This window comes from Armigeres subalbatus, chromosome 3 (assembly GCF_024139115.2).
Source record: "Armigeres subalbatus isolate Guangzhou_Male chromosome 3, GZ_Asu_2, whole genome shotgun sequence".
In the NCBI taxonomy this organism is placed as follows: Eukaryota; Metazoa; Arthropoda; class Insecta; order Diptera; family Culicidae; genus Armigeres; species Armigeres subalbatus.
The window spans coordinates 2,965,812-3,109,990 of NC_085141.1; the positions used below are offsets into that span (position 1 = coordinate 2,965,812).

At 39.6% G+C, this 144,179-nt stretch overlaps 3 protein-coding genes and 1 non-coding gene across 13 annotated transcripts in view; 3 read left to right on the forward strand and 1 right to left on the reverse strand.

The window, feature by feature from the left end:
* Positions 1-10,746: 10,746 nt before the first annotated feature.
* LOC134219693 (uncharacterized) lies at positions 10,747-59,184 on the forward strand. Its single transcript, XM_062698513.1, has 6 exons — positions 10,747-11,246; positions 25,228-25,350; positions 25,464-26,195; positions 26,290-26,400; positions 58,129-58,458; positions 58,535-59,184. The coding sequence occupies exons 1-6, from the start codon at positions 10,816-10,818 to the stop codon at positions 58,629-58,631; spliced, it is 1,824 nt and encodes a 607-aa protein (XP_062554497.1). The 5' UTR covers positions 10,747-10,815; the 3' UTR covers positions 58,632-59,184.
* Positions 59,185-76,009: 16,825 nt separating this feature from the next.
* Positions 76,010-76,082, forward strand: Trnar-ccu (transfer RNA arginine (anticodon CCU)). The gene has a single exon. It is a non-coding gene; the product is annotated as a tRNA-Arg (tRNA).
* Positions 76,083-97,269: 21,187 nt separating this feature from the next.
* LOC134221427 (uncharacterized) lies at positions 97,270-99,045 on the reverse strand. The gene has a single exon (XM_062700618.1). The coding sequence runs from the start codon at positions 99,043-99,045 to the stop codon at positions 97,270-97,272; it is 1,776 nt and encodes a 591-aa protein (XP_062556602.1).
* Positions 99,046-103,225: 4,180 nt separating this feature from the next.
* The window catches only part of LOC134228144 (uncharacterized), a 52,189-nt gene continuing 11,235 nt past the window's right edge, over positions 103,226-144,179 (forward strand). Inside the window, exons 1-3 of one of the 10 annotated variants that reach the window (XM_062709925.1) lie at positions 103,226-103,435; positions 103,568-103,694; positions 126,142-126,457. In XM_062709925.1, the coding sequence (XP_062565909.1) occupies positions 126,446-126,457 (12 nt within the window). In that variant the 5' untranslated portion in view covers positions 103,226-103,435; positions 103,568-103,694; positions 126,142-126,445. Of the gene's footprint in view, positions 103,779-126,054; positions 126,458-144,179 lie in introns of all 10 variants that reach the window. The other 9 variants (XM_062709922.1, XM_062709920.1, XM_062709927.1 and 6 more) reach the window with 9 other exon arrangements.

Genomic DNA, 144,179 nt, shown 5'->3' on the forward strand with positions numbered 1-144,179 from the left:
CCCGCACGGGCGGTATGTTGTGCCCTCCTTCGGTAATCTGGATCCGCTGGATCTCTCGGCAGTTGTCAACCAGCATCACTTTTGTTTTGTGGTGAGCAAGCTGCAGCTTGACTCCATTGACGCAGTTTTCAACTGCGTCGGTCGTTTCCGCCACAAGCATTTCTACTTCTTGTAAGGACGACATCGTCCACGAATCCGAAGATCTTCACGCCTTTGGGCAACTTCAGTTTTAGAACTCCGTTGTACATAATGTTCCACAGCGTTGGGCCTAGTATGGAACCTTGCGGAACACCTGCCGTAACCCTAATCGGCTTCTGCCCCGAATTCGTTTCGTAAACCAGGATCCGGTTCTGGAAGTAACTTTCAAGGATTCTACACAAGTAGTCAGGAACCCGCATACCGCTGCGGCGATGGCCTCCCAGCTGGCACTGTTAGAAGCGTTTTTGACGTCAATCGTTGCCACAGCGCAGAATCGATTGCCGCGCCTCTTCTTCTTGGCCGCTCTTTCTGAAAATTCAATGACCGTCCTGATTGCATACGCCATCGATCTGCCTTTTCGGGATCTGAACTGCATTTCCGATGAGCCGGTCTCGCCCTCAGTGAACTGCGTCAGCCGATTAAGGATAATCCTTTCCAGAAGCTTCCCCAGTGTATCCAGCAGGCATATGGGCCTATACGATGCTGGATTCCTCGGCGGTTTCACTAGTTTCTGGATCTTCCACCTATCCGGAAAGTTACCATCTGCTAGGCATTTCTGCAGCACCATCCGATCCTGAGCAAATCTGGAAACGCCAGTATCGCAGTTTTTAGAGCCACGTTTGGAATTCCACCCGGACCCGTAACTTTCTTCATCTTCAGACTTTTCTCCACTGATGACAGATCGTCGTTGGAGACTTGCATGCCTGCAATGGTTACTCCGTCTTCATCTGCGCAGGGTGTAGGCGGCCACATTGTAGAATCATACTGCGGGAAGAGACCATCTCTCTTTCTCTCTCTCTCTCTCTCTCTCTCTCTCTCTCTCTCTCTCTCTCTCTCTCTCTCTCTCTCTCTCTCTCTCTCTCTCTCTCTCTCTCTCTCTCTCTCTCTCTCTCTCTCTCTCTCTCTCTCTCTCTCTCTCTCTCTCTCTCTCTCTCTCTCTCTCTCTCTCTCTCTCTCTCTCTCTCTCTCTCTCTCTCTCTCTCTCTCTCTCTCTCTCTCTCTCTCTCTCTCTCTCTCTCTCTCTCTCTCTCTCTCTCTCTCTCTCTCTCTCTCTCTCTCTCTCTCTCTCTCTCTCTCTCTCTCTCTCTCTCTCTCTCTCTCTCTCTCTCTCTCTCTCTCTCTCTCTCTCTCTCTCTCTCTCTCTCTCTCTCTCTCTCTCTCTCTCTCTCTCTCTCTCTCTCTCTCTCTCTCTCTCTCTCTCTCTCTCTCTCTCTCTCTCTCTCTCTCTCTCTCTCTCTCTCTCTCTCTCTCTCTCTCTCTCTCTCTCTCTCTCTCTCTCTCTCTCTCTCTCTCTCTCTCTCTCTCTCTCTCTCTCTCTCTCTCTCTCTCTCTCTCTCTCTCTCTCTCTCTCTCTCTCTCTCTCTCTCTCCACCAGATCAATTTCATTGCCAGTCGTGCAGATTGCGTGCCCTTTGAATGTTTGTCGTTGGAAAATCTGACGTACTCTCTGTCAGAACGAGGAACTCCATTTCACGAGAAAACTCGGAAACTCTTGATTTGTTCGCTGCCACAGCTTTGTGATTGATCCGCTGATCCGCGTTTCGGACTGTCCCATACTCAGGACGGATACATCCGAACGCCTTCGCTGGATGTTTAAACGTTGGTACAACTTCTCGGTCATGAAGTTGCATTCGGACCCAGAGTCCAATAAGGCCCGTGCAGGATGGATGATATCATCTTCCGCTAAAACTACTAATGTTGCTAGCAGTACATATGAAGAACGTTGGAACGCCGTTGGAACGTTGGAACGCCGTATTGGATGAGACAGATTCTTGCACTGCGGATGTACTTGGACTGGGATTTATCTGCGCCTTATTTGCGGTATTTGATTCAGCCTGTACCGGTGAACGCGGTGGGCTACCTTTAGCTACATCGGACCTGTCCGATCAAAAACAAGTCATTGTATGATGCTTCGCCTTGCATTTCCTCGAGAGAGAGTCATTGGAATTTTGGACATTGATACAGCGGATGGGATTCTGAACAAGCCACGCAACGATAACCAGATGTTTGAACCGCGCTATAACTTGTTCGTGGGACTACTTGGGACTACTTGGGACTCTTCCTTGAGATCAGCAGTTTTCGAAGTTAGCAAACTTAACACTCGAACTCGTTTTTGAAGGAACTCCGTTAGATCCTTGATGGAATCCTGTTCCTTGGAAGCCGAATACTCTTTCCATGCTCGACGTGTGACAGGGTCTAGGCAAGATCCTAGCATGTCCATCAACAATAAATCCTTGTAGTCCTGGGGTTGAATAAGCCGATCCAAGTTTTGGACGATCCGCTCGAAGCCTTCCAGCAAGGACTGAAGTTCCGAGACTGACTCCTTAGCCAACGCTGGTAGTTTGGACAAAGCTTGGACTTGCCGAAGCCTTAGCAGCTTGCTGTCGTTGTACCGTTTCGTCAAAGTGTCCCACGCCCCCTGGTAGTTCGTCTTAGTGATGGACAGCGGATCTATGAGTGCCTTGGCTTCACCTGTGAGACATCCCTTCAAATAATGGAATTTATCGACGTCCAGGAGATCGGCCTCCCAGTGGACCAACGAGATGTACAAATCCCAGAAACTCAGCCACTCCCCAGCCAACACAAAATCGCATATGTTAGCAAATAAGTATACAAGGTGGAGGCGATATAGGCGCATTCCTCCATTTAACTGCATGCAAAGTGTACGTATATGGCCTCCACTTTATACTCTTGTTCGCTATGATATACGATCTTGTGTTTGCTGGGTCGTCCATATTGCCACTGAAGGTTTGTAGCTGGATTTGTGGAAGGCGAACATGTTCCAACGTAGGCTGCGACTGCGATGCAGCCAAAACACGCGACTGGTTCAATGTGGCATCTTCCAGCTCCTTAGCCTTCTCCATCAATGACGTCTTTACCAAAAAATACCGCTGCACAAACTTTGCCCTAACTTTACTACATTCCTCTTCCTCTTCACTGTAATCGTCATGCGATTCTACTTCGACTATAGCCTCACTAATAGCTCCTCTAAGTTATCAACTCTAATTGACACCTGAACTGCTGTGGTTTGACCATCCATGGACTGCGAAAACTTGAGAATATCCTCAAACATGTACAGGTACGAGTTGAGTCGCGTCTGCAACGATCGTAGGTTTTGCTCCTTCTTCGTCGTGGCCGTCTTCGGTGGCATCTTGCGGCAGGTGTATTCCAGGAAACGATTGAAATAGAACAGTTGTAATATTCCGTATTTCCGTCTAGCTTCGGCTAGACATATACTGTAGAGCTACTGACCTTCACAAAAAAATATCTGCACTCTCTACAAGTATGTATGGCTGCAATCAATCAACGGGTGGCTTTGTTCACGCGCATGCAATCTCGTTCAAAAGTTGTCCGCACCAGAATCGCAATGAGGAAAAAACGTTTATATAGTAAACAATAACATCCTTCGCCTCGGCAAGGCATATACTGTCTTAAACTGAACTGACAGACCAATTTATGGTACTGATTTCCAAATCACAAAGTGCTATTCACGGTAATCGCAACTGTTCCTCCTCAATGCGTAAAACGTGCAAGAATGCTTCGGTCGGCCTCATTAACACGTCTCACAAAATTTGAATTAATATCGATCAGCCAATGCGTATAGAACATCAATCATGCATCATCCGTGTTCAAAAGAGGATGAAAAATAGCAAATGTAAAATCCAAAACGTCTTGCATCGACTGGTCATATACTATAGTGCGATTAGTGTTCTATTTCACTAACCTGGACAACTAATAAAGTTGATTGATGACCAGTGATGCTGTACCATACATCGACAGTCGGACGTGATGAGGTTTTGCTGATGGTGATACTGATGTGAATGTGGATGGGATAACGCAATCCAATAGGAATGAGGGAGAGGGACTGTAAACAGTGTAGACAACAACCTTCCGTGCACTATGTTTACGGTACTCGTCACTGAGTGGCGATACTGGCGTTTCTATCTATGTTGTTAAACCTGCTACTCTATGTTTTGAGATTTTCAAAATTTTCGCCATGAGCTCATGGAAGAATGGTAGTTGGAAATCGATGAAATGTATGGGAAAATCAGGTATTTTGTAAATTTATGGAAAAGGGGGTGGTTTTAGAAGAAAGTAGTGATAAGGAATGAAATATGAGGTGAAAAGATTATGTCCTACATTTTGGTTGCACTGATTAGTAGCCTAATAGTAATGAAATTTCGATTTTACTACCATTGAAAAAACGCCATCTCTTGCATTGTACGTTTTGACTGGTACCTTATTATCGCAGCGATAGCAGCAGTTTGTTTTGATTCCTCTCCGTCGCGTCGTCGGTATCAGATCAGTGCAGTGATTTTGAAACAAAAATAGTGGATGTGAAGATTGTCCGTGAAACCTAGCGAAGGCTGAACATATATTCGTGTAATTAATTACCTGGACCCCCAACAAGGGCCACTTGCCCGTTTGCTGAAGTGTTCTGATGATTTAGTGGGCTTCGTGGCCGTGCGGTTAGCGACGTAAATCGTCTAAACGCATGTGCTGTGGAGTGTGGGTTCAATTCCCACCCCGGTAAGGAGAAAACTCTTCGTATATCGGAAGGTTCTCCACTGGTCCACTGGGTGTTGTGTTAAAAATATCCTTGTCCGTTGTCTCATGCTAGATGTTAAGTGTGTTAACTGTGCGACCTCTGGTCAAAGACGGTGATCCCGTCTTTTTTTTTTATTATTCGGTGATAGTGCTTCCAACGGATCCTTACCCTTCTTTGGTGATAGTGGTTGCAAAGGAACTTTATCCTTCCGGATCGCTGCCAGGCAATCGAATCAATAGTGGTGTTGTGTATAGTGCTCGTGCGAGAAATTGTTTAGGTGTTAGCAGTGTTTTGATTTGGCTTCGGCTGGACATAAACTAATGTGTACCCACCTATGGGACCATTCGTTGATATTAATCCAGCGCAGGAAAATTTCGTCTAGTGTTCGGTAGATGTGGTGTTGAAACCAACCCCGTGAAACAAGCGCAAGTTCTTGAAGCCACCATTTGTTGGTGTGGCGCTAGTGCTGTTCTTGAAGTTTAAAGCTCCGTTCATATTGCACCGATTACATTTCGCGTGGGTATTCAATTATTGCAAAATGATTTTCGATCGTGGAAATGAAAATCCACTAAGAGTAAAACCAGCAGTGATTCAAATCGTTCGGGGCTGTCAGTTTGAATATGAATCTGAAACATTAATTTTCCCAGCAGCTGTTCTAGATTTATTTTTTTACCAGTCAAATGTCAAAAAAATAAAACTGGTATAACACTCCGTTCTATTTTCTGCAGATTTAAACCACGATTGAATCACGAGATTCACATATTTTTCAATTGTTTTGTTGAATGAATGCGTAATTTTATCTACGGATCAATCCACTTTGCAATTACGATGCCTTTTTTGGCAGCAACATAATGATTTCATTTAATTGAAAATTTGAAAAACATGAATGGAACATTGCTGGAGAAACCAGCAAGTTTGTTCTATTTTACACACCAAATTCTTAAAAAGTTTTTCAGCAAACTACTTTACTGTAGAAAATCAGCAATTATGAAGTTTACTGAAAATCAGCATACTTTACTGAACGATCAGTTTTTTCTATCGACTGACAATTTACTGTCAAACTTCAGAAAAAAGTAACCATTTTTAATTATGACTTCTATCATGTTGTGTGATGTGTGAAATTCTTTTTCAATCCAACACGAACCCTCATTCCTGTAAGTATTACATAACCAATTATCTGTACCGCTTACTTCATATTGATGAAAAACCAAGTGGAGAAAAGTCTATCACGTGACTTTATATAGGCGAATTCGAGAAGGATCCAGTGGTAGAGTGCGCTGCGAGAGTTTGGGAGAAAAGTCGTCAGAAGCGATTATTTACATGCAAAATCAAATTTTCTCCATAAAATTTACTTCACTTTTTGGTATATAGTCTCATGTTTTCCACTGGCAATGGATTCTTAAAGTCTTTAAGCAGCTGTTGAAAATAAATCCCACCCAAGTAAGCCGCGAATTAAAAATCCGGGAATTCATAACCAAGATTGTGCGGTGGAGGCACTGCAAGAGATGTGCTGTTTAATCGGAAAAATCATATGCAAGCACACACCGGGTGGAAGCTCATCCCAAAGAAAACAAAATTTTCTTCCAATTTGCGACTATTTCAGCTTTCATAAATGATTGGATTAATAAGAAAACGCGAAAACCGTACTCCCTCCGTATGCTGCCAATGCACTTTTTTGGCCAACGACACTGAAATTTCAGCGAACTATTTGGATTTGCTAATGATTCAGCAAATAGCTGTCAAATGGAATGACTTTCACTTCGCTGAAATTTTCAGTAATTTTTTTTTTTGCTGAAATGATTGCTGATCATTCAGTTCGGCAAAATTCAGCAAAATTATGCTGAATTTCGGCGAAAAAAATTTGGTGTGTATGCTTTAGATTCAAACTAGAATAATGGTCAAAGATTGGAAATGAAACTGAATCACTACTGATTTCACTCTAAAGCTGTAAACCATTCCACCGATTCGTTTAACTTTTAGTTAAAATTTGACAGTTCGATGGTTGTTTCTCTTTGGTTAAAAATAACCCTGCTCTGGAGCATGGTAAGATTTGACGCTTTGTTTGTTAAATTTTGGTCGGGAGAAAATTGGCTCCAAATCCATTTTGTTCCAAATAACTATCAATCTGTCAATACTCAAATGGGTCGGCTTCGGGCTAAAATTTTAACCACGATGGGAAAATAACCATCGAATTGTCAAATTTTAACTAGAAGTTAAACGATTCGGTGGAATGGTTCACAGCCTTAAAACTGAGTTCAATTGAGGCGGTCATTAGCGCTCATAAAATGCTGTACATGACCAAAATAACTGGGTTAGACAAATTTTGAGAGAAATTTAATAAATATATTGTAACTCTATGAATTATCATCCAATTTTGACAATTTAGGGATGCATGAACTAGACATTCAATCCTCCCCTTCATACGGGAGCTTGGCAGAAGGAAGGTCGTGCGATATATGCCATCACAAATATTGCCCTCCGCTCGCTTTCAAATCGACTTCTATAAAAACATTCTTCATGCCTGCCGTATCCTAACGGAACTATCAATTCTATACTTTCGCCTCTAATGCTATCATGAACATGTACGTCCAAGTTTGGAAGATGATATTAGCATTTCCATATCAATTTAATGTTGTTTCACAGTATGTTTACAGGGCCTTCGGGAAATAAATTTATCAGAATCCGAATGAGAACACACATTAAGGTCCGTCTCATTTACCGAATAATTAAACTTGAAAGTGCTAGTTCGAAGATTTTAAAAATACCCTTTAAAAAGGCTGGTGCACTCCCCAAAACCGTTAAAATGTAAATCTATCAAAAGTGATCTTGCTCTGCAAGCAGGGTTATTCGATAATTATTGAACTGCCACTATAAGATATGAGACAGCACACCTACATTTCAGTTGACGAAATCAATTCATCTATTTGATCTTGACGCATAAACTCTTTGACTACACATTATAGTGAGAATGTGGGCGTTGAAACTAAGATAAATTAATCTACTTAATCATTGTACGTGTCATCGACAGGTGTTTTATGAAACACTATTGAAACCTTTTTTCTTTGCATTTGATCTGATCCAACCGGAAGTGGATATCGCATTGTGGATAAAATTTTGATTTATACTGGACCATTTGTGTGTTGACCGAATTATAGTTTTTTGAAGCATAATGGATTTAGCGTTAAAGTCAGGAGATTAAAAATTATAACTATCGGGCTGCGAATGATCATGTACCGGAAAAAGTTCTTTTAGCTAACGAGAAACCTAACTATACTGCCCATGTCGCAAATGTGTAACATTTGAATTTTCGTCGATTATGAGTTAATCTTAAGAACCCTAAGTAATCTACGAATAAATCAGATTAATAGTGATTCCAATTGTTCTGCTGAATTTAATTTTAATATGAATCTAAAACATATAAATTTCTTTTGTCGAGTCGATAATTCAAAAAAAATGTGCTGTCTGAAAAACCGACGATATTTCGTCACACGGTTCCAGCTTAACCCACTTCACTTGGTAGGGTTTGGGTCACCGAGAACTTTTATATCGTTAATTTGTTGATATTTTTCGGTGAAAACTAAACACACACTTCCTATTTTGCATGACCTTTCGGCCTACTGCTTTTCAGGCACCAACAGAAAGCAGCATACCGAAACGTCATGCAAAATTAGGAAGTGTGTATTTAGTTTTCACCGAAAAATATCAACCAATTAACGATATTAACCCACTTCTATCTATCACTAGCTCTTCATAAGCAACCGTGAATAGTCATATGCGGTCATATGTAGTTTTAAGGGAAAGCTGGTCGGGGTTCTGTCAAATCGCACCAAGTGTCAACAAAAAAAAAACATATTTCAGGCCAAGCTTTCGTTAAACAGGTTTAATTGATTACAAATTGTATTGCATATCCCTCAACCTCATAACTAAGGATATCCTACACTACGTTTGAATTGACGGGAATTGATTTCCGTTTTACTTTTGCGTGGAAAATATCAGAAGTCAGTAAGCCGCTTGGTCCGGTGTCCAAATTAGACTGTCCTGGAATTAATTTTAGAAGTCTATAGACGAAGCAGAATTATTTTAAAAAAATTGGAGGTCTATATTACAATCACAAACTTGTGCCCGACACAATGTAACGTATATACATTTTCCAGCGCTAAGCCATTAATTGCTTTTTATTTGTGCTGTTTTGACCTCCCAAATGAACTTTTCTCGATACATTTTATAATGAACGAGAAAGGCATCATCACCGCTAGGTGGATTAATCTGTGTTTTTTTTTTTATAAATAGGCGTGTAAAAGTCTAGCTCATGAAAGCAATTAGTAAGCCACTGAAATTTGCGCTGAAAATGTTATATACGGTACGGTAGCCGTGCGGTAAGTCGCGCGGCTACAAAGCAAGACCATGCTGAGGGAGGCTGGGTTCGATTCCCGTTTCCAGTCTAAGCAATTTTCGGATTGGAAATTATCTCGACTTCACTGGACATAAAGGCATCATCGTGTATGATATACGAATCAAAAATTGTAACTTGGCTTAGAAACCTCGCAGTTAATAACTGTGGAAGTGGAACACTAAGCTACGAGGTGGCTCTGTCCCAGTGTGGAGATGTAATGCCAATATGAAAAGGAAGAAGACATTGTGCCGGGCACAAGTTTGTTCTACCTCTCCTCTATAGACTTCCAAAATTCATTCCAGAGGCAGTCTAAATTTAGACACCACACCAAGCGAATTTTTTTGCTGCCTCTTCGAGCAGCATCACAAGTACGAGACACTGAAGACGACCTTACTGTTGAAGTCGAAATACGTATCTGAGGTACAATCAAGTGGTGGAATAAAATGGGATAGTACAAACTCGTCTTATGGCAAGTGAAGACATTCCACTAAAAAGCTTAAAATAATTTTCTTAACATCACTTGAGGTAGATTTGAAATTGAATCCAAACGTGTTTCACTTTATCGGCAATTATGAACTTCCGACAACTATTATCTTAACACAGAAAATCAACATTCTGAATTTTCTTCTAAAGACTTGTATTTAAACCGTTAGAAAATATTTGAATACAAATTTTGGGGTCTTTGTAACTTAATTGAAAAATATTTTTTGATGCAATTAGTACATAATCGGCATGATAAAATTATTATCCCAAACTTCGTCCTCGACCCAAAATCGTCGTCATCGGCGGCCGGCGTGAGTAAAACCACCGGCGGTGGCGCACAGCACTGCACCCCTTCATTTACAAGAGTGAGAATTTAGCCTCATTTCCCCTGGATCATTTTTACAGATCGATGACAAATATATATATATATTTTGGTTATTCCAATCAATATTCAGCAGTAAATCTCGCTAATGAAAACAATAATAAGCAGTAAATTTCATCTATAAGAATATATAGACTGATCAGGTTCGCTATCATCGGTCTTATTAAAATGTGAGCTCTAAACATACTTGTCGAGCCACCATGGATCGTCAAGGTCGATCGTCTAGGCGTGAAATTATATGCTTCATTCAAAACATGTAGCAGTGTAGCACCTTAACTCACTAGCATAGGAATGTTAAAATAGGGTGCAAGACTACTTCGGCATCACAAAAAAAATGTGTTACTATTCAAATAATGCTATCGCGTATCTCTCCAGACACATACGGAATCATTGTCGAATCAAAATAACAGAAAACTTTACTTCAGGTCCAGTATGAAGTAAAAACCCTACAAGACTTGAATTCAACACTACTCAAATAAATCAAATTCCTAGATGCAATTTGTCCTCCCTTTGTGCGCCGCCGGTGGTTGCATGCATCAAGAAGCAAAGCAAAGCTAATGTGAGCAGATATGAATTCCAGTACCTTAAATGATGCACCTCAATCGCCAGGTTCGACTCTATTGTTCTTGTTCAACTACCAGCCCGACTGTTGCAACAGCGATGATATAAAACAATCGGTTTGCTTAAGTGATATAAAACTCTGAAATGCCATGCAAATAGCCCTTAAACGCACGTTGACAGTTGACGCAGTAGTATCGTGTTCCTATTCAGTAACGAGAATATGCTTATAATTTTCTACTTGAATTGAAAATGCATTTCTTTTTATTGTTGATAGTGTTCTTGTCAGGATTTAGTGAAAAATCTATAACAGCTATTGAAGTGCACGAAAATGTGAATGAAAATGGAACAGATCCTGAATCCGGTGCTGAATCACCGCTGAAAACTACACTTCCAAACAGTTCCGTTCAGAATGGGTCCCAGTTGGCGATCAATGAACCCGGTAAAAGTGTCGTTATGACAACAAGTGCCGTTGATTACAGCAGCAACAGCAGTGGTAGCCAGCAGCAGCAAGTGAACGACAATAACCATCAGCAGCATCACCAGCACAGTTCGAGTTACCGCGATACGCCATTACAGGTTACGCCAACTACGACCGTTTCCACTACCGTCTCAGTGAGCAGCACGGGGCCTTCCACGGCGTTATCATCGGCAACATCTTCTTCCGGATCGGCTTTTAAAGAGTATGTAACACAAACGGCAGCCGCTGCAACAAGTGATTCGCTTACGTTAGGGAAGATCCATTAATTACGTAACGCAAAAATTGGACTTTTTCAACCCCCCCTCCCCCCTATGTCACACTTTTTGTATTAAGCTTCTGAAAATTTTGTATGGGTCGTCACACTTCACTCAACCCCCCCTCCCCCCTCTAAGCGTTACGTAATTTGTGGACGTTCCCTTATTCGGTTTTTGGGTTTGTAGATGGCATCACTCAGCGCAATCTGTAGTCGATTAAATAACCCATAAAGCAATTGGTGGCTTGCGGAGCGTGGCTGGTGGATGTTATAAAGCGTGTCAGATTTATGTTTATTTCGTAAATTGTGTAAATAGGTCAAACTTTCCATCATTGAGTTAATCATTTCGATTGTCATTTGTTTTCTGCAAAAGAAAAACAAACATTTCTAGTACTATACTACGTGTACTCTATTATTTATTTGGTATTTTCTGTTTTTGTTATTTTTATTGTGTCATACATGACACGGTGTCTTTGTACAATGAGGGTTATTTGCAAATCAGTATCTCTAAAACAGCCACTGCACCCACTGTTTAACGTAAGTGTATTTTTAAAATGTTCTATCGGGTGTAATTTTTCCATTTCCTTTTCCATTACACAGTATTCATTATCAAATATTGGTTAAAATTGACAATTATTACCACATGCACTGGCTTATGGCCTCAGGTGTTATGTAAATTTAGAACTACCGAACTAGGGGTAACGGCTCAAACCTTGGCCCATTATGCTACGGCTGAGCACATTTATCGCTATAAATCTTCATATATTGCATTTCCAACCAGAATTATTCCACCAGCCGGCTTGCTTACATTTGGTATTGATGCCAAATAGCAAAAAACGACGATGAATGTCCGCAATATCTCATTTAAACCAGCGAAAGTCTCGAGAGAAATGGACAAAACATCGGCATCCTTGTCCCTATCATGTGGATAAATTTTCAGCCCACTTGGGACGAGTGATTGTTGATTTCGAACATACGAAAGATAAAGATGGGTTGCTGTTTATAGCACCAGTCATTTTGCTTGCGTTGAATAAAGGCAGCATGCAAACAAATAGAGAAAATCAAATCATCTTATTGAGCGTGAAATCTAATTGGTTGCATGAAAAATACTAACACACTGATTGTGAGAGTGCGTTTTAGATTCCCCCAATAGCACGATTACCAAGGACATGCTAACGAAAATACTATTATATGTATCATTTATTTCCCAAATATTTACCATAAAATGAAAACTGTATTAAAAACTGCAATTGCAAAAAGGCTACATGTTCTAGCCCTCATGTTGTGCCTTCAAACAAATTACATACGTTAATTATTGACTGCCGCATAATTTTGAGATTTACTGCTAGTTGAAACCATGGCAGTTGTGTTGCTTTCGCTCTCGCGATACTCTCAAAGAAACTTTTTTCCAAAACGTAAACAATGCTTTAGGTGGGGATGATGCATAACGCACTACTGAAGAAAGCCAATTGTAAAACTTATTCTAGGCAATTCCTTGCTTTGTACTGTACATAAACAGTTACAACTGTGCCAACTACCTGATATTATTACACAATTATTCATAAATACAATTATTGGATGCTTGTTTTTAACTCTGCCTGCATTGAAGTTTCATGATTGGTACGTGCGTTTGATTCTACTCCTCTACATATCGATCAGCTGTTGTGAATCCTCTCAAAACTCTCACGTGTTTCAACTTCCCGAGTTGAAAGAATACTTTTTCGGTATCATTTTACAGATCAAAATACTTTTTGCAAGCAATAATAAATCTTAATTATGATGAAGGTATTTGTCAAGTAATTTGACTTGAAATTATTCACATGAAATGACGTTGAAAGTTTATCTAATGAAACATACGATCCATTGTATCTTTCCATTATTAAGTGAGAAAATGTCTGTAGGATTCGTGCGAAAGATGATAAAACTAAATATTCATACACTGATTGTATCATTTATTTGTGAAATTATGAAGAATACGGTGTATCGAACCACGAAAGGTTGATGCTTGAATCGTGTTTGGAAGCCGTAAGGTATGCAATTATTTTTGGTATGTTCTACGAATGAAAGCGATTATATCGTGATTCGAGAAAAGCATCAAGAGGGCCCATTCACTACATGACGTTTTAGGTTGTGGGAGGGTACTTGTCTGAGCGTTAAGGACTTTATAAATTTTAGAGCGCTACCATACATGAAGCGTTACTAGGGGCTGGGTGTGGGTTGATAATAGTTTAGCGTTATGTAATTTGCGAAAGAAACTTTACGGTTGAGTGGATTAACCTGTTTTTACAAAAATTCTCAGCAACCTAATCGCAAGCATCGTATATTCTATCTGCAGTTTTCGGTTATTTTCTCCAGTACGGGTTATTGGTGAGAATGTTTTGATTTCAGAGTTTCACCTATACTAACGTAGTGCTACAAATCGAAAGCGCATGCCACCATTTGGCTACGGGTGCACCCAGTATTGTCCAAAAAAGTTTTGGTTTATTATGTCGCTATACTAATGGAAATTGTGAAATAAAAATGATAGCTGACATAGTGTGGTTGTTATCCATTCATCTGATGTGCGAAAGCAGGTATGTTCATTCAGAAAACTCTTTTATTTGGCAAATGAAAAACTCTAGCACAGCCAGCCTGCATAAGTCAACGAAACATGGCTGCTAAAAACCCGAGTGAAAGTGATTTTTCACGCAAGATAATTGCTTTTAATAGTTTAAGAAGTGTATAAATCTAGAGTTATGAAGCAGATATATGTTTAATACACTTTTCTAAAGAAGCAATGGTTAACACAACCCTACAAATCGACGTATTATCGCTGGAATGTTGATTTATTTGCGTGATGAGCCAATGTTACATCCAGGGCCAACATTACCGCCGGTTACCCTACCGTAAAGCTTAAATTTGATTTAAAATTGTTAAGCCTTTTAGTAGATTTAAAAAAAAAATTGTCAAATAAAATACAAATTAACGGGAGAAGTGACAAAACATAAACTTTCACTTCTAACTTTCATTCAAATTAACGGGAGAAGTGACAAAACATAAACTTTCATTTGAATTTTTACCAAACTGCTAAACTATGTATTGAAAAACACAGTACAGTCAAACCTCCGTGAGTCGATGTTCAATAATTTGATTTCGACTCATGGAACCAAAATATTATCGTATTAAAAAATGTTTTATGGGTTACTGTGATGGTCCGCATCTCGATATTTCCGATTACTTCCTGTTGCAAATGCTTTTGTACAATTTGCCTTGAATTTAAAAATGATATCAAAGCTTTCAAGTGCTGCCAACATTATTAAAGAAAAGAAAAAGAATCATCCATGGTGTCAATCTTGTGTTGTTGTGTATTATAAAATGTATGCCTATTGTATGTAATGTCTAATGATACGACGTTTTATTATGTCAGTCGATTTACAGCTTTACTCAATTTAATGAAATTCAATTAAACAATGAGGTTATACACAAAACCTGATAAGAAAATTATTTTGAGTTTTTAGTGGAATGATTTTACTTGTCATAAGACGAGATCGTAAAATTCCGTCGAGTCGAGTTCGGAATTGTACGAGCTCGTCTTATGACAAGCACAAAACCTGATTATAAGAACTTAAAAAGGATCAACTATGTCCACTCTTCCCTATTGATATCGTTCATACCGGAATAAGCCCAGTCGTCGTATACTGATATTTACCCATGTTAGGTTAATTAAAGTAATAAATAACAAGTTTTGAATCAACAGCCACAGTAAAACAATTTTCGTTTCCATCCACAACCCATTGAGGATGTACAAATTTGCATCGCTGCAGCGTGATCAGCGATCAGGCAGCTGAGATAATACGGAAGAGACCACTTGCGCATTGCGAGTACGCTCACGCTTGAGATCGCGACGTGATGATGGGGTCTATTGGACCTGTTCGCTCAGCTCGAGCCTGCCTGGTCGGTTCCGTTTTCTACTTGTCCAACGGTAGGAAGCAGTGTGCTACCATTAGGGTTTATTGGCAAATTACATAACGCAACCTTACAAACTTTTCGCACAATAAAGTACTGAGACTGTATATTTAGTTTATGAATTTAAAAAAAATTAACTTTAAAATGACAGTTGCTAAATTAAAAATGATCCGGTCCTGAGATTCGTTATGCTTCTATATAAGATCAATAACTATGTATTTGCTCTGAGAATATCGACATTTCAGCACTTTCTTTGCCTCCGCAAATGATTGCTTGATGATTACCACCTGCATGCTAAATGGCCCCCTACGTAGACGAAACGACCACTGCACTACTTTAATCCAGCACTGTGACTTAACGGCTGTAATAAGATTATCTATGACAAAAGCGTATATGGGCTGAGTCGAGGTATTCTGTTTCCTGAGTAAAAAAGAGTGACATCTTTTTGAAATGGCAAGCAGGCTAATGGTTCGTCTGCCTCCGTCCTAGTAAACAATCTAGCAGGCCTCCGGTAGCGCCCAAAACCTGTCACCTATAACGGTGGGAAGTAGGTTCAGATGCACCATTCCTGATTTACGCCGATCCGGCTCTGAACACGGTGTTATAAGACATCGGAGTCAACCCTTGCATGGATCTTAAGCTTCTTATTCTTCTTCTTTTTCTTCATCATCATCTTCTTCTTCAATGGATCTACATTTCAACTGGAATTTGGCCAACTTAGTATTATATTAGCATTTCCTCAGATATTAATTGAAAGCTTTTCTATGCCCTGCATTACATGAGTATGTATCTTGAGTGGCAAGTACAATGTATACACTATGCCCAGGGAGTCGAGAATGTTTCCAACCCGGAAATATCCTAGACCGGACCGAGAATCAAACTCGCCATCTCCGGATTAGCAATCCTACACCCAAAATAATTCTGTGTGACATTCTTTGTATATAGCAATTTGTATCAAATATCGCATTCAAACCGATCAGAGAATGTCATACTTGTAATACAGCTCATTGCATTAAGTCGGTTTATTTGGTTTCGATCAATACATCCAAACGAATCTTGTTGGCTCCTCCTAGAACAAGTATATGAATCTTGGACAGCAATATAACTTTAACCCACACAATCTTCCCGATTCCATTTAGCTTGATGACGGAAATGGACACAAATATGCATAGTGCTTATTCCACTCGTATCACTCATTGCTATCCCTGTTACCCTTCCACTTGTCACATCTGCATAGCATGAAACGTGGATTATGATTGCCTTTGGTTGCGTCGTTCCTCGTCTGGTAAATAATCCAGGTGGATAGCGTGTCAGTCTAGATGTGCTAAGTGTGGAGGGTCCGGGTTCAATTCCCGTCTTTCGCCGAATTTTTTTGTATGGTTGCTGAGGTTGTCGAAGTATACAGCATTTCATTCCTCGATGGGGGTGTGTAAAATTAGATTCAATGTAGACACTAACACATAACCAGTTCTTATTTTCTCGTCACCGGAGACCTAATGCAAGGGCCTGCCGTTTACTTAATACAATCTGTGCATATGTCGCAAATTATGGCCAACTGCACGCGAAACTAATGCGAAATTGCAATAAAATGTTGCAATCTCTGGTTGAATGTTCAAACAACGAAGGAGCAGTCGGGGTGAATGTTTTCGCAAAGAGTTGGAAGCTACAGCGATCTCCAGTGATGTCGCTAGTCTACGAGCTTTATGACTTCGTGAAGGACAAGCACAATGTTTACACTAAGATCAACCTTCTAGTGTCAAGCATCGATTCCGCCGTTAAAGCAATCGAACATGAACAATCGCGCTGAAAAAGAGAGCCAAATCAGCTGGAAAGGTGCTGAAAGAAGCTTCGGAGCATACAGCATTTGAGGCACAGCAGGCACCTAAGATTCCCCTAATCACTCGCACGGAAAAGCGCGGAAGGGGCTCGCCTGGAGAGCAAGGAGGTCACGAAAAGGCAGCGGAACGTGCAAGACTTTGCCAGCGTGCTAAAGGAACGCGTCAAGGATGGTGACTCGCAGACCGTGGAATGCCAGTGGGAGAAGAGGAGAAGCAGAAGGAGAATGTGGAAAAGAATAAGGAGCAGAAGAAAAAAGAAAAACGTCGTTCTCTTCGGGATAGAGTCAAAGGTGACGCCCTGATCATAGAAGCGATTAAACGTCGTACGCAGCGATCCAGAAGAAGGCGAGAGAGGACTCGTAGCTAAAAGACTTGGGTAGAACTAGGCGTACTCAGAAGGGGGAGTTGCTGTTCGAGCTGAAGAAGTATCCTACGATCAAGAGCTCGGCCTTCCGGGAGCTCATTCCCAATTCATTGGGCAGTGACGGTAACGTAGGAGCTCTAACGCAGAAAGCAGTAGTTGAGTGCAGAGACCTGGACCTGGACGAGATCACGACGAACTGAGAGATGCACTGGCCTCACAATGCAAGCTGGGGGAAGTGAAGATGAGGATTCGACTGAGGAGAGCGTACGGTGGTACACAAGCAGCAGCGATACGACTACCGGCAGAGGTTGCCAACAAAATGGTGGAGGCGGTCAAGGTGAAAGTAGGACGACACTACCCATAATTCCATTACCCATAATGCCATTACCCCAAAGGCCGCTATCCCGAACACCACTACCCCGAATGCTGTTACCCCTAATGGGACAATACCCCGAATGAGCCAGTACCCCAAATCTGTCACGCTGACGTGAACCGCAAATGCCGCCGACCCTCTGCATTGTGCATGTAAACGTGCTTCATAATCACCCTTTAAGAGTCCTGAAGGGTAGGGGGGAGATCACGTTCTCATGCACAATGCAGAGAGTCGGAGGCATTTGTGGTCAACGTCGGCATGGCTACATGGGCAACAAGGTTGAAGTTGTTCCTTGGACGCTCTAGTAAAAGCATCGGATTCTAAAGCGTGGTCTCAGAATCGCCGAGTGGGGGAGAGGGTGAGTAAACGTGAGCGAATGAGAGTGAGTGAGTGAGATTGAGTAAGAGTGAATGAATGAGTAATAAAAAATGAATGAGTAAGTAAAAGTGAGTGAGCGAGTAAATAAGACTGAGTGAGTGAGTGAGCAAGAGTAAGTGAGTGAGTAAAAGTGAATAAGTGAGTAAGAGGGAGCGAGTGAGTAAGTGAGTAAGAGTGAGTGCATGAGTAAAATTGAGTGAGTAAGAGTAAGTGAATAAATGAGATAGAATGAGCGAGTAATAGTGAATGAGCGAGTAAAAATGAGTGTCGGGTATGAATCAGCGAGTGAGTAGGAGTGAGTCAGTGAGCGAGTGAGTGAGTGAGTGAGTAAGTAAGAGTTGGTGAGTAAGAAAGAGTAAGTGAGTAAGAGTAAGTGAGTCAGTAAGAGTGAGTAAGTGAGTAACAGGGAATGAATGAGTCAAATTGAGTAAGTGAGTAAGCCATTAGAGTGAGTGAGTGGCTATGAGTGAGTGAGTGAGCGAGTTAGAGTAAGTGAGTAAGAGTGAGAAAGAGAGTAAGTAAGTGAGTGAAAGTAGATGAGTGAGAGTGGGTGAGAGAGTAAGAGTGAGTGAATAAATAAGAGTGGGTGAGTGAGTAATAATTAATGAGGCAGAGCGAGTGAGTAAGGGGGTATATGTATGTGAGAGAAAGGTAGATCTTGTTTGTCTTCGGGAAGTCGTGTACGTGTTCATTTAAAGAAGGTATTATTTCCTCTGTGTGCTTGATATCTGCGGTAAGCCGCGCGCCTACAAAGCAAGACCATGCTGAGGGTGGCTGGGTTCGATTCCCGGTGCCGGTCTAGGCAATTTTCGGATTGGAAATTGACTCGACTTCCCTGGGTATAAAAGTATCATCGTGTCAGCCTCATGATATACGAATGCAAATGGTAACCTGGCTGCGAGGCGGCTCTGTCCCAGTGTGGGGATGTAATGCCAATAAGAAGAAGAAGAAGAAGTTTGATATCTAGCAAACGCGTCCACTTAACTGCCGTAATCTGAAAAAGTGACGTATACGCCATTTTCCAAAATTGGTGTTAACGAGTACTACTCATTGAGATCTATAACAGAAAAATGGAAAACATGCATGTTGTAAAATGGCTGTTACGTCACTTTTCCAGATTACGGCAGTTAAGGAAGGTATCATCTCCTCTGTCTGCCTTATGCAGGGCAAACGCAATCATTTCTAGAAGGCAAGCTTTCCCCTGTGTGCCTTACACCGGGCAAACGCATTCATTTAAAGAAGGCATCATCTCCTATGTGTACCTCATACCGGAAAAACGTGTTCTATATCTATTGAAAGAAGGCTTTATCAATCCATTTCGTAGAATAGTACGTTTCTAGGTTATAATGGGGTAGAATGACATTTTTAATTAACACTCCTCCGACCGTGATAGGTTTTACTTACACGAACGACCATGCCTCGAAATACACTATTTTCAAATCGCTATATCTCAGCCGTTAGTGAACCGATTTGAACAATTTAAGGACTCACAAATTTTCCCGTCTATCAAGATTTGTCTGAGATGTTGAGACCTCCGATCGGATCAAAAATGACCTCTGTGGACCTCCAAACGTCGGAGCAAGTCGTGTTTTTCATACAAATTGCGTGGTTGGTGCTCACCAGCTTGATGTTCATGCTAATATTAGTAAGATATTTCGAAATCCGTGAGATTTTGAAAGTTGCCGTCTTTACAATTTTGTTCAGGAGGCCAAAACCATCCTGCCGCTTATTATATTATTTTGGAACTCGTCCGCTTGGCGGCGCTAGTGTATATGAGAAAGATCGCTGGGTCAAATATTTCGAAATCTGTAAGATTTAGAAAGCTGCCGTCTTCTACAATCTTGCTCTGAAGTGTGAAACCATACTGTCGCAGATCATATTATTTCGGAACCCGTCCGCTAGGCGGCGCTAGTGTATATGGGAATACTCGTAGGGTCGAATATTTCGGAATAAGAAAAATGACGTCTTCTACAATTTTGTTCAGGAGTGTAAAACCATACTGTCAAAGATAATATAATTTCGGAACTCGTCCGCTTAGCGGCGCTAGTGTATATGGGAATGCCCGTTGGGTCAAATATTTCGGAATCCGTAAGATTTAGAAAGCTGCCGTCTTTTACAATTAAGTTCAGGAGGCCAAAACCATACAGTAGCAGATCATATTATTTCAGACTCATCCGTTTGGCGGCGCTAGTGTATATGGGAATACTCGTTGGGTTAAATATTTTGAAATCCGAAAGATTTAGAAAGCTGGCGTCTTCTACAATTTTGTTCAGGAGGCGGAACTCGTCCGCCTGGCGGCAATAGTGTATATGAGAAAGCTCGTTGGGTCAAATTTTTCGGAATCCGAAAGGTTTAGAAAGCTGTCGTCTTCTACAATTTTGTTCAGGAGTGTAAAACCATACTGTCAAAGATCAGGACAAAAAATCGATTTTGCTCCACAGTGCTCATCTGATTCTTTACCATGTTCTGAGTGTCCACTGAAAATTTGAGCTAATTTGGATTAAAACTGATTTAGCACAAGCCGTTTCAAGTTTGCATGCAAATTGGTATGGGGAAATTTATTTTTTCATTATACTGTTAATGACGCTTCCCCATCAAGCGCATGTTAAAAGAAAACCTATATAGCTAAAAGGAATACTCAACAGCTTATTCAAACCTAGGATAGGATGTGACAATTGAATTGCGACTGCCTTGTTGTTTCCTCAGTCGATTGCTTCGACGAGGTGGTGTCCAGTGCTTCCGAATATTTTTTATGCAAAATCCGCCGAATAATCTTATATATAAAAATGAAATGGTCTGTGTTCGTATCTGCATAACTCGAAAACGGCTGGATGGATTTTCTTCATTCCTTTGGCAAATATGTTCGTTATCGTTTCCGACGGGTTTATATGATATTTCCTCATGTAAAAATCACGAGTAAGGTTGATTAAATCGTGAAAAACTAAAATTAAGAATCGTATGGATATTTCGCATGGGCAGTTCTCAACGCGCATTTTCGCCTACTATGCAGGACAACGTCTGCCGGGTCGACTAGTATATATATTAAGGTGGCTCAAAAAACACTTTTTCAAATTTTTTGATGGGCCGCCCTCTTTTTCGGTTCTATTTGATGCCCTGATGCTCTGGACAAAATTTCAGCCAAATCGGTCAACGTTTGGGCAGTGCTAAACTCGTTGGAAGTTTATATGAAAAAATGTATGCAGAAACATTCAAAAACAGTGATTTGCAGTTGGACGGCACAATTTACGATCAAGAACCATGATACTCATTCAGTTCTTGTAAATTAAAATACAGAATGATATGCTGAAAACCGCGAGAAGATTAGAGTTTATTACGCAAAGATATTAGCATTTTACTGGAGTGTTGTAGGGGTGAATTTATTTCTTTTCAAAGGTAAAAGAAACGAAATTTGCTCAAACCCCACTGCAGAGAAATGCTAATAACTTAGCCGGGCAAACTCGAATCTTCTCGCGATTTTCTGCATAACATTCTGTATTAAATTCTCCAAGATCTGAATGAGTATCATAGTTCTTCATCGTAAGTTGTGTAGTCCAGCTGCAATTTACTGTTTTTGGATGTTTCTGCATACATTTTTCCATATAAACTTCCAACGAGTTTAGCACTAGCCAAACGTTGACCGATTTGGCTGAAATTTTGTCCAGAGCATCAGGCCATCAAATAGAACCGAATAAGAGGGCGGCCCATCACAAAAATTGAACAAAGTTTTTCCCATACTAATTTGAGCCACCCTAATATATATAAAATTCATGTTTTCTCGTTGATTTCTTCCATATTTCGTAATCAAAGATGCTACGTACTATCAGCAAAAAGTTTTTACATGGAATTAGATGAGTTTTACAGTGAAATGGGTAAAAACTTGCTTAATAATGCTTCAAATCGAGTATTTCAAATTAGCATAACCCTTGAGAATCATGCATACATATTTTGCAGTCTAGCATAAATTCATTTTGCCCAAAAAATCAAAAAAACAAACTTTTGAATTTTGTCATAAATTTCAATTTAATTACCAAGCAACACGGCCAAGGTAACAACAAGCTGCCCTTTCGAAAATCTGATACCGCCGATCGAAGTAATCGATTGTCATTTTCATCCAATCAGCAACCGGTACGATTTTGACAGAAAATCGGTACGATTTTTAATGACTAATTGGCACATCCTATCCTAGATTCAAACTAAGTAGCGCAAGCCATCCGATGAAAACAGTTATGTTTTAAAATGGTTTTCAAAATGCATTACAAAAACATTTTGTCACAGCTCCCTTATACAAGTTCATTTTAGTAAAAATGTTACAGAACTTGTTTGTGCATACCGGGGAAAGACTAACAAATTACTTAAAATAAACTTCTTGTGGCTCAATTACAGCAAGCTAGGAAAAGATCTAGTTCGCTACAAATAAGTAATGTTAAATCGACTGTCTAGACAACTTTGTGACATATTTGTTTTGTCATACACTTTTACGACTGGTTTTAGACTAATTTCATATACGCTTAATCAAAGTTATGTTTTCGGTGCTACTTGGGGGGGTACTTATGGGTCCTGTATAGCCCCGGTGGTGCTTGAAAGATTTCCATAATGAGAGATGTCCAACGATCGCTTTAACCTGTTGCCAGGTTAGATTTCAGTCGATTTTTTTATTTCTTTTTGAGGCTGCGCCGCCATGAGCCTTTGGGTCTGCCTCTGCTGCGATGTCCCGCTGGGTTTCAGTCTAATGCTAAGTTAAGCTTACTCTGCATATCAGAGCGCCTTTGAGTAAGGAGTGCAACGTGATCAGCCAATTCAAAGTCGTTTAGGTGATTCACGGTTATAGGCTGCCATAGCAGCACGCGGTTTGGTTCTCGGTTAATCGCACCTACCACCTACCTAATCTCGTCGATTACGATGAAGAACAGTAGCGGTGATAGAATATATCGTTGCCTTGCACCAGCTACGATCCGGATATGGTCGGATTATACCCCGCTCTACACGAGAAGACCTCGTACTGTGCCTTGATGAAGCCGATGAGCCTTGCGTCTCAGGGCACCCCACGTTTTCTCGTGATTGACATGGTCAAAAATGTTTTTAGCAGTCATTGAATACCAAGTAAAGGAACTCTTGGAATTCGTTGACTCGCTCCAGAATGATACGGAGCGTAACAATATGGTCCACACAGGATCTTCCTAGGATAACTTTGCATAGAACTTTTAGAAAAGTACACAGCAACGTAATGAATCGCCAGTTATCGCATACAATCAGGCTACCCTTTTAGGGCATCCCATTTTCGGTATTCCAAATACTTGATACTTGATAGGCGGTGTATCTGGGATATTACGAAATAAACGATGCAGTAGTTGAGCGGATGTCACGGGGTCAGCTTTTAGCATCTCGGCTGATATGTGATCGACCCCTGGGCCTTTGTTCGCTTTCATGCTCTAGATGGATGTTTGAATAATCTCTAGCAGTGATGGAGCTTCAGTATTGACGCGTGCTATACGTCGGAACCTAGGCAGACCATGCCGGGTGGTGGTGGCCTGGCTGGCACTTGGAAAAGTTGCTCGAAGTGCTTATTTCGTACATCAAGAAGGCTCCGATTCCATTTTCGGCTGACGTAGATGTAGTCGATTTGATATTCTGTAAAGCCTTCACGGGAGACCCACGTAACCTCGTGAACCGGTCGATGAAGGAAGAGCGATCCCCCGATCACCATGTCGTCATTATCACAGAACTCAGCCAACAGCTCTCCAATTTCACTCATTTCTCCGAGACCATGGCATCCCATATTGCGCTAATGGTTCGAGTTGTCGGGTCCGATCTTCGCATTGAAGTTGTCCGGCATTCTTTGTTCTCCAAAGTTTGGCCAACGGAATTCACTTAGTCCTAAGATTTCAGGCTTCATGCTTGCCAATGCCAGTTTACCCTGCTGGGCTAAGGTTAAAACGTTCCATGCTCCTATTCGTGTCCGATGTTTCGCGCTAAGAGTCGTTGCCGTAAAATCAGTTCGTATTGTTTAATTGTCGGATTTTTGCACAAACTAATGTTTCGGGAACAGTAGGTTGTTGGCCCAAGGTACTTGATGCACCGGAATGGGGCTGTCAGCTTAGGTATAGCTTCCGGGGAGTAGCATTTCATACTTAGCCGTTCGATGCCAGAATATACGCTGTTGGAACCACACCTCCTTGGTTAACAGACGCTCGATCAGTCGGTCGGTTTTTCGAACAATATTTGTAAATCTATGTAAAAGAAAGAGCTGAAATAATTGTATTTAGTGAATATATTCAATCTGTGAACTTGACTGTAAGGGTGACTGCTACTAGATTCAAGCTTATTTTCATATGCTTACAAACAATGACTTGAATCGCGAAATGTTTTGTGGTTCGTTTTAGCGGTGAGCACACATGTTATCAAAAAATAGAAACTTTATGCAAGATTTTTTTATGATAAATGATCAGAAGGTTGGATTTATTTGTCAACTTCGTTTTGATTAATTGGTGAAAATTATAACTGGAATCTATGTACTGGCACTGTGAACGAATTGGCGCATAACCTTAACACCAAGAGGAAAACAAAAAGAGTAGAAAAATGACCATTTAGATTGTGGTCGTAAACCGATTCCGATGGAGGAGTTGGTCTTCATCAAGCAATGCACACACCGGTAGTGGAAAGCAACATTCCATAGCTGGTGCGGAATTCAAAGTTCCTACTCATCGCGGCGTTTGTCATCCGCTAACGGTTACCATCCTCCACCTGGTGGAGCTGCAGTGCACACAAAGTGGCTCAATCAGTCCGGCTCATTGCAATGCAGCGGGGTAAAACGTGTTACGATACACTTTCACTCGCACAGGTTCGGTCTTATATCAGCCAATTAAAACTCCAATTGAATTACATGATGACGGTGATGATCGGTTTGATAGAGGACGGATGTATTTTTAGAGTCTAGTCTTGCGAGATTGCATGATTTATGCCGTAGGAATCTAATTTGGATCATTTAGGTGGATATTTAAAAAAAACATCTTTTATCCTTTATTCAATTTTCAGAGACAGCGTTTTGAAGGACATTGTAGGAGCAAATCTATCGCAGCAGCAGTTGTCCGCGTATAAAAAGCGTCAGCTGTATTCGAGCGCTTTTCATTTAACAAAGAATGCAACACTCGGAAGAAGGTAATGCTTTCAACTGTCGCTAGTTGTTTCAAGAACGATTCAATCACTTCATCAACGCTATTAAACATCCTAATGTTCTTATTTCAATGCACAATTTTAATACAACATTCTAGTTTCGGCAAGAACCCAAATCGTCAATCTCAATCGGCCAAAGAGTTTGTACCATCTCAGGAGCTGACTCATTTGTATCAACGCTTCGAAGATCATCGGCCCTTTCTTCCATCTCCCCCGATAGATGCAACCTACCCGTCCAGTGTGATTGATAACGATTCCAAATGGTTCGGCGCGAACCACATCAATATTCCGGAATCTTTTCAAGCTCCCGAAATCAAGCACCATCTACCTCCGAAGCTCGAACATCACAAGAACGGTAAATACCTCTGGCTTCCCAACGGCCAGACGCACCACAACGGTGCCAGTTTCGATAGTCCTTTCAGCAGAAACAAATCGCGGTTGGCTACCCCTCCGAAGGGAAAATGGAAATGGGTGCCTGAAGGGGAGGAAGGTTCGGACCCACAACTGCAATCCGAGACGCCCATTGAAAACGGAAAGGCACCTGACCTTGAGAGCAAGATTATAAGCAGCGGTCATCACTACTTTAGGTTCCCACCGCCGCGTGGCCATCCATATTCGTTCGATGCCGGTCAATCGCCGTTCAGTAGCGACGAGACAGGAAGTGGAGGATTCGGTTCACCCGGCAGTGGCGGCGGTAGCAGCAGCAGTAGCAGTACTACGACCGATCCGTTGATGTATTTCTTCGGGCCCTCGCCAACGGCTGTGGTGGATGGATCCAGCTCGAGCAAGTTGAAAACCGGTGTCACGGGGGACTCGGACGCACTTAAAGGGTACGTAATTGGCTATAATTGCATGCGAAGGGGCTTCGTTCCGGTCGTTTTATTTTATAGCTAATGAGGGCCCTTTATCCGTTTGTCTCTGTAGAGTGTCTCCGTGGAAAAAGATCATCCATGTACTGTCTGCGGCGATCCCTATTGGGCTCATTATCTCCGCGCTGACTCCACAGGTTGTCTACATCAATCCAAACATGACGCAGTGAGTAACTGAATGGGCAAATTGAATTCAAATATGATATTTAATTGGGCTTGGGCATGAATAGTTGATCGATTAAATTAGCCGTGCGTGATACGCCTTTAAAAAATATTTTATTGGAGGTTACCAAAACATTTAAGATGGAAAATCGCTTTCTATAAACTGAATTGATGCTCTTGCTTTTCAACTTTCTTATAATGAATCTTATTAAAATCAGGAAAAGTTGGGCGTTGACGATGTCAATATAGTTTCCCAATGTACGATTATGAAATCAATGGATCAGATTATTTTATCGAAGCAGTGGCGCCATTATATATGAATAAAATATATTTGAAGGGTCGTAATTAAGTCGTAAGTTGTGATTGTTCCATAGTTGGAACTAGATTCATCTGTAACTCTTATACATCTGTAATTTTTATCAATCTGTAATTTAAAAACGACAAATGGCTAATAGTGCTCTTCTTACAGGTTTTGACACGTTTCATGGAAAATTGGTACCGCTTAACCTTCGTAATGCATTTGGGGTCTGTTTTGAACATGAGATGATTTAAAAAAAGTTTTGAAACGAAATGAGATAGGGCATGAAATTTTCTGACTGTCCTAACTTTTGGATACGAAAAATTGTGGGCGGTGACCAGCTTTCAGTGACCTCTAGGAACGCCACAGCAAAAAAGTGGCACACCGTTCATTAGAGGGCCAAAAATGACAGCAAATTCAATTCACCCCCAAAAGTTCTTTTTCGAACAAATTTTCTATCTTTTGTATCCAAATTATATGTATGAATTCCGCGTTACAGTTTGATTTTTGAAATTTGGCAAATCTGGTTCCCAGTAATCGGGTTTGAAGGAAGGTAGATTTTGGGAATGCTCACATGTTTTTTGTTGCAAAAATCTTGGCTGACCAGATCATTTCGTTGAAACAACGGGACAAAAACGCTTGGGCTTTATTTTCATGTTCCGTGTAATTAGTTAGAGATTTTTTTTAGAGTGAATCAATCACCACCATAAGCTTATATCGTATTAAGCTAGAGTGGAATCAGTAGTGATTGAGTTTCATTCCAAATTTTTAATAACTCTAGTTTGAATCTGGAGCAAAAAAGATCAAATATCAAAAACTTTTCCAATTCTGAACAAATCTTTCACGTTCAATCGATTCTTCATTTTATTTAAGGCCAACTTCCCAAAAAAAAGCATATTATTCATGCCTCTAAGTATTTTTAAAATTTAAAACAAAAATTCAAAAAAGTGCTGTTTCTAAGATTAGCTTAACATTTGCTCGATTTTAAACGAACATCTCATGTATTTTTCAGGCCGATTCACACATACAGCACTTTTTCGGCAATTGTTTCCGATTTAAAAAAAAAATAGTGGCCTCAAAAATATAAATTCATTGCGAAAGTTAACCTTAAATAAGCCAAAGAATCGATTGAGATCGAATCGATCGACAATAAAACGAGATGCAATTTTTGACGGGAAAGATCAATTGAAAATAACAAAAAATAGTCAAAGTGCTAAAGTACCAAAGTATAGGGTGGGATTATTGATCTGCTATGCTATATGAATATAAGTGTGAGAAAATCTGTGGATGAGAAAAACAAAAATCTCAACAAGGAAAGAACACGAATAATATGTAATTTTAATTAATTCAATGAATATGGTTGGCACATGTGAATAAGCGACGAATCTAATCAATTCACTGTCCTTTTTGATCGAAATTGATTCAAATGACGCTAAAAGTAGAATCCCACAAATCCCCCCCACACATTGGGAAGCGAAATTTACAGACAAGCTCCTGATTCGTAAACTAGCCTGATCTGTAATGTACGTGGAGACTGAAATCCGATCAAATTTTCCCTTGGTTTGAAACTGCCCTAAACTCGATTTTGTTCAGCTGATTTATGAATTGTTATTAGGCCGATACAAATATTTAAGAACTATTTTGTCTCTATTTTGAGGGGCCAACAAAACAAAATTCGGATAATTTTGAGGATATTCAAAACATTCTTAAACAAATCCAAGGAGTTTTTTGATTTTTTTCCATTTTAATATTTATTTTTTATTATAAACCACCCCTTCCCCCCCCGACCTTTCGGAGACCAGTAGGACAAAATGTTAATTAAATATTTGTATTGTCGTCGTTTTTTTACAGTGGATGATTTTAAAATATTCAGAGTTATTCAGAAAGGCTTTGAAAGATTATTATTAATTAAGTTGTCAATAACTGTTATAAGCCTTAAGGAAAGTTGATCCATGCAAAATATATAACGGCATAGATAGCATTCTTTTACAAGCAACACTAATAACATAACATCTCACACTTTTTTGATGGGTTTCGTCCACTTAATTTGTATTTGGTTTTAGATTCCTGCCTAAAATATTGAATTTGTTTGAATAATATGGAGTTCTTTGGAAGGCCCTTAGGGGAGCTTCCGGAAGCATCAAAATCGGCCATTTTCGAAATGTTACAAGCTTTGTCCTTATGGGTATAAAACTTCAGCATTTTGCAAGATAAGTAGAATAATGACATCCGGATATGTTTCCGGGGATACTGGCCATCCTAAGGTCAGTTTCGAGGCTCTAAGAGCCCAAGTAGCACACGCAACATCTTCCTAAAAGCAACTTGTTTCTATTCAGTTTCATTAAAGGCATTGGGAAACATCAAAGCAGGAAAAAGTTGCGTCAAGATGTCAAAAATGTTCGAATTGTGATCAATGTTTAATTAAAATAGCAATGCAGTACGTGTTTGACATTTGGAAACAAACAAAGAATACTGCACTTCATGTTGCAAACACGAAACAAAATCATTAAGTTGCGTATTTTTACCATGTAACTTCAATGCATCTTACAAAATTTAATTGTTTGTTTAAATTAAGTTGCAGATATGTTGAATGTGTCTTCATGTTTAATTTAGCATCGTTCAACGTTTTGACAACTCACATTTTTTCCTGTGATGGTGCAATCAAGTAACAGGAAACCCGAGTACAAAACTTCATAATCGTATGGTTTTTATGGTGAGTCAACATGCAGTCTTTTCGAAGTGTTGAATGGTGCTGTGGTAGAGTGAAGGACTATCAATCACAAGATCCATAAATCGAATTCAGTTTTATATTTTTATTTTATTTTTTTCCGCTGTAGTATTTTGCAACATTATTGCAATTTTTCAATGTTTCCGTATGCTCCTTTTGCGCTTTTTAGATTGCATGAGAGTTATATTTGATGACACATACGTAAAGATTGTTTCTTTCCAAATAGTTGCAATTCAGTAAAATGTTCAGTAGTGAAACAATTTGTGCTGCTTGGGAGGCGCTTTAGGAAGCATCAAAATCGGCCATCGGTATCAGACCTCAGCTTTTTGTAAGACAAGTAGAATGATGTCATGCGGATATGATTCAAGGAACATTGGCCACCCTGGGGTTAGTTCCGAGGCCCTTGAGGAAGCTTCCGGAAACATCAAAATCGGCCATTTACAAAATGTCAAGCTCCGGCAATATGGATATCTCTCTTACTGTGGCCAATATGCCCAGTCATACTGCTATAGTTTGTAGTATTTTGAAAATGCCCGATTTTGATGCCTCCGGAAACTTCCCCAAGGGTTACGGAACTGTCTGCTTGATAACCAATATCCTCAGAATACTGACCTGAGGGTGGCCAATATCTCCAGAAGCATATCCCGATCTCATAGTCCTATTTGTCTTACAAAATGCTGAAGTTATTGCCATAGTTTGTGACGTTTCAAATATGGCCAATTTAGATGCCTCCGGAAGCTCCCCAACAAACGTTGGAAGCTCTGAGAAAGACTCATTACATTAGAAAAATGCTTCTTCAGCTGAAATCTAGCTTATTCAGCTTGAATTGTTTATTGAGTACCCATGGACATCGGAACTAACCTCAGAGTGGTCAATATCCTCAGAATCATATCCGGATGTCATTATCCCTAGCAGCACCGGATTTAGTCACAATCAAGTTGCTGCAACCATTTGTGTCTGACTTGTGCTGCTCGGGATTCCACTTGTCTTGCAGAATAGTGCAGTTTGATACCCATACCGATGTTGTTTCGACGGGAATTAAAGTTCGACTGGGAACAGATTTCGGACCGGACAGTTAGAACGCGGCTCTGAATTAGAGCTTTGGTTAAAGTCTAATTAACGCGATTTATTGCTCTACAGACAGAAGTGTACGATGGAATACGCGAACAGAACAATCCGCGCGCGCTTGGATGTTTCGTAACTCACTCTATTATTATTATCTCTCGGCAAATGTAGTGCATGGGGAACAGCAAAACCAATACAATGCACAGAGAGTGGATAATATTACATAAAGATTGTGAATGACTATTATGGTGTTTTAGGACAGTTAGACTGGTTCAATTATGTTCAAACATACCGCCCACCTTGGAATCACTACGATTTCAAACAAATTGACTCCAACTGTTGGGTGACATACTAAACTAATACTGATATGTTATTAACACTAATTCTTCTTCAGCGGTTAGACGGCCTCGGTGCCTGCTACTTATTCTGTCCTTCCAGTATGGATATTTCCTGGCTAAGCTGGTGAAGCTCTCGGTCCGCTGGATGAATGACAGGATAACATGACGTCTGCAGTTGAAAACGGATAGGAGGGTGGAACCAACGGTCCACGGTTGAACGACGACTAGGCTATCTGAAGCAGAGGCCCCTGGCCTCCGCGGGTGCTACAGCACCTTTGATTTTCTCCAAAGCTCGATGGATCAAGCAGCACGGATGAGATGGAACGAACTTGAGTGCTAACCTTTGCTCTTTACACCGGCTGTTCCTGGTTTTCCGGGAACCGTAATGTATTGCAGACCGAGTCATCTGGTTGTGCGTATTTGCTACGACGCACGGAATCGAAACAGCCTTTGAAGGATTCGCCGGATGTATCGGCACGTGTCCAGATACAATCCAACCAAACACAGTATTTTGCAGCGTTGGACCTACTTCGCACACCGTCATTCTTCCATCGGTGAGAAGATCGAAGAAATGTTCGGCTCCAATGATGATATCGATTTGTCCGGGCTCACAGAAAAGCGGGTCGGCCAATATCATATCGGATGGTGGTGTCCATTGACCCATGTTGATTTTCCGCTGCGGGAGAGTTGAAGTTATCTCCGGCAGAACATAAAACGACATGTCTTTCCGATAAACCGAAGAATCGCCGAACCGAGGAAGTATACACGCACTAACTCGCCTCCGGGACACCGATTTTGAACCGCCGATACCTTGAACAGTTAGGTGATCGGAAAATCCACGGAGTTTCAACTTTGAACTGAAGCTTTCGGTCATGAAACAGAATTGCGAACACGAATCTAGCAAAGCTCTAGCAAATCGTGTCGCTCCGTGCTGGTCCTTGACACAGACTACAGCTGTGGATATCAGAACATCTCCAGGAGGATGACAGACATAGGCGTAACTAGAGTCTCGGTCTAGGGGGGGCCATGGCACCAGCTGGTGGGATGTAATTTTTAAAGGCGATTTGAAGCACTGTGCGCGTGGATTGCTATAGAAATTGTTTGACTAAGTTTATCGCTCATTCGTCCTAGAACTAACATAAAAAACATCGCGAATAATACAATTGATTTCCAATGATGCTGTGATTGCTTCAAAACGCTGTGTCTGTGTCAACTGGTCTTCTCCATGTTACTAAATGTGGATAAGTGTGTAATCTAAGATTCAAGAATCTTCTTCGAATTATCTATAAATGAAATTTGATATGAGTATATTTCTGAAAGTTCTCAAGCATTTCCATGATTACTAATGCATAAAGATCTCGATTTTTTGAAACTTGAAATTTTTTAAACTCTTTAGATGTGAAGAAATTTCACAAAATTTTGTCATAATCAATATAAGTATAGGGAGAGGCTTTATTATGGTTTTCTGAATAGGTGAGAGATTTCTCTGCAAAAATCAAAGAGACTTGAGAAGCAACCAAATCGATCTGAATTGTGCTGCAAAAGAAATGTTTTCTGATACGAACTGGTTTCTAAATCTATTTTTTTTATCCTAAAAAACAAATTCTAACTATAGCAGGCACAAAAGAGTTTTCCGATGATCCTTATGAAATCGCCAAAAAATTAAATGGAACAAGATCTTTTGAGGATTATAAAAATATTTCTTTAATGCAATCTCTGTTGTGAGTGCGAAGGTTGCCTAAGTTTTGTCCTAATACTTTCAATTGAATACGTTGTTGATTTTTCTGTCATTGTAACAACGATTCTTACGTTTTATAATTTTATATCTTTCTGTGCCAGAATTATATAGCAAGAGCAAAAAGCTCCATAGGAATTTGATCAACTGTTTTGCGGCATACCTTGCGATTTACTCGAAGATTTTCGAAAGAAATTTCATTGACCGGATTTGTGTACATGTGCTCATTTTGATGTAGTTGCTTCAATATTTTTTGAAGCGGATGGTAGTTTAATAGAACAGAAATATTTATATCTTAATACAATTATGTTTTTATGTTTCTGCGACCAGGATACTAGTCAAACAAATGCAGAACAAATTTATTATTTTAAGCTAGCAACTGAATTAGAAGCGGCATTGATTTTAGCTTAAAAGTCGAGAAAATGTTCCCGGGGATCCAACTTAAATATTTCGATGTTTTGGTGAACAAATGGTCATAGATGTGATAACGCAACAAAAAATATGTTTATAGAATTCATAATCAAAATTAAGAAATATGTAGGAAATATGTAAATGAAATAAAAACTGACAAATATGGAATTACTTTTCAAAATTTTCTGGGGGGGGCCAAAAGTAGGTCTGGAGGGGGCCAGGCCCCCCCCGGCCCCCCCTTATTTCGCCAATGATGACAGATAGGAATTGTCAGTGCTACTGTGTTTCGAGTCGTGCATGACTGGTTTGTGTTGGACTGTGGTGGTGTGTCTGACGAATAGGTGACATGAAGAGCACTTGTGGAAGGTGGAGTGGCCTGGTTGTTCGCACATTGGTCTTGGTTATGTGATTGACTCTGCTGTTGCTGAGAGATTGACATAGGAGGTTCGTTTCGCGGCGGGACGGAGGATTTGACAGGCGGGTATGATTGCTCACTGGAATCAGAATGCAGCAAGGAGTGGTGCTTTTCTTGACAATGATGACAGGAACCCTTGAAGCACGACCTCACTTGATGCCCGGCTGAAAGACAGTTTAGACATAAGTTTTTCTGGTAAACTGCGTCAAATCTTTCCGGAACCGTCAACTTCAGGAAAGTGATACAACGAAATGCTGAATGGAACGCTTCTCCGCAAAAGACGCATTTGTTCCACGACTGAATGGCAGAGTTACTCACACTAGCTTTCGAGTGGCATTCTTGTATGGGTAGGACTGTTGTACAAGGAACTACGGATTGCAGGACGGAACAGTGTGCACGGAGAAACTTGATCAGGTTTGCATACGTTGGAACCGCTTTAGAATTGTGGTGTGATTCCCAGTGTCGAAGAGTGGTTGCATCGAGGCGTGAACAGACCATGTACACCAGTATAGTGCTCCAATTTGCGGTTTTCTCACCAATTTTATCCAGCATTAAAAGATTTTTCTCAAAATCGCCGATCAACTTACTTAGTGAATCGTAGCTTTCCTTCTTCATTCCTTCCACAGAAAATAGAGTATCCAAATGAGCCTTCACGATCAACTTCTTGTTCTCGTACTTTCGCTCCAGTGTAATCCAAGCCACGTCGTAATTTGCTTCGCTCATCTCGACCGAGTTGATTTCTTGCAAGGCTTCTCCAATCAACGACGACCGTAGATACGTGAACTTGTCCATAGCTGTCAATTGAAGGTTATCGTGTATTAGGCTACGGAAAATATCACGGAAGGTAATCCACTCTCTGAGTTGTCCACTGAAGCATGGTAGTCGTATTTCGGGAAGCTTCATCCTTGAAATTCCGGATGAAGTGGATTGTGGAACAAGTTGCGTTACAGAAACAACACCAATGGGATTGGGTAATAATCGTGTGAGACCAGCCTTCAGCTTATAGTATATGTTTTCAACTTTCATCACTAACTTAAACGTTTTGCTCCTCTCGTTCTTTACGTAAGCCAGCAATACGCGCCTTAAGCTGCTCCTTGGACTCTTTCTGCTCGGATACCTCTTCGTCGAAGATGTCGTCGGTCAGCAACTCAATCTTCCGACGGACCACATGGAATTCCTTGAATACTTCCTCCAATCTCTGCAGACGGACCGGCACTTGATCTACTAGGCCGGAATCATAATGGTCGACAAAGTACTGCATCGCTTCAAAAGTTTTCCTGGCATTCCGATCTTGCTTCTCCAGCTCGCGAAGTTCGTTGCTCATTTCGACTGGTCACTAGATCACTACCGCGCTAGATGAATGTATACAACACTGCCACCGAAAAATAGTCACTTCAACTGTGCAGACCAACAATCCCTCGTTCGGAATTGTGGACCAGCCTAATCCACGTAGCAGCTGACGATGAAGTTTCGGATCTGTTTCTAATGCTTTTACGTCAGCTCACTGAACACTAATTTGTGCTTTCTTCGGCAGGTTAAATCCCAGTTAGTATGATCACAGGAACACAGTCTATGGGTCACTAGCTTCGGTCACTTCACAAATAGTCTCCGAAATCCGGTTCGACTAGGACCAAAATGTTTCGACGGGAATTAAAGTTCGACTGGGAACGGATTTCGGACGGGACAGTTAGAACGCGGCTCTGAATTAGAGCTCTGGTTAAAGTCTAATTAACGCGATTTATTGCTCTCCAGACAGAAGTGTACGATGAAATACGCGAACAGAACATTCCGCGCGCTTGGATGATTCGTAACTAACTCTATTATTATTATCTCTCGGCAAATGTAGTGCATGGGGAACAGCAAAACCAATACAATGCACAGAGAGTGGATAATATTACATAAAGATTGTGAATGACTATTATGGTGTTTCAGGACAGTTAGACTGGTTCAATTATGTTCAAACAGATGTCATTTGTGACATTTCGATGGCCGATGGCCGATTTTGTTGCTTCCGTAGGCTTCCTTAAGGGCTTAGGAACTGACCCTTGGGTGGCCAATGTCCCCCGAAACATATTAATACCTTTCATATTGCCATAGTGTGATGCTTCCTCAAGGGCCTTCGGAACTTCCCTACAATCATATCCGGATGTCATAGTTCCACTTGTCTTACGAAATGCTGAAGTTTGATACCTGTGTTGCAATTATATGGAGCGAAAATTTTGATCTGGTCCTTTTGGGGCCGGTTCCCAAAGGGTCACTTCAAAGAAGCCTGTTGCTGGCCATTTCTGGAAACAGGTTACTGTAATGGTCGCTTCAAAGAGCCTTCCCAGGATTTTCTATTCCACATCTTGATATATGGAGGTTGACTCATGGAGGTTGGACTATACTAGAATGACTTCCATAGTGCCATGAATTGAACACGGTGTCCACTCAGGTCCGTGAGAATGGGTCACGACAATGATTTCTTGCTTAGAACACGACAACAAAATTTTGTAAAATCGCGTTTTCCTATAATGAATTTCACGAATTGACCAATTTAACAGCTATTCCGTATTTTCCTGATGATCTCCGGTAGCCACTCAGGTACAAGAGGGTGAAGCACGAGAATTATTTCTTGCTCAGATATAATAACGAAAAGTTTTGAGAAAAATGTGCACTGGTTTAGGATGAATACCATGGCCTATTAGATTCTATAAGAAGGGGTCACAACAATTATTTGTAACTCAGAACGCGATGATAAATTGTTTGGAAAAACGTGCATAAGGGACATTTAGTACACGGTGTTCCTGAAACCGTTATTGACAAAAAATAATTGTCCATCAAATCGGCACTCGAAAACTATAATATCCATATAATATTCAATCGAGGCATTCAAAAGTTACAGCGATTTGGATTTTAGTGGATTTGTATAAGGAATTCCACTTATTTCTGAAATACAAATTCACAGTATCTCCTTCACCATGTCCATTACGGAATTCGTTCATGTTATGATTAGCCTGATTTGGAAAATTAGTAATGGAATATTGAATACAGATACGTTTTATTCATAACATAACTTATTAGAAGTCTTTAATTTGGCTATTCAGTCATTTGAGAAATGCAAATAATAAAAAGTTCATCTTTAACAAAAAAAATTACGTCAAGCTGTGCTTTTTTTAAACTATCATTTATTTGGAAGGCTCATTTGCCGTAAAGCGTTACGGAGCCGTAATCATGTTTTTAAATACATTTTTTCATGATTCTTATACACTAATGTTAGTTTTGGGGAACCGAAAGACTCGCGGTTTGGTCGAGGTTAGGGAATACAATAATACAATAGGAAAGGGAGGGAATTTAGGGTGCTTAAACAATTACAATGCTGATGTTTACACAGTTGAAATCCTTGGCAATGTTTCACATCTGTAACGAGACAAACTTTTTTTTTGGGAGACAACGATGAGAGGAAGACATACGGGAGGGATTAACGACGGATATTGAGATGTACAACAAGAGGAAGACATTTTTAAGGGATTACGACAGCAAAGGGATGGATGGACGACGATTATAATTTAACATCAGCAACTTTCAAAAATTGGTGGACAAGGGACATGTATTCAAGATTAAGACCAGCCAACACTTCCCTAATAGGCTTTGGCTGCTTTCCTCGGACCCGAAGATGTTCAGTTAGCGTAGATCTGGGGCCACGATACTCCTGGCACGTCCACTCGACATGGTCAATGTCCTGATAATCCGCGCCGCAAACACAGAGATTGCCTTCTGAGAGCCCCACTCGAGAAAGATGTGCATTTAAAGAGTAGTGATTGGACATTAGACGACACATGGTTCGAGTCGAGCTGTGCTATTCACAACAATTACGTTAAACTATTGCAAATTTCCGCTATTGTATTCCACAACAGACGTCAAAGGCGTCAGAAACGATTGGGAGGTTTCGGGTGTTTTGTATCTTTCCCATGTATCCGCAAAATCGCTATGGACACTTGCCGAAGCTTGTTCTCCGAATGCACCAAGAAGGTTTTTTTCATCTTTCCACATAAGTGTTTTACATGGAAACGAAGAATGTGAAACTTTGACAAATTCGGCAACTTCAACTTTTCCCATACGGCTGCAAAATGTTCAATTAGTACGGAATACTCTGGCAGTAGTTCTTCCTGTAAACACGCGTTATGGATGTCACGATAAAGTCTACATGCCTGAAATATCAATATCATCGCTTTCATTACTGTTTTGTACATATGTTAGGAAATATTCAAGCTACTTGTAAATGATCAACTAGCTCCTTGTAAATGATCCTGGTGAACCCGTAGTTGCGTTGCTGATGTCTTAAGTCCGCTTTCGTGATCCACTCCATCGCCAATGGATTTATGATTTACATTATCCACGGCTTTGTACAAACTATTCACAATACCTAATGTAATGTGCATTGCGGGTGGAGAACTGGCAGTCAAAATCAACTGTTGATTGAAGAAGGTTTGTTTACGTAACAAGCAAAACGTTTCGCAAATCTCGAATGCGTTTCTCTCCATTGCCGAACATTTTCTTGAGCACTGACCACGGTTCTAAGATTTGCACAGCACGTCATCAAAACCTGCTTGGCTGCGTCACAATAAGGACATGGATGTGCTGATGAATGAGTAATGATTCCCGTGAGGTGTGTGTATGTGCGTCATCCTCTATCCCTCACCCAGCAGTGGGTGGTGACCAAGTAGTACTACGAATAATTTGATCAAATCTCATGCTCCGTAATGGTGCCCTTTTTGTTACGCATACTAGTACCACAAAAAGGATTCACTTCTGAAGCAAGAAATGTTTGTACATACTAGTTATTCATAACAGGTACAGCAAAACCTCACAAGGACACCCTTATTCATTCTAACTACTCAGGGAGTAGAAGGTCGAAAAGAGCCACCGTTGCAAACCAAAGCGTGAACCGGATACCTGGGACTGCCACAATATCCGCGGCAATAGCAGAAAACGATGCCCTGTGCGTATTTAGTGTAAATGTCATGAACATAGTATCTTGAAGCCCTAAGAGAAAAAACTTGAACATGCTCACCAACTTAGTTTGTCCAAAGTTTTGCATTTTCTATTATCCTTTGCTTCCATTGAAAACGTATTCACAATGCCCAACTATGGCCGATTTGGAGGCTGCGTTCGTGTTTGTAAACATTTCCATCGCTGAAAGTGGATAATTCATCACCTGTTAGTGAAAAGCATCTTTTGCATTGCCTGAGTTTTCGAACGATAGCTTTCACTGTGAAAATCGATATGGAAAGCGTAAAATCAAGTAAGTAAGATCCAATTTAATGTGATTTCAGTTGGACATATTTCGATCATTCTGATAAGTTAAGCTTCCAAGTCATGGGCATGAAGATCTTCTTCTTCTTCTTATTGGCATTATATCCCCACACTGGGACAGAGCCGCCTCGCAGCTTAGTGTTCATTAAGCACTTCCACAGTTATTAACTGCGAGGTTTCTAAGCTATGTTACCATTTTTGCATTCGTATATCATGAGGCTAGCACGATGATACTTTTATGCCCAGGGAAGTCGAGACAATTTCCAATACGAAAATTGCCTAGACCGGCACCGGGAATCGAACCCAGCCACCCTCAGCATGGTCTTGCTTTGTAGCCGCGCGTCTTACCGCACGGCTAAGGAGGGCCCCAATAGGCAGGAAGATACAGGAAGAAAAAATCTACAACTTCAAACAGCTTTTTAAAAAAAAGTACATCAAAACACATCTCTGAAAATCGCACCAGAGCTCACTTATAGTATTCTTAAGAGAATGGAAGTGATTCCAACTGCTCTTATTAGCTCTATATATAGCTGTTAACGATTTTCTAGGTGATACTCTTGCGCTCAATAACATAGATATATACAAGCAATAGCTTTTCATTGATCCGTCCCAACGAAAAGTATATTAACGGTATAAAACACGAATCTTTCGATCACATTCGAAACTAACACGGCCAATAGCTAGGCTTCTGTTTTCAGTTGGTTGTTCCTGCTACTGAAAACTAATTCGATACCACTTTTTCTAAATTTAGAGCGTAATGGTCTGGTTATATTATGGTCAAAATTAACGGATACTCGTCGCAATTCATTTGTTATTGGTGATAATGTAGTTAATGATTTTCTTGATGATTGCGACGAGTTTGGGGACAATGGGGAAATCCGATTTCAAAGGTGGAAAAAATTGATAACTTTCTTCACGAACAACTTACAGAAGAGATCAAGAGCTTATTCGAAAGGGAATTTTGCAAAGAATTCAGTGAGTGCTGTTTCATGGGGGTGGAACGCTTCTGTATGTAGTTATTGAGCTCGTTTTGCCATAATGCCCCATATATCGCGAGTTTCCAAACTATTTGTCATTTTATCTTTAAGACATTGTTCTAAAATTGTGTTTATCTCTTCACTGTGGATCCACAGAAGGGCACTAAATATATTTTGTTGGTAAAAGTTGGAAATTTAAGGGATTTCGGGGTCAAATAAGCATCAAAGTGCATTTTATGTGCAATTTTCATGTATTCTGTAAAAAATAGTAATATTTTTAGATAGTGTTGATATTATTGTCGTAAAGTGTTGAACAGATATTGGCAAATGTTTGCCGAACAAAAATTAATGAAATAAATCGTTTCACAAATGTTTTATTTGGTTATTTATTGAGTAAAAAACGATTTTTAATTTTTTTTGAATAGCACCGATGCCAAACATTTCCAAACCATACCCGATAGCACAACTAGACAAGAATAGTCATATTTGATGAGTCTTGAGGTGATCATAGGATAGGAGGTGATGGGAGATACTCTTTTTTCTTACCTTTTTGCCCAAATTCCCCTATGAAACAATATAGCTCAATGATTCTGGGGAAGGAAATGATGTAGTAATGTTAATTTAATTGATATTTCCAATGGTATAATGAAAATAACAAATAATCATACACGGGTAAAAATCCGTTCCCGGAAATGAGAAAATAATTCATGATTTCATGAATCCAACGTGTTTTCATTTTATGAAAATACACCATGAATATAAATCATGATTTCATGATTTATTTTCGCGTAACGCAACCAATGCGTTACGGTTTGGTTGTTCAGATCGAAAAAAAGTTCAACAGGGGTATTGAACTCGAGTACACCGAGTGAGAGTCCGGCGTGCTACCTTCCAGCCGTTCTCACTTCTTGGGAAGGGAGTGTTCGAAGTATAACGGGTTATGCATTTTGTCGACTGTTGAAGATTGCGCAATACAATGAATAATTCTCCTGAAATCATGAATTATAATCATGATTTCATGAACTGGCATGATTCATTTTTTATTCATGATTGTGGTTATGCATTTGTTTCCGTGTATAATTCATTAAAATATTGAATAATAGGGGATTTAGGAGTCATACTTAGGGCTCATTTAATGTATTTTTTTCAAAATAGGATAACATTTTCCACGGACGACGCACACATAAGATTAAGGGCTTATTCGAATGGGAATTTTCAAAGAAATTCAGTTAGAGATGTTTTATAGACGTGAGACACTTCTGTATGTGGTTATAAAGCTCGTTATGCCCCAATGTCCCATACATAACAGTTTATTTTATTTTTCGTGCTTTATCTTCCAAGTATTGTACTAAAGATGTGTTCTTCTCTTCATTATAGATCCATAGAAACGCACTATACATGCTTTGTTGGTAAAAGTTGGATATTTAAGGGATTTTGGGGTTAAATAAGTATTAAATTGCACTTCACGTGAATTTTTCATTTATTCTGTAAAAATAATAATTAATTACTAATGAAGTAAATCATTTCGCAAGTGTTTTGTTTTGTGATTTATTGGGTAAAACCCGATTTTTTAAATGCTTCTGAAAAGTGCCGATGCCAATCATTCCCAAACCATACCCGTTTGCACAACTAGATAAGAGAAAATATATTAGTCGATGTGATAATATATAAGAATAGATAGGAAATATTCTGGGTTAAGAAATGATGGAGTAATATTGATTCAATTATAATTTGTCAATGATACTATAAAAATAATAAATATTCGTAAATTGCATTGAAAAAAAAAGGGTTCCAAGGGCTCAGAACCTTTTTTTTAAATACATAATTAATGATTTTTTTCACTTATTTGTCTCAAAATGCCTTAAAAATCCATTTTTAATGTAATATATGGATATGTTTTTTTATGGTATCAATTTCTGTTATAACAATTTATGACAATAATATCAACTATTATTTGTAAATATCTGAATAATCAACAGGCTGTAGATTTCGCCAAAATTGACCATATGCAGAGCTACATCAATGCTTACAAGTTTTTAAATCTTCGTATATTAACCCTTAACGATCATTCGACGTAATATAGTGCAAAAGATTTCTTGGGTATTATTATTCACAGAAAAATTCACATAGATGCAGTTTGATTATTATTTGGCCCCAAAATCCCTTCAATTTCCAACTTTTTCCAACAAAATATGTATGATTGTATAGATCTATGTATGGATCTACATTGAAGAGGAAAACAGAATTTCAGTGAATTTTTTGAAAGCTAAAAGTACCAAAATATGAAAAATTTTGATGTATGGGACATTGGGGCAAAACCAGCTTAATAACTACATACAGAAGTGTCTCATGTCTATAAAACATCACTCATTGAATTTGTTGGAAAATTTGCTTTTGAATCAGCCCTTAACCTTAACCTGTGAGTCGCTCATGAGAAAAGTTATCCTATTTTGTATAAAAAAGTTACATTAAATAAGCTGTATGACCCCTAAATCCCCTATAATTCAATATTTTTAATGAATTATATGGTTATTTATTATTTTCATTATATCATTAGAAAATATCGATTAAATTAACATTACTACATCATTTCCTTGCTCAGAACCATTGAGCTATATTATTTCATAGGGGAATTTGGGCAAAAAGGTAAGAAAAAAGAGTATCTCCCATCACCTCCTATCTATGACCACATCAAGACTCATAACATATGACTATTCTTGTCTAGTTGTGCTATCGGGTATGGTTTGGAAATGTTTGGCATCGGTGATATTCAAAAAAATTTAATAATCGTTTTTTACTCAATAAATAACCAAATAAAACATCTGTGAAATGATTTATTTCATTAATTTTTGTTCAGCAAACATTTTTCAATATCTGTTCAACACTTTGAGACAATAATATCAACACTTATCTGTAAATATTACTATTTTTACACAATACACGAAAATTGCACATAAAAAGCACTTTGATGCTTATTTGACCCCAAAATCCCTTAAATTTCCAACTTTTACCAACAAAATATATTTATTGCCCTTCTGTGGATCCACAGTGAAGAGATAAATACAATTTTAGAACAATGTCTTAAAGATAAAATGACAAATAGTTTGGAAACTCGCGATATATGGGGCATTAGGGCAAAACGAGCTCAATAACTACATACAGAAGCGTTCCACGTCCATGAAACAGCACTCACTGAATTCTTTGCAAAATTCCCTTTCGAATAAGCTCTTGATCTCTTCTGTAAGTTGTTCGTGAAGAAAGTAATCAATTTTTTCCACCTTTGAAATCGCTTTTCCCCAGTGTGCATTCCTCGAGCACGACGACACGCCACATCGTCCCTGGTGCCGAATGAGCAGCTGAAATTCTTTAATTATGATGATTCCATGACTCCCGAATCCTAATCCCCGCCCATTCTTAAACATTGTAAACTCGAGTCACCACGAATACGCTGGCTTCAGCCCCAGTGTTACTAACTTTATAAGATGATAATGCTTGTACGTATCAATAACCATGGTTCCGTAAAGTGTTATACACGCCTGAGCCTACAAAATAAACGAACTTAACATATTCCAATGATATCTGATACCGTCGTTAAAATACAATTCCTCAAATCATTTCTAAGGATATCCTGATTCTATAGTATAAAATATTAGAGCTGGCGTTTACGTTACTTATGAGATGATCAATTGTAAATTTGTCAATTGTTGTATTATAAACTGTATTATAAACTGTTATCATAAACTGTTATCGTAAAAAGATCGTGATTCTTTGAGGTATATCGTAAAATCTGGCGTTTACGACATTTATGCAATTATCTATTCAACATAGGTCAATTAGCCAAATATTAGTTTTTATCATAATTGACGATTTTCCCAGATGGATCTCGATTATACGAATCATATTATATGATATGAAATTTGGAGTTTACACCACTTATGCAATTATCAATTTAACATAGGGTCAGTAATGCAACTAGTAGAAAAACTAGTTTACAACCATTTTCCCATAGACACCATTGAGTTAAAGCGTGTAGAACGTAAGTTATGATTTTTGTCCCGTAGCTACATACGTTCAAAGCACTGTGCGTCACTTCGATAAAAATTAAAACTTAAAAGTTACAATAAAAATATTGATTTTTAGGGTCACACTAACATAATTATTTAAAATTATCATGACAATTGATATAACCGACGTACAACAATGGTTTCTTCAGCATAGTGCCTCAAAATTGAATAAGGAACAACTTTCTAGAACTTCGTACAATGCTAAAATTAGAAATATAGAAGTTAAACATTTTATCTCAAAATACAGTGGGGCCACCCTATTGCAAAATACTTCACAATAAAGCTTAAATAATAAGCTTTGACTTTGCTGAAGACACTTTGATCCTAAAATATTATCATTATGGTGAAAATAATTTCTCATCCTAATTTCACGACGTGACCCACTGTAGCTCAGATCCATAGAAATAGGTCACGACAACAGTTTTTTGCTCCGCAGTTAAAAGCTTTGAAAAAACCTATGATGATTTTCATGAATTGATAACTTTTACGGATGTTCCGGATCTTCCGGAGGGACACTTCTTCTTCTTCTTATTGGCATTACATCCCCACACTGGGACAGAGCCGCCTCGCAGCTTAGTGTTCATTAAGCACTTCGACAGTTATCAACTGCGAGGTTTCTAAGCCAAGTTACCATTTTTGCATTCGTATATCATGAGGCTAGCACGATGATACTTTTATGCCCAGGGAAGTCGAGACAATTTCCAATCCGAAAATTGCCTAGACCGGCACCGGGAATCGAACCCAGCCACCCTCAGCATGGTCTTGCTTTGTAGCCGCGCGTCTTACCGCACGGCTAAGGAGGGCCCGCGGAGGGACACTGTATCGTTGAAAAGCCAGGAAATATGATGATCCATGGAAATACACAATGTGTAAATTTTATTAGGATTACAAAAAATTGTGGAAATTTTCATAATTCCAAATCACAACAAAATTGGCCTAATGATCTGTGTCTCTTCGTAATCGATTTCTAGGAACTAGAAGGGCCACACTGCAAAAAATAGTCCGTAACGACAACCGAGGAAACTATACCTTCAATTTGGTTCCAAAGAATTGAACAATGGTGCGAATTCAAATTAGGGTTATTTTTGACCTGACAATACACAATGTTTCACTTTTATTCATGCACTAGGTTACAAACTGTTTTCATATCTCTTTCACGTAATGACAGGTCCACAAATAGATATACAATGTGCGTTGCTACGTTTATTGCGTATATCAGACAAAAACTACACTACCGAAACTTTAGGAACACCCACGACTATCGGATCAATTACCCAAGAATTTAAGAAACATAGATGAAAATTATTTTTACTGATTATAATACTCTATCTTCTAAAAATAGTATCCCTGGATTAAAATTCATATGTGACTCAAAAACAGCACTGTCCTATCTTGCTCTAACTTATCTTATCTTGTGTGGCAAAAACAATTGATACAATAATGGATTTGATCAGGGTGTCAACAATATTTCCCATCTTTAAACGACCAAGAGCGAACTAAGCATCGATATCGCCATCTCCGGATTGGTAACCTTACGCCTTTATTTGCTAATTGGTTGATTGGATTCTTCATGTTGAGATATATTGCAAAACAATCTTCACAAACAATAGCATTGGAGCTTTCAGCCCAAACAAATATCACATAGAAGTAATTACTTCCCATAAAAATCGGATTTGGAACTTAACCTCCGTAATTCATCTCACATGTCTCGACAAACAATGAATGCTGGAGGCAAGTGATTTGCTTCAAAACATTAGCCCATTTTCCATTTTGCTCAAGTCCACTAGCAACTGTGCTGAAATCGAAAGCCAAGCACCCTCTCGCACCTTCCATTCCATGTAACAAGAGGTATCAGACGAAGGCTTTGATGCGATTATCGTTATTACGTTATACCGCCCCGTAACTGCTCCTCGAAAACCGTTGCTTAGCTGGACACGACCAACTGTGACCAGTTCAGCCCTACGGCCACGTTTCCCCCAGCTTGCCCTTCCTTCGATAGTTCCGACGCACAAGTTGCCCAGGAAGCATGAATCACATCACAATATGTTAGGTATGACGCGTGATCGAGGTTCGCGATCGTTCGGAGCTGGCCGGGCTCGTCACCATGTCTACGGTTCATTCATCTTTCGAGGTTCGTTTGCTGTAGGTACTTCGACTGACCACAACACACATTCAATCAACACTATGTTGAGTGGTTTTTTAAGGGTGGTTAGTCGTTCGAGGCAGCAGCTTACATCGACCGGCAAAACGACTACGCGTTTACGTTTGGTATTTGTACAAAACAAACGAACCGAACCAGTAAAAGTTTCACTTTCATCGGTTTTGGAGCTTGGATGGTTATTGGGTGGTTCGTGTAATCATAGATTTGTGGGATCACTCAAATATGACGTCCTAAGTCTTAAGGAGGGTTCCACGATAAGGGGATACTAAATGTATTCAATACACGGTGAAGCACAAAAAGGAGGATTGACAAATTGATAAAAAAGATGTATTTGTATGTACGCCGTATTTGAATCATCCCTTTGGAAAATTGTTGCTTTCCATAGAGGTACTTCCAAGAGTAATCACATTTCAGTTGTTTAGTTGTTGGCAATATTGGTTGGGTTTTATCGTCTGGGTTATCCACTCTTCATAAATTGTTGTTATCCACCACACATGTTTTGAATTACAGACGAATGCGAATGTCAAAAGAAAATTGATAACTTTGTCCAAAACTTCAAATTAATCTAAAAAGAAGCAAATAATTCAAAATCAAATCATTCATTAAATATAATCAGGCAAGAAAGTCGGCCACCATAATGCTTATGGTATAATGTCCTTGCGCAATAACATAAATAAACTCACCAAGTAATCATCTACCAAGCAAGCTCGGTCTACTTTTTATGGCCTGCGAGTGCTAAAATGCCAGCTGTTCCGGATTTGGACATAACAATCCGACGACCTGTTGTTCTGTGCGTAGCCGACTTAAAGTGTATTATGGGCCATTTTTATTATAGCCAACAAAAACCAATTTTCATCCAATTTCCACCAACACCGATCGTATCGCAATAGACTGGTCCAAATTTGAGCGGAATCATGTGAATAGTTTAATTAAGTCTGCCTTGTCGCATTTCCTGAACGATCTTGAAAATACCATTTTTGGGAAATGTACAATTGATTGATCTCAGCTCTCATGGTATTTTTTTTTTTTGAAGTTAAGTGCTTCAAACATGGTAGGTACTTAATTTTTTATAGAACGGTCTGATACACACATGTGTCTGAAATTGAATAATAAAACGTAGTGAGATTTAAATCACTCGCAACGCAGATAGTCGGTTGAAGTTGGCCGGTGTTATCGAATTGGTTACGCGGCAAAAAGCTTGAATTGCATTTTGATTGAAGCAATGTGCCTATATCCATTGACCATTCAAGCCGGCTGCTGGACGAAGTGGCGTTAATAAGTTCAACAAACGCGAATCGCAGCACATCTCATCTCCGTTGAGTCGGTCAGTCAGTCAGTCTGTTGGTGAAGCTGCGTGGTCACTCGTCCAGGAAGAATTCGTCCAAAAAATGGCGAAAAATGGAATTACATAGCCTGGGTCGTGGCCGGTGCACATCGCCTCAGTGCTAAATCAAGTCGGACACGAGAAGAGAGTGAGAGTGTGTCGAATTTTTACGTAATCAATGGTTGCTGAGTTTTTCCGTTTCTCGAAAGAGCTGGTAATGCTTTTTTGGTCGATGCCTTGGCCTACTGAGATACAAACCTGTTACTTTTATTAGTAGGGGGTTTATCAATCAGAAGATAAGAAAATTATAAAAAAGCTAAAGCTCTTTTAGCGGAATGTCTTCACCTTCACCCTCTATGATAGGTGAATCAGAAGATGTTGAATGCACCTACTTTGAAAATGTAAGCTTTCTAATGATCAAATATGTACCAAACAACCAATATTTAAATAAAACAATGAACACAAATAGATAGAAATTGAAGGTAAAAGTAAAATCTATCCACCTTAAGTGCTAACTTGACCTCTCTTATATGTTTTTCTCATTTTTATAATGCGCGAGAAAGGCACCACCAACGCTAGGTGGATAATTCTGGGTTTTTCTTCGAAATAGTTGAAGAAAAAATATAAATCAGCTTAAATCGGTTTATCCATTCTCGAGTGATGCAAATATATATTTTCAAGATATTTTATATCAATCAGATCTGGAAAATTATAATTATTGTCTTCATTATATCAACGACTGCAACAAGAATGTTATCGATCATTTAGTAATGTGTTGCATGATGGACTTCTAGTGCGAGGGTTTTTCTGTACTTAAAAGTTCATTGGTTGATTTCCCCTAATACCGAAGTGAAAGTTATTTATACTAAATGGTAAAAAATTTCAATCTTTTACTTAAGTCCATACATCTACCTCTATAACTCTTGAGGCCTGTTTGACATCTGGAACAATTTTTCGAAGTGCTCGACTCGAACCAACGTCAACGTTTAGGTCGCATTCATCTTCGCCCTACCTACACATATCTACCCATCGTGAGGTATCGTACAGGTGGCGAACATTTCCGGTTGAAACGTCGATATGATCACTTCGCTTACTTCTGGAGAACCACTTATTCCAAATTTCATCGGTGATCTATTGTTCTTTCGGGGTTTGCAGTTCCCTTCTGATTGTTACTGGCGACGAAGATGTTGAAGCGGTTGAGGGGGGAAGAGCAATTCCTTGATCACCATGTCGTTGTTGTTGAGCAGTACAATCAGGAAGGAAAGTAAAGAACGCAGCTGCAGTTAGTACAAGCGTCTTTATTACTAAAAGGTATAATACTGAACTGAGTGAAAAAATAACAATCGCTGATTACCATAGTTACATCATTGAGTTCGAAATCATCACTATGCCAACAGTCCTCCTTGATGTTTCTATTTCATTACATAAACTCATTTAGCTTATAGATGCCATCTACCATGGTTCCTAACAAGATATTTTTGCCGTTTTTATCAATAAAACAATGTTTCGATCCAAACTTAACATTAGCTCCCGATTCTGTAATCAATCTAACGGAAATGAGACTAGTATTTAATTTGGGAACAAATAGAACATTATTTAGTTTCACTTTAGTTGCCTTGCCGTCATCACCTATGCTGATTAGGACGCCATCTCCGACTCCGATAGACACCAACTCTCTTCCATCCGCAAGTTTGATAACGTCCCTTCGTTGTTTAATGCTTGTAAAAACTTGCTATCCGATGTAATATGACGTGATGCTCCAGAATCTACCCACCTGACCACCCATCTCTGATCCGCATGCTCATATTCGACTGCAGAGAAACAGATCGATCGACTATGACCAGTCTCCTCCTGAACCGCTATCATCACAATCGATGTTCTTGCCTCCACTCCACTGTTCATCGGTTCGTTCATTTTTCGTACAAGACTCCACCTGCTGTTCCTCTGCCAATCTTGCTAGATACTTGTAACATCCCTTCCGTATATGTCCGGTCTCCCGCATTCAAAGCACACTCGCTGGTCGTTCCACAGTCCTGGAAATTGACGCTCCGTTTTGTGCACAACCTTCATCGCTTTCTCCTCCTTAATCGAAACTTTCTGCTGACGCTTATAGTACTCGTTCAAAAGCTTGGATTTCAATGATTTCATGGTATATCCTCCATCTATCCCTTCCATTACCGTCACAAAACCATCATATGACTCTCGTCAGTATGAAAGCAGTTCAACTCATCTGCCATGTCACATCCTACTTACGCCAGCTTGTCAAACATCGCGTCCATTGCGATCAATTGTTCTTCTACATAACCTTGCTCTTCCAGCTCTAACCGACTCATGCGCTTCAATAATCCTACTCTACCAGCCGATGTTTGCTTCACGTGATAGTCATGAAGGATGTCCCACGATTCTCTGGCTGACGAGGTGTTCTTGATGAGTTGCAATTGGCTACTCTCCACCAATTGTGGCGGCTGCACGCTCGTCCTTGTCGATCCATGCTTCTGTCCTTTCTGTTTTCGGTGGTAGATCATTGACAACCACACGCCACAAACCGACACGGTTGTTTCATATACGGCCAATGTCGCAAACGTAAACAATGCCTTTTCCAGAAAATTCCTCAACAACTAGGACGGCTCCCAGCTAACAACTACTTGGAACTGGTGGCGCTCCGCTCCTTCTATCGAACGTAAGTGGAAAATACCGCCACAAGTCTCTAATCTTCCTGAAATATGCAGAAGAAGTCAATGTTTATGTTTGCGACTTTCGCCCTTTTGAAACAACAATGTCGAAACCTTCGCGAACCAGTAATTGTTTGGTCCTTTCTTTCCACAAGTCGTAGTTACCAAAATTCAAACGAACAGCACCCGTCTTCAGTTCCATATCCATTTCTCTTCTACCGTTGATGAATCGCAATGAACCACGGTTCCTCTTCAGTTCTTTCCGTCATACACGACCACAATCTATATACAACGTAACTGGTTTTTACTTCCCTGAGCCCATAACCTGTTGAGCCAACAGTTGTTACCACATAATTATGCAAACATTTCTCGCTTAACTTTTCAAAAGGACCTAAGTAACATTTTTTTCATGAATTAATTTGAATAGCGCAATCAACAGAACAACATAAAAGCTATTGATTGAGATTTCTCCGTTTCCACTCATTTTTCCGTGACCATGGCAACACGGCCAGAATCAGCCACATGGGGCTCCTAACGGTAACACCGAGTAAAACTTATTAGCATGATACTTGATGGGCTACAGCTCTTCGATAAACCTACGCCGAAAGGAGTATTCTTCTCCACTCGAACCTGGGCCAATCGCTTCCAGTCGCCCTGAACATTGAGCGCCCTCAGGCCCTCTTCTATTGCAAAAAGCCATCGTGCACGTGGCCATCCACGAGGCCTGCGGCCTCTTCCGGGTTCTCTACTGAGCATGAGCATGGTTGACCGCCCACGGTTGCTAGTCCGTTATTGCCAGGTCAGCTGTAGTTACACAGAGAACCAACAGATGAAGTTTGGGATTAAAATCATCTTCAATGTGTAAGAACTGGTGACTAAAAAAATAAGCAATACCAGCGCTGGCCGTGTCCGAATGCAGGTCAATTAAAGAATAGGTAGGAAATTGTTGACGTGATACTCGCTTTGATAGAAGCCGACGAGTCATCTGCACTTCCACGAGAAATCACTGGGATGTTGGATATATGGGGTAGGGAGTGTGACAGGGTTCGTTTTGGTAAACGGTATGCCGTGTATAGCGTGTAGTTTGATCGATAATAACAATACTCATTTTTTAAGGCCGCACAAAGCATTAAAAAATTTCGGTGATCGGCTGATCGTTCTGCTTACCGCACAAAGCAGAATAAAACTATGATGACCGGTCGATCGTTCTGCTTACTGATGAAAACATGTCTAGACGTGATTTAAACTTATACTTTCAAATTAATTTACACACACGCATAAAGCAGAACAAAATTTCGGTTACCGGCCGATCTGCTGACAACAGAACAGCAGAACAAAATTTAGATGACCGGCCGATTGTTCTGCTTACTGACAAAAAAACACGTCTGGACGCGATCTCCAATCGTTCTACGTCCCTGCGGCCTCTTCCGGGTTCTCTACTAAATATTATCTTCTCTTGACGCTCTTCCGACATACGATCAACGTATCCCGCCCACCGTAGTCTGCCCTTTATACCCCTGATACAACTCGTGATTCATGCGAAGCCGCCAGATACCATTCTCCTGTTTACCGTCGAGTATTGTCTGCAGCACCATACGCTCAAATATTCCGAAAGTTCTCCGATCAGCCTCCTTTAACGTTCATGTTTCATGGCCGTATAATGCCACCGGAAGAATTAGAGTAGTATACAGCGCGAGTTTTGTTTTCGTTTGCAGACTACGGGACTGGTTACGAAGTCCGCAATAAGCCTTATTTACAGCTGCAATATACCTTTTCACTTCGCGGGTAATATCATTATCGCACGTCACTAATGTTCCAAGATACACAAATTCTTCTACCACTTCAAATTTTTCACCATCCAGCACCATTTCGCTATCACCACCACTAATGAACCCACGTTGATTGCCAGCGACCATGTACTTCGTTTTGCTGGTAGTCCAATCCTCGTCCACTTCCTCTTAAATGGCATAAAAGCCTCTTCCACGGCACGGCGGTCAATCCCGATATAGTCCGAAAATCCCAGGAGCATATGCGATCTTTTGATAATGTTATCGCTTCTTTGCACGCCAGCTCTCCTATTCGCTCCCTCGAGCGCTATATTGAACAGTAGATTCGAGAGTGCATCACCCTGATGTAATCCATCTAAGGTATCAAATGACGATATTTCATCCGCAACCTTTACCCTTGATTTCGATCCATCCAACGTTATACGAATCAGCCGTATCAGTTTCGCCGGAGAACCATGATCAAGCATAATTTGCCATAATTCATTCCGTTTCACTGAATCGTACGCCGCCTTGAAATCAACAAATAGATGATGTGTCTGCAAGTTGTACTCCCGGAATTCATCAAGGATTTGTCTCAGGGTAAACATTTGATCCGTCGTTGATCGGCCCTCACGAAAACCTGCTTGTTATTCGCCGACGAAGGACTCTTCAAGCGGTCTCAATCTGTTGAACAGAATACGGGACATAATTTTGTACGCCGAATTAACCTTTTGTCTGTGCTCTGGAGTCAATATGACCCCATGTCACTTTGAAAGGCTGCTATTTTTTTAGTTTTCAACTGATTCTTTTAATTTGGTAATTTGGTAATTTGGTAAAACTCTAGATCTGTCTTTTAGGTGCAAATTCGCTAGAAAAATCTTGAAATAAAAGCTACAGTGTGCTTTTATCAAAAAACTTACATTGTCTGTGCTCTGGTCATATTGAACCCAAATTGAAATCGTTATAACTTTTTATTGTTTGGCCAATTTTGGATTTTTTGGGAAGATAATTTAATCATCCTTCAGGACGTTACCTAAAATTGATCATAGGTGGGAGGGGACCTCGCGGGGAGGGATTTTTTTGAAAAAGGGTACAAAAACAGTGATTTTTATGCTTATTTTGCTTTTATCTGAAAATCCTTCCCATTTTGAGCTGCAGCTTTTCAAAAAGATTATGCAGCCAGGCGTGTGTTTTGACAACAGACATTGATTAGTTTAGAACTTGGGCGCTAGGTGGTGGTATATATGAAATCATTATTTTAGACTAACTCAAGATATTCCGATATACGGAATTTCTTACATTGTAAATATTCCTATCGCACAAATTTAAAATTTGTAAAAATCATGTCTTTGGCGAAGTTCATCTGGTGAGAATGGACTGTTTTGTGACGGAAAAAATAACTAGAAATTTTACAATCAGGCGGCGTTTCTTCTCCTGAAAAAGGCGGGTCTGCTGTCTCCGCTTCCATCTATAACGTTCCACGTTCTGCCGGATACCTTGCTGCAGCGCGACCGCCCGCGCTGCGTCCTTCTCCTCCAGAATCTGTCTGCACTCTTCGTCGAACCAATCGTTCCGTCGACTTCGTCCCACATACCCGACGTTGTTCTCCGCTGCGTCGTTAATGGCTGCTTTAACTGTATTCCAGCAGTCCTCAAGAGGGGCCCCATCGAGCTCACCCTCTTCCGGCAACGCTGCCTCGAGAGGCTGCGCGTATGCAGTGGCGACATCAGGTTGCTTCAGTCGCTCTAGGTCGTACCGCGGCGGTCGTCGGTACCGAACATTGTTGATGACGAATAGTTTTGGGCGCAGTTTAACCATCACCAGATAGTGGCCAGAGTCGATGTTAGCGCCACGATATGTCCTGACGTCGATAATGTCGGAGAAGTGCCGTCCATCAATCAGAACGTGGTCGATTTGTGATTCTGTCTGCAGTGATGATCTCTAGGTGTACCGATACGGGAGGCTGTGTTGGAAGTAGGTGCTGCGAATGGCCATATTCTTGAAGGCAGCAAAATCAATTAGACGTAGGCCATTTTCGTTCGTCAGCCGGTGAGCGCTGAACTTCCAAATAGTCGGCCTAAACTCCTCCTCTTGGTCAACCTGAGCGTACAAATCGTACTCACGTTCCAGCTGCGCGTAGAATGTGTCCTTATCATCATCAGTGCTTCCGGAGTGTGGGCTATGGACGTTGATTATGCTGAAGTTGAAGAACCGGCCTTTGATCCTCAACCTGCACATTCTCTCGTTGATCGGCCACCACCCGATCACGCGCCTTTGCATGTCGCCCATCACTATGAAAGCTGTTCCCAGCTCGTGTGTGTTGCCGCAGCTCTGGTAGATGGTATGATTACCTCTAAACGTTCGCACCATTGATCCCTTCCAACAAACCTCCTGCAGCGCTACCATGCCGAATCCACGGTCCTTGAGCATATTGGCGAGTTTGCGTGTGCTTCCGATGAAGTTTGATGAAGATGAAGAGAGATTTGCAGTTCCACGAACCGAGTTTCCAATAGCTAGTCCCTTTTCGTCGCAGTGGTCTTCACCGATGTTTCCGGTCCGTACTCTCTTGTTGATTGTTCGTTGCTTAAAATTTTTTAAAGGCTGGCTTGCAGGGCCTGACACCAAACCCCCTAAATTTCCGGAGGACCATTCCTCCTTATTTCCGGAGGACCATGATGCACAGTTTCAATTAGAGTCCCTCGCTGGCACTCGGACGATGATCAGCCGCCCCTAACATGGAGAACAGACACTGTTGTGAGCCGATCCTGACATGGAGAACAGACGCTCAACAAGATTTGCACCTCCAGAGAGGAGCAAATCCCCCCCCCCTCTTACCTGTCAGCATACGACCATAGTTCCCACCGGGGTTGGTTACCCGATCTTCCCTAAGGTTGCTTGTATCCCGACCAGCACCGCTGGGAAGTAGGGATAGGAGTTGCTGGGTAAGAGGCTAAGGACCGCAAGATGGGGTCTATTTTTTTCCTTCAGATACGCGAAGTACCAATGGTACGCTTTACCAAGCATTTGCCGTGCCATTTACAATGTAGGAAATTCCATATATCGGAATATTGTCCTGAAAGATGATTAAAATACTGCCCAAAAAATTTAAACTTGGCCAAACAATAAGAAAGTTATAACGATTTCAATTTGGGGTCAATATGACCCCAGAACACAGACAACGTTAGTTTTTTGGAGCACAGACAGAAAGTTAAGGAGGGTTATTCCTCGGCAATTGACACACTCCAGTCTGTGCCCTTTCTTAAAAAGAGAGGTCAAATGAGAACGTCCAACCAGCTAGCAGACAATTCCTCGTCTTCCCATATTTTCGACATAATATGGTGCAGAACTTCATAAAGGAACTTGATGGTAAACGGAGAACGGCGGAAAAGTGAAGGAGACGCACGGTACTTTTCTCGCTGGTACGGTTTTAGCAAACTGGGAGCGATTTCATCGCCGCGACGGTGACAGCTAGTCGCTGCTATTCTATCGTTGGATCGTTGGGCAAGCAATAATGTTCCACTTACGCTCCCATACCAACAGCGAATCACAGTCCCCATGCGATAAAATCGCGTCGTGATTGTCGCTTCGCGTGTGTTTGGGGGAACCTTTCTATCGCAAAGTAGACGCGCAAATGCTTCTGTTTCCATGGTACGGAGGAGACTTGCGTAGCGGGAGTAAACGAACGTTCGCGTTAGTGCAAAGGAAGCGCATGGTACTTTTGATTTTGTCGATAGTGATAGCGATAGTGACTTAATTAAAAATTAAAATTACAAAAAATACTGGTATGAAGAGGGGCTTTACTTAGCCGTGTGGTATGAGGCGTGGCTGCAAAACAAGACTGTGCTAAAGGTGACTTCCCTGGGCATAAAAGTTTTATCGTGTTATCCTCATGACATATGAATGCAAAAAAATGCTTAGAAACCTCGCAGTCAATACGCAACTAAGCTGCGAGTCGGAATCGCCCCAAGGGGATGTGATTCCTATAATAATAAGAAGAAGCTGCTATTTTACACTATGCTAATCTGAGAAAACGACTGAAAAATGAAAATCTGCTGAATTCTACCCAGTTTTTATCTGAAAAAAAAAATGCCTATCTGCTAAATGCAATATTTGCCAAAATGGCATTCCACGAAACGATACATTCCACCCAAAGGTACAATCTACCAATTGTCGTAGTGCGAAGAGCAACATACAGTAAAATGTTATTCCGCGAAATATTCATCCACGAAAATGTATTCCGCGAAATGGTTTTTGACGAAATGTTATACCATCGTAGAGGACTGCTGCGGGAAGTGCAATTCTGTAGGAGAAACGTTCGAGCATATCGTGTCCGGGTGTTCAGCCTTAGTTGATTCAGCTCATCTAGATTACCATAACGATGTCGCCAAGATTGTGCACCAACAGCTTGCTTCAAGGCAAAACTTGGATTAGCCGTTTGTCGACTACCACAAAGTACAAATATGTGCCTGACCCGGTTCCGAAAAATAGTACCGTAAAGCTATACGTTAAAAGCATTTTATTTTTATTTGGTATCGAAAATAGTAGTTTGTGTAACTAGTTGCAAGAAGATGATTTTTCAGCACGAGTTTATCAAATGAGGCTTGCCGAGTTGGAAAAATACTACGAGTGCTGGAAAAATCGAGTTTTGCAACGAGTTGAACACGCTATATTTTGCAATGACGAAATATGGACTTTGATATGACAAATCCTCGTTCGATAAACGTACGACTGGTGCTGAAAAAATCATCATCACAAACTACTATTATGCAACCCATTTGAGTTGCATAATGTTCATTAAAGCACCCATGTCATTGGTATGAAAAAGTAGGCCGTTTTATCACTTAAACGCCAACTTCAAATTAGGTATTATGATCAGGAATTGCAAAAAAGTCGATTTTAGAACTTCCTTTGACCCGCTTTGGAAAAAAAATCATTGGCAAAAATGTCGTCGATTAGAGGTACTATGAAACCATGTCCGATTGAGCTCAAATTTGGCATATACTCATATCTCATAGCCATGAAACTTGCGAGCAATGATTTTTTTTGACTTTCGGAAGTATAATTTTTAGTGGTTAAATCCAGCGAAAAGAAGACTTTTCGTAAAACGGAGCCACTATAGATAGTAGAATCTATAGATGAGTGAAAGCATGGCTGAGTCGGTTTTTTAACCGTGCACACGCGCAACTGACGTCACACTTCACTGCCCTTATTTTTTTTCAATTGAACTCGTGACGTCATGCTCGTTTGGAGACACGTTTGACAGTTCGTTTGGAGACAGACGATTTATCTTCGCTCATCTATATATTCCACTATCTATAGGAGCCACTGGTCTGCTGGGCACGGACAGATAAATCAACCCAAAATTTGAGTTCAATATATGCACTGATGAGAATATCGCAGAAAAAATTTACCCAAATTTGGGTAGTTTTCCCTTTCTTTCCCATGATTGTTGTCAAAACTAGAGCAAGATGCTAGCACCTCACCGGGGTTGCTCAGCCCAATAACCCAAATTTGAGTATATTCAATATTATCGATTTTGAGTTGATTTATGTCCGCTTTGGATAAATACAACTCAGCGTTGGGTAAACTGTTTACATGTGATTAAAGGCAAACTACCTACTAGTGCCAGAAAAGTCATTTTACTCAAATTTAAGTTATTGGCCCAAACCATGGTTTTGAGTGAAAACAACCCACATTCAGGCAGTTTTGGTTTTCAGTGTGTGTAGTGTGAATGCCCTTTCCTTTGCCTTATGCTAGGTGTTTAGTAAGTACTGTATCGAAAATAAGTTATCCACTTTCAAAGTGTTGCTACTCAGAAACTCATGAAGGTATTGGTTTGTTTTATCCTGCAGTCGACGAATTCATATGTTAAGTTTCAAATCAGAATTTGTTTTTTTGTTGAAAATTTGTTATTTCCGATGTATCTCAAATTGAAAGTGATATGAAAATTTGAGTTTTGGACACATGGTTCCGTAAGAAGGGCATCGAGATGGATAATTTGAATCAGCGTTTCGCTATCCACATCCAAAGGTAAAAATTCGTTGTCAACAAGCTTGGGGAACTACACGTTCGTTGACCTGTCGGAAAAAGGAAGAAAATCAAAATCAAGTGACCGGAATTTGGACCAGAAAGTAAACATTTTTTAAAACAAGTCAATTTTATGCCGATTTGTGACCAGGAAGAAAAATGCTTGAATGTTTGAATATGGCAATATTTATTCAGTATTATTTTATTCATAAAGCTTTACAAACAGAATTAGCATATATTGCTGGACAAATTTTTATATTTTTTTGAAATTCGTCCGATTTTATTCGAATAAAATAATGTGGATAACTTATTTTCGATACAGTCCTTATTCAGAGGTATTCAGTCTGTGCGACGGAGCGTAGACGGTGATCCTGTTTTTTAAATACTAGTAATATGCTATCCAATGGAAAGGTACACAAACACCTAACCGTGAAACCAATTTTCCCATATTCTCAGAAATCCCGTCCAGATGCAAACGCCCACCCCGATCGGTGCCACCGGCTCCAGTAGTAATTTTGCGAACCCCAGCCGGCAACGTTCCGAAGATCAAACAGGGCCGTTCGGGACAGCACCCGCCAATCCACTGATTGGATTCCTGAATGCCCTGTCCGCCAATCAAAGCCGGTGGCCAAATTTTGATGCCCTTTTCGGTGGTGCCACTGGCAGTAGCAGCCCCATCGAAGGAGGAGGTGCTTGCGAGGAGAAATCATTTTGCGAGATGGCACGCCAAGGAATCAATCACGATGCCGACACACTGTTCAAAATGTTGTGGAAAATTGCCAATGAGTAAGTAGCGTTCCATGTTTGGTCATATCCCATCGCAAATTCCAACGTTAATCAATCACACACTTTATACTAACAGGACACCTGCAGATCAGGCCAGCCAGAGTGGGCTGGAGGAAATTTTCCGCGCCGTCAAAGACGATGACTGTTCGAGATTCCACTGTGAAAGCACTTAATCCAAGCAAGCATATCGTAGTCGTCAATGGCTTTGGTTACCGCAGCAACAGTACTGATTTTTGTTGCTATCCGCAGTTTTCTTATTCGTTGTGCGGCTGTGTAGTCATAGTAATTGCGCCGTTGTTGTGGCTGAAAGATAGGTACCTTGGATCATTCACCACAAACAATAAGCCACTTTGGTACCAACGACGAAGGTGGCGGTGTTTAAATTAAGCTTTTATTTTCTTCCGATTTCCACAATTACGTTTCGAGGACCAATTCAAAGTGACACTCAGCTACGTACATGCCAGAGAGGTGCAAACAAACGATAGTGTGCTTAGCTTAGTTGGAGAGACATCAATCAATTGAATTAAGGAAATTTCGCTGTTAGTCAGACGGCATGTAAGCATCGTAACGATGAAGAAAAAATAAAAGTTACGTAACTAAAAGGGTTCCTCGGATTGATATTACTTAAGCTTTCGATTTCCCCGTGTTATATACGATTTATTGACAGAATTGTCCTTAATAAGTAGTTATGACAATAAATAATGTTTTAATGTATTTCCAATAAAAGCGTCTAATGTTTTTGTAGTTTACTGTTCCATTTCGTAATTTTATGATCAGTTTATTAAACAGTATGGGGAATAATTACACCAGAATCATTTCACTCAGAAGATCCTTCACACTTATTTTCGATTCAGAAAAAAAAACAGAAGAAGGTGAATGGAACCGAATATCTTCTTCTTCTTCTTCTTCTATATACATAAAAATGAATTTCTGTCTGTCTGTGCCTTATAGACTCGGAAACTACTGAACCGATCGACGTGAAAATTTGTATGTGGAGGTTTTTGGGGCCGGGGAAGGTTCTTAAGATAGTTCGAGACCCCTCCCCGCTTTGGGAAGGGGGGCTCCCATACAAATGAAACACCAATTTCTTCATAACTCGAGATCTAATCAGAAAATAAATCAATTTTAGGCGAAACGAAGTTCGTCGGGTCTGTTAATGAAGAATAAAAATTCCGTACAATGAAGCATGCAATTTCCAATCTTCAATCAGTCATTAGGAATGATGCCTATGAAACGGAAACCACCGTGAAACAGCAAAATCACATCAATCAAAATGCAAGGTGATTATCTAATCTAATCTAATCTAATCTCATACTTGCGCAGCCAATACTTGAAAGCATCCTGGAAAATGACGGTTTCCAAATTCCGTCATTTTTCTTTTCATACGGCCAGGCCAACTACGCAGTATGTACCGCAGAGATGATTTCTAGATACTGAGCGACTTCAGAATTTGTTAACCCTTAAAGTCGATCCATACCATGAAATCGAGGGGATAGGAAGAAAGCGTGGACCTCCCGTACCAAACGCTTCCAGTTAGTATAAACAGTAATCAAATATTATATTAATGAATTTTCGTTGGGAGCGAAGTTATTTAAAAGTTATGAAATGCTCCATTCGGCAAGTGATGGTTGACGTCGTGTTCAGAATAACTACGTTCTCTATAAATAAGAAAAGAAGAAAATCATCATTAGTAGACGGTAACGTCAGCTTCTTTCGTCGGTAACAGATGTGATGACAATTCTGAAAACAAAAGAAGCGCTAGCACAACATTAGAAGATTGGACACTTTAATTATACTCTTGCTATTTTTGAAATGCTTTTCCAGACTGCTATCAGAAATCAAGGGGGGTTAAATCCTTGATTCCAATCTAAGAAAACATTACAGGGACATGAGTATTACTATTTGCGGTCGGGAAGCATCTGTAAAGTTGGAAGGAAGGATTAGTGTAGTATTTACTTAATGACTTACCGACAATTTCATAAGCACTACAGAATTGGAAATTGGGGAAGGTTTTCGTTGGGTCAGGATTTGCCTGTAGCTGGCAATGTGACCGTGGTAGATCTTACCCCGTAACACACCACGTAAAGGTGTCTACCCAGCATTACGGGAATCAAAATGCAAGGTGATTATAATATTTGAAAACTCGATATGTGCAGATGCACAACATGTGAAAGATTTAGTTCCTTCGGGAGGGTTTTGAATCTCTCTCCTTCAGTATGCTAGACAAGTACTTTCCCTAATAAGCTACGAAGGACCTCCTTCGTTTCCCGGGTACTGATGCTTCCAAATTGCCAGCACTAGACACATGTTCCAACACTCGTAATCTAGTTTTTGAACAAGTTGTATATTCGATACGATTTGAGATCAAACACAAATTAGCAGACATTTGCACACGAAGCGCTACAAAAAAATATTCGAAACATAATGATCATATAATGATAAGTACTTCCTTGATTTTGAACCGGTTTAGTGGAATATAATAATCAATTAGTTCAATTATTGTGTTTCTGCGGCATGGCATCTGCAGTAAGCAGCTTACTTCTACCACGTGTTTCACGTTTTAGTTGATGTGTGCAACTTAAGTCAACGATTCCATTTATGGACGATGTTAATCTGATTTCGCTAAATTGTTATTTTTTTACATTGTAAGTAATCTCTTCCAGGGATTCTGTTGCAATTGGCACTCATAGATGGTGGGAATTATTCGTACCAGTGCTAGTCAATTATAAGCAAGAGGTATTCTCGCGACATAACCTTTCCCATGTTGGCACACGATCCCTGTCTGCACGTTTGTCGAACGCAAGATGAGTTGGAATTATGCATGTTTACAGCACGAGTACCGTGTGCCTCATAAAAATGTATTCGACCGACGCGAACGAGGAGTTTGTACAGAAGAAGTCAATGAATGGAAGTTGCTTTTTGTTGTTTTTTTCTGTGGTCAAGCCGGTCACATTCCTTTGCGTAAGTATTATTTATGACCATACTGATCTTGGCGTCTAAGATCCGCAATCTTAGGCTTGCAGATGTGTACAAGGATACATATGAGGAAATAGTTGTCACTCGAACATAAATGTTTATGATGAAGTACTGACAAATCATAATTGGTTGCCTGTCCGATAATTCGAAATTGATTGATTTAAGATGACAAATAGGAATGTATGCATAGTAATAAATAGGCATGTGCAGCTTATTTTGCTGAACGGAGGGCATTAAGAACATAAAAACTAGAAATTATCCATCAACAGTGAATGGAACCCTTCTCACATTTTTAAAAGGTTGGTTGTACGCAGTTCATATTACAATTTCTATACATACATATAACTATAAATTGGACAACATGATGGTTCGAGACAGGGGGCCCTCCTTAGCCGTGCGGTAAGACGCGCGGCTACAAAGCAAGACCATGCTGAGGGTGGCTGGGTTCGATTCCCGGTGCCGGTCTAGGCAATTTTAGGATTGGAAATTGTCTCGACTTTCCTGGGCATAAAAGTATCATCGTGTTAGCCTCATGATATACGAATGCAAAAGTGGTAACCTAGCTTAGAAACCTCGCAGTTAATAACTGTGGAAGTGCTTAATGATCACAACGCTGTGAGGCGGCTCTGTCCCAGTGTGGGGATGTAATGCCAATAAGAAGAAGAAGAAGAAGATGGTTCAAGACCTCTGCTCTCGCTAAGGGGCCGTACACATACTACGTAAGCACTTGTGGGGGGAGGGGGTATGTCGTTTTCTTACGCACCATATAAATAAAAAATCACTTGTATGAAAAAAATCTTACATCAAAAATTACATACAAAAATTAAACCAGAAAAATTGCTTACGTAATATGTTGTTTAACAGAGATCATCACCGCTTCAAATCATATGAGATTATTTCCATCGGCTTTTTTCGGTGAACATTAATTAAACTTAAGCAAATTACCGGACGTTTTGACCTACTTATATGTTCGGTCATCATCAGCGGATCCTTAAATATTTATTTTTTTGTTTTTTAGATACAATATTTCAATTAATGCTAACTTACATGCTATAGAGAAAATCTACTCTCATCACTTCTCTACTTTTGTTTTGTATATCAGTCGTTTTGTGTGGTATGTGTATTAGGCAATAGTTGTTTTGTTGTTATCAATTTTTCAATTAGACCGTTATACGTAGATCTGAATCTGATGGAATCTCTGGTAATATGTGTACGATCCCTAAAAGGGTGGACTTCCATACAAATGAAACATAACTAGAAACTAGCAAACAGAACCAAAATTGACATCTGAAAAAGAAAAACAAATTTCGACGTTTTCTACAATCGCTAAGCATATGCGGTATTTCGAAAAATTTCGTTTCAGGTGGTTCGAAACGAAATTCCGCGGAATTTCGCAGAATTTGAGCATGGCGAAATCTGATTTCTTGATTTCGTTTCGTTTCGAAAAATTACAAAAATTTCGCTAGAAAAAACTAGCTTCAAACGAAATTTAACGGAATTCCGCGGAATTTCGAAACAAATTTAAACTTAAACCATACTTTATATTATCAAAAATTTTGGCTGCGCCGCTGAACTATATCGTAAAGTTGTTTTCAAAACTTTAGGTTACACAAATTTTTCTATTAACGTTTACTACATAACCCCATTCTTAGTAGACAAATACGTATGTAGTTTTCTTCTATAAAACGACTTCAGTGTTTCCAAGATTCAAATTCAAATTATGTGATATTTTTTTTACTTTTTGCTCAATATGAATGCGGAATCGATCGTGGGAATGCAGTGAATGAAAAAATCAACCTGGCGTAGCAGGTATTTGTTTAACAAGTGTGCAATATATCGTGTTGATGCTGATCACGCCAGCTAGTGTGGGAGAACGCGAAGTGATAAAACTAATGTCTGCACCGAAGAGCACAAAATTATTTAGTGTGGAATCGATCGTGTTGTAGAAGCTTATTAAACGAAGTACATTGATCTTGCGTTAGATATGGGTCTGCGAAATTCATTCTGAAATACCTACATAACTTTATGCATTTTAGAAAGGTGCACAGGATTCTTCTAGTGAGCAAATGTATGCTATATTGAAAGGATTTGCGTAACAAATGTTTCATGTGCCGAGCGGAAGGTCACCGAAAGGATGCGTGTCCATAAAGAACAAAAATAAACGATCAAAAGGAACGATCTATCGGAAAGAAAGAGGCGAATATGGCAACGCAAGGTGGGCAACGGAAATCGTATTGAGCGATTCCAAGCAACAGCATCAAAATTTAAGAAAATTTTTAATTCATGATTTTCTATTGAGTTGAAACTTTGCACAGTTTTTCAATTTCATCTAAATCGTAATTTTTCGATATCAAATCTTCATATTGAGTCACGACTAACTTTTCAAAAGGGTGTATGTGAAAATGGTTCAAAAATATTTAAAAAGCTGCACAGCAAAAACGGAATGTTCGATTGTTATGATTTTTTCAGCAAAGTTAGACAACTAAATGGTGATTCTTAAGAAAATGTGCACAGTAAAAAAAAAATTTTTTTGCCTTTAAAAATATCATTTTGTCACAAAACTCAAATATCTCAAAACCCTATCTTTTTCGAACGTAATTTTTTAGGGAAAACGGTCCATTATATTAGCTATCTACCATAAAAATTTGGTGATGGTAAACTAATAAACAAAAAGTTATGACATTTCAAACATTTCACAATTTTCACATATAGTAAACAAAAAATAATTTCCGTGTATTTTTTTTTTTCAAGAATCGCAGTTTGATGCTGATTTTATTGTTAAGGGCCTTGCGTGAGTTAAACAAGTTGTTTGTATGATATTCCATATTTATGTATTCATCGATATTATGTATATTATATGTATAAATATTATAGGTATAAATAAATAAAAATGAATTAATATTATCCTAAGTATTAAATTAAATGTGGCAGTTACACAATGTTGTTATAGAAACTCTAAGAGTTTTGGGTTTGAATTTTGGTATGGGTTATGATATGATGAAAACAGTTTATTAATACTTATTTTTTATTTATTTTTATTCAAATTTTTTAAAATATCGAACACTTTTGAATTATTATCAGCACAGTTTGAGTATAGTTTTGCTTTAATTTTATTTTCCGACAATGGAATGAAACAGTGAAATTTTTGGGTTCCTTGGATCGTTTTCGCGTTATTAAATTGCTCGCTGAGCTCTGAAGCCTTTATTTCGTACTCTTCAGTAGTTGTAAAACAAAATGATAATTTGGTTAAATCTTTTTCTTTTCTACGATTTGCCCAATCAAAAAGTTCTTTCGCAGTTTTAATTGGATGCTCACGTTCTTTGGCTAAACTTGCTCTTGTGGCCATGCGCTTTATTGTTCCTCCAATAGCATCACAAGGAACTTTGCCATGTGATGTAGCAAAAAAGCCATTCTGCATCAATTCCGTACATTGATTTAAATTGACATAGGCTCGAAAAATTCTTACGATTTTTGTACTGCGACGCTGCTCCATCAGACATGAAATAAATCTTTTGACTTCTTTATGCTTATCAACGCGTAAAAGTTAATCATTTTTCAATGAACAAGTTTACGGATACTGAATCGTGTCTTAAATCTTCGGAAATTATAATAAAACTTAAGTGTTCAATTTGCGTACTTCCATTAAAATAAATAACGAATGGATGAATTGTAGCTTGTTGTACGTTCCAGTGACTGCACTTCATCTTGCAATACAAAGCTGTAATTTTCAGAAAAATCACAAATGACTAAAAATTCACCATTTTGTAATGTATTTTTCGTATTTTTTAAAAAGCTGGATTGTTCTGTTTTAATGAAATCGTGAGGGATTAAACTTTCTAATTTCAAGCAAAAATATGACACAAACTCATCTACAGGTTTTACAATAGTTTCTATGTCACACCTATCCGTGGTCACCCATTGCTCAAATGATAACTGATCAATATATTTTTCTTCAAACTCAGCGAATAAAGTATTTTCCAATGATGAAGAATCTGAACAATCCGAACAAGAACGTAGATAGCAATTTGATGTTGTATTTTCACACAAAAGACTACCAGTTAACATTTTAATATCCTTTGTTAAATTGATTCTTTTCAAACTATGTAAAATAAGATTAATATTCTCATGGGTTGTGCACACACACATTATGTGTTCCTGAATTGGAAAGAAGCTTACATTGCCTTGGCCGAAGGCTTGCAAATGAGGAAAAACCTATTTTAATATTATCGTGAATTTCCTTGAAGCGTGTGTACGCTTCTTTCAAAGTCGTCATCATTAATCGTTTTGGATTGCTTGACGCTTTCCATCTTTTTTACTGATACATAATCTTTTGACCAGGCATAGCTCGACTTACTTCATCATCTTCAAAATATTGAACTACTATTTCTTTTGTCTCATCTGTTAATGCAGTACTAGACCTAGTATTTTTGGTTGAAAGACAGTTATTCTTCAATTGTTTTGCCTCTTTTACTGTATTTCTATTGGTTTTGAACTCATCAATGGCATCCTGAATAGACCACGAACTTGGCAGCATCGACAAAATCAATAATTTTTCTTTCCTTGTCGTGGCTGCATTCGAGAACCTTTCCTTCGTGGAATGCCTCTATTCCGGTGTCGTTATCGGATTTGATGCAGCGCAAACATCATCGGATGCAGCGCAGAACGACGTAATTGAAGTGGCTGAGGAAGAATTGATTCAACTGAACGGATGAAACCATTTGAAATTCCCGATTTAATGGTGGAACGCGAAAAACTAGCAGAAACTATGACATTCAAGAATAATACAGATCGGATCTGGTTCGTGAAGAAAGGAATCATGGACTACACGGACTCCTAAAGAAAAATGAGAGAGGAAGAGGATAAAAAGCAACTAGCGCAGTCTACGAGTCAGCGACGGGATCGTTTGGTTACTGAAGGATTAATGGACCAATCCGCACAAAAGAAGACCTCAAGCAGAAATGTTTCTGAAACTTCTTCGGAATAATTAGTTCTATTATTTCTTATGTTTTCGGCTTCGTAGAGTTTATTATTTAACATCATATCGGAGACGAGCCAGCCTCGGGCTGAAAGTCTCTTTAATAAAGACACAGAAAAAAAATATTTAACATCCGAGCCTCATAAATAAACAGATTGGTAAAAATGTGTGCTATATATATATGTAGACGAAGAATAAGAAGGAAATGGCTGTTACGCTCTTTTCAAATGTTGGTCTAGTAATATCAATTCTCTATCTGCGTATACGTTTGGCAGATGTGGATACATAACTGAGTATCCCACTAAATAAAAAAATAAATCTAAGCATTAATTTCCTAATTTTGAGCACGATACTATAAAACCAGGCTGACAAGACAATATGAATAGAGGTGTGCGCCGGTCCGAAAATCGTCGGCGGCGGCGTTTGTCAGAATTTTGGTCGGCGGCGGCGGCGTGAATCGGCGTGGAGACTTCAACAGGAGAATCTTTTGCATTTCGTCGGAAAAATCTGATGAATTTCTCTCGAAAATTATCTGAGCTTTTCCAAAATATTAATTTGAAAATTATTTTCGGACTTTCCATGGAAACAACTTTGAAGTTTTGATAATTCTTCGGAATTTTCAAGGAAGCACTTCGGAATTTCCAAGGAAAATTGATTGAGTTGCTACAGGAAAATGTTCGGAAAATCCACGGAAAGTTTCTGTTGAGTACTCTTAAAAATATACACAGAAAATTCTTCAGATTTTCCGCTGGAGATTGTTAAAAATGTGGACATCAACAAAACAGAATTAGATTTCATCAACGAATTGATCATAATTTTCATAAGAATATCATTGGAATTTGCACAGGATTATTTACAAATTTTTTTTGGAAAATTCTTCGGAATTTCCGAGGTGAATTTTATGGAATCTAAACCATAGTTATTCAGAGCTCCAACGTGATATTTTTAATTTTTTTACGGGAAACCGTTTGGTATTTCAACGAAAAAAATAGGATTTTTGAAGGAATTTCTTTGAATTTCTACAGGAAATTTGTTGTAGGTACCCCGGGGAAAGTGGGACCTAAAAAAACGCTAGTTCAAAAAAATTGTTTACGCATACTAAGAAAAAAGGATATTTAAGGACATTAACCACGGATACATCATTATATGCTTCCGTTGTTGACGTGTAGACGTGTTTTAAGCCATTTATTCAGTTACAAAAAATATTGGTAGTAACAGAAATAAATTTACATGTGGGACCCACTTACCCCTTCAAACGGGGCAAGTGGGACCTATTCTGCTTTATACTGTCGAACGAAACTAATATGAAGAATGTAGATAAAATGTTCATGTAGTTTCTGAGTCGTAGTATTTCAGATCATGGATGGAGGTTTATTGCTTGTCAGACTTTTGTTTTTGCAAAAAGAAAGGGTTTTAGTTAGCAGATGTAAAAAAAAAGTCGGTTCACTGTTTAATTGGCTATTGACTGGCTTTCCATTAGCTATTAGCTTACTTTCTTACCAAATGTGTTAGATGGAAAAGATAAGCAAATCTTTGTTCACCTTTCGAATGAATGTTTATCTGTTAAGAACACAAATTATTACATAAATTAGAACCTCGAAAAAAAAAAACGTTTTTATTCAGACGATGCGCAGTGTTGTAAATTTGTAATGGAACAAAATGGCCAATTTATGTCCTAAGCACTTTATTTATCTGAAAATCTGATGCGAAGTTTAAAAATAACAAAACACAAGACAAGACCTGTTGATCTATTGTAAAATAAATAGACTATTTGCACTGTAAACGGAAAATTTCACATAGTTATAAGCATTGCTCTTTTCCATGAGGGAGATAATTTTCAGAAAGTAAAATACACATTTGGTAAATCAACTGTACACTACTTCTTAACAACGAAAATAAATATATCCACTGCATTTGATTCAGATCCACATGATATATGAGTGTCGAAGTTATTTTTAACTAGACAACAATCTAAAAACAGGTAAAATGGCTCTATCGAGAATGTTGTTCAAATATGTCCCACTTGCCCCATCTATGTTCAAACTCAAGGGCAAGTGAAAATTGCAGATTCTGGCTTTGATCAAAACTTTTAAATCGTTTTCGATATCACAATTATATTCAATTGCTCAAAATATTCACTTTCCACATCAATGATGAATTTAGAAACGACTATTTTGTTGGAAATTCATTGAATTTAAAAAAAAGTAATAGCTTTTGCCTGTAGTTTAAACTCATGATAAAACAATACCATTAGTATGGTGCCGCTAATGGTCTTTATTCCAAATATGTTTGGGTCAGGCGAATTCGTTGATAGTTCTGCTTCATCTTTCTAGAACATAGTTACCATTAAAAACGTTCACAGATTAATCGGCAGCCATAGTACTCACTTACCCCGTATTTTCACTTGCCCCGGGGTACCTTATTGTAGAAATTCGTCGGAAAAATTCAATGCAAAATTATTAAAAAGAAGAAGGGTCATTTGACCGAAAATCATTTGACGAAAGCCATTAAGCCGAATAATACGTTAAGTTAAAAATTATCCAGCAGAATTGTAATTGATCGAAATGAACGTTTGGGCAAAACGGTTACACAACGAAATTCAGTTTGGCCAGAAATTTCATTTGGTCAAAGCACTCTTCCCCAATACGTCATTCGGCTGATATGGTCGTTTGGCTGAATAGGTTATAAGGCCGAAAATGTCGTTATGCCGAAATGGATGTTTGACAGATAAGGTCATTTGATCAGAAATGTTGCTTACTTACAGTTTTTTAGCTGAAAATGTCATTTTGACAAAATGGTAGTTTGTCCGAAAATGACATTTGATCGACTAGATCATTTGGCCGAAACGTAATTTGGTGGAAATGGTCGTTTGGCAGAAAAAATCCTTTGGCCCGAAAATGTCCTTTCTGCAAAACAAACGTTTCAGCCAAACAGCATTTTCTGCCAAATGACCAATTCAGTCGAGCGACACTTCGGTCGAATGCTTATTTCGGCCAAATGAACCTTTCGGCTAATTGAGCTATTCGGTCAACTGTTTTTTTTTTCAGCCTAAGGAACTGTTACTAGATGTTCAGCCAAATGTAGTATATTAGGCCAACCAACTTTCGGACTTACCAACAAACCACTCAAGCTCTAGCTGAAATAAGGGTGAATGTCACAAGAGAGGATTCTCTTCACCGATTTCCCCTCTTTTGAATAAAAGTGACAAGCAGGGGATTTCTTTGAAGTTTATTACCTCAGAAAACTAGGAAACAATGAGAACGTGCATTCTGAGGTTATAAACCGCAAATAAATCTTCTGCTTGATACTTTTATTTAAAAGAGGGGTAGTCGACGGAAAGAATTCTCTCTTGCGACTTTCGCCCTTTTGCCAGATAGAGCTTGAATTTTAGCTATAAAGTCGACTCTCTACATCTCGATGTTCTATATATAGATATCTCTCCTTATGTCGATAGTTTTCTCGGTCCCTCCAATCTACATACATTCGAGCCTTCTACATCTCGATAACCTACATATCTCGATGTCTTCTACTTCTTATTGGCATCACATCCCCCACTGGGCATTGACGCCTCGCAGCCACAGTTATTAACTGCGAGGTTTCTAAGCCAAGGTACCATTTTTACATTTGTATATCATTAGGCTAACACGATGATACTTTTATGCCCAGGGAAATCAAGACAATTTCCACCGGGAATCGAACCCAGCCACCCTCAGCATGGTCTTACTTTGTAGCCGTGCGTCTTACCGCTAGGCTAAGGAGCGCCCCCTATCGCGATGTGTTCTGGTCATTTTTTGTTCAAGTTTCTCTCTCTCTCTATGTCGAATTTCTTGTGCGAATTTCTAGGCTACTAGACCATCTTTGAACAATAACAGTCTCATAAGCGCTTTAAGGTTCCCCCAAACACACGCGACGCGACAGTCGTGACGCGATTAAATCGCTTGGCTACAGCGATTCTATCGCCGTTGGTATGGAAGGGTAAACAGAATATTGGCTGCAGCGACCCAACGATAGAATCGCGGTGACTAGTTGTCACCGTCGCAGCGATGAAATCGCTCAGGTTTGGGGGAGCCTTTATTCTCCTCCAATGTTTGTTGGGCATTCTTGCATTCGACAAAATGGCTTTCTGCCAAACGACTCTTCAAAACGACTGCCAAACGACTCCGTTCAAAAAATCTATTTCAACGATAATTTTTCGGATTTCAACAAGACATCCTTTGAAATTTACATTCGAAGTTTATCTTACTTTTCATGGTGGAATGTCCGAAAATTTAACGAAAAATTGTATGGAATTTTTAAGGATATCATTGGTTTTTCATTGAAGCTTCGGATTTTCCACGGAAAACTCTGTGAATATCTTCAATTTAGAATCGGCGTGGAAAATTATAGACCACCGGCGCGACAAATTTTAAACGGTGGCGCGCCGATGCAAAAATGTCGGCGGAGGCTGCGTGCTAAAAATTGTCGGCACACACCTCTAAATATGAAGTATGCTTCAGCATAATTATGTACATAACCTTAAGTGAGCTAAGGTTTTAAACGAAATTTGAATCCCTATATGAAAAATCCCTAAATTTCTATATTTTTATGTACTTGCTAATATAAAATTGATCAGATTCTCCACGATGAATTTCTTTGAAAGCGCTACAAATGCTGGGGTATTATTGCCTTACCGCCAATGTTATATGCGGCGAGAATGCGGCGATTTATCACAGATTGCCTCTTCTGTTATTATAACTCTAAAAATAGTTATTGACGTAGGACTTACGTCTCTCTTTACTATACCGGGTGTAATTTCAAAATATTGAAATCGACCGCGTTACGCTGTGTTGAAAGATTTTAAACTTTAATAGCGTTCGTCTCAGTGGACGAATTTCTGCGGTAAGCCCCTCAATCGACAAATTTCAAGTATGCCTTCCATGTCCATGCTTGATAAGACCCGAAAAACTTGTTTCAATAGGCATGAAACTGTTTTCAATGAAAAACATTGAGATCAAGGGAACCTATAAATATGGGTACCGCATAATTCTTGCATCATTCCATTACCACGTTCTGATTGGTGCAGACACCAGCGAATGAGCAGCCGCTGGGTCTGCCGAGAAGCCATAAAATAGCGCAACGCGATTTTTTCCTTTCATTCTGACCGGGACAAGCGAAGCAACTGCATCATCGATGGAACAGCACTTTTAGTAGGGAATGAAGTCTGCACCGACCGCTTTTTCGGCTCGTCACCATCGAAGCGACCATCATCATCCGAAACCTAGCCAGCACATCAGCAGTCCACCCTACAGACCCGACAAAGCAGCAATGCTGAGCAGATACCGGCAGCAGCAGCAGAGTCGAGCCGAGACCGGCCGGCATCGGTGCTGAGCCGAGACAGGCTGAAGAAAAGCCACATGATGCAGCATGTATGTCCAAAAAACAACCGGTTCTCCCGAGAGCCAATAATAGAGATCAATATCAATGCTTTCAATACCCTTCGGGATAGAAATTGTACTTGGGTGCCAAATCCAATATTCTAGAGATAAAATTTTATGCGTGATTTTCATAAATAGCGTTAAAACTAACAGTAGATATTTTTTTCTGATTCAACCGCGAAGTGGACGAAGGACTTCGCTTGACCATGCCTTTAAAGATTCATATGATGTCCAAATCTCTCACTTAATCTTATTTGGATAAAGAAAACACCGATTACAGCTAAAACATTAATAAACTATCAATCGATTTTTCATCAAATGTTGGGTTTTTTGGCATTGATCAAAAAATATCTAGATAAACATTGTTTGCTACTGACCGCACACAAAGCGAACGTGACTGAATGATCGTCCCATGTTACCAATTCTAAATCTTATCACCCTTGCCCGGCTTATTGGCCTGTATCTAGCGAAAAGTCCCGTTAGGAAATAGACGCCAGCAGCGAGCAACAAGCGTAAAAAAGAAGAAACCCTTCTCGAACGCGTTGATGATGATGACGCTTTGGCTGACAAAGAAGCGGGATATAAGACACTAGCTGATTGGCCCACCAATTGGGAAGCAGAGAAGATTCAAAATAAGGTATAAAAGAAAAGTGCATTCGCTCGCAGAGCATTCAGTCTTTTTATACCATCACTAGAAATTCGCAATTATTTGAAAAGATCGTTTTCTTACTTTTTGCACTTAGCCGAAGCAAACAGCCTTTTCAAGGCTCTAAGGGTTAAAAATAATGTTCTCTTCAGTCGCTTTCGCACGGATTAGAAGGTCCTTCAGTGGAAGGGCTGAGATACAGTCTACATCCCCTGCTGAGCCAACTTGTGGTTTATTTCAGGCAGTTCTTCAGTGGGAAGGTTGCCACTGTCGAGGCTAATATTTCGTGACCGGACAGATACTTCCTGAATTTTTTTGATGATTCTTGTTCGAGGTAGATTTGATTTCTGTGTCGGTTTGATGAGAAGATTTTGCCAAAGAATGGTATGCAACGCCGATTATTTATCCAAAATAGTTGATGTGAGAAATTTGAACATATTATGTATCTTGAAGGCATGGTCAAGTCAAGTCCTACGTCCACTTAGCGGTTATGTCATAGACATTACCCACTGTTCGTTTTTGACTTCGAAAAAGTGAAATCAGAATTGTGTAAATTTTAATAAAAATTCCGCGGAAAAAAATGAAAATTTCGTTTCGTTTCGAAAAATTTCGAAATAAATGAACCTTGATTTCGTATCGTTTCGAAGTCTCGAAAGTAAATCTATATTTCGTTTCGTTTCGATCCGAATCAACATAGACATTTTAAATTTCGTTTCGTTTCGTTTCGTTAGGAAAAAGTGTGTTATCGCATACCCTTAATAATCGCAGAACTACTTCCAAATACTTGAGAAAAAGTACCTAAATCTGTTCGTTGTAGTTTTTGACGAGTTTATAAAATATTTTGTAATATATATAAAAATCTAATATAAAAATCTGCTTTGAAAATCACAAAAAAAACGAACAGTGGGTAATGTCTATGACATAACCGCTAAGTGGACGTAGGACTTGACTTGACCATGCCTTCAAGATACATAATATGTCCAAATGTCTCACATCAACTATTTTGGATAAATAATCGGCGTTGCATACCATTCTTTGGCAAAATCTTTTCATCAAACCGACACAGAAATCAAATCTACCTCGAACAAGAATCATCAAAAAAATTCAGGAAGTATCTGTCCGGTCACGAAATATTAGCCTCGACAGTGGCAACCTTCCCACTGAAGAACTGCCTGAAATAAACCACAAGTTGGCTCAGCAGGGGATGTAGACTGTATCTCAGCCCTTCCACTGAAGGACCTTCTAATCCGTGCGAAAGCGACTGAAGAGAACATTATTTTTAACCCTTAGAGCCTTGAAAAAGGCTGTTTGCTTCGGCTAAGTGCAAAAAGTAAGAAAACGATCTTTTCAAATAATTGCGAATTTCTAGTGATGGTATAAAAAAGACTGAATGCTCTGCGAGCGAATGCACTTTTCTTTTATACCTTATTTTGAATCTTCTCTGCTTCCCAATTGGTGGGCCAATCAGCTAGTGTCTTATATCCCGCTTCTTTGTCAGCCAAAGCGTCATCATCATCAACGCGTTCGAGAAGGGTTTCTTCTTTTTTACGCTTGTTGCTCGCTGCTGGCGTCTATTTCCTAACGGGACTTTTCGCTAAATACAGGCCCATAAGCCGGGCAAGCGAGCTTAGAATTGCAGGAAGGAAACACCCGGACATGGGATTTCGGGTGATAAGATTTAGAATTGGTAACATGGGACGATCATTCAGTCACGTTCGCTTCAGTATCAAACAATGTTTATCTACATTTTTTTTTATCAATGCCAAAAAATCCAACATTTGATGAAAATCGATTGATAGTTTATTAATGTTTTAGCTGTAATCGGTGTTTTCTTTATCCAAATAAGATTAAGTGAGAGATTTGGACATCATATGAATCTTTAAAGGCATGGTCAAGCGAAGTCCTTCGTCCACTTCGCGGTTGAATCAGAAAAAATATCTACTGTTAGTTTTGACGCTATTTATAAAATCACGCATAAAATGTTATCTCTAGAATATTGGATTTGGCACCCAAGTACAATTTCTATCGAAGGGTATTGAAAGCATTGATATTGATCTCTATTATTGGCTCTCGGAAGAACCGGTTGTTTTTGGACATACATGCTGCATCATGTGGCTTTTCTTCAGCCTGTCTCGGCTCAGCACCGATGCCGGCCGGTCTCGGCTCGACTCTGCTGCTGCTGCCGGTATCTGCTCAGCATTGCTGCTTTGTCGGGTCTGTAGGGTGGACTGCTGATGTGCTGGCTAGGTTTCGGATGATGATGGTCGCTTCGATGGTGACGAGCCGAAAAGCGGTCGGTGCAGACTTCATTCCCTACTAAAAGTGCTGTTCAATCGATGATGCAGTTGCTTCGCTTGTCCCGGTCAGAATGAAAGGAAAAAATCGCGTTGCGCTATTTTATGGCTTCTCGGCAGACCCAGCGGCTGCTCATTCGCTGATGTCTGCACCAATCAGAACGTGGTAATGGAATGATGCAAGAATTATGCGGTACCCATATTTATAGGTTCCCTTGATCTCAATGTTTTTCATTGAAAACAGTTTCATGCCTATTGAAACAAGTTTTTCGGGTCTTATCAAGCATGGACATGGAAGGCATACTTGAAATTTGTCGATTGAGGGGCTTACTGCAGAAATTCGTCCACTGAGACGAACGCTATTAAAGTTTAAAATCTTTCAACACAGCGTAACGCGGTCGATTTCAATATTTTGAAATTACACCCTGTATAGTAAAGAGAGACGTAAGTCCTACGTCAAAAAAAAAACAATCTGCGGTCCAGTTTTTTGTTTTCGATTGTTATTGATGTCGTTCACAAATTACGTATCGCTGTAAGGGGTGGGTGGGGGTCAGACCAAGCGTTACGGTTCATACAAAAATATTAAATCGTTCATACAAAAAGTGTCACAAGGGGGAGGAGTGGCTCTAAAACTGCCAAAATTCGCGCTTCGTAATTTGTGTTATTTTTAATAATTCATTATCCTAAAAATGCCCACCACGCGAAAGTATACGAACTCATCTTTCATATTCCGGGTAAACTAAAATGTTTTATATATTTTTAAAACAAATTTTAAATTTTCGGCGATTTGTTACCGAATACGACAACAATAAGCCAACTAACTACCTTAAAGTTTTTTTTTTAATTAATAAGAGACAAAAAACCTAATCGAATTATATTTTTGTCAACCAAGAAACAACTACTTTGAAACGGCGGCGAAAAGAGTGACAAAAGTGCCCAGCAGATTCTCGAGTAATTGCGGCTCCCCACCTCTCGGCAAAGAACCACAACCGTCGAATAATCGTCACCGAGTATGACTCACGTGGTAAGTCAGCTATCTAGTGGTCGCGGCCAGCGCCGCCCGGCCAGGAAACACCACCATCGCATCGTCGAACCTCCGTCGCCATGTGTGACCCCATCAGTGCCAAGCAAGCTCTCCAGTGATCGCGGCGCCCCGCCGTCCGGCAAAGAACCACCACCGTCGAATAATAGTCACCGAGTGTGACTCACGTGGCAAGCCAGCTCTCGAGTGGTCGCGGCCAGCGCCGCCCGGCTAGCTCAGTCGGTAGAGCATGAGACTCCTAATCTCAGGGTCGTGGGTTCGGGCCCCACGTTGGGCGCCAATTAAAACAAACTCCTGTGACGTCCCTACGTCTATGGAGTGGACGTCCTTACGTCCTTAACCGGCTAACCTCGTTCTCTTATATCTCAGGGTCGCGTATGACCTGCTTAGGGGACACACAAATCCAAAACCGAGGTGGACAACAACAAAAGCAAACCACTTCCATGCAAGGCTAGTATGTCATAATTGAAAGAGACAATTTTACATTTTATTTATTTTTATTCTTATTCATATTTGTTTTTGGGGGTTAGTATGTTTGGTTTAGTACCGTTGCGGCCGTTTGAGGAAGGAGAGAAGCATACCTTTGATGGTCGAACCGGGGTCGACGAGCGAGGGGAGAGCGTGGGTTCATGACTGGTTCCGGGAGGTTGCTAGCTTAATTTTTACCCGCTCGGAGGGACAATTGTTACCGAATACGACAACAATAAGCCGACTAACTACCTTAAAGTTTTTTTGAATTAATAAGAGACAAAAAAACTAATCGAATTATATTTTTGTGAGACTCAGCATGCAGTACCCAAAAGGTGGAATAATTTGGTTCATGTCCGGTTATTCCACCTTAACCGTGTACCCACTAACGCTAAGCGAATCACCCCTAAGAGGGCGAGGTAGAAAACGTCATCGCAAGATCCGGAGCGAAAAAGGTGAGAGAAGAAAAGAAGAAAAAAGGAGGAGAAAAAAAAGGGGATTCAGGCAGTAACAGCGAGAGCTATCGGACGTAAAAAAACCGTGTCCGGGAAAATACATTTTAACCTAAACCTAAAAAGCGCGTGTGACTTCGGAACGAAGCTAGACTAGCTGGACTAGTGGCCACGGCTTCGAGCCGTCCTGCAAGGAACCACCACCATTGATCCGCCGTCGCAACTGCTACTCGAGCCTGAGAGTGTGAAGCAAGTTTCCGTAATCGGTACCGGTTCTCCGCCGTCCGGAAAGAAAATCGACGCGGCTTTCCGCCGCCTGGCCAAGAAACAACCCCTTTGAAACGGCGTCGAATTATCGTCATAGAGTGTGACTCACGTGGCAAGCCAGCTCTCGAGTGGTCGCGGCCAGCGCCGCCCGACAAGGAACCACCACCGTCGAACCTCCGTCGCCAAGTGTGACCCCATCAGTGCCAAGCAAGCTCTCCAGTGATCGCGGCTCCCCGCCGTCCGGCAAAGAACCACCATCCCCAAGTGTGAAGAACCGTGCTAGCAACCTTCCGGAACCAGTCATGAACCCACGCTATCCCCTCGCTCGTCGACCCCGGGTCGATTATCAAAGGTATGCTTCTCTCCTTCTTCCCCAAACGGAAGCAACGGTACTAAACCAAACATACTAACCCCCCAAAACAAATATGAATAAGAATAAAAATAAATCTGTACTAACCTTGCATGGAAGTGGTTTGCTTTTGTTGTTGTCCCCCTCGGTTTTGGATTTGTGTGTCCCCTAAGCAGGTCATACGCGACCCTGAGATATAAGAGGACGAGGTTAGCCGGTTAAGGGCGTAAGGACGTTCACTCTACTGACGTAGTGACGTCGCAGGAGTTTGGCAATTAACTTTGAATGAACTGAGCTCGAGTGGCGATCTCTCTTCGCTTGTGTGGTCGGGTCGGGATCTGACGACCAAACTGGCACAACCTCACACAATCCTACTTCATTGAGCGCCGTTGCTGATGAAGCAAGTGTGTAGGAGCCGGACAATACTAAATACTCATCTTACTTGGTTGGCATGTGTACAAAAATACATATGAGAGAGTTAGTTCTGAAAATGTATTGGAGAGATCGGCTGGTACCTGGTGCTGGGAATTTGGTTTCATCAGTACCCGCTAAGCTGCGGTGGACGACGGAGGTCCTTCGTAGCTTAGTATGGAAAGCACCTGTCATGCGAACTGGGGTCGTGGGATCAAAGCCCACCCAAGGGGCGGTTACCCTCCAATACCTTTTCCGAACTAAATCTATCACATGTTGTACATATGCATAATCAAGTTTCAGACATAGTTTTTAAGATTTATTTATCAATCAATTCGCAAACCTTCCACCTATTTGCTAATTGAATTAAAACTATTGATTATAAACGTCAAACTATTGAACATTTTAGTTCTATCACACCTGATAAAACTTCAAATCAACCAATTCCATTCATGCACCCCCAACACGGACATCAGATTGATGTAAGGTACGCACCTTTTGGCCCACCGCTTCATTTTCTTTCGAGATTTCACGGTCTGGTAACAACAGCTCGGCGTCCTTGGCGTTAAGTGGTGTCTGTGGCGATCGTGGCAGTTGCAGCAGCGCGTCATTTACGGTCAAGATTTCACGGAGCGTGTACCAGCCAGCGAATCATCGGATGGCGATCATAATGCAATTAAAATCAATCGGTCCTTTATTAGGACCACCATCATACACAGAAGAGAATTTGTTTTACCGAAGTGAAAATTCATGAAACAATGGCGGCCATCGGCGGTGGTTGCCGCAGAAAACTTGTCATCAGTAGGAACATCACTCAAGTGAAATATTTCATCGATATTGTAGCCCCCATGCTGTTAGTAATTGTAAAAGTATTTCAAACACCGGTTTTTTGTTAGGACCATTACTATACAAAGAGAAGGGTTTGATCTGTCGTGTTTGAATTTGATGCTTGAATTTGCGAAAAGATTTCTTTTTATACTGCTGAATGGCTACAGACGATAGCGCGGTAAATAGATTTTGCAGCAACCACCGCAAACGGACAGCTCTCATGTTGCTGGGACCACTACCGACCATTATAGTCACATTCAATTTGAAGAGATAATTCGTCTCAAATCAACTATCTTCCTATCAAAATGGCCATCATAAAAGGACGCGATATACGTGTCTTAATGCGCCTTTACAACCACAGACAGAAATCAAACGATTATCCGAATCGGAAAAGAAAATTTCATTTCGTACCACTAAATGGCTGTAGCAGTTACCACGGCTGATAAATTTTCTACAGCAGCCGACGGCCATTATTGATGTCGTTGGGATCGCGAAAAAGGCAATCATAACCATTTAATTTTTTTTTTTTACTTTAAACAATTTTCGTCTAAATCCAACTCTTTTCCGTTTCAAATGGAGGTTTAGAGAAGAATCTTTTTACGTCTCTTGAAACCTTGTTGAGAATGAGCAACATTTCGAGAAACTTTCACTTTCAACCATTAACTGAGTGACTCGCGCTCGGGAAAGCAGCTTTCTCATATCCAATAAAGTAGATTCATCAGAAAATGTTTGTATTATTTTCAGTGATGTGTCTTTATAATTAATATCAGCAACCAAACGATTATCCTAATCTAGCGAGAAAGTTTTACGTTGTACCGTTGAATGACTATAGACGCTACCGCGGCGATTAAATTGCCTGCAGCCGACGCGACGGTCATCATTGATGCTGTTGGAACAGCAACCAACCGATTGTCCGAATCTTGCGAGAATATTTCACTTTTCATATCAGATTTTTCTTAATCCACTATTATATACAAGAGCAAGTTTAATATTGAGAGAAGTTTTCACCACATTACTAAGCACATTCTCATGGTGACTGTCGAAAATTGGATGGCGTCGTTCTTGAACTCTGTGGCGGCAGTCGGGAGGTAGATGCGAAAGAAAATTATACACAAGGATGCGCCTTTCTAAATATTAAGCACAATCTAGCAATAAAATTTCACTTTCCATTGCAAAATGGTTACAGACGCTACCGCGGCGATTAAATTCACTGCAGCAGCCACCGCCGACGGCCATCACTGATGTTACCATAATTGTCATCAAATTTTCTGTTCCTGTAAAGAATATTCGTCACATATCCAGTGTCTTCCATTTAAAATATTGATCCTGAAAAGGACCGGTTTATGTGCCTTGATACATATCCGCGGACGATTGTTGCGGATTGCCACTCAATGCTTCACCACGATTTGATGTACCGTTGTACACCTGAGTACTGAGATTTTCATTTTCATTGAGAGAGGTCACGCGATATTTACATTTTATTTTCTCTCGCTTTCAAAGAAAACATAAACAATGAAAGGAATTCCGCTAAATTTTCACGGATTTTTATTTCATGAAAGCGCATCAAACTATTGTAAACAAGCTGTTTCTTCTTCAATAATGTTACTTCTAACTCGAAAATCAGGAACAATATAATCATTTTATCGACTAGTCATCGTTATTTGCACAGATCTATTAAAACTATTTAGAAATTTAGATTTCAAAACAAAGCAACATTCCCATCATGACTGCTTGTAATGTGACAGATGACCGGGAACCCGCTACATTTTCATTTGGTCTCTTGAAAATGAAAATGCAACTTTTTTGCTTTCACATGACGATCACGAAAACTAACAGCAAGGAGATAGACTTTACTAAGGTGGCGCAGATCAGCGCTGCGTGCCACTAGTTCTCTCTTTTACTCTCCCACTGATCTTATGCAACGCAAATAGTGACGTCACTATTTGCGTTGCATAAGAACAGCGGGAGAGTGAAAGAGATAGCGCCACCTTAGTAAAATATAGCTCATTGAACTAACAGTACTGCACTTGAGTACTGTTTATTCTCAGGTTGACATTGATAGATCTGTAAGTGAAGTACCTAGCAATGTAGTGGATGTGGATCTTTCAAATAGACGTTCAAATGGTACTGTCAGCGATACGTCAGACCAGAACATCATTTTCTCATTCTTTCATCGTTCGCAATTTATATTTTTATTCATTCAGTTTTACGTGATCCTGTAGGTACAGACCTTATTTTCAGGGCAAGGAAATTTACATAAAAAAATGTTATACAAAATGGAAAACTAAATAATTGGAATTAGGGGGAATGACGGCTTTGACAGGTTTTGTTCTATTATTGTCAGGGGGATTTTTTATGACTGATTATGCTCAAATTCGGCCTAAACGTTCTTTGCATATCAAAGAATATGTGGCCAAATTTCATAAAATTTGGTCGACAAAAACCCCCCTGACAATAATAGAACAAAACCTGCCAAAGCCGTCTTTCCCCCTACATGGATTTGTTCTATTTTATCGAAAGCTTGCCCTAAGTGAACTTTTGAATGCGTTAATGGAGTATTGTTGTTTTACCGACAACGGGAGTCGGTTCCTGTGATGAGGACACTCTTCCTCATAGATGATGTGTGCCGTGGAATCACAAAAGCACGAGCACGTTCCAGTTGACCGCGTAGAAGGTGTTGCTGGAGATAGTCAGGCAGATTACCAACAAAGCCTTGTCATATAAAGCAGCAGATCCTTTCGTGGCAGTTCGTTCGTATGTCATGACCAATTATTGTGTTGATTACTCTATACGTTGATTATCTGTGCTTGATGTTATGTACGAAGCGTACAGATGCTTTAAAGCAGCGGTCAAGTTGATCTTTCAGTACTGCAGACAATCCAGGGTAATAAATCACGTCACAGTAGGTAAAATATGGCAGGATCACCGATTGAACGAGCTTCATTTTTGTTGGGAGTGGTAGTACAGGTGCAAATCTCCGGAAGGTACGAAGCGTTCCAAAGACTTTGGCCGTTACGTCGTTCACTAGTGGAACCCATTTGAGGTGTTTATCCATTCGTAGCCCAAGATTGATAACACTCACTGTTCGAAGTAGCTATCACAGATCCACAGAAAACAATGTCCACGGTAGGTACAACTGCACAGTTTTCTTTTGAGAAGATGATTGCCTGGGTCTTATTAGGATTCGGAAAGAGATTATTCAGTGTGGCTCATTGCGCAATATGCTGGAGTTCTGTGTTGATCATGGCAATATTTTTATTTATTTATTTATCTTCTTCTTCTATGATGTTGAGATTTCCTTCCTGACGATTTAAGTCGCGAACGGGTTGACCGATTTGCAAGATTTTTTCCCTAATCGATTCGTTTTGGGATCCACAAGGTTTGTATATACACAAAGTTGGTGAATTTAACGGGGAAAGGGAAAAATATTTAAAATACAATTTTGGGTCAGCTGTTGAGGAAAACAAAACAATCGCACGGAAATTGATCTAGAGTGCGGTGCTGCAAATAGTTCAGTATATGACATTTGCAACATAAACACCCGGGCAAAGCTGGGTATTTTTCGCTAGTTTGTTATAAAGGAATCAATTCTCAATTCTCTTATTATAAAGGCTGAACAACAGTGCGCTTAAGCAGGAGCCCTGTGGTGTTCCATCAGTTACTGGGAGCTGGGATGATAGTACGTCACCACTTTTAACAGCTTGAGACCTCTGGCTAAGAAAAGAGCGGATTAGATCACAAGCCTCACGATCGAAGTGGAACTCGTCGTACAGCTTTCCTTGAAGTTTCCTGTGGTCTACACAATTAAAAGCGAGGGAAAAATCGACTAGTACCATGACCGTACAGCGATTGTCGTCAAAGTTATGGAAAATGTCATGTGTAACCTTAGCTGTCCGGTATCCGAACTGGGTTATCGGCAAGTAGAGTTGGTCTAGCTTCATCTCCGTTGATGTGATTAATTACTTGGTCTAGCAAAATCTTCTCAAGTACTTTACTCAAAGCAGGAAGCACACTGATCGGCCTAAAGTCTTTGGGCTTCCCGGGGTTTGCAACCTTAGGAATAGGTGTAACATGTGCTTTCTTCCAAATATCCGGGAAGGTTTGTGCATCTATTATAGCATTATAAAGATGCACAAGCAGAGGAAAGATGAAAGGCGATAGCATTTTTATAAAAGAGATTGGTATCCCATCTGTTCCTTCTGCGCTTGTTTGGACTTCCATAACTTTCACAGCCACTTCCGCAGCAGTTGTTCGACGGAAATTGAATCTTTCACCCTGCCTTTCGTTATGAACCGCAACTCTTGGATGTGCAGATTCTGAGCTAGTTCGATTACCGGTTCTCATCTGCTGATGACCAACGCAGAAAAAGGTATTCAGTTCTTCAACATCTATTTGATCGTTTTGCAGGTTCGCTTTGCTGTTGTATACACCTTCACGCCGGATGTTGTTCCACAACTTTTTCGCTGGGAGATCCTGACCGAAATATTTCACACCATAACGCCTTTCAGCAGTCGAAATTATCGACACCACTCGATTTCTTTTGATTGGGTAATCCTTCCACTGCTCGCTACTCCTACTCCTGTATGGGTTACGTTTGTACAGGTTATGTGCTAGTTCTCTTATAGCTATCGCCTGCTCAATTTCAAGGTTAATCGATGGTGTCCGCTTATCCTTGGCCATAATTATCCGCTCAGGTACGTGACGTTACATTAGTTGTTGAAGTTCGCATGTTCCTTGGTAATCCACTTGCAGGGCCACAACATCAACATTCCTGAAGTCCTTTATCTTAATTCTCTGAGGTGCCGCTCTTCGTATCCGTATGTCACAGATGAGAAAGATCGTTTCATGATCCGAAATACTGTTCGGACTACACAGAAATAAAAAATGAAAAGTAAACAGCGCGTAAAACTTGAGATGCGGAAATTTACACTATTCTACGCGGAAATGGACCTCTTCCTAACAAGTTTGCTTACAACTTGCAAGCAATATTGACGATTCACATCAAATATTGTATACATTTAGGCTAAATCACGCGTGGAATTAAGCTAATAATGATGTTCCATTTATGTGCATCATCTTTAGCGTAAATTTCAGTGGATTTTTCTATCTGTGTAGTTTTGGCTGCTACAATTGTTTGAGGGCAATCTGTTATCATAAGATCTATTGTTGTTGCGGTTCGTTCAGCAATCCGAGTAGGAGGAGTGGGTAGGATCGAGAGATTGAAAGTACTATGTATTCTAGTCAACGCCAAGTAGTTCCTTGTCTGCTGCGAGGGATGCGAAACGTTAACGTTGATGTTGAAATCGCCTAACAAGAAGATACGGTCGAAGGCGTATTCTTGAACATCAAACAGTAATTTCTCGTACTCTTGGGCGAAACATGGATTCGAGACGACTGGATCGTAAACAACAATCATACCAATGTTTAGGTCATTGATTTTCACTTGTACCACAAGGTATTCGACTCTTTGAGAAACAGAAACGTTCGTGCTAAAAAAAATGCTCCGATATTTTAGCTGCGCCACTTTGTCTACTATTCAACCTATCACTCCAGCAGAGGAAACTTCCAGTGCAGTGGAAATGTTCCCAGTTTTCAAGAAAGGCGACAAACGACTAAACGAGACGTGAAAAACTACCGTGGCATTACATCACTCGGAGTGGAGTCGAAAGAGTTCGAGTCGCTGATGAACGATAGAATGTTCGCTTCCTGCAGGAATTACATCAGCACGTATCAGCATGGTTTCTTTCCTGGCCGCTCTGTGGAAACGAATCTTGTCAGTTTTACTTCGTTTTGCATGGAGAACATGAGTAAAAAATTCCAAATTGATGCCGTTTACACCGATCTCAAACCTGCTTTTGACAAAGTTAATCATGACCTACTGCTTGCAAAACTAGAAAAAAATGGCTGCTCTTTTGCTTTATGCACCTGGCTCCGATCTTATCTGGTTGGACCCCAAATGTCGGTCAATATTGGAAATAATTCATCCGACTATTTCTCGAATCTTTCTGGAGTTCCACAAGGTAGCACCCTTGGACCATTGCTATTCTCGCTTTTCATAAGCGATGTAACCCTTATTTTGCGACGTGGAGGTATGCTGCTGTTGTTTGCCGATGACCTTAAAATGTATGTAGTGGTTCGAAACCTCACATACTACTATGAACTACAGAACCTTCTTGAAATCTTCCATGGCTGGTGTACTCGGAATATGATGGTTCTAAGCATTCCTAAGTGCTTAGTCATAAGTTTCCGACGAACGACTAATTTCTATTATTATTTATTTATTTATTTACGACTAATTTCATCCAGTTTGAATACAGTATTGCTGGTTCTCCACTTCAACGGGTTGATCATGTAAAAGACCTAGGAGTTATTTTGGATGAAAAGCTTACCTACACCCATCACTTCTCAAATACCATCGATAGAGCCAATCGCCTGCTTGGGTTCATGTTCAAAATCTCCAATGAGTCTCAAGATCCGTTGTGTTTCGAAGCGTTGTACTGCTCTCTGGTACGCTCAATACTAGAGTTTGCATCTGCTTTTGGAATCCCTACCAGGCTGTATGGAGATAGCGGTTCGCATCTGTCCAAAGAAGATTCGTAAGATATGCTTTGTGCAGCCTTCCATGGAATGACCTGTTGAATTTGCCTGCTTATGCTGATCGCTGTCGTCTACTCGGGTTGGATACTCTAGCCAAGCGGAGGAATGTTGCTCAGTGTGTTTTTATTGCCAAGATCTTAACATCCGAATACGAATACGCACCTATCCGAACGCTTCGATCGCGAGCTCTACTACACGAGGAGCCACAAGCAACAAATTATGCTGCTAACAGTTCCATTGTCGCCATGATTCGGTATTTCTGCTAATGCCGCTGTGACCGGGGATCCAGGCGAAGGTGGTATCGGGGATCATACCTGGAAGGATTCCCTGGATCCAGGGGTGTTTTGAAATCTCACTTTGAAGGGTGGAAATTACACTTGCGGAGTCCGTGAAGACCACGATTGGTATGTTTGACGGGAGGGTGGCCGCGACAAAAATATTGCACTGACGAGGTAGGCACCCCGATTTGACCAGATTAGGTCCACAGACTCCAAAGCCAACCCCTCGGTTGGAGACGGATCCGTCGGTATACCGAATCTCACTGTTTCGAAAACGTGTTGCAATGAGTTCCAGTACGGATAATCGGAGTTCATCTGTGTTATCACCTCTTTTGAACCGGGAGGTCGATGTTAACAGGAGGCATCGGCCAGCATTTTGCTCCGTTCCATTGGACCCGTGCCACTGAGTGGAGACTGGTACCGGCTACACTTCTCAGGATCCGGTAAGTCTCATCGAGGAGAGGGATCCTGGCATCTCCTGAGGTGGTAGCATCGAAAGTGGCAGCTTTGCGACAGATGACCATCGAAGTCCGATGGCGGAAAGGAAGAATGCCGGCATCAATCATTTCATTTCATTTATTTAGTCTACATCTAAACAGATAACACTGAATCAACAATTTGACGCCACAATACACGGTTCGAGGCCGCATCTCTCCATCCTCGAATACGCCCCACGCTCGCCAAGTCGTTCTGCACCTGGTCTGCCCATCTCGCTCGCTGCGTTCCACGTCGTCTCGTACCTGCCGGATCGGAAGCGAACACCTTCTTTGCAGGGTTGCTGTCCGGCATTCTTGCAACATGCCCTGCCCATCGTACCCTTCCGGCTGTTATCTACCTTCTGGATACTGGGTTCGCCGTAGAGCTGGGCGAGCTCGTGGTTCATTCTTCGCCGCCACACACCGTCTTCTTGCACACCGCCAAAGATGATCTTAAGCACCCGTCTCTCGAATACTCCGAGTGCTTGCAAGTCCTCCTCGAGCATTGTCCATGTTTCATGTCCGTAGAGGACAACCGGTCTTATTAGCGTCTTGTACATGACACATTTGGTGCGGTGGCGAATCTTTTTCGACCGCAGTTTCTTCTGGAGCCTGTAGTAGGCCCGACTTCCACAGATGATGCGCCTTCGTATTTCACGACTGACATTGTTATCAGCCGTTAGCAAGGATCCGAGGTAGACGAATTCCTCGATCACCTCGAAGGTATCCCCGTCTATCGTAACACTGCTTCCCAGGCGGGGCCCGCGCTCTGTTCCGCCCACAAGTATGTACTTTGTCTATGAGGCATTCACCACCAGTCCAACTTTTGTTGCTTCACGTTTCAGGCGGGTGTACAGTTCTGCCACCTTTGCAAATGTTCGGCCGACAATGTCCAGGTCATCCGCGAAACAAATAAATTGACTGGATCTGTTGAAAATCGTACCCCGGCTGTTACACCGGCTCTCCGCATGACACCTTCTAGCGCAATGTTGAACAACAGGCACGAAAGTCCATTACCTTGTCTTAGTCCCCGGCGCGATTCGAACGAACTGGAGTGTTCGGCCGAAATCTTCACACAGTTTTGCACACCATCCACCGTTGCTTTGATCAGTCTGGTAAGCTTCCCAGGGAAGCAGTTCTAGTCCATAATTTTCCATAGCTCTACGCGGTCTATACTGTCGTATACCGCCTTGAAATCAACGAACAGGTGATGTGTTGGGACCTGGTATTCACGGCATTTTTGAAGGATTTGCTGTACAGTAAAGATCTGGTCCATTGTTGAGCAGCCGTCAACGAAGCCGGTTTGATAACTTCCCTCGAACTCATTCACTAATGGTGACAGACGACGGAAGTTCTCACACTCCAGCTTGTCGCCTTTCTTGTAGATGGGGCATATAACCCCTTCCTTCAACTCCTCCGGTAGCTGTTCAGTTTCCCAGATTCTGGCTATCAATTTGTGCAGGCAAGTGGCTAGCTTTTCCGGGCCCATCTTGATGAGCTCAGCTCCGATACCATCCTTACCATTGGTCTTTAGCTGTTGGATGGCATCCTTAACTTCCCTCAAGGTGGGGGCTGGTTGGCTTCCATCGTCCGCTGAACTGACGTAGTCATCTCCTCCGCTGCCTTGACTTTCACTTTCGAAACAGCCTTAAAAATCCAAAATCGGCCAAACAATAAAAAAGTTATAGCAAATTCAATTTGGGGTCAATTTGACCCCAGAGCACAGACAACGTAAGTATTTTTGAGCACAGACAGAAGGTTAATGAGACTAACGCGGGATTTACATGCTACCTTCACCGCCCGGAAGTGCGGTAAAAAGGCTATTTGACGGTCGATGTCGACGTCAAGCATCGGGATCATCTTCCGGTTGGGGATGGCATCCGAGCCGAGCTTTATGAAGGGTCCTGCTAACTTATGCCGGCCGCTGCGGATGTCTGGTTCAGCAGGCTGCCGGGGGTCCGCGGGAATAAGGGTTGAGTTATAGACTACAAGCAGCGATAGTCTTCTGGAATTCGGCTGGGTACTGGGAAACTGCTACCAGGGACGCGAAGTAGTCACCTAGAGCATTGGAAACTTGTGCAGGGTCGGAAATTGTGCGGTTACCCTCATCGAGGTGGATGAGAGTCGCCCTCCATTTTCCACTAATTGCATTTACTCGTCCTCAAAGCTCGACGGAAGGCTGGGACGAGTTGATGCTGCCGATGAAATCCTCCCATTGTACTACTTGGACTTGATGATTATCCTCCGCCTCCCTGATGATTATCTTACATTGCCGACGCTTCTCCTTGTAAGACTCCAGGGCATCAGGTCTAAAGGGGTGGTCGCTGCTGAGCCTCCTTAGAGCAAGTAAGGCCTTGCGTCTGGCTTTAACAGCGTGCCGAGTTTTTTTTCTGTTTATTTTATACTTTGACGGAAATCTAAGCGAAAAAGTGTTTGCTGGATGGCGGTGCAAATCTCGGTAAAAATTAAACATGTTGTTGGAATCCCGGTAAAAAATAAAGTTTGAATAAAACCGTCTAAGACGAATTAAGTACTATCCATTTAATTCCACCAGTTAATTTTCGTTATCTTTGCAGATACGTATTTCGACCACAACTGTGTGGTCGTCTTCAGTGTCTTGTATTTGACTCGACTGAAGACACTGAAGACGACCACACAGTTGTGGTCGAAATACGTATCTGCAAAGATAACGAAAATTAACTGGTGGAATTAAATGGATAGTACTTAATTCGTCTTAGACGGTTTAATACATTCCACTAAACGAGCTTAATATATTTTTCTGAAAGTTTGAATGTTATTTTTTTAACTCGAATTTTGCTTATTTGACTAATACATATAGTCATATTCAGTGTTGTAAAATGTCATTTGCATTCGTTTGTATAATTTTCCCATAACTTTTTTCAGAAGTTAGCTATTGATTATTGATGTATGACGAACTTATAGAGCTTAAATGTGCCTACAACTTTGTCTAACAAGACGTTGTTGTAAATATGTAATCTGGGGCGTGGGAGGCAAAATGTCATTCAAATGACATTATGTCAAATGACACGTGACATTTTGGAGAGTTTTCACTCTCCAGCCTTAGATGTTGTATTTAGAGCAATGTACCCTTGAACAAAAATATAGCCCTACTCAAGCGTTATGAGTATATCTAAAATCATGATGTGAATTTTACTTCTGAAGAAAGTTATTAACAAATTACTCAAATGACATGCAGATGACATTTTACAAGCCTGGTCATATTTTTCCAAATAAATTGATATAACTAGGTAACAAAAATATTCTCATAGCAAAACACGCGTCTTGAAATGCATCAAAAGTCTTCAGAAGAAGACATGATCGTAAAAATCAAAAATATTCTTCTATTTTTCGATTAGCAACAAAATAAAATTTCCATAAAGAATTAGAAATTTCCATAACAAATAAGGAAATTGCCAATAAAGAAATCAGGGTATAAGCAATAAATAGATACAAAATTTCTCTAAAATTTCTATAAACAATTAAGAATTTTCCACAAAACAAAAATAGATTAGCACTTTTTAAAGCAAAAATTGCGATTATAAAAGATAAATTTTCTTTAAAGAAATTTTGATATCCATTGAAAAAAAAAACACAAAATTTCCATAAATAAGTGGAGAGTGGCCAGTGGAGAAATATCAACTTCCACACTGATACTCTTCCCTCCCTCTTCATACGAGAGCTTGGCAGTGGTCGTGAAATTTACATCATCACAAATATTACCCTCCGCTCGCTTTCAAATCGCCTTCTATAAAACATTCTTCATGACTGCCGTATTCTAACGGAACTATCAAATCAATACTTTCGCCTCCAATTCTAACATGAACACGTACGTCTAAGTTTGGAAGATGATATTAGCATTTCCATATCATTGTAATTTCACGTAGAAATAATACACTCATATCATTAATTATAGTTGATTGAGTGTTCAGTTCAGGTATACATCAAGGTATAGAATTAAAACTTTTCAGATTTATACGCATGTTCTTAGACGCGAAATCCTCTCAAAGTTTCGGATATCTGGGTCTTGAAGGTATAGTCAAACTTGATCTTCGATATTTTTCCTGTAAAGCCGAAATCCTGAAATTGTTTGCTGAAGAAAGTGGAAACGTTGCTCTCTTCTGTGATTTTTCATAGCCAATCTAAAATGCTAGGCACAAATGTATGACCCATCCCTCTTAAATGAGATGAAGAAACAAATTGCACGTGACCTACGATAAATAAAAACAACATTTGTGATATCCACATGCGGAAACATTGGGAATTGTATATCACTCTATATTGAGGAAGCTGGTCGTATAAGTTGTGGGAAAAATTCTGCCACTTTCAATTAGCTAACTCGTTGAAAATCTGCACCACTCAAACTCTTGCACTGTTACGTATTTTCCTCCCCATGTCTATTAGGAAAACGTACGTAACTTTCGCACAACAATCCAATCAAAGCCGGCAAATAAAAAAAAACTAGAGAAAGTTTTACATTTTCCCCTCGGATCCAGTGTGGAGACATACGTTAGTTAGTTTGCACACGCAGAAGAGCGCAGCTCAGTGGAAGCAACGCATTTTCATAATACTAAAATACCCATCAAACTGCTCAATGACATCGTCTCGTCACCGATCAAAGCATGCTATGCATAAAGAAACGATGCTTGTTTCTCAGCAAACCGATTGGCTGCAGATAGCGGGCAATGACATCTACGGCTATGACATCAAAACCATCAACGATCTATCGACGATGGAGTGTGATATGAGATGATTCATCCGGTTCGATCGGTTTAATTGTGGAATAGGCATTTTGCCTTTCGCTGGGCTTTATTGATGGTCATTTACTACCGATCGGCTGGTCCTAAAGTCTTTAGTCGGCAACCGATAGAAAGTGACATTCACTCTGAGTACCATGAGCACGTGTGCTATCAAGGGATTATTGAAAGTGCTCTGCAACTCCGCAAGCTTGGACACATTTTAGTACCCATTTACTAGCAAAAGACAATTGGCAAGGCCCTGCTGCCACCCATCGGATATCCAATCTCCTGCCGCCCAAATTGATTGCTTTTATGCAAACGAAACTGAGATAAACACCGCCCGTTGCATCGCCTCTCCCGTTACGGTCCGATCGGCTGGCGTGATCGGTGGTCTTTGTAGTTGGAGATCGGTGCCTGGAGGGGACATGGAAAAAATCAACATTCCGCACATTTTAGGCGATTATCGCGTGACCAGCCACTTCAACTATAGCTTCAACGACCCTAGCGGCTGGAGGGATGGAGCTATTTTGCGATGCAGTGAAGCGAGTCACTGTGATTGGTGGCAAAGGTGCGCTGCCCAAGTTCCGTTCCATCGTAGCAGGCGTGGTAATGACAGTGATTTGAGAGAGCCGGCTTGGATGGCTTGGTTTTGGGTGATATTTAAGACCCAGATGAACATTGTTTAATACGTTGTTGTTTTGTACCAGAATTGGAAGCCTAGAAAACGAGTTTAGTGATGGAATTGAATGAAGCAATTCAAATTTGAACATTCCTAATACGAAATATTGCAGTAGAAATAAATACTGGATTGAGTCTTCAATGTTGTGTTACGTCTTAACTGAAAAATTTCGTAATTACTAGGCCCTTATATCAAACTCAGGTTCAAATGGTTTCAATTACCTTAGCTTAGCTTAGACTCAACCACAGGTCCAAATGGTTTTGGATGAAAAACAGATTATTTTGAGAGTATAAGTTACTTGTGTAGATAAAATGAAATTAATTTCATGAGAATAAATTAAGTTGTATGAGAATTTGCAAAATTAAAAGAGATTCAAGTATATCAGTTTAAGTTCATATGAAAACCCCATATTATTAATATGGAAATCACATCAAATTCAAAATACAGATCGGAGAATGAAAAACATTCATCCTTCCCAACGTGTTGGCATATTTTGATATTTAAATGATATTTCGGTGCAAATTTTTTAAATTGTTGCCTGTTCTTTTATCTTTTATGTCAATCGAATCTATATCATGTTTTGTTATGCTGTTCATGGCTCCTGCCCGGGATGCGTATGATCAACAATTGAGATATGTTCTCATACGCTAATCTAATTTGTTCGAAATCCAGAACGATTTGGAGAGCTCTGAACATCATATTTGAACGGTTACTATCGGTTTTGTCCTAAGACAATTTGACTTTGCAGACCAATTTATGTAAACTATGAAGTAATTTGAAAAAAAAATGGAACATTTGATTTCGACATATCTATATTGGATACGCAAGGTTTCTAACGACATGTATGCCCATCATGGGTTGCTAATTGGATACTTCTTTATTCTCATTTTATCCTTCTTCTTTCTAATTACTTTCTTCTTCCTTTCTATTTCTTCTTTCATCATTCATCTTCTATTTTTTTCATTCTTCGCAGAACTTCTTCCTTCCGAATCGATCTGCTGGACAGGGCAGAAAGTGTGGAAAAGTGGGCATCGAGCGGCTTCCTTCTGCCAAAGCTGTGGCACCACCAACGAGCTGGGAACCGGCTTCATAGTGCTGGGAAATATGCGCCAACGCGTGATTGGATGGCAGCCAATCAACGCAAGGATGTGCAAGCTGAGAATAAAAGGCCGATTCTTCAACTACAGCATCATCAACGTGCACAGCCCACACGAAGGGAGACCCGACGACGAGAAAGCTGGAGCTGGAGCAGACATACGATGGATGCCCACTGCGGGACGTCAAAATCGTCATCGGTGACATGAACGCACAGATAGGAAGGGAGGAAATGTATAGACCGGTCATCGGACCGGATAGTCTGCACACCGTATCGAATGACAACGGCCAAGGATGCATAAACTTCGCAGCCTCCCGCGGAATGGTAGTCCGAAGCACCTTCTATCCCCGCAAAAATATCCACAAGGCCACATGGAGATCACCTAACCAAGAAACGGAAAACCAAATCGACCACGTTCTAATCGACGGTAAATTCTTCTCCGACATCACGAATGTCCGCACTTACCGCAGTGCGAATATTGAATCCGACCACTACCTCGTTGCCGTATGCCTGCGCTCAAAACTCTCGACGGTGTACAACACGCGTCGAAGTCTTTCGCCGCGGCTAAACATTGGGCGGCTACAAGACGGTAGACTACGCGCAGCAGCTGGAAGTGGCACTCCCAATAACGGAAGAGCAGTTAGGCGCAACATCTCTTGAAGATGGCTGGAGAGATATTCGATCCGCCATTGGAAGCACCGCAACCGCTGCACTAGGCACGGTGGCTCCGGATCAGAGAAACGACTGGCGGCAAAGAATGAACCATGAGCTCGCCCAGCTCTACGGCGAACCCAGTATCCAGAAGGTAGCTAAAGCCGGAAGGGTACGATGGGCAGGGCATGTTGCAAGAATGCCGGACAGCAACCCTGCAAAGATGGTGTTCGCTTCCGATCCGGCAGGTACGAGACGACGTGGAGCGCAGCGAGCGAGATGGGCAGACCAGGTGCAGAACGACTTGGCGAGCGTGGGGCGTATTCGAGGATGGAGAGATGCGGCCTCGAACCGTGTATTGTGGCGTCAAATTGTTGATTCAGTGTTATCTGTATAGATGTAGACTAAATAAATGAATGAATGAAACTTGTTTTGAAAATGTTTTTCGATGAGTTTTTTGATTTTTCAATTTGGGGTTACTTTGATCAATCATTTATTTAAAGAGAAAGCGTATGCAAATGCTTTAATGTAGGCAATTATAGTTGAAATCCCTTACGCAGAAGTGATGTGCATCGATTATTTCGAGAAAGGCATCATCACCGATAACGGAATTATCTGTTTTTTTAACAATATATATCAAAATTTCGTAACAAAAATGGAATGGAATAACTAAGAAAATAAGATTGCTTATCGCATAACTGTATGTACGAACTTTTTTTTTTGTTATTACACTTGTTTTGAGTGCTCAAAAATGATTGTTGATTTAATTGTTCAAATTTTGGCGAAAAATAAATGCAAATTCATCTGAAGGTTATATCATTCAGCAGCAAATTTAGTCAAGATTAAGATACCTTACTTACAATAAGTAATTGTGATAACAGAAAATAATATTTTATTCATTTTTTGAAAATGGTGAAACTGATCAATGTTACCCCGGTGATCAATGTTCCCCTGGATTATGGTATTAATCAACCATTCTTCTGAACATTTATGTTTATTTGTGTTTCATCTGATAATATTTCATTCTAGAATTTACACTTTGTTCAAACATAGGTTATGCTTCAGGGGTATATTGTCAACTCAGCATTTTATTCAAAGTGTTGATAGGCTTTATTTACTTAAATTTTAATTCCTAAAACTAGTACTTTATTTGAAATATACCTGTTAGTTATAAACCTTTTCACTGGCCAGATTCAAACTACGGGTCACTCGCGGAATAGCGCGTTTCGGAAGTTGGCTTTAAAAACACGTATTTAAGATTAACTGCGACACGACGGACAATTTATTCTAATCAGAATAACAAACTACATAACGTTCGAATATGAAGTGGACTGTATTTTACTTTCCGACCGACACGGGTGATATGCAAGAGCGAACTAAAAATTCTATTAAGTGCTGCGATCACTGCGATCGACGCGACGGCAGTTAGCTGCCGAAGAGCTACCTATACTTTGACCTATCTCGATGGTAAGCATTTACATGCGCAATAGATATAGTGTGAGAAGAAACATACGACGATGAAACACACTCGTATTGTCTGTCTTGCTGCTGCCTATCTGATTGCTTAGTAAGGTGCATCTTGGGATGCAACATTCTAATTCTGTACGTAACATGCCGGCGGCCTTGAGTTCTCTCAACACAAACTTAACTAACAATTGGATTAACATTCTAACTGACTAACATAACACAATATGTTCAGATGATTGATTGTAACAAACAGTAGTAATTCACATAATACAGAAATCTCGATCCTGTCGGGCAGCTCACTGATGACGATGTCCTAATCACGTAAACGATGAATCCCAGTGCACGGATTCATGCGTCTAGCAGAAATGGAATTCGCCACTGGAGACTCCGATGATGGACTGATCGAATCTGTTGAAGATAAACACGACTGTAATCCTAGACACGGACTTACAGAGGAGACACGTAACTTATGGTTCGGCCCCCTGGCGAAATGCGGACGGACTGTCCTAATGTTGCCAAAGTTGCCCCGTGGGGGCAATGAATACTCATCTGTTGTGCAGCTCCCTGCTGCCGGTGATACGATGATTTGAACTGATGAACCAACGACGATTGAAAAATGGAACTAACATCCGATGGGGTAGGATCTGCGACTCATGCACTTAAGTGGGTTAGTAGATACCGATGACTATCGATGTACAGGTGAACAGGAGATCTGTCGAAGAATACGAAGCGATTTGGATCCAGAACAAACACAAAAGCGGATCGACGTAACTTATAGATCGCCCCCGTGGCGTAGCGGTAATGCACCGCAAAATGCCGACAGTTGCCCCATATGGGGGCGTACTTAGCCTTATGATGATCCAAAGCAGGAAACAAGAACTGAAGAAGTCTCACTGATCAAGTAGACGATTTGGCAGCGACGATGTCCGGAGTAGGTGCAGTTGATGTTCACATCCCTAGTGAAGGAAAGCAAAGCAGTAGGTTCCAACAGAATACTAAGAAGGGATGCACGTCGCCCCACTTGAGAGTCTTGAGAGTCGCCCCAGACATCAACGGCTAAATAATTGCCGCCTGCTGCCTTAAGTGCCCCAACGGGGGCAGAAATACTTATTTTACTTGACGGACTTGACTACTGAGCGTGCTCGACTAGATGCTGATTGTCCCGGATGGGAAGTATACAAATCTTCTGGATACCTCTACGGAAAGTTCCATACTGCGTACGAACTGTAACTACTCGAATGATGTCATCGGCGCCTGGGTGGATCTCCGTCGCTCGTCCCAAGTGCCACTGCAACGGAGGCAACTTGTCTTCTTTCAGTAGGACCATCGTTCCAATGTGCAACTTGTCTCTTCTCCTCGTCCACTTGTTTCGGTTGTGAAGGTCGGACAAATAATCTGTCGACCATCTTTTCCATAAGACTTGACTAAACCGCTGAACTTGACTCCATCTTCTCAACTGAATTCTTGTAATTTCCTCTAGGCAGGCAGCCAGGAATGCCTCAGTTCTAAAATCTGCTATCATCGCTATATAGACTGCTGTGACTATTAGGCAGACGAATACGTGCAGGTAACACTTAACAGTAGCCATCTTGCGTGATGCTTGTCGGACGTTCAACGTATCAGACGTATCAGACGGTAGTTCCTGCACTACATCTGCTATCAACGACTTTTCCTCAAGCGTAATTGAATCCAACTGCTGTACTGTGCTGTCACTCATCTTCGGCCATGTACTAGAATCCTCTTGAAGCCATTCAGGCCCATTCCACCAAACAGAACTCTCGGCAAGCTGTACTCGCAGATAGATCGCTGCTCTATACGCTTTCTCCGAGGCGTCACAGAATCCGTGTAGCTCACTTGAAATCACATTATCGTCGAATGCAATCCAGCGGGGAACGGAAACTGCATCCAGTCGATCCAAATTTGTCCGGAACTGTAGCCATTGTGACTGCAGATCTGCGCTCAACGGTTCATCCCAAGAATACTTCTTTTTCCAAAGCTCTTGGAGAAACATCTTCGCCTGCACAATCACTGGCCCTGCTAATCCGTACGGATCGAACAAACGAGCGGAGTCAGAAAGAACGATACGTTGCGTAATAGGTAACGACTGCTTCCAGAGTGGCATTTTGAACCAGAACTTATCCGTAGCTGGCTCCCAACATAGTCCAAGGGTCTTCACCGTGGACGACGAATCGATGTCTAAAAGTTCTCGCTTGTCTCGCAAATAACTTGGAATTGCCTTTAAGATTGCTGGCTGATTAGAGTGCCACTTCCGGAGATTGAAACCAGCAGAACTGAGTAGCGACGAAACATCGCGACACAGGCTTTGTCCTTCCTTGACAGATTTCGCACCAGTTAGCATGTCATCGACATAGAAATTGCGCTTTACGACCTTGGCTGCTGCAGGGTACGCCTGTTCTCCTTCTTCGGCACACTTCTTCAGACTTCGAGTTGCTAAGTACGGCGCTGACGAAGTGCCGTAAGTCACTGTACTCAACTGATACGTTCGAATTGGCTGATCGACGGACTCTCGCCAAAGAATCCTTTGCAATGGCTGATCTTGTTCGACTACGTTGATCATTCGATACATTTTCTCTACGTCAGCGACTATAGCGTACTTCTGGAGGCGGAAACGAAGAAGTATTGACAGCAAATCGTCTTGGACCACCGGTCCTACCATCAGTGTGTCGTTCAGGAAACTCCAGAATCTGTAGCACATGAGGCGTCAAAAACAACTCTGAGCTTCGTTGTCGTACTGTCCGGTTTCATGACTGCATGGTGTGGCAAATAATAGCTGTGGATAGGTTCTTCCTCCTCCTTACGTACTTCTCGCATATGGCCCATCAGTAAATACTCGTGGATGAATTCAGTATAGAGAGCCTTCATTTCTGGATTTGCAGTCAGACGGCGCTCCAAGCCCATGAACCGTTTGGTTGCTATCTCCTTAGACCTTCCCAAATGTTCCATCATGAACTGCTTCTTCGGCAGCACCACTCGAAATTTTCCATCAGCGTCTCTCGTTGTCGTCTGCTCGAAAATCGATTCACACGTAGATTCTTCGACGGAAAGACAGCTCTTCGTTCGGCATGACTCCAAGTCCCAAAAACGTGCTAACTGCTCGTGTATCTCTTCTGTGGTGACTGAGGCTGTAACAGCGCTGAACGTGGTGACTGGACTATCAGTTATTTCTCCAGCAACTATCCAACCCAGTTCGGTGTTTCGTAAAATCGGACCAGAATCCGATAGTTTCAACTGCTCACTCAGCAGCAACTCGTAGAAAACTGATACGCCAAGGACTGCATCTATCGCACTGGATTCGTGGAACCTTGGATCAGCTAGGCAGATGTCTGATGGCAGCTTCCAGGAACTGATGTCAATAGTTGTCTGCGGCAGATTCACAGTAATTCGAGGCAACACATAAAATTTCACATCCTTGGTTTCGAATGAAGAATAACGTGACAGGATCCTCGCTAACACCGATTGTTTCGACACTGTCATAGAATCACCAACACCTTTCACAGGCAAGTTCTCGTGTGAACGCTTGAAATTCAACCTTTGAGACAGGTTCTCTGTTATCATGCATATTTGAGAACCGTTATCCAGCAATGCACGAGCGATGACCGTATTTCCGAAGCGATCGGCGAGTTTCACGAGAGCGGTTGACAAAAGTGTGGTGCTTCGCTGGCTACGAACATTGTGTGAGGTAGCAGTGTGGTGAGAAATAGTTGATGTTTTTGTGGGAGGTGGCTGTCGTGTATGTGGTGGAATGGTGGTTTGGACGGGTGTTTGTGGAGATATTTGAGTATTATTCATCTGGGATTGATGCGATTGCGAATGCTGTACTGACTGTTGACGAGACTGAGATTGAGCGTTTGAGTTCGCGACTTGAGGCCTGTTTGGGATGCTCGACGTTTGGTTCTGCGTGCTAGAAGCGGATGGATAATACGGATGCAAAAGATGGTGATGACGTTGTCCACACTTTGCACAGGTACGTCTCGAACAATCTGCTACAAAATGTCCAGAACACAAGCAATTCAAGCAAAGTCCAAGTCTTCGGATCAACAATTTTCGGTCGATCACTCTCATTTTGTCAAAACGACGACACTGTTCGATGCTATGCGGTCCACCATTGCAGACTGGACAATTACATGAAGCAGAAACAAGCGTGTGAACTGCTGAACTCTTGAATGATCTTCTTTGATCACTTAAACTGCGGGCTGACGTAGAATGCAGAATTGCGCAATGCTTCCCCGGAAAATCAGTCATAGCATCATACTGAGGAATGTTCTTCGAACTGTGATGAGTTTCCCATTGACGAAGGGTTGCTGTATCTAGCTTCTGCGACAACATGAATGCTAGAATTGTGCTCCAGTTCTCAGTGTTTTCTCCCAACTTTTCCAACTGCTGAAGATTGACCTTGAACGTCATCAGGATGGTATTCAGGGCATCAAACGACTCCGACTTCATCACTGGAACAAAAAACAGCGCCTTCAGATGTTCGTGTGCTATCAGCTTATGATTATCATATTTCGTCTCGAGAATAATCCACGCAATGTTGTAGGTGGCAGCGCTCACCTGAACTTGGTTGATCTGCGTAATGCTTCATCTCTCAAAGATGCTCGCAAGTAATTAAACTTGTCGATTGGACTCAAATCACCGTTGTCGTGAATCAACGATTTGAAATTATCGCGGAAAGTGATCCAATCTTGCAGCTTTCCGCAAAACGATGGAAGCTTCAGCTCCGGATACTTCAACCGGGAAGGTTGGCAGGCAGCTTGACGTTCAGGAATCTCTACTTTCGTTCTAGGGCGTTTAGCAAGCAACGCTGACTTCAAACGAAAATACGAATTTTCAAAATTCTTGTATGTTTGCACACTATCACCGCAGACGGGAGCATTCTTCGCGCTATCAACACCATCGTCATCAGCCGCACTTTCAAACTCTTCGCTGGTTTCGTCTAGAAGCACATCAATGTTCACCCTAATGATACAGAACCGATCAAAAATTTCATCTAGTTTCACTAAACGTAATTCAACCATATCATTGTCACGAACTGCATCAAAATTATCCACAAAATCCTTCACATTCGCCAAAGCTGCGTTCAACTGATTCTCCTCTTTCACCAGTTGCCTCAAACTGGACTTCGGCATTCTGAATAGCACAAAGATCACACTTCACTAGCACTGAACCACGACCGAGACCTCAAGCGGAACGGATTGACAGAATTGACAGCTCAATTATCAACCACTAACTGTGGGAATTAGTCAAATGGCAATCGCAAATGTGCCGAACTAAATAGTCAACCGGAGAACTCAAAATTGTTTCTCCAAAATTCCACAAATAAAATTCAATTTGTCCAAACCCGCACCACAGTACGGTAACAGAGCGCTTGCAAATTTAACTCAAGACAATGCGCTTTTATTTGGCTAGCGTCACATGCAGACCACGCTGAGCCCAAGCCTCCTCAACCACACATTCACACACACTCTACTTAGCTGAATTTAGATGGTTGATCCTTCGGGGTATCCAAAATGTCGAAATGCAGCATCAAAATCCAATATTCAGCATCAGTTGTGAAGAACGTTGATTCCAAACTGCATACACGGCCTCACAGGATATTTTAAATCACTTTCGCTAACTGCTATCCATTGGCAGTAATTAATTAATTTGCTCACTAGCAGAAGACGGATATCGATTCCGTACAATGGATCAGAGCACACTTTACACTCCGCATACTATTTTACAAGTTCATTTTTCACGCACAATATCGACGGACAATGGGTCGGACACACAATTAACCCAAGCCACGCGCACTATTCACCAAGACGTGGTCCCGCGGATTGATCTTATCCGGCTCGATCAGGACCAAAAATGTTAGTTATAAACCTTTTCACTGGCCAGATTCAAACTACGGGTCACTCGCGGAATAGCGCGTTTCGGAAGTTGGCTTTAAAAACACGTATTTAAGATTAACTGCGACACGACGGACAATTTATTCTAATCAGAATAACAAACTACATAACGTTCGAATATGAAGTGGACTGTATTTTACTTTCCGACCGACACGGGTGATATGCAAGAGCGAACTAAAAATTCTATTAAGTGCTGCGATCACTGCGATCGACGCGACGGCAGTTAGCTGCCGAAGAGCTACCTATACTTTGACCTATCTCGATGGTAAGCATTTACATGCGCAATAGATATAGTGTGAGAAGAAACATACGACGATGAAACACATTCGTATTGTCTGTCTTGCTGCTGCCTATCTTATTGCTTAGTAAGGTGCATCTTGAGATGCAACATTCTAATTCTGTACGTAACAATACCATTTTTAGATTTACAATACAAACAAGGCATAACTCGAAAGAATAGTCAATGATTCAAAGAACGAAACCTCCAATCTCTATCTTTTCGACTATTTGTTCTGTCGACCTTTTGTCTCTTCGATCTTTCGTCCTTTCGACCTTTTGACCCATTTTTTTCTCTCAAACTTCTTTTCCTTCAACCTTCTGTTATTTTTTCTACCTTCTTTTCCTTCGACCTCTTGACATTTCCACCTTTAGTCCTTCGACCTTTCGTCCTTTAGTATTTTCGACCTTTTGTCCTTTCGGCTTTCTGTCCTTTCGACCTTTAGTCCTTTCGACCTTTAGTCCTTTCGACATTTTGTTCTTTCGACCTTTTATCGCTTCGACCTTTTGTCCTTGACCTTGTGACCTTCGACTTTTTGTCCTTCGACCTTTTGATACAGATTCTGATTTCATAAGTTATGACAATCTATGGTAGTTTTATACTTCCGGGACCTATTTAAACCGATTGGATTTACCGAGCACTGGCTCAAAGGAAGTAAGTAGAACTCATCATACGGCACATCATACTTCATGATTTTAAAAGTTATTTCATTCTATGGCATTTTTGTGCTTCCAGGACTTTATTTGAACCGATTGGAACCGATATCCGTGCTGACCGGGTAATGGTTCATGGGTCAGTTTTGGAAAGTACTCTAATTCCATCATGAGGTACATCAAACTTCAAGATTTCAAATGTAGTGGCGTTTCTTTTTCGTAAACAAGTTCCGGCAGAGCGTCCTGAATCCCGAATACAGGCCATATTTTGGACCGATCAAATTCCTGATCAAATTTTTCATACTTTATGCGTCGTTTCCAATCAAAATATCTAAAATAATCATTTCCGAAGTATGCGTTCTGGAAAATGGCCAGAAGCTAACACCCATTTTAAACATAGGGAACAAAGCACCACGCGTCTGCGAATTAGCATTCTGGTAAGGATTGTGCGTAGAGACGCAAGTACATTGTAGGTTAATGCCACTAGGGCGTTTTGCCTCGCCAAAATGTTAGATGTTTCTTCAAAATGTGGAAATTTTCGGTTTTTACAACCTTCCCATACACTATTTTGAAACTTTTTTCGCCTAACCTACATAATTTTAGATCTAGTTTTGTTACGGACATCTTAATGATGGTAAAAATGAGGGAAACCACAAAAGGCGTTTTGCCTCGGGGGGCGTTTTGGGGTCTCTTCCCCTACTAATGTGAAACATGACCCATAGACGTTCTTAAAAAATGTTAGTTTAGCAATGAAATTATAGTCTTCTAGCATATCTTTGAATGTTTATTTTCAATAGACGAGAATTATAGATATGTACCATCAGCACCACTACTTGATGTATTCAGCTTCGTTTTTCGTGAAATGAAATGTTACGGTCGGTCACTGGTCCGGAAATCTTAATTTATGCATTACGCAAACAACATACATATGCCCAGTTGATGCTTCTAATCCCATTCCTCGAATTCACATGCGCTGCATCAAAGTTAACAATAATTATTCAATCCTAATGCAACTCGTCATTTACTCTCGCGCACCTAATTTCCTATTCCACCCATCCACTTTGGCGCATACCTACTTCTTGTTTTCACATGTGAGGTCTACCCCAAAAGACCCCAACCTGTGGGCTTCCTTTTCAGGCTCTCTCTCGTTTATTGCACCGGCTCTCGCATAACATTCCATTTATTTTTCAACGTGTTTCTGTTGTTTATTTTTATGTCGTCATTATTACGTTAATAATTTTTGCTTATGGAGCACAGAGGCCGAATGTTTTACCATACCTTACAATCGAAATATCATTTTTATTGCCTTTTTATAATGTCCAGTCTTTATAAAACACAAATACAATTGCATTGCGAAAGACAGGAACTACTTTTATGCATTGAACTGAGTAGATTCGTATACTTCGCCATCTAAGAATTACATGAAAAGCAGGATAGGATTATTTCTTTTCTCATATGTGGTTAAGTGGATCTTTTTTTCCTTTTTGAATAAATATGAAAAGTTTAATCATATATCTATCTATCAAGTTTCTAAAATATTAAAAAAAAACTGATCAATCCTTTAAAAGCTTTAGTCTGCAAAACCCGCAACTGTGCACCTACTTCGAACGCTCATCAACGGCGGAGTGCTTTCGTCCAAGAGTCAACATCGCCTATGCTCAAATTGCAACAACTCAGAGCTACGATTGCATTGCATTGGCGCGCGCGAACCGATTGACGGCGAGAGTGGATGTGTGGAGTGTCGCGCGCGCGAACATAGCTCCGGTGTGGTTGCTTCGAGTTTTAATTTTTCTCCAGCTGGCGATCAGTTTTTCTCAGACATCAGTGCATATCAGTAGACCGCTCAAGACGGACATACACCCCGGAGTGTGCATACTTGGACTTGGACACCTTTTTTTTGCGCTCGCGAGGACCTGTGTACGATTTTTGTTCAGTGCGTTCTGTTTCCAGAAGTTTGAAGAACCGTTTCCACGCGTGCGTGCTTTGTGAAGACGATTTTTGTGCAAGTTGAAATTGTACGGGATTAGTTAAAATACTTAGTGTGTTTGTGCTTTTGGAAGGGTTTTTGATTTGACGAGTGACAGAGAGTGCAGATTCAGAAGCTATAGTCCCCCTAATTCAATAGTGGTATTTTTCACCCCTGTCAGGACCTCGAAAAATATTTCCAATTTTATTGAACGCTTCATTCAACCATAAAACGAAAAGAAATGAGTAGAGTGTGATATTTTGTTCGACTGTTTTGGAATGCAAAACAAGATAGTTTTGGAAGCAAAAGTGCGTACCGACCCTGGAAAACAAACTCGTTTCTCGTGAAAACGAAAACTCTTGATAAAATTTCCTCAAAAATTTCTCTTGCTGGTAGTTTATGCTCTGTTTAGTGCTGTTTTTCTCTTTTTCGTATCACATCGCAACACATCACCCACGCTTCCCTTCGCGCATCGCAAGTGCTACACTGAAAAATAAATGTCTTTCTTCTTCTCGCATTTTTCTATTGCTTTGGCCGAATACAAATGAGCTGAAATTGGTATAAAGAAAACTCGGCATTTGTGTGTATTTAAGACTAAAATAAATACTATGGATATGCCGCTAATTAATTGCCTCCACACTTTCAATTGCTTTTTTCGGTTTGATGCGTCTCAAGAAAGTGACGGAAACTATGATGAAGAGAAAATTGAAGCAAAAGGAAAAAATGCAGTGAAAAGTGGAAAATAATAAAGCTCGATGGAAATATGAGCCATGCAGGAGGTACAGGTGAAGGAGAGGTGCCCTTCGAACAAGTGGATTTGGTGCATGTGTGGCAGTGCAACAGAGGGGGAGGAGTTACATGGAAATTTGAACTCGTGAAGACTCCTCGCATGGACCGGCGCTGGACTTATTGTGGAAAAGTGGATTCAAGTTGGCAACGATCGGTCACAGTTGGGTGCGTTTTGCGCATTGGACAGTGCAACGGAGCGGGATAGTGAAAATCAGTTTATCGTAATAAGTGGCGGATGCATTGGTTTGACTGATCCATGGTAGACGAATCAAAAGGTAGAGGCTATTGACTTGGATTATGCGAACGATGGCGTTTCGTACAGGATACAGGAAACTGTTTGACATAGCTTTGTGAAATTTGAAATCGTTTTACACATGCATAGTTTACTGGTTGTTGTTTCACTGTTATCCTTGAAATTTGCAACAAACATAAATTTACATACTAACTAAACAGCTTGAAATGATTACAGGGCTCTCAAGTGACAAATTGATTGGCCAAAGATGCCACTAGAAATATAAGAATTGGCGTAAATCAAAACTCCCCATGAAAAATTTAGAAATTTTCCATAAAAAAAAGAAATTGTCTATAAAGAAATGAAAAAAAAAAGATAATTATCCATAAAAAAAGTCAAATTGTTTCATTGACAAACATACAATACTTCGGTTAGGGGACCTCCTTAGCCGTGCAGTAAGACGCGCGGCTACAAAGCAAGACCATGCTGAGGGTGGCTGGGTTCGATTCCTGGTGCCGGTCTAGGTAATTTTCGGATTGGAAATTGTCTCGACTTCCCTGGGCATAAAATTATCATCGTGTTAGCCTCATGATATACGAATGCAAAAATGGTAACCTGGCTTAGAAACCTCGCAGTTAATACCTGTGGAAGTGCTTAATGAACACTAAGCTGCGAGGCGGCTCCGTCCCAGTGTGTGGGGATGTAATGCCAATAAGAAGAAGAACAATACTTCGGTTCTGCAATTTAATAGCTAATTTTTTATTGATTCATTGTTTTTTAATTTTTTTTGCGCAAAATTTTTAAGAATAAAATATCTAAGAATAAAATGTCCAATATTTTTTTTCCTTTTTTGAAAAATTGTCTTGTTTATGGACATTTTGCTTTATTTTGGGAATTTTTACTTTGATAATAACTGCTCAATTTAATTTTGTTGCCATATGCAAAGTAATTAATCTCTCTAGAAAGGTAACTTCAGTTTGATCGCCAAATTTCGCAGTGAGGTGTTTTTACTACACCTGAACTCTCAAAACTATTATTTTTTCCTTGGTTACATAATTGATATTGAGCTACTATAATAGAAAGCGGGAACACTTGACACTTTAAGGAATGTCATCAGTATCAGATATCCCTAATATGCGAAGTACGTTGCTCACGAGATTCGCAACGCTACTGACGATCTTTTACATAGTATTGATCGCACTCTATGCATGTAGCAAAATGATTGCTAAGTCGCCAATGTTTTCATTAATTATAAATATAATTAAAACATTTTGGTAAAAAATATACAATTACCAATAATTTAGTTTCAGTTTCTTTTTTTTAATCTTTCATTTATTTGGATGGCTCATTTGCCGTGAAGCGTTACGGAGCCGAAATCATGTTTAACAATACATTTCTTGATTCTTATAAACAGTGATAGTTTTGGGGAACCGAAAGACTCGCGGTTTGGTCGAGGTTGGGGAATACAGTAATACAGTAGGAAAGGAAAGGATTTCAGGGTACTTAAGTAATTACGATGCTGATGCTCACAAAGTTGAAATTTTTCGCGATGTTTTTAGCATCTGTAACGAAACAAACAAACCTTTTTTGGCACACAACAACTAGAGGAAGACATACGGAAGAGATTAACGACAGACATTGAAATAGACAACAAGAGGAAGACATTCGCAATGGGGTACGACAGACAAGGGAAGAGCTTTGTTTACAGTAGTTTCAGTTTCGAAGTAATCGCAATTTGAGAAAACCATCAAAATGACTTTCGAAGACTTTCCCAATCTTTTACTATGCAATTATTGCGCTGAGCGACTGCGACTGTCTATCGTCGTGGATCTATCGCACGACAAAGGCGGTGTACAATATCAAATGAAGCATGCATGCAGTGTCGCGACGACATTCGCTCAGCCACAGCAGCAATCGCGTCACTTAGGTTTAGAGAAGCCTTAATAGGTTTACTCAGTTGTTAATCAGCATCATTTGAAGAACATTCCCTAGTAGCACGCGTGTTCCACATGGGTTACGACAACTCATATGTGACCAGATCTAGTCACTATAAAGTTGCTGCAACTATATTTTCCTGATATGTGCTTATCAGATTAGAGCCCATTCACAGAATTTCCCATTTCAGTCCACTCTAGAAAACGCGGCTCTACTAGATCCCGTTATTCACACTTTAATTTTTCCACCGAGTTTAAGTTCATTTGCTGAAATTTCGGCAAAACGTATGATTACGGCGGGTCCCTTGAGTGCCGCAGTGAACAAATTACTTTTTCAGCTGAGATATCAGTAGAAAGTCAAGAACCGAGCGCTCGGCTGTGCGGATCTCGGTAAAAGAATGAAAAAATGCCGAGCTGAACTGAATGTGTTAGTTAGCTGGAACTCGTCCTTGAAATGCGTTGAGAGATTTGCAAAAAATATGTGTCTTTACGAAGCAACGTCGCATTCCAATACAAAACATGGAATGGGTTATTTTTCTTCATAGATTCATTCATATCACGGCATACAAAAAACAAGGCAGGCTCATCGCGTATGTAAACACTCAGTTTGAATGTAAACATGTGACGTCACTGCTATCTTCGCACAAGCTGGACCGAGACGATGCTCTACGGTCGCAGCATGCTTACTTTTGTACTCCAACATATGGCGATAAAACATGCGTCACATTCGAAGTGTCATTTTTGTAACGAGCCTACCTTGTTTTCTGTATACCGTGCATTCATACGATACGTACTGAGTATGGTCTCTGCGTTCAAAGAAAACATAATCAACCTTGATGTTATAAACTTTTGCCGCTAGAAATGTCCCTCAGTTGATCGTCGTGGTCAGATCTATGTGGACAATTGCTCAAATTATCATATAAGTGTTCAATTTTACAGTAATTTGTTAGTTTACGAAATCTAAATAAATACTCATTCACTGACATTCGTTAGGAAATTGTCAGTGTTCAGCCAAATATGAATATGTTACGAAGTGAGGGTGAGGGTGAAAAAGAAGGCTGATGGGCTTCAACAAAAAATCTATGAAAAAATGCTCAGTTTTTATGCTGATTTAAATTTATCCAAGGGATTTTTCATATTTTATATTCCTCTTGATTGTTTTTTGTGGGAAGTGGAAAAAACAATGATTTTGTAGAAAATTTCGTTATTTTTATCGCTAGTATAGATTTATTTGTGGAATATTTTATTCTTTTCAATTCATTTTGCGGTTGATTCCGGAGGATGTTCCGTTACTAAACGCGAAAAAAAACTTATAGGGGATAGAACAACTAATTTTGCGAGCAGGTCAATTAAGATTTAAAAGGATTTACTTAAACCGATAAAATAACAGATGAGCTGAAAATATTTTACTGCTGTCTTTCCTCCCCGGTGAAATCAGGTAACCTGGTATGATTGACTAGTTATTCACCGGTTGTTCAGGAAGCGTAGACTACTGTTGACATCGTGAGAAAAAGCTTCTCAATATAAATCACGATGCCACTTGATTATACACGAAATATTTTAGGTGTTTGGTTTTGAAGAATAGATGATGTTATTCAAATTAAATTATGTAGATGAAAATCAAAAATAAATCATTATGTTATTTAAAATTGGAAGTAAATCGAGAGGACGAAGGAGCTGCACTGTGACTTGATGCCATCGCTCTAATGAAGTTATGCTATCTGAGTATTTGTGAACAATTACCGACACTTCCTTCGATAACCAATTAACTAGGTTGGCGATGTCAACTTTTGATGGCGAAATGTTCCTTTTATTAATTTTATCTTGAAACACAAGGAATCTGTCGCAATCATCAAAACCAGAGATTACATCAGCAGATTCTGTAAACAGAATCTTGAGCAGCAACTCCATACCATCGCTAGTATTTTGTTAACAGTACCTCCATCAACATTGATAGCACCACCCTTATCATAGGACTTTTGGTTTTCGAATTTGTTTAAGAAAACATCAGCTCGAAGTCGGAACTTTTTACCGCCGATGCTTGAGTAACTGTTTTCTATCCTGGTCGCCAAATCACAGCTTCCCTCTATTTAAAAATTAAATAATTACTTAGGGTGTGTTAGAAGACAAATAATTTTCTTACTTTGAAAATCTTGCATTATATGTCGCCGGCATTTCTTCGTCCACCATCGGATCTTACAGTGGATCATCGTTATCCTTGAGCGATTCAATATCATAGTTACGTCCAAATTTGCATAATCAAAAATCCCTTCGCCGTCATCCTCGAGATATTCTTCAAATACGTGATCTAGGTCCTCCGGAGAATCCATTTCAACCCTAAATCTTTGGGAAACGATTGTGAATAACAACACTCTCTATATATAATGAAAACAAACTACGACTGATGTTTCCGACGAAAATCATAACATGGAGTCACTTGATAATAACACAGTGACGACTTGAATAACTGGAGTCAATTTACAGTTGTTGTTATTCAATAACAATCTCTTCAAATTAAGTGGCTCTTGTGCGGTTTGTTCGCAGTCTGGTTAGCCTGATTCAATTTAATCGTGATCTGAGCGATAATGCTGGGATCCACAATATATGAATTATTTGTATTCATATTTCAAAGGAAAAACTGATATGATACCAATCAATGTCTGTTGCTATCTGTGCAACTACAGTCGACTCTCTACAACTTGATGTTCTATATCTCGATATCTCTACACCCAAAAAAAATCTGCACGTTGTTTCTACCTTAAAAAGTACGTCGATTTTTACCACCTGAAATTCACGTAACTTTTACCTGATTTTTCAACAGATTTCACTGGACACGTAAGTTTCACCTGAAATTTCAGAAGCATTTGCAGTTACGTGTGCACGTAAAATGTACCTGAAAATTTAGGTGGAAACAAGGTTTAGATTATTTGAAGTGTACCTCCAGGCTATTAGACCATCTTTGGGCAATAACAAACGAACCGAAAACAAAAAAGTAGAAGGTTGTATTGAAGACACGACCGCAAATTGAGCGCAGAACTACTTATGGTCGATGGTGGATGCAAAATTCAATTATTTTTTGCATGGTCATTGCGGATAGATATAGCCGAAATGTAGGAATTTATTGTGAAGTGAAATTTCAACACTACCTGTCGAAATCGGATTTTCAATAGATAATGCATTAAATCAATTGTTTACAATGGTTGTTAGAAATCTTAGAGTTACCTGAGTGATTCATACCAAAATCTCCGCAATCCGTTGAGAATCGGCTGAGTTATTGACTCACTTCCTGACCTTTTTTCGTGACGGTCCCAAATTTGAAACTTTGGAATGACCCCCCTATCTTACCGAAGGACGTAATTCTACGTCAAAATTACATTTGTTTTGTTATCTTTTTTGACAACAACGCTTTTTTTTCGATCTAGTATCCGTTTAAATTTCTAGACCAACATTTGAAACGGGCGTAACTTGACTCGAGTCGAGTCAAGTACGAGACACTGAAGACGGCCTTACTGATGAGGACGAAATACGTATCTGTCAAGATACAATTAAGTGGTGGTAATACAATATTTCTCGGGTACTTATTCAAAAGGACGTATGCAATTTTGTAAACAAAGATTCAAACGTCGATTTGTCCAATCTGATGGCACTCACACGCAAACCAACACCACCAACTGGTAGTCGGAGCCTCCCCCTTTCTATCTATGGTGATGGTTTGCGTGGGAGGGTTATCAGATTCGACAAATCGACGTTTGAATCTTTGTTTACAAAATCACATACGTCCTTCTGAATAAGTACCCGAGATTTGTTAAATAATCGCATATGCCCAGTTACAGGTTCTGGTAGGTTCTTATTTATTCTGTAATTGTTAGAAAGTCTAACAATCACCGGTTGGGTGTGCGATTAATTTGATTAAAACTCATACTCCGTAATGGTGGCCTTTTCGTTAAAAACGCTAGTACAGTCGCCTCTCTACATCTCGATATTGAAAGGATCATCGAGATAAGGAAAGATCGAGAAATTAAAGGAACATTGAAATGGGTACTAGATTGAGAAAATACCTCGTTGCTATGAAAATCGACAACAAAACAAATGTCATCTGTTGTTGTTCATGTGTTTGTTATTGTCCAAAAATCGTCTAGTAGCCTAGAAATACAGTCGCCTCTCCACATCTCGATTTTTGCTTGTTTGTTTTTATTAACGACATTTCACACTGCTGGAGTGCATTCATGTCGATGTTCTATATCTCGATATCTCTCCCTATGTCGATGAATTCCTCAGTCCCTTCAATCTACATACATTTGGGCTTTCTACATCTCGATAACCTCCCTATCTCGATATCTCTCTATCTCGATGGGTTCTGATCATATTTTGTTCAGGACTCACTCTCCTTATGTCGATATGGTCAGATTTTTGGGCTACTAGACCATCTTTGGACAATAACAAACACATCAACAACAGGAAGCGACATTTGTTTTGTTGTCGTTTTTCATAGCAACGAGCTTTTTGGATCTAGTACCCATTTAAATGTTCCTTCCATTCCTCGATCTCTCCCTATCTCGATGGTCCCTTCAATGTCGAGATTTGGAGAGGCGACTGTATGAATATATCGACATAGGGAGAGAGAATCCTGAGCAAAATATGACCAAAACACATCGAGATAGAGAGATATCGAGATAAGGGAGGTTATCGAGATGTAGAATGCCCAAATGTATGTAAATCGAAGGGACCGAGAAAACCATCGACATAGGGAGAGATAAAAAAGATATAATTTCTGAAGCAAGAAAAGTGTCTTCAGAATGTGTAGGGGATTGGAATTTACCTGAGACGAGACTTGTCAAGACGCTGCTTCTTTTCTCTTGTTTTGACGCTTGTTCTTCTTTTCATCACAGTTGCATGATTTGTTCCAGAACAATCTAATGAATTTCACTGAAGTCATAGTCTGAATTTCTGCGTAAAACTGTTCCGGTATTATGCATAATAAAGAAAATCCATAACTTTTTTTCCGCTTGGAATCTTTTGTTGATTTCACAAAAAAATCTCTAGAGTTTCTACAGAAACTTTTTTGTAAATTACACAAGACTTTTTTTAGAATTTTCACGAGAAATTATTTCGAGCTTCAACGGAAAATGCTTTGGAATTTCCATGGAAAACTTTTTGTTATTTCCAAATTTTTAGGGATTTCTTCAGAATTTCGGAAATACCAATTTCCTCCGATGATTTTCAGACGGGAAATCTTCCGAATATTCATGGAAAACTCTCCGTTTCTTCGGGTTTGCTGATGGAAATTCTTTGGAATTATCATTGGAAAATTTATGGAAAGTTTGAAGAAACTGTTGAAAACATCCACGGTAAATTATTTGTATTTTCCACCAAGTCTTTGAGTCTTCATAAAAATCGTTATTTACACAGGAAAACCTTTGTAGTTTTCATGAAATTGTATCCAAAATTTTCATTAGAAATCAACCGAAATTTCCCTTGGAAATATTCGAGAATTAACACGGAAAGTTACTTAGAATGTGGAATGTGGAGTCTGGAATGCTTTGGAATTTTCTCAGCAAATTGCTTCTATGGGAAATATTTTTTTTGGAATTTAGAACTACATTCTTTGAATTTTAACGGAAGGTTTTGTGAAATTTCCACGAGAATTTCTTCTTATTTTTTAATCAGTGGCGTCCTGAAAAATGACGATGCGTACCTCTAGAAGGAATCTAATCCACCAAAAATTTCATTAGTTCACACTTAAAATAAATCGAAGATTTCTGTAAAATTTCTCCTAAATCTCAACAGCAGAACTTGACAGCTGAACAATGGACAAATCGCCGAAAATTTTGTAAAATAATTACGGAACAATTTTGCTGTTGATATTTTGGTTAATTGAAGCAAAAATCACCGAAATCTGTGAAATGATTTAAGTTTCTTGGCTTCGAAATCTGGTGTTGGTAGCCGTGGAACGATGATTGAAATTAATTCAGTTTCAATTTAATTTTTTGAATTCCATTGTTTGAAAACTTTACTTTTGTTGTAATGTTTTTAGGCAAAAATTGATTTCAATATTTGAAATACTCAACACGTGAGTGATCTTCATAATATTTCGAACTGCACAACACATGAAATTTTGTAAAACTTGAAAAAGTCTACGTAGAGTTCAAGTGGGAAGAGAGGGATTTCGGAAAAGTCTACGAAAGTCTACTAGGAAGGGAGGCTTGGAGGTTTGAAAATGATAAAATTTGGTCTTCATGGTTTGTGGACAGTAAGATCAAGAGTACAGTATAATAGAAACCACGTAAAGGGTTACGAAAAGCGCAGAGTCATACTCCCTTGCGTTCAATGCAATACAAGATTTGGTCTTTAAGATTTTATATTGAACATGGTTCCAACAGTCAGGTTCGTTAAATTCAGCGACTCAATTGAATAAATTTTGGTATGCATATAATTATTTCCTTTGGTCCAATCTGTGCCCTTTTTTCTTTAAAAGGTCATTTGAACCCACATATAGTTCCACATTATTTAAGCATAGATCATGAGCCGAAGGGAAGAAATAACTGCTAGGAACCAACCACCGCCTTAATACATTCTATGATAAAAATCAAGCAAAAACGTGACCGAAAAAATAATTGTTTCACATTCAAAGTTGAAAAACAAAAAAAAGTCTTGGAAAAATTCTGAAGAACTCAAACGAATTTTTTCTCAAAGAGAAGGAGTAAATTGCAAAGAACTTCTCAAGAATATCCGGTGGAAGTCCTGCATAATTTTTAAAAGAAATTCCGAAAAATTCTGAACTGCTCTGAAGTTTCCATGGAAATTCAGAAGCTTTTCGCAAGAAGTTCCAAAGACTTTTTCACGACGGTTTGAAGGCTCACCACGTGGAAATTGATATTTATTTAAATTTAATTAAAACTCATTGAAAATTCAGTAGAATATTCAGCGGAAATTAAAAAAAAAGCTGCCGATCAAATTGCCAGAAAATTCAGCCCATAAATCAAAATAATTTTCCCGATGACATTTTCCGGAGAAATTCTCAGTAGAAATTGAAGATAATTTCAAGTTGAAATTCAAAGAAATTTCTGATTGAAATTAATATGATTGTAAATTCAGAATAGTTTCTAGTGGGGTATTTAGAAGAGTTTCCAGGATAATTCCAGAGCAAGTTGAAAAGAATTTGTCGAGCTCAGGAGATTAATAAGATTTGCTCGGAAAAAGTCAAAACTTGCTCAGATGTATTTCATTTGATAAAGGGAAATTTCTCGTTGAATTACAAAAATGCTCTTATTGTAGAACTGAAACCGGTAATATTATTAATTTCCGGTAATTAACGGTAATAAAATATAAAAAAAAAAACGAAAATGTTTTCTGAGGAGGAAAAAATCAACAGTTTTCCCCGGAAAAATAATCTTGGCGTGACGCCGAGTACGCCACTGCTGGCAATTTGCGGCCATTTTTTAAAACATGTAAAAAAAAGTGACAAATAGCGACAAAAAGTCGGACATAGGTATACCAGGGATTCTCAAATTTCGAATAATACTTTCTCTTCAAAGTACATTGTATGTGTGCGGTGAATATCGATTCTTAATCAATCTATAAGTTTTCAATACATTTTCTGCATTTTAGAATTCAAAAATTTTGAAAATATAATTTTTGCCAAACGGTTTATCTGCCTTTCTACTTTTGCACATCCTTCCAGGATTTGTTCACATTATATTCCCCACTGGAACATTATTGTCGCCACGAAGCTTAGTGATCAATAAATACTTCCACAATTACTCATTCTATCACAAATACTTTTTTTTTTCAAATTTTCCAATCAAACAAACAACTTTTATTCCAAACATGCGAATTTGCGAGAATCTACAGATATGAAACTTCGAAAGTCATGTTCAAAATTGAACCAACTGCACCGACTTTCTTCAAATTCAATATTACCCTGCAGTAAACACATCTGATGTGTTAAAAACAAATGTGTATCAATTTTCACCTGTTCCCAACAGGCAGTGATTTACCGTCCTTCAGCGCTGCTGATGAGCCATCGTCTTATATCTGGCATAGCGCAGTTGAGTTGGGGGCACGGTACGCGCGCAGAATAACACATTATGTGAGCAAGCCAAGAAATAACCGGCCTCATTTGCCAAACCAACGAACGACCAGCCTCAACTATTTAGTGGAAATGAAATAATAAAAAAAACACGCAACAGAAGCAACGTGGACCAGGGCAGGGGGAACCCGGCGCGGAAAAAGAAAGTGAAATTCCGTGCCATCAATTTACAAATGAAGTAAAACAGAATGACGACCGGCGGGGTGGCACGTCGGGGAGCAAGCTGGAAACGAGAGGAGCGTTCGGTATTATATCATCGAATGCGGCTCCCCTGAACGTGATCTTTTTCGCTCTCGCCTTATGCCGGCATCATCGTCGCGAAGTTGTCAGAGACGTCGCCGATGCAATCGCGGTAGGTACCAGCCGTGCCAGTAGTGGATCTTAAAATGCCGCATAATTAAATAACAACATGAACTCGCGACATAAAAGCTTATATGGCTCGTTAGGTCGAGTTCATTTTTTCAATTGCAACAAGTGTCGGGAAAATAATTTAGATTGTAGCCCTGCAGGATAGATTCCTTCATATTTCTAAAACCAATATCCAACGTAAAATCAGACCTGATCAGCGATAGCGAATAAATGCCATTACCCTATGTGCATATTCGTTCACTTTTATGTTTCTCGTTTTTGATATGTTGACGGACGGAACGGGAACGGTCAAGAGATTAGCTTTGGCAAAGAGCGACCGAAGGCATCAATGAACTGGTTATAGTCGTACGTATGAAGCAAAAACCAAAACGACTGATGAAGATAAATAAACTTGCATCATACCATAGAAAAACAGCAAGTAGTAAAATCATGACATTGGCTGGGTAGCTGGTTTGAAGTTGATTATAATCGACTTTACTACTAAGGAAGGAGTAAATATAATTAACATTCCGGCGAAAGGTAGTATGAACTGAACATAAGCTTTTTAAATAATCCGTTAAAGCGCATTGTGAGGAAGTTATTTACAGGTCTAAAAAAAACGGTTTGTTCTTTGAATTACATTTAAAAAATAAAAATTACATATTCGCGTATCTCGATCTCAACTGTTAGCACGTTTTACAGTTGAGGACAAAACATGCTTATCTGTCAAATTGCATACCTTTTGAACTGTCAAACCGTTTGCAAACCTCGGAGCTAATTAAAAAAATTGCTTGATGATATTATTATTGCCTAATAATTATCATGGCTAATCGAAACGCAGGCATCAACATGCATTAGATTTGTTTTAGAAACAACCTAAAAACACTTCAATAAATTGGAGGATTTATAAAGTAGCAATAAGAAACTTATTTGGGGCCCACCTTAGCCAAGCGGAAAGACGCGCAGCTACAAAGCAAAACCATGCTGAGGGTGACTGGGTTCGAGCATCATTCAGAATTGTTGTAAGCAGATCCTCTTTCCGCAACTTTACTATCAGAAACTTTGGATTAACTATTCTTGCGCAGAAAATCAACAAATGATTTACAATCATTTTCAATGCATGGCCGATGTATTCTGTTAAATATAATGCTGAATTCATGCAAATTAAATTAAAGCCATACGAGCAGATCGTTGAGTAGGACACATAAATTCAGTTTTGACACCATTCATATTTTACTCATTTATACTTATTTTTGATTCTTCTCACTTCCCACATAAAAAATATCACTTCTCAATTCACACGTTTGAATTTTGCTTCTCTTTTATCAATAATCATTTGTCATTTTACGCGTCTTGATACATCTCATTTCTGACTTTTCGATTTTCATAATTCACTTTTGACATCTCATTTCTAACATATCATTTTCCACTTTCTCACTCCATACTTATCACCTTATACATTCCATTTATCACTTGACAATTTTCATTTTTCTTTGCTTCTGCGCGCCGACGTTTAAAATTTGTCACGCCGCCGATCTATAATTTTTCACGCTGATTCAAATTTTAAGAAGTCTGCCGAATTTTATTCATGCTGATTCAGTTGTATTTCCGTGGAATTTTCCGATTGATCCTACCACGTTGAAACAATTTGACCGAAGGCTACAAGACCAAAAGTTGTTTTGGTGAAATATGTCGTTTGATTGAACCCTTCATATTCGGTCGAAGCCAATTAAGACTAAAGTTGTTTATCCGAAACTGTCATTTGGTCGAACAGTTATTGCAGATCTTTTCCAAATTTTCCATTTGGCGGAATCCGCAAAGTTCTTCCGCAGCTGTCAAAGTTCTGTCAAATCTTCAATACACCGAAACAAAAACCTATTTGGCGTTGTCATCGTAGATTGCCATGCCAAAACAGCAGAGAAAAAGTGTGAGCTTCGGTTGTTTGAAAATTCAACCGGAAAGAGGATTTTTTTTTTCTGGAACAGCAATACTTTGGCTGAAAAAATCGGTTTGCCGAATAGTTCAATTGACCGAAAATTCCCATTGGCCGAAATCAGGGCCGGATTTAGCCGGAAGGGGCGCCGTGGCCGACAGCTTATGGGGGCCCCAAAATGTACAAAAAAGGTTGGTTTTGGTACATAAGATTTGTGGGGGCCCGGGGCCACGGGGCCGGAATAATCGAACGTAATATCATTCTGAAAGTAAAGTGATTTGCGTGGGAGGGCTGTCCGATTCTACAAATCAGTGTTCCAATCTTTGTTCACTAATTTTGTTCTTTGTTCTATTCAGGTGAATGCGGTTGCAGTTTTTTTCGTTACAATAAACGGAATTCAACATGCAATTGAGAGAGAAATCGAAATTTTCTTTTGTGGTATTCCAACAAATGGCTTTTCATCGAATGACTTTCGGCCGAATGGGAAGAGCCATTTGGCCGGAAGATGTTTGGCCGAATATGTTATTTGGCTAAACAAACCGTTAGACCAAAAGTCAACTTGGACATATGTCCGAAAATGTAGATCGGCCAAATTGGACATTTGACCAAAAAATCATTTGGTCACGTAGGTCATTTGACCGAAAATACCATTTGCCGTAATGATTTTTTTGTTGAAAATGGCTTTTGGCCCAAATTTTCGTTTGACAGAAAGGCTATTTGGCCTAAAATGTAATGTGGCCAAACCGGTGGACATTTTTGACCATGTTGCAGGTTGCAATACAATGCAAAAATGCATGGAACTTGTCTAGCAAATGTTAAGATACGTCTTAAAATTTTGCAGCCGCTGTTGCTTGCAATGAAAATGAGTATGTTTTGAAACTATGCTAATAAATTATTTTTGTCCTTGAGGAGTCAAATAAAATGTACCATTTTCAAACAGAATATAATCCAAGAAACATTCAACACTAAAACAAAAGTAAAACATGACATATCACTTCGAAAACACATTTTTGATTTTTCGTAATTATCGATATTCTTGCAAGTCTGACATTACTGTTTTTGGCGCGCTTTGAATAAAACAAAACTCATCAAAAACAAAAAACCGACAGCTTTTGGCTAACATCTAATCATCTTTCTCTTTCAAGCTCAATAGGGTTTGACGTCTAAGAGTTGCCAGCTCATTTGCATTTTGGTTACAAACTTCCTGCAAGTTCTTCACAATTCGCGTTTTGGCAAAATAAAATCAATATTACATGTTCAGTAATTAACATTTGTCCGTATGGCAGGATTCGCCAAATGGCCCTTTCTGTCATTTCGGGCAAACGGCATTTTTGGTCTGATGACCTACTCGGCCAAACGACCATTTCAGCTGTATGTCAATTTGGCCAACCTGTTTTCCACTTATAATGTTTCGCCCAAAACGTTAATTTTTCAGCCAAATGCCATTCGGCTAGGGCCTCCAGACCTAAGGGGGCCTCCTTAGCTGTGCGCAAAAATGCACGGCTACAACCGGTGCCAGTGCCGGTCTAAGCAATTTTCGGTTTGAAAATTGTCTTGACTTCCCTGGGCATAAAAGTATTATCGTGTTAGCCTCATGATATACGAATGCAGAAATAGTAAATTGGGTTAGAAACCTCGCAGTAAATAACTGTGGAAGTGCATAATGAACACTAGCTGCGAGGCGTGGGAGAATTAATGCCAATGAAGAAGAAGAAGATCAGACCTTTAAGCCGAAGGTCATTACAACGAACGGTCGTTAGGCCGATCTGTCATGGGGGGTATTAGGTGGGAAATGAGAATAGAGAAGTCAGTTCTTCCTTTTCCTTCTTTTTTCTACCTTATTCCTTCTCTTTCTTATTCTTTTTCCGATCTTGAATATTATTTCATCTATCATATTTCTCCCCTGCTACTTCTTGATTTTTTCCATCATCCTTTTCTAATTGTCATTATTCCTGTCATTTGTTCTTTCGTCATTCTTCTTCACTCTTTCTTACTTCTTTTTTTTTTCTACTTTCCACCTTAATCCTTAATTTCTTTGTTTTTCTTCTTCCCACTTTCTTCTTCCTTTTTTTTATCCTCCTTCCTTCTTCGTTTTCTTTTTTATTTCTCACATCTCACTTCACATTTCTTAATTCTCATTTCTCACTTCTTATTTCGCACTTTTCATTTCTCAATTTTCGTTTTCACTTCTCACTTCTCACATCTCACATTTCACTTCTCAATTTGCAATCATTACTTCTCATTTCTCACTGCTTACTTCTCACTTCTCACATCTCACTTCTTACTTGTTATTCGGCGTTCTGACCACCATTCAGCCTGGTGACCAGGGCTGACAATAGTCATCGTCATAGCACGAAATGCCACAGTAGCGACGAGGTGCGTCTTCATTGCTACTCCACACATCGTCAATGACGCGCACGACGTTAGCTTTCGTCGTGTAACCAAATCGTCATGACGACATCGAAGAACGAAGACTTCATACCGTTATTCTTCAAACGGCAGCTGCCATGCGAAGATTTTTATAAATCCTTTGTAATAATGAGTTTGAAGTAACGTATGAAAGCGTTATGAATGTTATCAATACATTTATGTTATCAAAGTTCCTACTAAATAGAACAAATATTTGTTTATTTGAGACGCCATTATGTTTTTAACCAGTCGGTCTATAATGACGTACAATCAATTGTGTGAAGAGCGACGACGAAAATCGTCATAACTTTTGGTTGCGCGACTATCGTCGTGGTACGCATGCGGCGCGAAGAAAACGAATAGGTGTTGCGTCGTGCAATGTTATGACGAAGACTAAATTTTTTCGCTTTCTTCATACGACGAGAATGACTATCGTCAGCCCTGCTGGTGACCGTTCGGCCTAGTTACCATTCTGCTCGACGGTCTTTGGCCTAATGTCCCAACATCTTTAGCTAGATGACTTTCTCATTTCTTACATTTCCTATTGCACTTTTCACTTTATGTTGTTAACATCTGATTTCTTACTTCTGGCGTCTCGTTTTTCACTTCTCACATCTCATATCTCACCTATAATTTCCCACTTCTCACTTAGCACTTTTCACTTCTCACTTTTCATTTTTTTTTGTCATTTATCACGCCTCAAAACTTATTCTTAATTCTTGTTTCACCGATCTCATTTCTAACTAGTCATGTCTAAATTTCCAATTCGCGATTTTTACTTCCCACTTGTCATTTTTCACACATCATTTCTGAATTTCCATTACTTTCCAAATATCAATTCTCATTTTTTATTTCTCAATTCTTATTTCCTCATTCCTCATTTGACATTTTTCATTTCTGTTTTTCTTGTTTCTCACTTCTCACTTTTGGGCTTTCATGTGTCACCTATCACCGTTCACGTCTCACTTGTCGTCAATTATTTCATAACTTTGCCTTCCACTTCTAATTTCTCACAATTCACTCCTCACATACCACTTTTTATCTCTCGCTTCTGATTCTCCCATACTCATTTTTTTGCCGCTTATTACTTATTTTTTTGAATAAATAAATTATGGCACACACCACACCAGCTATAGTACCCACAGTCAAGCTTTTTTAATGAGTGCGTTCAAGCCTGCATGCAAAGTTAAAAAATTAAAATGTAGACAACACAACTTTTCAATATTAACTTGGCACAATCTTTACTTGTGTATTTTCTTCTTATTGGCATTTCATCCCCACACTGGGACAGAGCCGCCTCGCAGCTTAGTGTTCATTAAGCATTTCCACAGTTATTAACTGCGAGGTTTCTAAGCCAAGTTACCATTTCTGCATTCGTATATCATGAGGCTAACACGATGATACTTCTATGCCCAAGGAAGTCGAGACAATTTCCAATCCGAAAATTGTCTAGACCGGCACCGGGAATCGAACCCAGCCACCCTCAGCATGGTCTTGCTTTGTAGTCGCGTGTTTTACCGCACGGCTAAGGAGGACCCCTTGTGTATTTTGAATGCTTCGAAGTTAATCTTCATGAAATGCACCCCCTTCTAATCCTGTGCTAAAGTGTGTGACAATTTCATAAAAATATATCATTTTATAAACAAGCTTTTTCGTTCCTTTCCAATTCTAAAAGCTACTCGGGATGGAGATTGAGATCATGTATTTCTAGGATAGAAATGGAAACGGTATAGAGTGCAGTTATGGCGATTTCTGGAACATATTTAGAAAGATAGAAATTTGGAAGCGGGCCGAGATTTAACCTTAAAATACATGCTCAATAAAAATACATTTTTGCAATGCCTCAATTATAGGCCGGACTCAATTATCAAGAGTGTTGATAAAAATTTCACTCTGGATAATCGAACCCTCCGGATAATCGTTGTCGCTGAAAATTAAACTTTTACTTAAATAATCTTTATTCAAGTTATATAAAATCTAATAAAATATCCCGTTTGTCCATTTATGGGTTCTGACTACCGTTAGAGGTCAGCGCCGATCCGAAAATCATTGTCATAATTTTGGTAGGCGAAGGATTGGCGATTTATTTATTACATTCGATTTGCATTTGCACATTCGCATGCTTCGATTTTTTTTCTTGTCGAGAATTTTCCGTAGTTGCCACAGAATTTCTTTGTGATTTTTTCAAGTTTCACAAAAACTGTTTCCAACGGAATTTCAACTGGATTTTTTTCGGAATTTCTTTGGATTTCTACGTGAAATTTTTTATGTTGTCCATTCGGAAATTCTCGTCCATTCCATTTTCGGAAATTCTACGAGAAAATTTTCAAAAGACAAAGGGTCATTTGGTTGAAAATCATTCGGTGGAAAGTCATTTGACCGAATTGACTGAAAAGCCATATGCTCTAACAGGTCATTTGGTCGAATAGGCCTTGTTGTCGAAAATTCCATTTGAGCTAAACGGTAGCAGGAAGGGCAATGTGGCCGAAAATATTATTCGGCTGATCGGATTATATGGCGAAAAACGTCGACCCGTTCGGCCAAACGCCATTTTTGAACAAATGAGCTGTCGGAGTAAACGTCTTTTTCGGCCAAATTATCAGTTCGGCCGTATGATCTTCACCCGTACGTCGCTTTCAGCCAAATGACATTTTTGGCCAAACCGTTTTCGACCTTATGTCACCTCGTCCGGCCAAGCAGCATTTTCGGTCAAACGATTTTTTTCGGCAGCTCGGGCAAACAACACTTTCGGCCATATGTTCATTTCGGCCAAATGGCCCTTTTATGCCAAACGACCATCTAGGCCTTTTTGGCTAAATGACCTATTCGATTAGACGACTTTTCAGCCAAATGACCTGTTCGGCCGAACGACATTATCGGCCATATGTCTATTTCGGCCAAATGCCAGTCGAGTTTCAGATTAATGACATATTCGGCCAAACTTCCCTTCCCCATCAAAACATTTGATTTCAACGTGAAATTCTTTGGATTTGAACAGGAAATCCTTTTGTTAAGAAAATTATTTTGAGCTTTTTAGTGGAATGTCTTCACTTGTCATAAGACGAATTTGTACAATCCCATTCGATTCCACCACTTAATTGTACCTTGACAGATACGTATTTCGACCTCAACAGTAAGGTCGTCTTCCGTGTCTCGTACTTGACTCGACTTAAGTTGAGTTCAGTCGAGTCAAGTAAATACGAGACACTGAAGACGACCTTACTGTTGAGGTCGAAATACGTATCTGTCAAGATACAATTAAGTGGTGGAATTAAATGGGATTGTACAAACTCATCTTATGACAAGAGGAAATGCTTGGAAATTTCCGCAGGTAGGACAAACTATCCGATAGTCGTGGTTGTTCCTATAGTTGCGGTAGTACAGTGTACGTTAAATCTACGAATCAAACGCAGCAACCCAAGACGTCCTATAATAAATTGATTTGTCAATAAACGAGCACAGTGAAAACAGCATCGATTATCTTTAAAACATGGTAAATATCTTTAAAATATCTTACTAAATGTTTGCCTGTGCTCCAATAGTTGCGGTATTGTTCCTATATTTGCTAGTCCCTTAAGAAAGCAAAGGGATTCGCAACAATAAGAACGCGAATAAGAAAATACCGCAACTATTGGAACAATGTACCAATAATTGAAGTTATTATTTTAGAACGGAAAACATGGAATACACGCAACGGAAGCATTTTTCCAATAAAATAGATAAGTAAAGATTTTCAATGTTCATCCAAGGTAAGCGGGATAAGCTTTCCAATAATTCTGGGCAAATGAATAGTGTCGGAACGTGCTTTGTTCCTCCACTATTGTATTATTTACCCTAATTATAATTTACCTGGGCAATTTCTGGAATTTGCACCTGGTGGGCTTCGTGGCCGTGTGATTAATGGCGTCAGTCGTCTAATCGTATTTGCAAGCAATGGAGTGTGAGTTTGATTCCCGCCCTAGTAAGGAGAAAACATTTCGTGAAGCAGAAAACGCTCCGCTGGTTCACTGGGTACTGTGTGAATGTCCTGTCCGTTGTCTAATGCTAAGTGTTAAGTATTCCGTCTGTGCGACCTCTAATCAAACACGGTGATCCTGTCTTCCTTTATTTTAAATTCTACAAAAATATCTAATAAATTTTTAAAGAAATTTACTCAGTATTTTTGAGATATCGAAGGAAATTCTTCAGAATTTCTAACGAAAATTCTTATTTTCAAGAAAAAAAGGCTTTTTTCACGAGAAATCCTCAGGAGTTTCAACGGGAATGCCATAAGCTGCCGGTGGCGATGGCGCACACCTCTAACCTCCGCGTAGTCCTCCCGGAAATCTGGAGGATCCAAAAAAAAATGAAATTTCCAAATTTTATCGTTAAGTATCAAGATTTTTTGGATGCACTTTATGTTGTGGTTTATACATGTCGTGACCTTCCGAAAATTCCGGAACATCCATGAAATAAAACAAAAAATAATGAATCTCATCGTACAGCACCATTTGACACTCTAACATCGGAATTTATTTCATTTGATTTGTTTTAACTAAGGCCTCTGCAATTCATAAAATTCATCTACATTCTTCCCGGTATGTAGTTATACGTAGCCAACTTTGTAGTCCACGGAGGGACCTCAAATTGCGGATCCCTATCAGGAACCATTTTCCCCGGGTTATTGCCCGACATTCTGAGCATGACATTGTGTATGGATCACGGCCACCGAGTGATTCTTTTGAAAATTAAAATACCGCTGTCGGGGGTGACAATGGGTCAAATGGGGGTGAGCATGGGTCACTGTTTCAACTACTAATTATGCATGTAGAATAGATTGAATGTATCTTAAGGTAAGAAGACTAAAATATAAGAGACCTTTTTGAACGATTTGGCTCTACGACCTCCAGATAGCTTGTGAGAGCGATGACCCATTCTCACCCCCCAGACCCATTGTCACCCCCGATGGCGGTATTAATTTCATCATTAGGGAAGATCCATTAATTACGTAACGCAAAAATGGCCATTTTCAATCCCCCCTCCCCCCTATGTCACACTTTTTGTATGAGGTATCTAAAAAAAAATGTATGGATTGTCACACTTCAGGAAACCCCCCTCCCCTCTGTAAGCGTTACGTAATTTACGGATGTTCCCTAAACACAAGGATTTTTCAGCGCCATTTGTTGTTACTATGAATATAGAACTGGTATTTTAATCCATACATGGACCACCGTTGGTGAAATAATTATTTCTTCATATAAAAATTGAGTCTATTCACAACTTACGTAACGCTGGAAAGAAAGAGAGGGGGTCAGACCTACATTACGATTCATAAAAACCAATTAAACCTTCCATATAAAAAGCGTTTCGAGGGGGAGGATGGAGGTCCAAAATCTTCAAATTTAGCGTTACGTTATTTGTATATAAATCCATTCCTAATATTCCGAAGGGCCATTTGGTGGCAGGAATCACAATGTCAATTCTGTACTCAGAATGTGCATACGAATGCTTAAAAATATCGGTGCTTTAAATTGGAATTCATAAAATGGCCAATTATGAATGTTCTTGATTTTTGTTCACTTAGGGTCCCGACCCTCCCTCTCGTAACTTATGGAAGGTTTATTTACGAATCGTAACGCTTGGTCTGACTTCCTTATTTCCCCTAAAGCGATACGTAATATATGAACAGTCCCTTAGGAAAGCGACTATCATTACTAGGTGTCTTGCACATATTGGATACGTTACGGATACACAAAGATAATATTTCTATTTTTGTAAGATGGGTAAAAATATTACTCCGGATAATCGAGCCATCTTCCCCGGATAACCGAGCCTCCGGTTAATCGAGTCTCCGGATAATCGAGTCCGACCTGTACACAAATCTTAATTCGTGAATTGTAATAAAAAAAACACCAATACACCACATCTTTGCCTGTCGCCATTCAATATCCTGCCTACCTGTGCAATCGCCTGTCAGTCTACCATGCATTCGTATACTACTTTCACGTGTAAGTTGTGAGGTGCTAACTACTTTGTATCGTTTTCTGAGACGAGGTAATGATATTGCAATGTAGACCACGTCGTCTCGATTCGATTTCAGTGGCGATGTCGAACTTACAGTTTCCAATGCACGCATCACAACATACATCTATCTCGGAGGTAATTCGACAGGACTCGTTTCATTATTAACCCATCAAGTATAAGGTAAAATGCTTACAGATCTAAACGTCAAATAGCTTATCAAATTTCACATCCTTTGCTCAGGCTGTCTAAGAAAAGAGAAATTTTCCACTCTAAGTTTTTGCTTTTATTTCTTTTCAATACCTATACTGCAGCTGCAAGCATAACTGTTCCATATTGATATGGTTTTCATATCAATATGGGACAGATATGCTTTCATAAGCAGTATAATCACATTTTAATTAGAGTCAATGCTAACTTGCTTCCATTAATTGCATTTCACAACAATCGTATGCGCACCATGTGTGATTGTATGTTGAGTGTGACTGATCGGCAAAATTATATAAAAATCTGTCTTGCACTGCCCGCATTTGTGTCCACACCCAGTTCCGTAAATAAGCGCAACAAGACCATCACCATTTTGCCGCACGATAGGTTACCATGCAATCGTTTATAATTCATTCCGGCATGCTGTGATGAAGCAACAGAGACATCAAATCAAACGTCGATTAAGTGCGGCCTACTTCGTGTATCCAATTCAGCTCATTTGTAAGTTGAAGGCGTTTATGCACTTCTGCTTCGTTTCTCATTACGCTGTGTGAATTGAAAGCTTTCTTGTATCACACCCATCTGTTACCTGTTCAGCAAAAAAAAATGGTTTTAGTGAACAATTTCAAAAACCACCCATCCTATCACGCCACCTATCTATCGAGTGTAATGCATGATTTTCCATCAACAAGTTAGAAACTTTTATAATCAAACAACTTAATCGAAGGAAAAGATTTGTTTTTCTTCTCTCTCGTTTTTCTTTTGTCTTCTTATCTTCCCTTTCGCCCCAAAATATTGCGAACAAAAAACGCAGATAAAGCGCAAGATGGGCGTTAGCTAGCGGAGAAGTCACATCCAGCGTGGGTCTAATGTCTGTGTTTTGCACGCCAAAAATACTTACAAACGCGCAAACGTAGCCGGAAGCCACGGTTGAGAAAACAAGAAGAACTGATCAAGAAGAGAGAACATCGTGCCGAAGCGGACGACCGGGTTCGTCGCCTTTTTGGCCCCGTAAGCAGGCCAATAAGAGTGAGTGCAGAGTTCCCACCAGCAACAAGCGGGCACTGTATGTAAACCGTACTCAGGAGTGAGAAAAACGCCACTGGCGCGTATACATCATGAAGTCAAAGGTGAGTGGAAGAATCAATCACGTGTAAATCTACTGTAATTGTCAGCATTTTTCAAGACAATTCCAACCAAAATCGAATAATTTGTTAACTAAATCTTGTGGAAATCACCAATATAGACAAACATACTAACCGATAAGCTTTAATACATAGAAAACGTATATTTCTAAAGTTTTTCATTACTTCCGGATTTTCGTATGTATTTTCAGCAGTATGAAATATATTACACAGTTCACAGACCTCGAAGTTCTAGAATCTATAATAAGACAAATAAATCAACAATCAAATAAAATTATTTTAGGAACGAAAGTATTTTCTCTCGCAATTATTTCTTTCCATGAAAACAAGCTTATCGCAACCAGATCCAAAAAAATGGGTGTTTCCTCTCTCTTATCGTGGTTGAGATGAACGTCACAAACTGCCTAGTTATGTAGGTCGTTGAAAACAGTATCAAAATAATAAACAAAATGGTATGAAAAACTGACATTTCCCACATAAATTAAACATTAAACTTTTTGGCAAAGCAACATGCTTTAGCAATGTACCGTGGGCCTCCACACATTCCAGCAGCACTTTCTCTGATTTCAATATTATCAATTTTAATGCGATAGTCAAAAAATTACATAACAGCATTTACTTAGCTATCTGCATTGCTTGAAGGCCCAAAGAAGCATATTGTTCTGCTGGACAGATTGAGGTCTGTATGTTTGAGCGTTTAAAAAAAGTGTGACAATATGATAACTCTTGCAAAACGCGAACCGCGAGACGTATTCCCTGCGTAAAAACCGACTTCAGGGCAAGGGAAACTGGACACACATGACCCTAACTTTTTTCGGATGTTTCTTGAGGTTAAATGCATAAATTGATCCCGATATCGGGGAGAAAAACATGTTTAGGTTTTTTCAATGCTAATGCAAGGCCGAATTGCATTATTTTCAACTCCCAACAATTCTTCTGTCTAATGACAGCCATGCGAAAATAAAATATTGTTGGAATTGAGCAAGGCAAGTATTTTGGTTCTCAAATAGAATAACAAAATGACTGCTTTAACAACAAAGTTGACAATCTGGTCATGATTTATCTGCTAAAAGCAATCCACTCCACTGAAAGCCATTAGCCATATTACGACAACTATTATGTTTCCTAAAGGGATCTTTCTTTGTGACTGATACAGCTTTTTGAAAAAAAATCAGTTTTTTCTCTTAGAACATTTTTGGGACTTAGAAATTTTTGCAGATGATGAACATTTTTTTCATCGAATTTTAACACCGGACGATACGCGAACGTTTTCGTAGCCGAAAACATCCCCTACGCAAAATTTGAGCTAAATCGGACATAATTTAGGGGTGCTCAGAATTAATCAAAACTTTTTTTTCACAAGGGGGAAATATTTTTTGTTGTTTTTAGATGCCAAAGGACTCAAAATGCATGAAACTTTGAGATTTAATTTTTTGAAAAAGTCGACTGTTTTGGGACTTTCAAAACATTTCTTATGGCGAAAAGAATTTTCCATCGAATTTAAAAACCGGACGTTACGCAAACATTTCATAAGCCCTAAAATATGCCCCTATGCAAAATTTGAGCTCCATCGGACATGATTTAGGGGTGCTCAAAATCTTGCTATCAATATTTTTAATTTTTAGTAACTTGATTTTTACACGATGAATTCATGCGGTACCGCGTAATAATAACAGCGTAAAAGTAAACCTCAGTGTAATAAACATTGCCTAGCAATCTGATAATTTTCTCCGTAAATCTGTTCTCGAAGGTTTTCAAAGTTACAAAAAATTCAAAACTTTGATAGAAAGATAGACAAGGGGTCGTACACTAATTACGTAGGCACTTATGGGGGAAGTGGGGGGTCTGCCATTTTCTAACGCTCCATATAAATAAAAAATATTTATATTGGAAAAATCTTACATGGGGGAGGGGGGTTGAAAAACCCAAAAAAAATTGCTTACGTAATTAGTGTAGCTTAGGAAATGTTTGCGTAAAGTCAGGTTTTTAAATTTGATGAAAAAGTGTTTTCGTCATTAGATTTATTTCGAAAAAAAAAATTCTCTAAGTTTTATGCAAATTTGAGTCCTTTGGCATCAATAAACAAAAAAAAATATTTCCCCCTTTGTGAGAAAAAAAAAGTTTTTTTGATTAATTTTGAGCACCCCTAAATCATGTCCGATTTAGCTTAAATTTTTCATAGGGGGATATTTTTTGCTACGAAAACGTTTGCGTATCGTCCGGTGTTAAAATTCGATGAAAAAATTGTCATCATCTGAAAAAATTTTAAAATCCCAAAAATGTTCTAAGAGAAAAAATCGATTTTTTCATAAAAAAAAATTGTTAGTAGTGCTCACTGATGAAAAAATAACAAAAATAAAGAAAAAAAAACAAATTCTATTTCATTGCTTTGTTTTTGATGGGATGACTATGGGAGCTATGAGATGAAGAAGTGCCAAACAGTTCCCCTATTTTGTGAAAAGTTTTGTGGATGAGATTCGTATCCATTTGATAATTATGCCATAAACAGGAGAAGCATAGAAGCATTCTGAAATGGATTACTGAAGCTGATATGATCTAAAGTAAAAGAATTATTCACTACGAAGGGCTAAATAAATCAAATAAATTCTCCCTTAAATGCGTCTACAGGCTGAAAATTGCTACATAAGATATCATTTTAAAATATTCGTAATATTTGTCCTTAACCTACCTCGTGATGAAGATGACGAATCCATGTGTAAACAACAAAACGTGAGAAAGTTTCTTTCCTCATCCATCCTCCCGTGTAAAAATTGTTTGTTCCTACTTCAACGTTTGCGTCGTGGTGGTCAAGGTAATTTAGTGCATCATAAAGTAATCAAAACATTTAACATCTCGACGAAGAAAGAAGGAAGCCGGTTGATTGCATAATATCCGAATATGCTTTTACCTGCTGAAGCAACGCATGATTCGCCGAATCATACTGTGCCGGGCAAGCGGATTAGACGGCTGAAAACCGATTGACAATGTGCGAGTGGATCGCGATAATTGTTATGGTATCTCGAAAAGTTGGGCACTGATTGACCTCGATTCAAAAAGAGATTCATTCATATAAATGTAAGTGAGGTAACAGGACCCTCGGGGCAAATCGACGATCATTCGATCGGTCTGTAACGCCGCTATATCACCAAAAAAGGTTCGTTTTGCATCGAGGGAGCATATTATCCCCGTTCACATTACTAATTGTTTTAAAAGAGGAGAGGCTTTGGACTTGGAGGTAATTAGGCGGCAAGCCGGAATTCCCATTTTATAAAACGTTTTTGCAATACGTTCTGTATGTATTTGGTTGCGTAATCAAACGAAAAAAGTTCGAATCTTCTTCTTATCACTGTACTATGGGGCCTCTCCATACAAACAGCGGGCAAAAATATTTAAAAATATTTTTTTAAATACTTTTGAAAAGGGATATTAATTTCCGAACGACATTAGATTTTTATTCACAAAATATCAAGAACAAATGGGGAAGAACGTTTATTATAGTAGAATATTGAAATTTGTGTTGCTATGATGCACAATAAGAAAAAAAAGACAAGTTTTAGGGTTCTAAATTAGCAACAATTTGTAATAAATTCAAGTATTTTGCAGAACAACGTCTTTAAGGGGAACAGTGTTTTTATGCACTTAAAAGCTTGAAATCACTTTAACATGGTTAACATGTGAACGAAACGAATCGCAATGTTCACAACACATGTAGAGCACACCAAAAACTTCCAAATTTTTTTTTGGAAAATGGCGTTTACGTCACCTTTTCAGATTACGGCAGTGAAAGTGTCGTTCGGTTGAAATGGCAATTTTGACGAGTGAGTTGTTTGGCCAAAACGGTCGTTTGTCAGGACAGGCCATTTGGTCGAACTGGTAGGCATTTCTGATCATCTGGCCTATTCAGCAAATGCCATTTTCGATTGTATGACCAGTTCGGCCAAGCGACATTTTCGGCCAAATGGCCCTGTTACGTACAGATTTAGAATCTTCCATCCCAAAATGCATCTCACTAGGCAATCAGATAGGCAGCAGCAAAACAGACAATAGGAGTGTGTTTCATCGTCGTAAGTTTCTTCTCACACTATATCTATTGCGTATATAAATGCGTACCAGCGAGTTAGGTCAAAGAACACTACCGTAAAAAACCTTCCGGATTTCATTAACTTGCCGTATGAAAATTAGCCACAAGGAAACACTTTGAAAATCATAAGGTTACCTTATGATGCTGAATGAACTTTGGATGAACCAGACTTATAGTTGATGTTTATGTTTCTCTTTGAATTGCCTTATGCGTTTCATTAGACAACCTTATGAATTGCAATAAGTATGCCTTATGAAATTTGTAATGGAAATTTGATTTTAGTTGTTATAGATTGTGTAAATTTTTCTTAGAAATACGGAAAAATTTATAATACTAAACACATTTTATTGTTTAAACAGAATGAAAACTTTATTAATCAGTCATCTTTCCTAATTACTGTTAATACGAAATATAATAAATTCCTCCGGGATTTTCTCCAATAATTCCTTAATTTTTTCTCCAGCATATTTTTCAGGAATTTTTCCGGAAAGAACTCTACAGGAATTCCTTCGGAAAATACTCAATGAATTACTCCAGGAATTCCTCCAGTATTTCCTTCAGGAATACCTCCGGGAATTTCTCCAGGAATTCCTCCAGGAATACCTTCAGGAGTTCTTCCAGAAATTCCTCCAGGAACTCCTTCATAAATTACTCCGGGAATTTCGTAAGAAAATCATGGAAACATTCCCGGAGGAATTTTTAACGAAATGTCTGGACAAATTCCCGAAAGAAATCCGGGAGGTATTAATGGAGGAATTCCCGGATTTCTTTTGGAAAACTTCTAATTGCCTTGCGGACATCTTCCTGATTATTCCTGCTCTTATTCTGACCAGTTTTCAAAGACCTTGCATCGGATGCCTTCACCTTATCTTCTACGGAACTTGTCTTGCCAACCATTCAGTCGAGCCTCCTTCTGTTTTTCGCTTGATTCAATCTCCCCTATTGCTGTGACAACCGGATAAGTCTTCGCCACCAGTGGATTGTCCGGAAGGGATTCTGGCGAGGTGGTTTCGTTGCTACTACTCAGATCTACTGACCTTTTGAAACGTCGTGTACGACGAGCCGATGAAAATCGATCAAATTGTCCATCTCCAAGTATTGTCGGCGTACCGAACTTTCTTCCGAAGTTTTATCTGTTAAACTAATTGACGCGTTGCTTAGCGCATCTTTGGGCGAATCCAGCGCACTACTTCCGAAGTTGGGAAAGTTGCCTTGAAAAAATCCAAGTTCGGTATAAAAAGCGTTCTAACTTTGTTCTGGATACACAATACTTCGGGTTCGGCGAGACTAGTCATCGATTATTTTTCCGCCGCTGGGCTGCGCATCGTTTTCGAGTACTCGGTACAGCTCGTTACCATTCGTTGACCTTATGTAAATGGATTGCTTGTTTTCTTCGTTTTGCTTTGGTGAAGTGACTGCGCTTTCGGGTTGTGAAGTGTTGTCCGATCTTCGGCGAATGTAGATTTGCAGCCGATCGGATGGAGGTCGATCATTCAGCGATTGGATAACAGATTTTCGTTGTTCATCCTCAAGTATCAACTGCTTGTTTGAACTTGGACCAGTACTTGGACCAGTATATCGTCTGGCGTCTTGATCCTCTTGGCTGTTCTAACTGGATTTCCGCTATGCCGATTTGGTAGTGCACCTATGAGTGGTAAGAAAAAATAATATTTAACCACAAAGAGTAAATAAAAATTTCTGATCATACCGGCAATTGTGAGATCCAAGCAAGTTATGAAATAAAAAGGACGCGAAAAAAAATCTGACGTTTTTTCTGCCGCTTGTAGCTAATCACCCAAATGTAAAAAAAATCTGAGTGGAAGTGTAATGATTAAGCTTTTAAGAAAAGAGTGAATAAACATTGTTTACATATGATAATATATAAAATTTACGGTGAATAGTGAAAAACGTAAAACAAGTTCGCCATTTTGTGCCCGGTTCGCGATTGTGACGATTGTGCTCATGCTGTTGAAGATTCATGGAAACTCCGGTGAGATCCACCCTTATTTAATATCTTTATATTTTAAAGGATTGACAAGATTTGATTTCAATGCTTATTGGTTAACATAAACAGAAAATCCTTTAATATAATTGAGTATTAGACATCGGATTACGATTGGTTTGAATAAAAGTTTGATTGAGAGGGGTGTACGCGGAGTCCACATGTGTTGTATTGCCGTGGATCGCATATCTGTCCCATCTTTGCTGGGTTTCCTATTCATATGGGACAGATATGCGATTCTAGTGTATCTAGTGTGTATATATGTGGCGGTGTATCTATGTGAATCAGGTATTTATGTGGACCGATTATGGAAGGGTGGAATTTTATTAATGATTATGCGCATGACATTTGCATTTTTTTGAATTTGCTGATTTGTTCCCTATTTTATATTTTATCTTGTTGTTTTTAACGCTAGGAATTAGGGGTAAATTTTATAATCTTTGGAACTAAAGAAGGATTCCATATAGTTTCATTTCAAGCTCTGTCGTAGAATTTGAATTCCCAAAGCAAAGGGGTGCCATGAGACTTCGCGGTTGTGGCATCATTTAGATACGACAAAAAATATTTTCTCTTCATTCATTATTTTAATTTGTTTCACATGTTGATTTAATCTTGTATCTATATTTATCATCATTATGTCCTATATTTTCAATACATATACACATTAATTTTCAATCAACTAATTATATTCATTTAATACACATTATAATTATGTTCATTCAAATTTAATTCAAACTACCTGCAACATCCGTGTAGATGGATACTTTACTTCAAAGTTGTAATGAATTTGCCATTTCTTTGAGGATTTAGTGCATCTTATAAAATCTTGAATTATATCATATGCAAATTATTATTTTTTATCATATTATATTAAAACGTAGGTTGGATGAAGAAGATCCGTGATCCAACAAATACAAAAATAAATAAACTCTAGTATAAAGCATATTTTTATTTGACCCTACATGACTAAAACATTTGAGTATTTCAGCATTCCATGGAACTCCTACTTTTACAAGGCGATCTTCACATAATTTTTGTATATAATTAATGATTAATCCGAGAAAGTGAAAATTTGTTTCTTGTCCACTCGTGATTCTCCAGTAAGCAGAACGATCGGTCGGTCGTCGAAATTTAGTTTTGCTTTGTGCGGAAAGCAAAACGATCGGCCGGTCACCGGAATTTTGTTCTGCATTGTGCGGGTGAGTTAACTAATCAGAAAGTGTAAATTTGTTTCTTGTCCAATCGTGTTTCTCCAGTAAGCAGAGCGATCGGCCGGTCGTCGAAATTTAGTTTTGCTTTGTGCGGAAAGCAAAACGATCGGCCGGTCACCGAAATTTTGTTCTGCCTTGTGCGGGTGAGTAAGTTGATCAGAAAGTGAAAATTTAGTTCGCATCCAGTTGTGTTTGTTTTAATTCAAACTACACGCTATACACGGCAGACCGTTTACCAAAACGAACCTTGCCACACTTCCTACCCCATATATCCAACATCCCAGTGATTTCTCGTGGAAGTGCAGATGACTCGTCGGCTTCTATCAAAGCGAGTATCACGTCAACAATTTCCTACCTATTCCTTAATTGACCTGCATTCGGACACGGCCGGCGCTGGTATTGCTTATATTTGGGTCTTCAGTTCTTACACATTGAAGATGATGTTAGTCCCAAACTTCATCTGTTGGTTCTCTGTGTAATTACAGCTGACCTGGCAATAACGGAGTAGCAACCGTGGGCGGTCAATCATGCTCATGCTCATTTCTGATCATACCGGCAATTGCATCCATAATTCCCATGACATCAGTCTTCTCAAGTGCACTGGATGGCTGTCAGTCGGGATAGACAAGTTTGTAGTTCGATGACATCTGATCCACCGTATTCTCCGGCGGAGTTATCGCCGGGGGTTTTTCCTCCGGTAGAGGTTCCAACTTACTACCACGATCACTTTCGTTGTCAGCCTCATACGATCGCCGATTGACTGCGAGCCTTTTCCGTTTCATGTTCAATTATTAGATTCTTTCGTCGGCTCCGTTTGCTTGCAGCCATGACTCAATCTTTTGTCGAGATTCGCTGGAAATTCTTTATCGATTAGCGTTCAAGAACAGAAACCATTAGCATGGTAGCCAAAATCTCATTCTAAAGTAGAGACCACACTCTTAGATTTGTTAGTTTTTAAATAGTTTACCCGTACTTTTTATTAGCCACTTAATTCATAAGCTGAAATAGACTAAAACACACAAAAAAATATCAAATCTGAAAGTATACCTCGGCTTAGTTTCTTTCACTGGCAATAGCTTGCTTTCGGTCAATGGTGATGGCGAGCTCGGTCGCTCCCGATCCGCTCCGAAGTCCACATTGAGCAGATCAGGCCGCTTTTTGCTGCCACTACCGGATCTTGCTCGACGAGCACAAGACTGATCCAAACTACCGACATACGAGGATACAGACTTCCTCCTCTTGCGGCTGCAATTGCCATGACCAGACGACCGAAGCAAGTCCATGAGATTACCTTCATCCTCTTCGGGAAGCACCCGGCTTCTTCTTCTAGGTAGACTAGCATTTGGTGTGATATCCGAAGAAGAAAACCTCTCGCAACCTCTGGTGAACGATCCTATCCGCCTTAGAGACATGGCTGGGCTGCATCGCATGTCATACTGCAAAGGATCCACTGTTTTTTTTCTATCTTTATTAGAGAGACTTGCAGCCCTTGGCTGGCTCGTCTCTGAAAGATTATTATTATTGTATTACATTCAAAAACAATACAATTCAAATTATTTTTTCTTAGATCTAGTATTGTAGACTTTCCACTCTGATTTGGAAAAGTTTCCGTCGTTGTCTGGGCAGCTCTGATCTTCACAAGTTCTTTTACATTCTTGTTCTATGGGCTCCGTTTCATTAGTTTCGTTTGTTCCAGTTGACAATCTTCTCTTTGCCGCCGCGGTGCTGTATTCAATCTCGTTGATGTTAATTCCGTTTTCACTATTGTCGTCACCGTCATCGTTTACGCCTTCACTTGGATCGGCTCCTGCCGATGGGTTATCTGTTTTGTTTTGCTCATCGTCGTTGTTCTGTCTATCGGTTGAGTTTGATGCTTCTCGGTTTTGATTTTCTTCGCTCGACACTGTTGATGTACCAGAGACATTTGAACGATGCTCGGCTGGCTTGCTTACGTCTCGGAAAGTAACGAGTGTGGACTCGTTTTCAATTACAATACGAGATGGTATTTGCTTCTCCTGCCTCAGTCGTATCACTCGAACGCCGTTCGGGATGCCCGGGAAGAAGCCTCGTTGTGTATGGATATAATTTTGCCATACTGTTTCATGTGTCGCAAGATTGTAGCGTTGGACATTTGAGGCGGCAGATCATGCAACCTCACGATAGCGGAAGGGCCATTCACGTACACGGGGATGTAGTAGTGCACATCGAGATGGACGAATGAATGCCGAAGGTGGTGTTGCTTCTGCAGCTGAAGTGCTTCGCTTTCATCGTTCAGTTCAACAAACACGCAGTTTTTAATATTGTGGAGTTGAATGTTTTTTACATCATCCATGTTTAATTTGAGTTTAGTATCAAAAAATCTCTTCACTATCTCTAGACTGGGTCGCGTTGGTAGGCCACTGAAGTCCACGACAAGTGTGTTTCTCCTGTGTGACATATTGCGTCGAGTGCAAATGGTTGTCAAAGGTTCGAATGCAAAGGTTCTAGCTATCGGAATAAACGTCTACCGCGCGCGAGAAGCGATTGTCAACTGGATCCACTGTTATCTGAATCACATACTGGAGTTCCCGGTTGATTTGCTATGGAAGGTATACAAAACATCACACAATGTGTTATAAACAGGGTTACACGAAAAAAATGCGAAACATACATTGCCGTCGTTTGAGAGCTCGCTGTTCCTCCCTTTGTTTTCGTCGGACCCGTGCCTGTTCTTCCTTGATACGGCGCTTATAGTTGTCCTTGACGGCTTGAATGTCCTGAAACATTCCTCCATTTTGAACGTGGCAAAATCCTCACAAAAGAAGTCGGCCAACTAAAGTAGCATAGTTTCCGGTTCTTTCTGTGCTCGCAAATATGCTACATTGACAATATGATTCACTCTCACGAAATTCTGGCGACACAATTACCCAAAATATGAGGATCGTTGTACACACGTACCTACTTCAAAATGTCATCATGAAAAAAATAGGGATGCCGGATGTTTTTATTTTGTGAAATTAATCGATTAAATTTTATCGAATTCTAGCCGAAAACCAAATGTTGTAGCAGAAGTGTGGTAGCCATTATTTTTGTTAAAATGTATAATAAATTTGAAATTGCTCGTTGAACAGTATCCGACGGAATGGTACAGGTTGCTGTTAAAGTTACCATTCTTTATTCACTTCTCGCATTGCAGTTGCTATCTGCTCTTACACCATTTTGCTGTTTGCCTGTTTTGTTCCTACATCTGCAGCTCGTCTCGATGCAACACTTTTTTGATGTTTAGGATTTGATTTTTTTAATATTTAGAGGCATCAAATAATATGGTTCTTTGCGAAATTTGACTTTAAATAAGTCAAGGACTCGCCTGGTACAAAAAATATAAATACCGACTCGGAACACTAGGTCGACTAGGAACAGCGACTGACCGGTAAAATCATTGCGGAAGAATTCGCTAATAAAGTCGGAGAGCGAATCGAAAAACATCTTTTTAAGGAGAATCTGAACGCATTTAATGTAGCAAGTCCGCGAGGTGGTCAATACAACAGCCTCAGAAGTTCTTGGTATCATTAATACTCTGAATTTAAATAATCTGGCAGAGAGAATAAAACGCCTCCAATCTGGTCTAATGGCCTCATATTCATATCTACAAGAAAGGGCGCAGTCTCGATTTACGAGATGTACGATCAACAACAAACCAGACGTTTAATCTGCGACAAATCCTTCCGGAAACACAACTTGCGAAGTCTTCATCTGTTTGTGGACTCAAGGGTGTACGACTCAGTGATACGAAACAAACGAACGATGGAAAATAATGCAAGGCCACGGCGGATTAGGCTGATTCGTGTGTAACCGGATATTCTGACGCTCGATCAGAATATCAAAATCGAGCATCAGAATATCTGGTGAGAAAGATTTCAAAGTGCTGGAATTAAATTTAATAGTAATAGTTCTTCTAATTGTAAATACAAATCTAATGTAAAACTATTACAGAAGCTCTAACTATTTCCAATACTTTTAATAATAAAAAATTAGCGAAGAATACCCAGCTTTGCCCGGGTGTTCCATGTTTCAAATGTTTTCCACAGCAGCTGACCCAAAATTGTATTCTAATGATTTTTTACCTTTCCCCGTTAAAATAGATAAATAAGGCTTAATATATCATAACATAAACAAATGTTTTAATATGATGTCTAATATGTATTGATGGAAACTGAGGTTTGTCAAAATATTTTGTTTCACAAATTTTTCTAGCCTATCATTGATATTTTCCATGACTACTGAATATAAGATAGCTTCAAAGCCGAAAACGAATTGAAGGATAAACGTTCGTTTGATTTTCAAGGTAATTCGTGGATTGAAGCGAAAATTTATTTTTATTATCATTGTGAAAGGATGAATTTAAATATTTTGGTTTACATTTTAAATTCACTTTCAAATTAAAATGAATAAATAATCTTTTACTGCATTTAGTTAACTTTGTGTGTTCCCGACCCGAGGCATAGTGTATCCATTGTGCTTGCCACCGAAAAGGACGACACCTCTGGAATACACGGCGTGTTTGGTAAAACAATATTATCACAAAAAATGAGCATCGCTAAAATTTTAACTACGTGAAAATATAGCTTCTTATCTTTCATTTCCTGGATATTTAAAAAAAATCTACCGAGGGGTCCCGAACAACTTTTGTTTTTCTTTTCCAAATGGAACCTGCATTCTTATCTAATACCAACCGCCAGTCACAACTCACTCCAAAGTTGAGTATTTCGTTAATTTTTTCAACCATTTTTCATGAATTAAAGGCAGTAAATGGAGGTTTTTTATTCTTCTATTTCAAACCTAATTTTAATGGCTCAGATGTGGACAAGCATTACGTAGCCGAAATTATTAAATTCAAAATTTGGCTAGCAACCATTACCGCTACGCAATGGTTTAACTAACTGGTATTTTTAACAGCAATCTCTTCCTGATCAATTTACTTATGTTTTGTTACACTTTTTGAATTTAAATGTAAATTAGCAAAATTAGTAGAGATCTATAGATGTATGATTTATAGATATATAGATGCATAAGAGTTTACAAAATGATTGTTTGAGCTTGAAAAACGATGGACATTCAAGACTTAAGGATTTTTGAAAACCTGACGACTTTTTAACACATTTTCAAGAATGATATCATCAACATATTATAACTACTTTTGAAATGAGCATGCCTAGACCATGCTGGACACATTTGTTTTATTGAGTTGTGACAAATATTAGCGGGACCTAATCATTGGTAAAACTTTTTGAAATAACGGTTATGATCATTGTTCATCTAGGTTTATTCCTTTAGGTAGATGAATGGAAGTGAAGCTCATCGATCACTTCAAAGTCTGATGGTTGTAACAAGAATCATGCAAATAAGAGTCGTTCAGAAGAAAAAGCATTTGGAGTATAATTTTCAGAAAAATATATAAAGCTCTTTTAGTGGAATGTATTCAACCGTCGAAAATTAACTGGTGGAATTAAATGGAGAGTACTTAATTCGTCTTAGACGGCATAATTTTCGTTTATTGGTTCACTATTCTGAAGTGTGGGACAATTTTTTTTTCATATCATTCATCCGTTTTCTAACTAAAAATCCAAACTTTTGATAACATTTCACAAAACTTCCCTGGTTCTGATCATCCAGATTTTGTGATTGCGTTTTCTGTTTTTTTTTTTGTTTTTGGCTTGGCCTCAAGTTTGACCTAATAATTAAATGTTATTGTAAGTTTTTGCAATAATGTGGCTATTAAATGAAAAGTGAACTAAATTGAACGTGAACGTAAAGGTCCCCCATTCACACTAGCATGCATAATCCCATTTTTGAGAATTCCCAAATCGTTATCAATTTTTTAATATGATTTGACAGAGAGAAGCGAAATTTTGTGAACAATCTGCCCGATATGAGAGTCTGATACAAATACAATTCAAACATAATTACGTTTGTGGTACAGTCTGTTTAGGGGAACGATTCAGCACTTCATCTCATAGCATCCCATCCAAAACAAAGCAATGAAAAGGTACCGTTTCGACTTGAAGTCCGGACACTTAAGCACTGCTGAATTTTTAGTTCAATACTTCAAACGGAATTGAGTACTTTACACTGAGTGATAACACACCCTGTCAAAATTAACTTATCAAATTTGCTGTAGTGTAGTAAAAATGACATTTTGTATGAACGAAATAGCTAATATAATCGAAAACATTGAGCATCGCTTGCTTCGAAATCCGGACACAGTATAAGGGATGCTTCAAATACCGGACAATTATGCTTCGAATTTCCGGACACTTCAAGTTTGGCTATATTGATTTTCAAATAGCCAATTTAATCCGTTCAAAGACAACTAGGATATAGCATTCATATTTCTCAATTAATATAAATCCGTAAAGTAAGGTTTCTATACACATTTGTATGGAAATCTGGCATCCCCCGGTTGTGTGTACCATCCGAAGTTTCTGCTCCGAGATTGACCAGGACTACCAAAAAACAGCATTTGAAACCAAGCGGGAGCATTTAACTGCAATATAAAACATTGGGAATCTAATAATTTCATACAATCTCCCCCCTCTCCCCTTTCAAAGTAGAACACCTCTTTGACATTTGACGTGTCTGTGGATAATGAAATGTTTTCTTCAATCTCAATCCTCTCAAATTCAACGTGGGTAAGCTGCAATTAGTGATATTTATGTGTCTTTTGAAATCCGTTTTAGTTTGCTTTTAGAAATCAAGGATTGCAAGGAGCGATTGAAATAATGAACTCATGCGGATTGATAAATCAGGGCGTGTCCGAGAAATGTTGAGTTTTTTTATTTGACGGGAGTCGTTCACAACGTGTCTTTTTATACAATTCTGTTAAAAAGCTAGTTTAACGAACTTGTTTTTTTGTCTACAAAAATTTGGATAGTTAAAAAACTATATTTGAAGACAATTTTTCACTAGAAACTGAAGTTTGGCTACTTGTGTACAATTAATAAAGTGATACCATTTACAATATGTGTATAAGTAAATATCGATAAGCTGAGAGCAAGCAATGTTCCTTCTGGGGTGTAGCAACTAAAATCTAATGAAATTGTAACTATGATTTCTTATTACGAATCGTTTGTTTTCAATTAACTTAACTGATAAATAGTTGTTTAACATCATTTCAGCATGTCCGGCAATCGAAGCAATTGTAAAAACTTGCCTCGAAGTCCGGACATACAGAAAATGTAATATAAATTATAAAGCTATGAATTCCCAAGCAATTTCTATAATTCATGACAAAGAGTGCTAACATATTATGTTAATGAATTACTAATATCCCTTGCAAAAGATAGAATATAGAAAATATGAGCTTATTTTCTCTAATGTTGAGTCTTAAACTGCATTCAAGAAAAACGAAATTCACCGTTGATTATGACATGCTTTCAACTTCTACCTCTAATTTTCAAGGTTTTACCACAGATCACGGATTACTTACATTTGTTAAAATGGTTTCAAGTCCAAGAATCGTTCCCTGCATTGATAACCCAAGATAAACTTGTTGAGATGGTAAATAAAGTCGAATAACAATTGAAGTGTCCGGCTTTCGAAGCGTCCGGCAATTCGAAGCAAAACGGTATTTGATTTGTTATTTATTTCGGTGATTTTTTCAGCAGGGAGCACGCATGTTAGCAAAAAGAAGCGACAAGATTGGTGCTATATTTCTCTGTTTTGCAATGAGATGAATATATGTTCAGTGAGATGGAAAACGGAACAGTTCCCCTATATAAGAATTAGTTTGCATTTCCTTTGAAGCAATATAACTCACGAACGGGATGACCGATTCTGCCGTAATCTGAAAAAGTGACGTATACTCCATTTTCCAAAAATGGTGTTAACGAGTACTATTCATCGAGCTCTTTAACAGAAAAATGGAAAACATGCATGTTGTAAAATGGCTGTTACGTCACTTTTCCAGATTACGGCAGGGTTGGTATGGTTTTCTTACTAATCGATTCGTCTTGAGGTCAACTGTGTTTCTATAGGTATATAAAATATTACCAAATTTTGAGGAGAAAGTTGAGAAATTGTGGAAATACAATTTTGAGGCGAGTTGTGAGGAAACTCAATACGATCGCGCAAAAAGTGATCTAGAGTGCATCGCTGAATGAACTCAACAATTGACAGTAAGAATGCAAAATATAGTCGAATCTCTACATTTCGATGTTCTATATCTCGATATCTCTCCCTATGTCGATGGTTTCCTCGGTCCCTTCAATCTACATACATTTTGGGTTTCTACATCTCGATAACCTCCCTATCTATATATCTCTCTATCTAGATGTGTTGTAATCGTATTTTGTTCTGGATTCACTCTCCTTATGATGATATGTTCAAATTTTTAGGCTGCTAGACCATCTTTGGACGATAACAAACACATCAACAATAATTAATGACATTTGTTTTGTTGACGTTTTGTATAGCAACAAGCTTTTTTGGATCTAGTATCCCTTTAAATTTTCCTTCCATTCCTCGATCTCTCCCTATCTCGATGGTCCCTTCAATATCGAGATGTGGAGAGGCGACTGTAGTATAATCCCGAGCAAGGTCGGGTACGTTCAACTAGTTTTTCTTGCAAAATTATCGAAAAATAATCTATTAAATCCCAAAAAATATCTGATATTGGATATGAAATCGAGAAAGCACAATAAAATAAGCGAAATTAATTTTAGCGGAAATATCTCACCGTAATACTACGTTTTGAAAGGGCAAGTGAATTGAACAACTTAGTTGAATGCAATTGACTTGCCAAGAGTTGAACATGTTCAACTTACTGTCCGTGTTGTGAGTTGAACGAAGGTGTTTGGACGCGTTTAATCCAAGCGACTTGTTCAATTCATCTACATGTCTAAACGTAGCATAATAATCATACCCATTATGATAAGCGCAACATAACAAAACGCAATCGGATAGTGTCATTTTCCTCGCCTCAAGATACATATTCATTCAATCAATGGTGAGCAGCAAAAAGTTTTCAATTCACGATAGGGAAAATGTTAATAAAACAAACGTTGAAACACAGGTGTTAAGTTCCAGTAGGACACCGAAGAGGAAGAAGAATGATGCATTGGAATAATATCAATAATATTCATAAAGAATTAATCCAATTTCTTGCTGAATAAAATGATTGAAATGCTTACAGTGGAACAATTATTTTAATGTTTGCGGAACGGCTTTCACAGCTTAAACGATTGAAGCAAAAGTGTAGTTTGTCTGCATTGCATTGCTTCATCGCAATATTTACAGTAGTGTCTGCATTTAACAAAGTCGATATTCCGGTAATCGATTTATTGAAAAATGTATGGACATCCCCACACTGTAAAATGTCATCCAACAACCGTGTGACTACTCACCGGAAGATGGCAGGAGGGTTTTCCCGCACAAGCTAGAAAAAAACATGTTTAGATTCCTCTTTGCTCGCTAGATGATGTTGTTATCACCGGCAAATTGTTCGCCATTTCGATGTATGGGAAAACTCGAAGTGAACCATATTGTTAATATAATATATTTGTTTATAGGCAGTGCCTATTAGGCACGCATCTTACCGCTAGGCTAAGGAGGGCTGCAATTCAACACACTCTAGCCAGATTAAAGTTAGACCTAATCTGGTAAACTTTGTCTCGGCTTAAATGGGTTATTTAACAGATATAAATCTTAGCATTTCCAGAATGAATAAAACATATAGGGGAAGGAGGGACAATATGCCCTAGCTAAGCAAAGACAAAAGCTTTAATGTTTTAGCAGTAACGATACCATTTAAAAATTGTAGAAAAGCTTAATCATATTGATAATATTCACATTTCAAAAAAGTGGCCATGAGGCAAAACGCTGGCAGCTCTTTAAGAACAAAGCACCACGCGTCGGTGAATCAGCATTCTGGTATAGACAGTGCGTGGAGACGCGTAGTACATTGTAGGTTAGACCCCCAAGGGCGTTTTGCCTCGCCGAAGTGTTAGATGTTTCATCAAAATGTGGAAAATTTCAGTTTTTCTAACCTTCCTTTCTTTTATTTTGACACTTTTTTTGCATAACCGATATAATTTTTGGTCTAGTTTTATTACGGCACGTACAAGCACGTACAACTTTGTTGTACGAGAAAGACAAAAAAGAGAATTTTCGGAAACTTTTATATTTGGAACACCCTTTCACAAAATTGGCCATCATAATCGCGAAATGAATGAAGTTAAATAACAATTTCCAAAAGAGAACGATTCTACTAAATATTGTGAAAATAGGAGAGATCGGCTTTATATGGAAACGCTGTATATGGATATAAAAAGGCAAACCGTGCAGTACGGTCTATCGATTAAGAAGAATTTATGTACCCCGTCAATGAAAAAAAAATCACATGTTTATTTTACCAAAAATTTTATATCTTTTCATTCT

Coding starts and splice junctions, on each gene's coding strand:
- LOC134219693 (XM_062698513.1), top strand. CDS start 10,816: ATGCATTTCTTTTTATTGTTGATAGTGTTCTTGTCAGGATTTAGTGAA. Junction 25,351..25,463: donor AATGCAACACTCGGAAGAAG/GTAATGCTTTCA, acceptor ACAACATTCTAG/TTTCGGCAAGAACCCAAATC. Junction 26,196..26,289: donor GACTCGGACGCACTTAAAGG/GTACGTAATTGG, acceptor TTGTCTCTGTAG/AGTGTCTCCGTGGAAAAAGA.
- LOC134221427 (XM_062700618.1), bottom strand. CDS start 99,045: ATGAAGTCGGAGTCGTTTGATGCCCTGAATACCATCCTGATGACGTTC.